We start from the raw sequence: 135,504 nt of genomic DNA, 5'->3' as shown, positions 1-135,504 counted from the left end.
TGGAAAAAAATATTTCATGCAAATTGAAAAGAAAAAAAAAGCTGGGGTAGCAATACTCATATCCGACAAAATAGACTTCAAAACAAAGGCCATAACCAGAGACAAAAAGGCCACTTCATAATACAAAAGAGAATGACTTATCAAGAAAATATAACCCTTGTAAACATATATGCATCCAATACAGGAGCACCCAAATATATATATAAAAAAATTCTTGATGGACTTTAAGGGAGAGATCAACAGCAATACAGTCATAGTTGGGGACTTTAACACCCCACTGACATCACTGACAAAAAAAAAATCAGTAAGTAAACAAAAGCCTTAATGTCACACTAGATCAGATGGATCTAACTGATATTTACAGAACATTTCACCCCAAAGCAACAGAATATACATTCTTCTCAAGCTCACATGGAGCATTCTCAAAGACAGACCACATCTTAGGGCATAAAATAAGTTTATACAAATTCAAGAATATTTATATCATACTAAGCATCTTCTTGGACACCAATGGCATGAAGTTAGAAATCAACTACAATAAAAAAAACTCAAAAACCATCAAATACATGGAGCCTAAATAGCATGTTATTAAACAATGAATGGATTACCAATGAGATCAAGCAAGAAATTAAAAAACTTTCTAGAAACAAATGAAAATGAACACACAACCATCCAAAACCTATGGGGCACAGTGAAAGCAATCCTGAGAGGAAAGTTCATAGTATCACAGGCCTACCTCAAGAAAACCACTAATAAATTATCTAACCCTACAACTAAATGAATTAGAAAGAGAACAGCAAGAAAAGCCTAGAAAAAGCAGAAGGAAGGAAATAATAAAGTTCAGACAGGAAATAAATGACATAGAGAATAAAAAAAATAGTACAAAAGATCAATGAATCCAATAGCTGGTTCTTTGAAAAGGTCAAATTGATGAACCCCTAGCCAGTCTCATCAAAAAACAAAGAGAGAGGACCCAAGTAAATAAAATCAGAAATGAAACAGGGGATATAACAATGGACACCACAGAAACACAAAGGATTGTAAGCAAATACTATTAACAACTATGTGCCAACAAACTGGACAACCTGGGCAAAATTGACAAATTCCTAGAAACATACAATCTTCCCAAACTCCATCTGGGAGAATCAGAAACCCTGAATAGGCCAATAACAACTGATGAAATTAAAGCAGTAATTAAAATACTCCCAGCAGCAATGGTAAGTATGTACACATATAATACCTTAATAAAAATTTGAAAAAAAAAAAAAAAATAAAAAAAAAAAAATAAAATACTCCCAGCAAACAAAAGTCCTGGACCAGATGGATTTCAGGAGAATTTTACCAAACATTCAAAGAATAACTAACACCTTTCCTCCTCAAACTATTCCAAAAAATTCAAGAGGAAGGAACACTTCCAAGCTCTTTTTATGAAGAAAACATAGGCAGCAAAATATCAGACATCTTGTCCTAGCCTATTTGGCTCAGTGGATAGAACGTCAGCCCACGAATCAAAGGGTCACAGGTTCGGTTGCAGGCTGGGTCCCTGGCCCCAAATGGTGCTCGTGCAGGAGGAAAGCAATCTATGTGTCTCTCTCAAATTGATGGTTTCTCTCTCTCTGCCTCTCCCTCTCTTCCACTCTCTCTAAAAAAAAAAAAATTAATGGAAAAATATTCTCAGGTGAAGATTAACAAAAAATGTATCAGACATCTCATGTAGCAAAGTTTTCACCAATACATTGCCTAGGACAAAAGAAACAAAAGAAAAAATAAACAAATGAGACTACATCAAAATAAAAGGATTCTGCACAGCCAAAGAAACCAGCATCAAAATGAAAAGGAAACCCACTGTATGGAAAAAAATATTTGCCAATGATACATCTGGTAAGGGGCTAATATCTAAAATATATAAAGTACTCACACAACTCAACAAAGAGAAGACAGCAACCCAATCAAAAAATGGCAAGAGACCTAAATAGACACTTCTCCAAAGAGGACATACAAAGGCCAAGAGACATATGAAAAAATTCTCAAGGTCACTATTCATCAGAGAGATGCAAATCAAAATGACAATAAGGTACTATTTCACACCTATCAGAATGGCTACCATCAACAAACAAGAAGTGCTGGAGAGGATGTGGAGAAAAAGGAACCCTCATAGACTTCTGGTGGGAATGCAGTCTGGTACAGCCACTCTGAAAAACAATGTAGAGTTTTCTCAAAAATTAAAAATGGAACTGCCATTTGACCCAGTGATCCCACTTGTAGGCACATATCCTAAGAAGTCTGAATCACCAATCAGAAAGAATATATGCACCACTATGTTGATAGTAGTGTGTCCAATGTGCCAGTTTATAGCTAAGATCTGGAAACAGCCCCAGTGCCCATCAGCAGATGAGTGGATAAAAACACTGTGGTATATTTACACAATGGAATACTATGCAGCTATAAAAAAGAAGGATCTCTTACCCTTTGAGACAGCATGGAGAGACCTAGAGAGTATTATGCTGAGTGAAATAACTCAGTCAGAGAAAGACAAGCATCACATGATCTCACTTACATGCGGAATCTAATGAACAAAATAAACTGACAAAGTAGATCCAGATTCATGGAAGCATCCAACAGACTGAAGAAATGGGAGTGAGGAGGGAAGAGATCAACCAATGAAGTTATATGCCTATTGGAAAGGAAGAAGTAAAACTGTCATTATTTGCAGATGACATACTATGTATAGAGAACCCTAAAATTCCACCTAAAAACTACTAGAAGTGATAAATCAATTCAGTAAAGCAGCATGGGAGACAAAATAAATATTCATAAGTTGGTTGCATTTTTTTTTAATCCTCACCCGAGGATATTTTTCCATTGATATTTAGAGTGGAAGAGAGAGGAAAAGACAGAAAATATTAATGTGAGAGAAACACATCGATTGGTTGCCTCCTGCATGAGCCCTGACCAGGCCCGGGCAGGGGAGGAGCCTGCAACCAAGGTACGTGCCCTTGACCGGAATCGAACTCGGGACCCTTCCATCTGCAGGCCCACACTCTGTCCACTGAGCCAAACTGGCAAGGGCTATATTTAAACACCAATTTGAACTATCAGAAAGAGAAACTAAGACAACAATCCCACTTACAATTGCATTTAAAAAATAATAAAATACCTAGGAATAAATTTATCCAAGGATGTAAAACATCTATACTCAAAAAATTATAAGACATTGAAGAAAGAAATTGAAAAAGACACAAATAAATCGAAGCATATATCATGGTCATGGATGGGAAGAATTAATATCCTTAAAATGTCCATACTACCAAAAGCAACTTATAGATTCAATGCAATTTCTATCAAAATACCAATGGTGTTTTCACAGAACTAGAACAAATAATCCAAATATGTGTGTGGATCCCCCAAAAACCCTGAATAGACACAGTAATCTCAAAAAAGAACAAAGTTGGATATCAGGTAGCGTGATACAGGTGGTATCACGCTACCTGATATCAAACTATACTACCATATGGGGCTATAGTAATCAAAACAATGTGGTACTGGCATAAAAACAGACACATGGGTTAACAGAACAGAATTGAGAGGCCAGAAATAAACCCACACCTATATGGTCAATTCATATATAACTAAGGAGACAAGAACATACAGTTGGGGTAAAGACAGTCTATTCACTAAATGGTGTTGAGAAACTGGACGGATACATGCAAAAGAATGAAACTAAACCACCTTCTTATACCATATATATGAATAAATTAAAAATAAAGACTTAAATGTAAGACTCAAAACCATAAAACTCTTAGAAGAAAACATAGACAGTAAAATCTGACATTTCTCCTAGCAATATTTTATCTGATATATTTCCTTGGGCAAGGGAAACAAAATAAAAAATAAAAAAAATGGGACTACATCAAAATAAAAAGTTTTTTCACAGCAAAGGAAACCATCAACAAAACAAAAAGTGAACCTACTGAATGGAAGAAGATATTCTCCAATGATACATCCAATAAAGAGTTAATACCCAAAATTTATAAAGAAGTCATACAACTCAACACCAAAAAAAGTACAATCCAATCAAAAAGTGGGCAGAGGACCTGAATAGATACCCAAAGAGAACATACAGATGGTTATGTAAAGACGCTTAACATCACCAATCACCAGAGAAATGCAAATTAAAACCATAATGAGATTACATCTCACACCTGTTGGAATGGCTGTCATCAATAAATCAACAAAAAACAAGTGTTGGTGAGGCTGTGGAGAAAAGGAACCCTTGTGCACTGTTGGGAGAAATGCAGACTGGTGCAGACACTGTGAAAAACAGTACGAAGTTTCTTCAGAAATTAAAAATGAAACTGTCTTATGACTCAGTGTTCCACTTCTAGGTATATATATCGAAAGAAATCCAAAACTGTAGTTTGAAATAAATATGCACTCCTATGTTCATTACAACATTATTTACAATAGCCAAGCTATGGAAGTAACCCAAGTGCCTATCAATTGGTGGATAAAAAAGTGTTGGAACATATATATAATTAAATATTACTAGGCCATAAAAAAAGACTGAAATCTTCACATTTGCGACAACACGGACGGACCTAGTGGCTATTATGCTAAGTAAAATGAGTCAGACAGAGAAAGACAAATATTTCACTTATATGTGGAATGCAAAGAACAAAATAAATGAGCAAACAAAATAGAAACAGACTCAGAGATAAAGAGAACAAATTGATGGTTTGGGGGGTTGGGTGATAAAGGTGAAGGGATTAAGAAGTACAAATTGTTAGTTTCAAAATAGGTATGGGGAGATAAAGTACAGCATATGGAATATAGTTACTAATATTGTAATAACTATTTTAGCAAATTAACTCTGGGTTCAGTATTGATAAGTCATTGTAGGGGGCACAAGTTGACATGAGATGATTAGTTAGGAGGTTATTGCTTGGAGTCCAGAAGAAATTATTGTGGTGTGACCTGACTGGAAGTGGTATAGATATAAAAGAGGGGACAGAGGCAAGAGGAGATAAAAGCAATAGTATAAGTAAGAGGTTGAGTATGAAGGATGTGAAGGAGAGTGAAGTGTTAAGAATGGCTCCTGCATTCCCAGCTGACTTTGGGAACAACGAAGCACACCAGATTTAAGCAGGACAAACTTTGCAGATCTTAATTGCTGTTTCTGAAAAATAAGAGGCGCTCTTTTCTTTCAAGTCTTGTCCAGTTCTAAAATTGAATGTTTATATCATCTAATTCAATCACTTTTTGAAATAAGGAGTGGCCTAATTAGAGTAGAAATATAGGTAAATGCATTAGTTATCTATTGTTACATAAAAAGTTACTCCAAACCTTAGTGACTTAAAACAAGAAACACTTATCAATCTCACATTTTCTGTGGGTCAGGAATTCCGGAACAGCTTAGCTGGGTGGTTCTGGCTCAGGCCACAGCCAGCTGAAGGCTTGACTGAAGTGGGAAAATCTGCTTCCATAGAGGCTCACATGGCTGTCGGCAGAAGTCCTCAGGTCCTCACTGGCTCCTGGCAGGCCTTCATTTCTCCCCATCTGGGCCTCCCTATAGGTTGCTTGAGTGTCCTCATCACATGGCACCTGGCTTGCCCCAAAGCCATTCATCACAGTGATCCCAGGGAGGAGGTTGCAGTGCCTTTTATGATCTAGTCTCAAAAGTCACATAACATCAATTCTACTTTATTCTAGTTGTTAGAAGCAAGTCACTATGTCCAGCTCATACTCACGGGGTAGGGAATTAGGCTCTATCTCTTGAAGGAAGGAGTCTCAATTAATTTGTGGATGTTTTTAAAAATCACCACAGTAACATTTAAATCTCATACATACACTTGAAATTTTGCAAAGTGCTGGGCACCTTTTCTCTATAGCAAATAACACTGTTTTTTAATATATATTTATTTATTGATTTCAAAGAGTAAGGGAAAGATAGAGAAAGAGTGAAACATTAATGATGAGAGAGAATCATTGATCAGTTGCCTCCTGCACGCCCCCTACTGGGGATCGAGCCCGCAATCCAGGCATGTGCCCTGACCCAGAATCGAAACAGTGACCTCCTGGTTCCTGGATCAATGCTCAACCATTGAGCCACACCAGCTGGGCAACACTGTTTTATAGATTCAACTAAATTAAAATAAAATGGAAGTGTTAAAACAAGAAAGCCCACTGCATGGGAGAACATATTTGCCAATGTTATCACCAATAAGGGTTTAATCTCCAACATTTACAGGGAACTCATACAACTTAACAAAAGGAAGATAAACAACCCAATCAAAAAATGGGCAACGGACCTAAATAGATACTTTTTGAAAGGAGACATAAGGAAGGCTAAGAGACTTATGAAAACATGCTCAAAGTCACAGTTATCTGAGAGATACAAATCAAAACAACAATGCAGTACCATCTCATCAACAAATCAACAAACGACAAGTGCTGGCGAGGATGCAGAGAAAAAGAAACCCTCGTGACTGATGCAGCCACTGTGGAGAACAGTATGGTGTTTCCTCAAAAAGCTAAAAATGAAACTCCCATTTGACCAGTGATCCCACTTCTAGGAATATATCCCAAGAAACTAGAAACACCAATCAGAAAGGATTTATGCACCCCTATGTTCATAGCAGGACAATTTACATAGCTAAGATTTGGAAACAGCCTAAATGCCCATCAGCAGATGAGTGGATTAGAAAAGTATGGTACATCTACACAATGGAATACTACGCTGCAGTAAAAAAGAAAAAATTCTTACCATTTGCAACAGCATGGATGGAACTGGAGAGCATTATGCTAAGCGAAATAAGCCAGTCAGAGAAATACAAATATCACATGATCTCACTCATTTATGGAATATAATGAACAACATAAACTGATGAACAAAAACAAATCCAGAGACAGAGAAGCATTGATCAGACTGTCAAACCTCAGAGGGAAGGTAGGGGAGGGTGGGGGTAAGAGGGAGAGATTAACCAAAGGACTTGTATGCATGCATATAAGCCTAATCAATAGACACAGACACCGGGGGGGTGAGGGCATGAGTGGGGGAGTGGGGGGGCAATGGGAGGATAAGGACACATATGTAATACCTTAATCAATAAAGAAAAAAAAATTTAATGGAAGTGTTATAAATTAGAAAACAGCTGCCTAGAATGCTCAGTACTAAAGTTCAGGAGAGTTTTATGATTTATATATTTACATATCTGTATTATTGAGTGTCATTGAGCAACAAACTAACGGATATTTGGGTCAAAACTTATGAAATATCATGGTAAGTGATTCTGTATATAAATGTTTAATTCATATGTTGTAAAACACACAATGAATTCTAGAAATTACACCGTGTTATATATGAAAATCAAATATTTTACATGTGAATCAATTGAAGAATTTTGGAGCTTCAAGAAAGTTTACAGACGGTCTGTCTAATCCAGCTCCCTTATTTAATAGATGAGAAAACTGAGTCAAGTTTTTTAAAAAATGTAATTTTTTTTCCTAGAGCTTTCATACAGTTAGTGGCAGAAAAACACTGTTGATGATATGGCCATCCTATCTAATAAAGGAGTAGTATGCAAATTGACCATCATGCCAACATACAAGATGGCCACCCCCATGTGGTCAAAGATGGCTGCCCCCATGTGGACACAAGATGGCCACCACAAGATGGCCGGCAGGGGAGGTCAGTTTTGGGCGATCAGGCCAGCAGCGGAGGGCAGTTGGGAGGGACCAGGCCTGCAAGGGAGGGCAGTTAGGGGCAACAAGGACAGTGCAGAGGGCAGTTAGGGGTGACTGGGCCGGCAGGGGAGGGCAGTTAGGGACAATTGAGCCAGTAGGGGAGCAGTTAGGCATCGATCAGGCAGGCAGGGGAGTGGCTAGTGGGCAATCAGGCAGGCAGGCAGGCGAGCAGTTGGGAGCCAGCAGTGGGATCAGGCCTAAACGGGCAGTCGGGCATCCCTTGAGGGGTCCCAGATTGGAGAGGGTGCAGGCTCGGCTGAGGGACACCCCCCCATGCACGAATTTCATGCACTGGGCCTCTAGTTTCACAATAATGTTGGAGAGGGAATTCAAAGCTCTTTTAGTCCTGCAAATCTGCATGTCTGAAAACAATCTCTGGGAAAGGCACAATAGGTATAACATTCTCCCTCTTTTAATGTTATTTGCAAATAAGTTACAGACTAGTCCATTGGCTCTTTCAAGGTTACTTAGCAACTTGCTTATAGAAATTGGGAATCAAGCCAAAGGTATAGATTGCCTCATTTAGACTCTTCACTCCTTTATTGCTTACCTCTGAAATTTTATTGCTGTTATCACAGACTAAATTTGTTTCATTATATAAGCAAAGATGATTGAGTAAAAACTTTTACTTTGTCTTAGTTGAAGATTAAAATGCTTATATCTGTGAACACATTATGAATTATGTACATAATAATTTGATCTTAGATAGGGAGAGAGTAAAGCTAGAAATACTAGTAGGTCTGCGGTTTCTTGACTCTTAGTTTAGGTATATTAGCCATGAAACCTCTATTGACTGTACTGAAATTTTATAACTTATATCAGCAAATTTTATAGCTTATATCAGCTTTATAGGCATACAAAGCAAATGATAAGATAGTTTTATTTACCTTGTCTATTTTTTTTTCTCAAGGGCTATTATATAGGCAAACAAATTGTGAATATGTACTTAAATATGCAAGATAGTGTGAATAGGGTAAAATATCATGGTTTATAATGAAATTTTTTTTTGCATTTTTTTCTATTCAAAGGTTTTAAAAATAGTTGTTATTTTACATGGTTATGGTTTTTATAAAATGATAAATAAAAATTTTTGATGAAAAATTTTATTACATTACTATGCTTTAGCTTAATTCAATATCTAACTCTAGTAAAATCTTTGGATGAAACTATATTTTTCAATGAAAGGCGTACTTCATCATGTTATCTCTATAAGTTCATTTATTTAACAAGCATTTATTGGACATCTCACTTGCCATTGTTCTTATAGTTCCTATATTTCCAGTTACTCAATATACATTTTTTCGTAGGTTGCCTATAGACACTTAAAAGTCAGCATCTTCCTAAACTGCCTAATTATCTTGATCTCTCAGTTCCACTTCTTTTATACTCCCTGCTTATCATAATGGTATCTATTAGAAATCCTGAAATCATGTTAACATCTCTCTCTCTTACTCCTCAAATCTTTTAAAAGATTCTACTTCTTCATCTTCACAACCTCCCAAGTTCCATCCCTCATGCTCTCTCTCGGTCCTCGACCTTTATAGCAAAGGTCTATCTAAGGTGTCCCTGATGACCTCACCATCTTCTCTCGCTATCACACTCTTTCCCAAGCAAGCCACATGACTGCATTACTTACTAACACAACTTAGATCACATCATTCCTCTTTTGGATTCCTATTTCCTTAAAGATGAAGGGCAAATTCTGAACTTAACAACCTGATCTCAATTCACCTTTCTGAAACCTCTGGTTATAAACATCTTTGTCTATCTAAACATCAACCCCATTTGCTACTCAGTCTCCAAAGCTTATTCCCCCTTACCACTTCTTCCTTTAACCTCCCCTCCTCTGTGGCTCTCTCTTCTCTAGGCAGAGTTAATTGCCTTCTCTTCTGTCTCCCTCGACACTTTGTCTATCTTTATTATAGCTCATATTGCACAGTTTGTTTGATTTTCTCATTACTGAACCTAGGGGGTAGCGACCAAGTCTTATTTACAGTAGCAAAGGGTTGAGTTTGTTCTATATCGAAAAACTTCCATTTATAAACCATACTTGCAAAAATGAATTTTCTTCATTTTCAAGAAATACTTTTATATGTGCTAGCAAGACAAATGCTTTGTAACTATTCCAGAATTCAGAATTAGACAACATATTGTGGTGGAACACGGTAGGATTGTAGCAAAAAGACTTAGTAATAGATTGGTTTTGGCTTTTCCTTTTTATACATATTTTGTGCTATATGTAAAAAAATTTTTTGTAACTACTTATAATAGCATCATATTTTCTTTTTCTGAAAAAAAAATTTTTTTGTAACTACTTATAATAGCATATATATATATATATATATATATATATATATATAGCCCCTTTGAAATCTGAAGTGTTGGAATTAAACTGAGAAAGAAAATTTTTAATTGTCTCTAATATTTCATTTAAAAGTGCATATAGCTTTGGCTGGTGTGGCTCAGTTGTTTGAGTGTAGTCCTACTGCACCAAGAGGTTGCTGGTTTGATTCCCAGTCAGAGCACATGCCTGGGTTGTGGGCTCCATCCCCAGTAAGGGGCAAGCAGGAGGCAGCCCATCAATGTTTCTCTCTCACATTGATGTTTCTCTCTCTCTCTCTCCCTCTCCCTTCCACTCTCTCTAAGATCAACTAAAAATAAACCATATTAAAGGTGCATATATTTGATGTAAGGAATAAGAAAACAATGGTGGTGTGTAGATGAAGTTATGATCAATAGTAAACTTGACTCCTGACTATAAAATCCTGTCCACTCAATTCCCAGTTCTTCACAGAAGAACCTCACACTTAGGAAACAGTGGCTTTGTTACCAGTGATGTTGGCTCTCGGTTCTTGAGTTTCGCAAAGAAAGAATTCAGAGTGCAAAAGGAAGTTTATCTATTATGCAAAGCAAAGGTACACTCCAAGGGAAGATTCGAGTGGACTGCTCAGAGAACTGCCTTGGTCCTTTAGAAAGAGAGACCCAGAGGCAGGAGAAGTGAGCCAGCTGGGCTGCATGGATTCAGGAAACAAGTTACAGAGGCAAAAAAAAAAAAAGGGGGGGGGCCTGCTTGGCCTGCTGCCCCCCTGGTTGCAATTCTCATGAGGCCTCTTAGAGCTTAGAGAAAGAAAGCAAAGATAAATGCATGAAGAAAGAAGGTATGGGCTTGCTCTAGTCTAGAAAGAGAGCAATGCGCTGGTCCTCTGTCTTAAGGGATTTTTAAAATCTGTTTTCTAAAGGCAGGAATTCTAGAGGAGGTCTCAGGAATATTCATCAGCTTTCCAGGCGTGTCCTTTAATATGCTGATTCGTCAAAATAAGCTTATAGAGTCAGGGTCATGGTTTCTACCTATTGGTCGGCACTAGGGTAGGGGGTCAGTAATCATTGCATCTGGTCCTCATGTTAGCTATCATGTAGTTTCCTCTGGTTTTGCTGTTTTTCTGGGCCTGGAGCTGAAACACAACTGAAACCTAGATGTTATCTCTATTTTGACCAAAACTCTGTCTCTATGGTCAACAGACCCGAAGCTTTGTTCCCGAGATTATTTGATGCTGATCAGAACTTCATTGTCTTGAGGGCTTAATGCGTAAGGGAGTGGTCATGCAAGGGTAAAGGAGGCAGGTGAGTCAGGGTGCTGGATGAGGCACGTTTGAATCAGCCACCTGTCTCCATTTCCCTATTCCACTTGCCAAGGAATTGTCCAAGCTTCTTACTATCCTTCTCAGCTTTGCTATTTTTGTGTATTTGACAACCCACATTGTAGTAACACTTAGATTTCCTTACACTGCGAAAGTAATGTAGAAAATACTGAAGAACAGAATAAAGGAAAAATATGCCCATAGGAACTCTACAACTCTGGTTTCAATCTTTCTTTTTTTCCTAACACCTCATAGTGGTTGTTTTTTGTTTGTTTGTTTTAATCCTTACCCGAGGATATTTTTCTATTGCTTTTTTTAGAGTGTATTTTTATTGATTTCAGAGAGGAAGGGAGAGGGAGATAGAAACATCAATGATGAGAATCATTGATCAGCTGCCTCCTGCACGCTCCCTAGTGGGGATGGAGCCGGAAATGCAGGCATGTGCCCTTGACTGGAATAAAACCTGGGACCTTTTGGTCCACAGGTCAATGTTCTATAGACTGAGCAAAACCAGCCAGGGCAGTGTTTTTGTTTGTTTGTTTTGTGTGTGTGTGTGTGTGTGTGTGTGTGTGTGTGTGTGTGTGTTTAAACGTGGATGGGATCATACTGCATGGATAGTTTTATAACTTTTTCCCCACTTAATACTATAAAATCCCACTTGCCATGATGTTATATACATCATATAAACATTTAAAATTGTTACTAAAATGCTACAGAGTAGACATACTTTTTATTTTTGCATCTTATAAATAATACTGTGATGTAGAGTTTATGAATAAAGCTTTTGCTCTGTTTCAGATTTTTACATTCAGAAAGAATCCCAGACATGGGACGAGGTTTCCATGTACATTTTTATAAGTTGAATCACAGTGCCAAATTGCTTTTTAAACAGGTTGTTTCTGTTCATACTCCCACTCAATGTCTGAGAGTATCCTATTTATCTCATTAGTCTTGGATATTATCTTTTACTTAAACATTTACTAATATGATAGCCAAGGGAAATGTTACAATTTCTGGTCTGGTTCCTGTTGCCTAGTATGGAGTAAAATGAAGGTTTTGGAGTCAAATGTAACTGTTTGGTCATGGCTTTGCCACTTTCCAGCTGTTACATTGAGCAAATTACTTCACTACTTTGAGGTTTTCTTTAGTCATTGTCCTTCCCCCTCTATCCCCAAACACAAGGCTGTTGCCATTATTAAAAGAAAGTCATATAAAAGCATTTCACACCCGTGGGTGGCACATGATGAACAACAGTGAATCCATTTTCCATTGCAAAAGTATTTTATATACTTTTAATTCATGTACCACCTAGGAACTTATATGTTACTTTGACTATTATGCATGCAACTTGATGTGGATAATTCTTCCAATCCAGCAAGAAGGCCAGGGAGCAATCTTTTAATTAACACACACACACCTGGTTTCCATCCTTGAGAAATATACAATCTAAAGGCTTTGGAGTTAAACTCTTGGGACTTTTCATTGTTTGCAGGGCAATGGTGGAAAGTCACAGAAGAGTAAGCATAGTCAAAGTGATCTGTGGAGAGAGTTCCAGGAAAAGCTACCGTCTCAGGGAAGGCAAATGGTAAGGAAGGAAGGATATGAGTTATTGTTCTATAAAAGTTAAGCATACTCGTGAGGTTTTATTTGAATCTAAAGTTTGTTCATAAAAGGTAAACTATATGAAGTGTTGCAAACAGGGCAAACTAGGCTAATCTGATTTTGAGCACTTGCTTTTTTATACTCATAGCAAGTTTTGGTCCTTGCATCCCAGCAGAAAATAGAGAGGAGAGGGAGCAAGATGACACAACACTGACCAGAAATCCATCTACTCCCAGCCAGTAACACGCCTAGGCTAGTGTTATACTATGATCAAATGCCTTTTTCTAAATTTGGAATAATTTAAGTTTGGTGGCTCTTTGGGGCCCCACTTACAACTCTTTAATGGACTCCACAACTGCCAAAGAATGTGGGTGGTGATACAAAATTATCCAATATCCTTGCCTGGATAAAAATCTGCACTCTCTTTTGAGGCTATATCCATCGAGGTTTTGGTAGAGTTTAAAACCAGCCCCTGAAAAAGCAAGTTTTTCTAGTTGGGTAAAACCTGCCAAAATAACTTAAACGTTCTTTGTTGCAAATATAAATTCCCCTGAAAGGCCCATTTTTCTCTTCTGATCCAGGCTTTTCAAGCCGCTCGATTTGGTTCTGGATTCCCTGCGGGAAGAATTCCTCCTCGGGGGCCGCGGAGACGCCCGCGGTGAGTTTTCTGGCACCAGCGGGAGTTTCAAGTTTCCACTCGTGGGAAGCGGCGGGCGCGCTCAGGGCTTTGGGTGGGGCGGCTCCACACAGCCGGCTTCACTCTAAACCAGCCCCGGATGGGGTCCCCCTTCCTCGGCGCGCGCCCCACTTCCCTCCGGGCTCCGCGGCCCAGCCCCGGCCGGCGAACCCCGCCGACGCCCCGCGAGGGGGGCAGCTGGGAGCCGCAGGGAGGAGAGGGGCGGGGCGGGGCGGGGCGGGGCGGGCGGCGGCGTTGGCGCTCTGGCCGCGGCGCGAGGAGGCCGCCGGCAGGGGGAGGCGGGGGGCGCGGGGCAGCCCCGCCTTCCCCCCCCGCCCGCCCCCGGAGCCGCCGGGCGGCCATATTGCGGAGCTGTCTGCGGCGGCGGCGCCTCTCCTCTCCGGGACCCGGGCTCCTACCGCGCCTCTCCCTCCCTCCTGCCGCAGCCGTGACGCCCGGCCCGCGCTCAGCGCCCCGCCGCGCTCGGGTGGGAGGACCGCTCGCAGTGGGGTAAGCCGCCGGCGCCTCCCCCACCCCGCGCCCGCTCCCGCGCCACGCGCCGCCGCAGCTGCGGAGGTGGCGAGAAGTTGCGGGGCCCGCGCTGCCTGTCGGCCGCGCTGCCAGGGCCTCGCGCGCCTCTGTTCGCGCCCTGCGGGCCGCGGCGCCGCCCTAACGGCCGGGCCGGCCAGGCCGCTCCCGGGCTGGGGGGACCCGCGAGGCCGGCCCGAGTCGTGACCGGCTGCGGCCCGGACCTGCCGCCGCGCGTTTCAACCCCGGCGGGCGCGGGGTCCGCCTCGGGCGTCGGCCCGGACCCTGAGCTGGGGGCGGGCGGGTTCCGCCGCCTGGGCGCGGCCCGGCCCGCCGGCGCGTCCTCGGGGTAGTTTGGAAATGCAGGCAGTGAGCGAGGGTAGGCGCCATGCAGGGCGGAATTCATTAGAACTCCCCCGGCCTCCGGTGGACAGGGAGGTGTTGAGTTACTAGAGAGCGTGCGGCCGCCCTCGTGGCCCAGGGGATGGCGCGTTACGGGTTTGGGGCGCGCACCGCGCCCGGCCGCCCGCACCCCGCGCCGAGGCCGCGCTCCCGCCGCCCCGCTACCTGCTGCTGCCGGCCTCGGAGCCTCCACCTTCCCGGGCCGGAGCAGCCGCTTTAGTCCCTCAGACCCCAGCAGACAGGTTGAGGACCTCCCAGCCCCCCTTCCTTCACAGGGCTCTGAACTGAGTTCCCGGGCTAACTAGGAAACTAGGGGTGCACTGCATGATTTCAGTTTACAAAAAGCACCTCACTTCCTATGCAGATATCGTGGTTCTTTAACCACTCCCATTATTTGGTATTATCTTTCCCTTTAGTAGTGGTTATTAATGAGGTTGGAAGTGTAAAGTCAACTTCATCAAAGATAAATCTTTTGAAAGACAGTTGAGATTTTCAAGAAGACGTTTTAATGAATCCGGTGGCACCAAGACGGGCGTGATGTAAACCTAAAAGCCCGGGATAGTTAGGGTTTATTTGGTAAACGAGTTCTTGGACATAGTAGACATTGCGATCTATTGTTTACGGTGCATTTTTTTTAGAACACTAACACTAAATACCCTTTTATGTTTCTGACGGAGTTCTGAATGAACAATTGCCCCGTTCATTTTGCTGGATAAATAATGGTTTAATCCATTTGCCAAAACAGCATGATTAGATTCGAGAAGAGATTAATACTCAGACTGCTTTATTTTCAGAATTCCGTTGCTTTCACCAGTGTGCCTTATCTTCCAGAGAGATTAATAATAATAGTTTACCTCCAGGAGGACAAAATTTAGAACATTCATTTTGAAGTCAGTAGTATGCTGTAAAAAGGATTGCACTGACTTTGTTTAGTCACTTTTATATAGGATGGAATTTAATAAGCAGTACATTATTAGTGAGGAATGAATATGTAATATACATTGGAATGCTGTACAGTTTCATTTAAATGAGACAAAATTTGACTATGGCATTTAGAAATAGTAAATTATTGCCCTTGTGGATTATACATTGTTTTGTTTACTCCCGTATCCTCACACATGGAAGAGCAGGTAGGAGAACTCAGAAATATTTGTAGAATAAGTGTAATTTTGGTGTATGGAAAGTATATTGCATCCGCCCTTTGTTTTATGCATTACTTCTTAATTGGAAATTAAATTCATTCTTTTTCCTGGTGTAAGAAATGACAGGCTTTACTATTCTTTCTCCCTCTTGCTAACTCTCAGTAGTCTCAGGGAGAGGGAACAAGGGTTGTTTCTTGTTTATTGCTTCACTATTCCCAAGAGCAGAATTGGATTTTATTATTTTTATCCTTTGTAGGCTGTTGAAAGTGTACATATTTCGTTTTAATTTCAGTTCTCAATCTTTAGTCTATGCATAGTCTGATATAGTAGAGTCTGAAATGTTGGATGATGGTAGGAGTCTTGATTTTCATTCATTTCTAACTTTCTGCATTTTAACTTATGCCATTTAAAAATGGCAAATTTTAACTAATACTTCCCAAAGACCAAAGCCTAAAAAAAGGTGTTCTATGAAGATTGTGAAGACTGAGCTGTGCTGGTAAAGCATACCTGATAGGGTATAGCTAATAGAATTTTATGCTTCTTTTGTGAATCTAGGAAGTAGATTCTTGGATGGTGTGGACCTCCTGCAGACCAAAAACTAGGGTGCACTTCTTTTTTTAAAATATATTTTTATTGATTTCAGAGAGGAAGGGAGAGGGAGAAGAGAGACTGAAACATCAATGATGAGAGAGAATCACTGATTGGCTGTCTCCTGCACGCCCCCACTAGGGATCAAGCCCCAACCAGGGCATGTGCCCCTGACAGGAATTGAACCTGGGACCCTTGGGTCTGCAGGCTGATGCTCTATCCACTGAACCTAACCGGCTAGGGCAAGGGTGCACTTCTTACCTACAGTGATACTACTCTTGGGGTACTGGATCCGTGGAACTGGATTGAATTGCTGTGGACTCCACTCTTACCGGGTGGCTTTAAGCCTCAGGCTGATACTGTTGGGGAACTTCCCTAGCTTCTGCAGTCAGTCAGTGTATGCTCACCTCTTAACAGTGATAGAAGTGGCCAGTCTGACCCTGGAGAGTTCCTCAATATCTAGCTTCTTTCAGAGAACTTCTGCCTTTCCTATTCATTTTAGTTCCTGTAATATTTCTCAATATTAATTTATATCAAACGTATATTTTAAAAGACTTAAAAAGTAACACATTTTAGGAGAAAGTTTAAAGACCCAAAAAGTTGTAAAGGGAAAAGTAAAAGTCCTTACTCCCCAGAATCCTCCAACCTCTTTCCCAGTCATGTTTCTCATTGGTAATTGCTACTAGCAATTCCTTGTATATAGAAAATGCCAGTATATATATATACTTTATAGATCTTATTTTTTACTTTAAAGTCTGTAAAAATAAGGTTATTTTATAACAGACATTGAAAGGGTGTTTATTACTGTTAAACATTAATGTTTCTCAGAAGTTTATCATTTGAGTGGAATAACACAAGGGAATTTCCTATAACAGCTATTTTCAGCTGGGTGCCGCAAGAATTTTTAAAACATGCAATACCTGACTATTTAGTCAAGGCCACTGACCTCTTTTCCCCTAGCTTGTCAAATAAAAAAATGACAACAGCCAATACAACAATAGCTGTCCAGTGTGAATGAATCAAAATTATACCAACTTTTTTGTCAGATGGGCAAAAATATATATTTTTCCTTGTGCCACAGAATTTTAGTAATTATGTGTACCATGAGATGAAAAAGGTTGAAAATTGCTGTCCTATAATAATTCTTAAATGTGCCTACATATATGTGCATATTTTCTTGACTAATGATTAAAGGTGAAATTCACCTTTTGTTTTCTTAGAGTATGGTATATAAATGCCAGTGGAAAATGGTGTCCTTTGAAAAAGGGTTTATGGTTTTGGGTGGTGAAATGTCCATATAATGTGTATCTTTGTACCAGGGATCTGTTTGGAAAGAAAATATGGTCCATTTGATTCACTTCTTTATTTCTTCTATTTTTAACTCTAATTTCAGTCTCCTGGAAAAGAGCTGTTCATTCAGGTTAGATATATAGGGTGATTTTTTTTTCTTTGAATAATTACTATGTATGTAGAGAAACCTTTTCAAATTCACTAATTTAAAATACTTATTTTTATTTGATGAGTAGGTGCAAATTTGCATATGAATAAGTTTTATATTTTTTCTATTGTAATATGTTACATTTTAACAGTATGTTATATACAAATAAGGTAACTAGACTTTATATCAAGTGATCTAATGGGTATGAATAGAATGCACAAGAAAAGTTTGTTACTTTTCTACATAATTTATACTAGTACACATTTTAAATAAACTTTTTAAGTTCTAGTAAAGTTGATTTGTTTAAGAGAGATATTCTCTTTACTATTAACCATTTAGAGATCAGGTCAGCAAACTGGTTTGCAAGGCCAAATCCAGCCTGCTTTTGTAAATAAAATTTTTTAAAAATCTTAATTCTCACCTGAGGGTATGTTTTCATTGATTTTAGAGGGAGGGAAGGAGAGAAAGAAAGTAGCATCCATGTGAGACAGAAACATTGATAGGTTGCCTCTCCTAGGTGTAGGTGCCCCAACTGGGGATTGAACAGCAACCTAGGTATGTGCCCTGATGGGAATCAAACCCATGGCCTTGATGCTCCAACCAACTGAGCCCCATGGGCCAGGGATGTAAATAAAGTTTTATTGGAACACAGAAATGCCCATTTGTTTACGTATTGGTTGCTCTTGAGCTATAATAGCAGAGTTTGTATTTTTTGCAAAACCTAAAGTAAATACTATGTGGCCCTTTGTAGAAAAAGTTTGCTAAGCCCTGATTTAGAGAGAAAAAAAAATCTTAATGAAAGAATGTCTTAGATACAGTATCAAAGAAGGAGGTACTGCATTGTTTTATTTTCTCCACAATTACAGAAACTATAAAGTTATGAATTTCAGTATCAGTAATTGATATATGTATTTTTTTGAGTTGTAGGTAGTCTCTGGGCTTTCAGGACCTTAAATGTTTCTTTGTGAAAAGTTGTAATTAATAAGGATGGCTGCAGGTGAAATTGTGAAGTGAGCAATCTTCAGTTTCAAGTCCTTATATCATTTAAGATGCTTTGGCTGTTATAACAGAAAAGTCTCAAACATGCTTCAATAATGAGGAAATTTACTATCTTACATAATAAAGTCCAGAGGCTCAAGAATAACAATAATGACATCAAGGACTCATTCTCTTACCAGTTCTCTGCCTTGTGGTCTTCCCTTCAGCTTCATAGTTAAAACTGCTTTCCCTTGCTTCCAATATGGCTGCAGCAGGGCTAGCATCCCATTCCATTTAGTACCCAACTGTTTCTCTTCCAGAAGCCCCCCAGCAGATATCTAGTCTCATTGGTCAGGATTGGGTACTTTATATACCTAACCAGTCACTGGCGATGGTAATGGAATCGCCCCTCAAACTGTTCCCATTAGATTATTTTCCTTTGTCATATACCAAATGTCTTGGCTTCTTTCTTACGCCCATTCAAAATCAGTGCCAAGATTGATCTGTCATACATAATCTACCATGAATATGTGAGTTCATATCTTTATGGGTACCACATTTACTTAAATTATGTAATAAAAGCATTGATTTCCTGCTAAAATACTTTAAGGCAGGGGTAGACAAGCTATGGCCTATGAGCCGAATCCAGCCTGCTGCCTGTTTTTGTAAAGTTTTATTTGAATACATTATAACTCATTTGTTTACATATTACCTATGTCTGCTTTCAGGCTACAACAACAGAGGTGTTGCAACATAGACCTTAAGATCCTCAAAACTTAAAAAGTTTACTTCTCTGGTCCTTTACTGAAAAAGTTTGCCAACCCCTGCTTTAAGATATTTTTCATACATTCAGATATTTATAATCATATGCCAAATACTCTTTACATTTGAGGTGTAAACTACAGAGAAGGTCACACTCTGATGGAATATAGTTGTGCCATATTGTACATCATAAAGTGTGTTAAGCACTTTTGTGTGTATAAACAAGTAAATATTTCAGTGCAACAGATTTGAACCTATCTTTCTTTTTCTATTTTAAACACTTATTATATGAAATTTTTATGTTTCCATAAAGGTAAAATGAGGAAATTGGACTGGATTTAACTTTTATCTTTTGGTGTTTAAAATTAATCATTGCAAATGATGTTATTTGTTTTTCTACCTACCTTGGGAATAATACAGATACAGTGTTTCTTTTAAATTTATAAAATAAATTTAGAAGAGAATGTAAATTCAATGTAAAACTTAAAAATATTGTAGTTTTCCTTTATATTTAAGTTCTAGACATTGGATTTTCAGTAACGTATATTTTGCTAAAAATGTTGAATATTTCATTTCCTTGAAAATATTCTTGAACAAAAATAATTTCCTACAAAAAAAGTACTTAATTTCTTATTTAGAACTGCATATCACCCTTACACGAAATTCATTTACAGAGGTGATTATAGCAGTATTAATGTGTTCTAGTCATTGCTTGGGATGAACTTGTTTAGAATGATGTTAGAAAAGGGCAGAATGTCAAAAGCCCAGGACTAGGATTTCGATGGACCTCTGGCTTTGTTAACTAGCCTTAGTACTTTGTGCAAGTCACTTAACCTGGACCTGCATTTCCTTATTAGAAGAATGAGGGATTGTGACACCTATGTTGGGCAGAGGGAGGAAGGGCTGTTAGGAAAATTAGGTAATGTAGATAAAGTGGTTGAAGAGGGGGCATTCTACAACTACTCCCTCCATTCACTACCCCTGTCCTTGCTTTCGGCCTATTTCTTTATTTGCAAAATGGAGCTTAAAATTCTTGTCCTTTTTGTTTCAGTTAGGGAATCACATGGCATTATATAGGTAAAAGTGCATTATTATTGCTATTAAATACAGTCTTAACACTGAGCTAAACATATAATAAACATAGTTCTGTGTATATTAGAGGTTTTAAGCCTATGGGTCTGTGAACTTGGATAGGGAAAAAGGTTACATCTTTACATATTTCCTTTCATTATGAAAGTGGGCAGCAGTAGCAATTAGCAGTAGCAGAGACTATTTCCAATAGAAATTGCGGATCCATTACTGTTGCAGATATCTTAAAACGACATTCATACTCATCATTACTTAGAAGTTGATTATTAGGCCCACTAATAGATATTGTTTAAAGATTAATAAAGAAGCATATATATGACTATTTTATAAATTTGTGCTTTTTATATTTTGATAATTTCAATGTAATTTTTGGTATTGTTTTAGTGTGTGCATTTTAAAATTGTCGCTTATTGATTGATTTTTGAGAGAGAAAGGAAGGAGGGAGAGAGAAACATTGATTTGTTGTTCAACGTGTTTGTGTGTTCATTGGTTGATTCTTGTATGTGTCCTGACCAGGGATTGAGCCCACAACCTTGGTGGGACAATGCTAACCAACTGACGTACCAGGCCAGGGCCTATTGTGTGCATTTTAAAAATACTTTTCTAGGAAGAGCTTCGTAGGCTGCTCCAGAGGGGCCTATTGGTGGCAGAAGATTAAGAACTTTTTTGGTAGATGCTGTTAGTGTGTTGATTTGACTGCCAGAGTTACCTTATTAATTCAGTTTATTGGCAGAGGAATTTTTTTGTCATTTTTTTAGTCTGTGGAGAGACCAAAATTGTGTTCAGAGGTTTCTTTTGTGTCTCAAAAAAAAAAAAAAAAAATTACAGGTAGGTTTGGATAAAAGACAGAAAAAATTACATTTAGGCTTGTGGAAAAGAATATCTTAAGAGTAAAATTAGGCAGCCTGGTATAAATTATTGAAGCTTTAATGTAGGCCTAGTATGGACTAGACTTAACACCTGTTTTACCACCTGACAGGTGGGAAGAGTCTGTTTTGCTGCTGACTTACTAGAGCTCAAGGTGTTGAGTCTGAGGCTGTTTTTCCATTGTGTGAGGTAGAGAGGAGGCTGTTTTAGGGTCCCTGTTAAAGGACAAAGAAGATAATGTTTTATTTATAAAATGTGACACATTCAGTGTTTGAGGACATACTCATACATGAAATTTTTTGGAAGTGGGACATGTATTCTGGCAGCCTCTTAATTTTCGGTTATTTTGCTGCCATGATTGTGCTTCATTGCTTATGGGGAGTCAGTATGGAAAAAAGGTAGGATGAGACCACTCTAAGAAATTTATGAAGAGTGGGGAGGAGGGACGACTTTTCCCCCTCCATAATTAGGTGTTAAGAGGGAAGAATAGTTGATATTTATTATATATCTTTGATATACAGTGGCTTAGGTGATTCTATATTGCCATTTTTTAGAAAGGAAGATACTGACAGTATTCAAGATGACTCAATTAGAGGTGGAACCTATGACATGTATCTAGGTATCATGTCTTTTCATGTGACATTTGTCTGTTCTACTAACAGATGCCAGTTTCAAGAATAATATACTAATATAATCAGAAGTTCTAAAAATGTTCAATTGAGGTTAAATAATTTTGTGATATATTTTTCAATCACTTAATTGGCTAAAAATGTAGATTTTATTTATGTATATACACAGCCTCATCCTAAAAAATTTAAGGTGGAATTCTTATCTATATCATAGTATACTAGAGTCCCGGTGCACGGATTCGTGCACTGGTGGGGTCCCTCGGCCTGGCCTTCAGGGATCGGGCCAAAACTGCCTGGTGCACGGATTCGTCTAGGGCCGTGGTCAGCAAACTGCAGCTCATGAGCCACATGCGGCTCTTTGGCCCCTTGAGTGTGGCTCTTCCACAAAATACCACAGCCTGGGCGAGTCTATTTTGAAGAAGTGGCGTTAGAAGAAGTTTAAGTTTAAAAAACTTGGCTCTCAAAAGAAATTTCAGTCGTTGTACTGTTGATATTTGTCTCTGTTGACTAATGAGTTTGCCGACCACTGGTCTAGGGCATGTCTGGCCCGTCTTGCCCAGTCCCGATCAGTCATACCCCAGCAGCAAGCTAACCTACCAGTCAGAGCATCTACCCCCTGGTGGTCAGTGTGCGTCAAAGCAACTGGTTGAACGGTGGAACAAAGAGTCAGACACTTAGCATATTAGGCTTTTATTATATAGGATATATTATATAGGATAAGCTAGTAACTGATATATACGCAATTTAGTGAAATAAATTCTCATCTGATTTTTAAAATGAGGAACTTAACAAAAATAAGACTCTGATTAGAATTAAGTGCTCAGTTCTGTATATCCAGATACCATTTGTAATGATATCTGCATTTTTACTTAAAGGGTGGTGCATATTCTGTCTTTTCGCTTACCTTTGTAAATGTTGACAGTCTGTCATAATATACCCCACAAAAAACTAGTTCATGTCACATGGTTTTAACATTAATTATGGTTTTAATCATTGGCTGTTATAATAAGTGCTGCTGATAATATTTTGATACAGATGACCTTTTTTGGGATATACAGGTAGTTCTCGGATTATGTTGGACTCGATGTACGTTGTTTCATGATTACGTCGCCATCTCCCATTTACAGTATTTATAAAAAAAAAAGTCCATCATTTCGACGTATGTACATATGTGCTTTATGTTTTTTATTATTAATTTACCACAAGTAAAGGTCAAGAATTATTATCTTTTAAAATTTTTTTACTGTTTCACTTCATTACTGCTGTGTATGTGCTCCATGTGAGTGACGTAGGTGCTTATGTAGGTGGGTTCCAACTTATGGTGAAAATCGCATTACATCGCACTGTAGGAATGGATCTCGACGTAACCCGAGGACCTACTGTATTCCAGAAGCAGAATTTCCTGTTCAGAAACACTTTTTAGCTTTTGCTATGTACTGACAACTTTTTAAAAAAATATATATTTTATTGATTTTTTTACAGAGGGGAAGGGAGAGGGATAGAGAGTTGGAAACATCGATGAGAGAGAAACATCAGCCCTAACTGGTTTGGCTCAGTGGATAGAGCGTTGGCCTGTGGACTCAAGGTTCCCAGGTTCGATTCCGGTCAAGGGCATGTACCTTGGTTGCGGGCACATCCCCAGTAGGGGGTGTGCAGGAGGCAGCTGACTGATGTTTCTCATCGATGTTTCTAACTCTCTCTCCCTCTCCCTTCCTCTCTGTAAAAAATCAATAAAATGTTTAAAAAAAAAGAGAGAGAGAAACACCGATCAGCTGCCTTCTGCACACCCCCCACTGGGAATGCACCCACAACCAAGGCACATGTCCTTGACCTGGGACCCTTCAATCCGCAGGCCGATGCTCTAGCCACTGAGCCAAACTGGTCAGGGCTTGAGTTTTAATCAGCACAGTTGTGCTTCTCCCCCAACCCCCAGTAAGATTTGTTGCTAAAGAGTTTCTCATTTAACCATTTTTACTGAATGGGGTTCAAGTGATATCCTTCTATATTTAATTATCTTTTAATTTCCATAGTAACTTTTTGTTACGGCTGTTGCATATTTTTCTATGCTATTACTTTAATTTTGATGTTTATTTTATTCTACCTATGTAGGGATTTTAAATAAAACTAGAGGCCCATTGCATGAAGAGATTCGTTCAATAGGCCTTCCTTCCCTTGGCTTCCAGCACCGGTTTTCCTCGGGCACCCGGGACCCAGGCCTTTGCTCCTGCCGGAGTCTGCCGTCTTTGCTGTAGACTCTGGCCAGCGTCTGCCTTCTTTGTCTTTGCTGCAGGCTCTGGCCAGAGTCTGTAGCCTTCTTCTTTGCTGTAGACTCCGGCTGGAGTCTGCCATCTTCGCTGCAGACTCCGGCTGGAGTCTGCCATCTTCCTCCTCGCTGCAGACTCTGGCCAGAGTCTGCTGTCTTCACTGCAGACTCAGGCCGGAGTCTGCCATCTTCGTCTTTGCTGCAGACTCCAGCTGGAGTCTGCCATCTTCGTCTTCGCTGCAGACTTCAGCTAGAGTCTGCCATCTTTGCTGCGGCTGGAGTGCCGCTCCTGTAGATCCCTTCACCCCCTGCCCTCCCTCTCATAGCAGGCATCCTGCCCTGCCTGCGCCTGGAGCAGCTGGGCAGCTGCCATCTTTGTCCTCATTTGCATATTCCCTTCTGATTGGCTGATGGATGTAGTAGAGTGATGGTCAATTTGCATGTTTCTCTTTTATTAGTGTAGATAACTTCCTTGGTCATATTTTTCCTCCAAATCTGGGGGGAAAATTTGTCTCTCTTTGAAAAAGGATTAACCTACCTAGATTTTATTAAATGTTATGGTGACGTTATAGGTCCAACTTTAGTTTATTTACCTAAATATTGTTCTTTTAAGGAATTTGTTTTTCTTATTACGGTCTTACATTTTTATTTTAGAAATTTATAGATTAACTAGAGGCACAGTGCACAAATTCATGCACGGGTGAGGTCTGGCCGGCCCACCCCAATTGGGGGGATTAGGCCACGCTGGGCGCGGGGAGAGGCTGTGGGCGGTTGGCCGGCTGGCCCCGCCCCCTGGTTGAACTCCTGGTTGAGGGGACAATTTGCATATTAGCTGTTTATTGTAGGATTCTGATTCTCTAGAGACTCAATATTTTGGAGTATGATCATTCTGCTCTCTCTATACTTTTTGAAAAGAGCCCTAGCCAGTCAGCCTGTGGACTGAAGGGTCCTGGGTTTGATTCCAGACAAGGGCATGTACCTTGGTTGCAGCCTAGATCCCCACGTGCAGGATGCAATCAATCAATGTTTCTCTGTCTCTCCCCCTCTCTTCCACTCTCTGTAAAAAAAAAAAATCAATGGAAAAATATCCTCAGGTGAGGATTAAATAATAATAAATAAAAAGATGCTACTGTATATATGATTTTAAAATCTGCTCTTTTACTCAGTAGTTTGTGAATAACTTGTCATGTCATTTAATATTTTTTGATAACATTTTGATTGGCTGTGTTGCGGTCTAACAGACCCTACAAATATTTCTAACCTCTTAACTAATCTCTCAGTATTCACGTAATTAACTTCTTAGTCTTACATATACTCTTTTTTTTTTAATTTAATAAATCTTTATTGTTCAGATTATTACAATTGTTCCTCTTTTTTCCCCCATAGCTCCCCTCCACCAGGTTCCCACTCCACCCTCTGCCCTTACCCACCGCCCCCTACCCCCACTGTCCTCATCCATAGGTGTATGATGTTTGTCCAGTCTCTTCTGGCATTCCCCACACACCTTTCCCCCCGAGAATTGTCAGTCCACTCCCTTTCTATGCCCCTAATTCTATTATATTCACCAGTTTATTCTGTTCATCAGATTTTTTATTCACTTGATTTTTAGATTCACTTGTTGATAGATAAGTATTTGTTGTTCATAATTTTTATCTTTACCTTTTTCTTCTTCTTTGTCTTCTTAAAGAATACCCTTCAGCATTTCATATAATACTGGTTTGACGGTGATGAACTCCTTTAGCTTTTTCTTAATCTGTGAAGCTCTTTATCTGACCTTCAATTCTGAATGATAGCTTTGCTGGGTAGAGTAATCTTGGTTGTAGGTTCTTGCTGTTCATCACTTTGAATATTTCTTGCCACTCCTGTCTGGCCTGCATAGTTTCTGTTGAGAAATCAGCTGACAATCGTATGGGTGCTCCCTTGTAGGTAATTAACTGTTTTTCTCTTGCTGCTTTTAAGATTCTCTCTTTGTCTTTTGCTCTTGGCATTTTAATTATGATGTGTCTTGGTGTGGTTCTCTTTGGATTCCTTTTGTTTGGGGTTCTGTGCGCCTCCTGGCTTGTCAGTCTATTTCTTTCACCAGGTGGCGGAAGTTTTAGGTTATTATTTCTTCAAATAGGTTTTCAGTATCTTGCTCTCTCTCTTCTTCTGGCACCCCCATAATTCTGATGTTGGTATGCTTGAAGTTGTCCCAGAGGCTCCTTACACTATCTTCAAATTTTTGGATTCTTTTTTCTTTTTGCTTTTCCGGTTGAGTGTTTTTTGCTTCTTTGTATTTCAAATCTTTGACTTGATTCTTGTGATCCTGTAGTCTGCTGTTAGATCTCTGTATAATATTTTTAATTTCAGTCAGTGTATGCTTAATTTCTAGTTGGTCCTTTTTCATATCCTTAAGGGTCTCACTAAATTTATCGGCCTTTTCTAGAAAATTCTTGAAAAAACTTATAACCGTGGTTTTGAACTCTATATCCAGTTGTTTGCTTTCCTCCATTTCTTTCATTTGTGACCTGTTTCTTTGTCTCTGCATTTTGGCTGCTTCCCTGAGTTGATAGAGTGGCTTTGTGTGGTAGGTGTCCTATAGGGCCCAGTGGCTCACCCTCCCTAGTTACCTGAGGTCGACACTCTTGGTGCACCCCTTTGTGGGCTGTGTGCACAGTCTTGTTGTAGTTAAGCCTTGATTGTTGTTAGTATCACTGGGAGGAATTGATCTCCAGGCCAATTGGCTGTGAGGATCAGCTGTGTCTACGCTGGGAGAACTTCTGTGCTGGAGACACCCTTATGAGACTAGACTTGCAAAAGCCTCTGTGCTCAGCTTGGATGGGGCAGAGTCTCAGAGCGGAGCAGACAGCATTGGTTTCCGGTCAGCCCTGCCCTAATAGGCCCCTGTGTCTCAGTGTCCTGTGGTAATCACTGCAATCACCTCTGAAAGAAAGCCACCCTTGAGTTCTGCCCGCTGCTAGACAGTCCAGTTTCTCCCTGAATGAGTCTGGTTCCCCACAGTCTCGCCCAGAAGTGGGGTTCAGTGCAGTCGGGAGCTTTTGTTTCCCTCCTGCTTGAGAAAGCCAGCCACGTACTCATTTGCCCACCCTCTCCACATGCGCGCCTCAGTACCTCTGCCTTCCGCAGTTGCTTTGAGTCTCAGTGTGCTTTTCTCTTTCCTGACAGTCCAGTTTCACCCCGTTTGAGTCTGGGTCCCCAGAGTCTCGCCCGGAACTGGAGTTCAGTGCAGTCAGGAGCTTTTGTCTCCCTCCCGCTTGAAAAAGCCAGCTGCACACTCAGTTGCCAGTCCTCTCCACGCACGCTTCTCTGTACTTCTGCCTCCTGCAGCTCCTCTGAGTCTCAGTGTGCTTTTCTCTTTCCTTCTAGCTGTAGAATTTCCACTCAGCCAGCCTCCCTGTGGTTCTGGATGATGTCCGTTTTGTCTTTAGTTGTAGTTTTGAAATGGTTGTGCGAGGCAGCATTTTAGGTGTTTACCTATGCCACCATCTTCTACATGTACTCTTATAATAGCATTATAACTGGAATCTTTGCAACTATACCATTTACACATTTGTTACTTTCTTTGGATAAATATTCACAAGTGAAATTATTTCTCACCTTTTTTAATACAAGAAAAGGAATACAGGTTAGTATATGGTAGAATTCTCGATTCTAGGTGTCAAAACGACTCTTGGGTCACTTATTACCCATGTGATTTAGGACAAGTCACTTTCATGCAGATGTTTTTATAAAGTATGCATGATGCGACCTGTCTTATTATCTCCTAATTTTCGTCAGTAGAAAATTGAATGATGTATAAGAACATATAACTATGAAGTATTCTATAAATATAAGGCATTGTTGAATAATCACTCTATATTCAACTATTAAATAAGGAGATAGAACAGCATTTTGAGTTTTAAGAGAGAACACTGGCCTGAAAATACACATTTTTAGAAGCTTCTTTTAGAAGTTAACTGAATCTGTCTGTATTTGCAAAAGCTTTGGTTAGGTCCTGCACTTCCCACAGTTTATTTAGATCAGTTAGGGTTGTTGGAGGTTTAAAAAATGTTTAACTTGTGTAAAACCTGGTTTATGTGTATTGATGTATCATATACTTTTATGTCAACAGAGTTCTTTTTAAATCTAAAACTTAAATAATGTATTATTTTGCTTCAAAGGTCCTTTTTAATAGAATATAACGAAGTAATTCTAGTATTGAAAACTTGGGTAAATTATTTCTTAAAGGAAAAGAACATAATCCTACCGTTAGTATTTGAGTAATACGTAGCTTCAGAAATTCTGCATACCCACAAACTTGGTATTTATTTACCTGATTAGAGATATTAGATACCCAGTATGTGTATAAGAAGAACTGCTGAATGAAAATAGAAAATGGGAAAGAAATAATGGCTAATACTTTTCCAGAATTTATAAAAGCATCGGTTGTCAGAAAGCTTACCTAATTTTGAACAAAGTAAATAAAAGCAATTCTGAAGAACACCTCCATTCCCCCCAAAAAATCTTAAAAGGGAAGAGAGATGAAAGGCGTAAGACCTCAAAGGAATGAGTTAGATTGACAGCGGACTTCTCATCAGCAGTAATAGATCCCAGAAAAAGAATATCTTCCAAATGCTGAGGGAATAACCATCAATGTCATATTCTATATGCAATTACATTATTACTTAGTGGAAAAGGAAAGTATCCACTGGCAAGATGTAGCACTTGTAAGCCTCTGTGCACCTAATAACATAACTTAAAGCATATACATTTAAAAATGCCCATTTACAAGAAGAAATTAATATCCACAGTCATACTTGGGAAAATTTAATCCATTTTTTTCTCAAATTGATTAAGTACACTAAAATGAATATTAGTAGAAAGACTATAAAACATTAAATACTTGGTCTAGCTTGATCTAGCTTATCAGATGCAGCAAGTGTGTTTTTATTTATGAGAAAGAAACTTTTTTTTTGTAAAAAAAGAAACTAAACTGACCAAGTTCTAAACATAAAGGATATCTAAATGAACTATTTGACTATAGTATAGTAAACTTAGAAATAAATAATAAAAAGATAGCATTCTGCCCCCAGGCCTATAACCATTTCATTTGAAAACTTAAAGTTCTTAGTAGTGATTAGAAATTATAATTGGAAAAATGAAACAGAGTTAAACAACAATGAAAAAGTACATATAAAAACGTGGGAAACCACTATAATGACTTAGAAAAATATTATGGATTCAAATAGAAGGTAAGATATTTTCTCAAAAAATATTTCGCAGACAAGTTTATTTATATTTGTGTTCTTAGAAACTCTCATTGTAATTCTTATGTTCTCTTTGAGCATAAGAAATCCTCACGTCCGTTTTTGTCTTGAACATGAAAGTTCAAGACTGGCACGTTGACCTGAAGTGCCTTTTAGTACCTGTGAGTTTGGAAAGCTCAGAACTCATCTGATAAGAGGCAAAGAAATCTAGCACAGATCTGGTGCTAAAAAAAAAAATCACTAAAAAGTAATACGCTCTGGCTACAATGTAGATAGTAAAATATATCTCAAGGGTACAAATAAGCAAGAAAGTTCTAATATTTTATATAAATGGGTAGTTGTAGGCTTGGGATAAAAATTTTAATGGTAGTATAATACAGTGATTCAAAAATGCTCATGTAATTTGGAAAATTTACTGTGATTCAGAAAGTTTTGATGCACTCATGTCTTGTGTCAAAAATTTTCTATGAAATATGAGATAAAACAAACAATATTCTGACAAAATCAATAGTCTACAGTTTGTGTTTTAATATTTAACACATTGTGGATGGATCATGAGAATTCTCGTGTTTTCTATTCTAAGGCTTGTGGTCAATCACGAGAATTCTTTAAAAAGATATTAGCTTGTAAGAACATGTAATAAATAATGCAGTGGGTATTTAATTTTAAAGTGTGCCTTTAACATTTATGTAAAACATTTTTTGTATTCGTTCCATAGAAACTTATCTGGCCACTGGGTAAAACTAGCAATAAAACTACAGGTCTACAATGTGTTAAGTATACTAATAAATATGTATTTGCTTATTTTACATATTCAGATAAAAACTGTTTTAAAATATTCTAACTGGCAAAATAGAATCACGTTATATTTGGAGCTGCCTTATACTTGGACGTGCTTAGTTTATGGCCTTAATGCGTGTATTAGAAAAGAAAACAGATTGTAAATTACTTAGGCAACCTTTCAATTTTAGGGATTAGAAAATGAGCCAGAGTAAAACCAACTAATGAGAAAAAAAAAATTATGAGGAAAAGGACAAAAATTAACAAAAGAGAAAATCATATAAGAAACAATATCAAAACTGAAAGCTGGCCTTTAGACCAATAAACTAAGCAAACTTCAGGCAAAATTAATCAAACAAAATGGAAGGCAAAAGTGGAATGAAAAGAGGATTATACCTGCAGATGTAGTAGAGCTATAAAAAAACATGAACGAATACAATGAGTAATTTTCTAGAAATATTAGAGGCCCAGTGCACAAATTTGTGCACCAGTGGGGTCCCTTGGCCTAGCCTGTGGGATCAGGCCGAAACCGGCTCTCCGACATCCTCCGAGGGGTCCTGGATTGCAAGAGGACGCAGGCCAGGCCGAGGGACCTCACTGGTGCACTATCAGGGTCCAGGAGGTACCGAGGGAGGGCTCCAGGGCATGTCCAGCCCATCTCGCTCAGTCCTGATTGGCTGGCCCCCAGCAGCAAGCTAACCTACTGGTCGGAGCTTCTGCCGCCTGGTGTTCAGTGCACATCATAGTGACTGGTCGACCAGTCGACTATCTGCCCCCTGGTGGTCAGTGTACGTCATAGCAACTGGTCGACTCTGCCCCCCTGGTGGTCAGTGCATGTCATAGCGAGCAGTTGAGCAGCCTTTGCATGTCATTAGCATATTACGTTTTGATTGATTGAACGAATGACCACACACTTAGCATATTAATCTTTTATTATATAGGATATCATCAAGACTTTTATGGAAAAGCAGACTCAGCTATAGGGTAGGGGTTGAAGTGTTTTGGCCACTTTATATTTGAGATAATCTTTAGATGTTGAGCGAGCCAAGTTAACCAAGCAAGTTTTGGGGAAATGTACAGATTTGTGGGTTTTTAGCTTATAGATGATGTTAAAAGCAGATCTATTTAGAGGCTGTTTTAAGACCTGAGATGTTAAGGATCTGAACTAAGATGATGGTAGTGGGATGAAGAGGGTATAGAATTAGAAGATAGAACTGAAGTACATTTATGTCTGTGAAAGTAGGTGAGTTAGGAAATGAGTTTAATAGATAAATAATAATTTGGAAGGAAGTTCCCTCTGTAGGGAGGTTTATTGGCATGTGATTGATTGAGTATAATTTAGGGAAATTACCTTACTTCAATGCTTTACTTTTATTTCAGTTTGGAGGATTTTCAGTTTTATTCATTATAGCATCTTAAAAAGCAACTGGTAATACAATTTTAAAACACAAAACTAATGGCATATTAATTTAGTTGAAGCTAGTATAATGAATAAAGTTTCTTGGCAAGGATATTACCAATATAAGCTGATTTCAAGTAATAACTTATCTGATATACTTCTTACTATAGGTTTTCAAATTGGAATGACAATCTTTTTTTTTTATGGACTGAATAATGATTAAGAATGTTTGATCTTTTGGTAGATTTGTAGGGTGAAAACCAATTTTGTTAGATGTTTGTAAGGACATTTATCCTAAGACGAACTAGCATTATGATTTTCCTGGATTAGGATTCACTTCTGTAGCCATAGGGGTGAAAAGATACAATTTAACTTTGGTTTTATCTACATTTCAGTGAAGGCCACTAACTTGTTGGTGAATAGCATGCAAATTGCAATTGTGCAGACTATGGCTGTTTTATAAACCTTAGGTGAATAAGCTTACCCGTGTATTTTCTCTATTGGATTTTTAAACTTTCAAAAAGAAAAAGTAATTTTCTTTAAAAAGTTACCGTTTACTAGAGGCCCGTTGCACCGAAGATTTGTGCAATAGGCCTTCCTTCCCCTGGCTGCTGGCACCGGTTTTCCTCTGGCACCTGGGACCCAGGCCTTCGCTCTGGCCAGAGCCTTCAGTCTTCGTTCCAGCCGGAGCGTCACTCCTGTAGCTCCCTCTGCCCCCCGCCCGCCCCCTCATAGCAGGCATCCCACCCCGCCCGACCGCTCCGCACCTGCGTGTGTGCTGCCCAGAGGCCTGGAGCAACTGGCGGGGCAGGGCTGCTGCCATCTTTGTCAGGTTGATTTGCATCCTCACTCCTGATTGGCTGGTGGGTGTTGTGAAGTGACAGCCAATTTGCATATTTCTCTTTTATTAGTGTAGATAGTTTACATTAATCAGAATTTCCTTTGGTCTTTGGCAATACAGAGAAAAGTTTGGAAAGTATTTTTTGATTCATTTCTTTAACCTCTGAATCCATCTATCCTCATCTTTACTCTCTGTGTCTATCAGGCAGGGTCTGGGGATGAACCTGACTCAGAGACAGCATTTGGCCCCATAGCAATCTTGTTTCCTTGCTGTATGTTTTCTCTAATTAGAGTTTTAGTTGGTGATCAATATGCTTTACATTATGCTATTTGAGATGCATGCTATTTTAAATCATAACTATAAATATTTTTAGAGAATGTGAAATGATAATAGAAAACATTGAAAATTGCAATAAAACAAGAGACTACTATGTTACTTGAACATTTTAAAGTGTTTTACGTTTTTAGAATTGTACATCAGAAACATAATTTTATTAACCAGTAACCCCAATAAATTCAATAACATTAAAAAAATAAAATATTTGGACTTTATTTAATACATCTCTTTAAATAAAAGCATGATATTAAAAATATAATAGATCAATTATGTGTTTTTTTTTAACAGAAGGTGACAATAGGATTTATAAAAGTGAAGAATTTTTAAAGAAGGTGACAAAAAGAGAAGGAAAATGCCGAAACCAGTAAGTATATTTTATTTTACTTTTGCCACTACTTAATAAATAGCACTAAGTTCCTTGTGTGTTTTTTTATTAAATATATTTTTATTGATTTAGAGAGGAAGGGAGAGGGGGGAGAGAGATAAAAACATCAATGATGAGACAAAATCATCGATCGGCTGCCTCTTGCATGCCCCACACTGGAGATCAGGCCAGCAACCCGGGCATGTGCTCTGACCAGGAATCGAACCATGACCTCCTGGTTTATAGGTCGACATTCAACCACTGAACCATGCCAGCCGGCACTAAGTTCCTTTTGGAACAAAGTAAAGTATTGTGGTAGAATTGTTGGGAAGAAGAAGGCATTGACATTATTATTAACTGGTTTAGATTAATGTGGCTAAAGTGCAGTATTATGTGGGCCAGTGAAGAAGAGGTATGGTAGTGTTGTGGTTAAGATTAAAATTCATGGGTTCTAGATCAAACTGTCCTAGTTCTTGTTCAGGCTTTGTTACTTAATTTGAGTGTTTTTGTTAGATTAGTTCAGTCTCTCCATTCTTAATTTTTTTACATATGAAATGGCGATACATATGGTGAGGATTTAGAAGAAGATGGTATACATTCATTGGTCAGTAAATAATAGGAATGAGAGGTTCATTATTATTTTTCTCATAATTCTGTTTGGTTTTATTTTTAAAAATTCTCACCTGAGATATCTTTTTTTATTGCTTTCTAGAGAGAATAGAAGGGAGGAAGAGTAGGAGGGAGGGAGGTGGGGGGGAGAGAGAGAGATCAATGTGAGAGAGACACATCGATCAGTTGCCTTCCCTGTGTGCCCCTGCAACTGAGGTACGTTTACCAGAGTTGAACCCGAGACCCTTCAGTCTGAGGACCGATGCTCTAACCACTGAGCAACTGGCGAGGCCTTATAATGCTGCTTTTGATACTCATGATACCTGTGCTGATATTAGATAGTCTTAGATGTTTTATATAAGGATAAATGTTCTTTAAGAAAATAGGGGTGTTTTTTTTCCGTAATTTTCTTTTGGCCAATTACCTTTTTAAAAAAATTATTGGTTATAATTATTGGAATTTTCTGGTATGGATATCACTTTGGAATTACTTTAAAGACTCAGCAGGTAACAAAGTGTTCATTTACTGTTTGAGGGAAAGAAGAATATAAAGAAATAAAAGTCATAACTATGAAAAAGGAAGAAGTAAATTTTTTCTATTTTCAGATGATATGATTGTTTATGTAGAAAATCTTCAGAAAGAACAGCTACTAGAACTAATAACTGAATTCAAGATTGTTGGACACAGGTTATATTATTAAAAGTCGGTTGTCTTTGTTATATACTAGCAGTAAAATTTGAAAAGTCATTTGCAGTAGCATGAAAGATACAAAATACTTAAAAATAAATTTATAGAAACTGTACAAGATCTCTGTACTGAAAACTGAGAAATTAAAGACTTAAAATGGACAAAAAAGTACATATTGTCTAGGTATGTCTGGAAAACATTAAGATGTTAATTATCCTTAAATGCAATGGTAGATTGAGTACAATTCCAGTCAGTTAAATCCCAGCAGGCGTCTTTGACTAAAATTGACTAGGTGGTTGTGAAATGTTTATGGAACTGCGAAACCAAAATTATATGGAATAGCTAAAGCAAGTTTTCATGTTTCTTTTATTATTTTTTATTATTAATTGAATTTATTGATGTGACGTTGGCTCTCAAAACCGTACAAGTCTCAAATGTACAAACTCAACAACATATCATCTGCACATTGCATCGTGTGCCCACTGCCCCAAGCAAGCAACAGTGTGATGATAGCCAGAGGGAAAGAGGGGTAGGAGCTAGGTGGAGGTGGGCAAAGAGGAGGAAAACGGGGACGCAATAGCTAAAGCAATTTTTAAAAAGAATAAAGTTGGAAAATTTAACACTCCTGAATTTTAATACTTATTCACAAGCTATGAAAATAAAGTGTGGTATTGTTGAAATAGGATCAGTGAAACAACATATATTATAATGAAAATATTATTATGCTTTCAACAAGGGAATCACACAACTCAATGGGGAAACTAAATTATTTCCAACAAATAGTGTTGGAACAAAAAGTTATCGATACAATAAAACATGAACATTAACCTTTATCCCATAATTTACACAAAAAGTTAGCTCTAAGTGGATCATAGACCGAAATTCAAAAGCCCATATTATAAAACTGCTAGAAGACATAAGAAAACGTTTTTGCAACCTTGGGGTAGGCAAAGTTTCTTATAGAACACAGAATGTTTGAATCATTTTAAAAAATTGGATTTCATTAAAATTAAAAACTTTTGCTCTTTGAAAAACCCTCGATTTTGTGGACCTAAAGTGATTTAACTGACTGGAACTGCTGGGATTGAACTGACTCGATTTAACAGACTTTGGATTTAACGGACACAATTTCTGGTCCATATGTCATATGTGAAAATTAACACTGTTAATTTTAAAATGCTTTTAAGCAAGATTTGCTAATAAATTAACAGGTTATTTTTTGTTATTAATAACTTATTTTTAACAAATTTTGGTGAGTAGGCCACATGTTGGAAAAAAACACTAATTTCCCCAACATCAATAAATATTAATATCTACAACTATAGTATACAGATTTAAATCTAAGAGTCACCCCTTATAAACATTGTTGGGAGAATGATTAGCATGTGATCATACCGCATCTTGACTGGTAATTGGTTCTCTTGTCTCATGGTGTTATTTTCTGAAGCAGTTTTAACATCGGATATTCCCATATGTGCTCAGCCATGCCCCAGCCATATGCATTTGTTTACTTGCTGTGACTGGTAAATGCATGCATTTACTAGATCTATTTAATATCAATTTAAAATTATTCTAATACATAAAGAAAACTTTTCTGTGGAGTTAAATTTTTCATACATACTTAATTTTAATTACACAAATGTGTCTACATAAGTAAAAACAGATGAACTAAATTTTTTTTAATATACGGCATTCAGAAAACTTTATCATATGACAGACTTTTGGCTTTTACAGACACCCCCTTGCTTGAATTAGTCTGTTATATAGAGGTTTTACTGTACTACGAAAATGAAAAGGCAAGCAGAATGGGAGAGAATAATCCTATGTAATAAAAGGCTAATATGATTGAATGGTGGAATGACCGGTCACTGTGACACACACTGACCACCAGGGGGCAGACGCTTAATGCAGGAGCTGCCCCCTGGTGGTCAGTGTGCTCCCACAGGGGGAGCGCTGCTCAGCCAGTAGCCGGGCTCAGGGCTGGCAAGTGCAGTGGCGGTGACAGGAGCCTCTCCCGCCTCCGCGGCAGCGTTAAGGATGTCCGACTGTCGGCTTAGGCCTGCTCCCTATGGGACATCCCCCGAGGGCTCTTAGACTGCGAAAGGACACAGGCTGGGCTGAGGGACACCCCCCCCTGGAGTGCACGAATTTATGCAGTAGGCCTCTAGTTGCAATATAAAGTCCTTTTAGAACTCAATAAGACAAATTTGTAGAGAAAAAAAAAGGGGGCAAAAACTTTGGACAAATGCTTCACAAAAGAACATATATTAATAGTCGACAGATGAAAAAATCCTCAATATCTTTAGTTATCAGGGAAGCACAAATTAAAAGTACAGTGAGATACTACTTTATACTCATTTGAAGGGCTGAAATTGAATACTGATGGAATCAAGTGTTAGTAAGGATGTGGAACTCTAATATATTTCTTAGAGGAATGTGCAAGTTTTGCAGATAGTTTGGGAAACTCTTTAGTCAATATAATTGAGTGGAAAACATTTATTCCTTAGGGTAAGGATTCAAAATTATATATACAGTTGGATATAAATTATGTGTTGTTATGCACACAATTTCTGGAAGAAAATAATTTAAGATATTAAAATTAATGTATTTTTTCTTTGAAACTTTTGAGCTCAGTATTTAATTAGCCACCCTCTCCCCCCACTCCTCCAGAAATAAAAAATAAAAAGTCTAGTTTTTCAAAACACACAGTTGGAGAAATTTAATTTGATCTTTATATTTTATATTGATCTTATTGGCCCAGCTTTATACTTAGTAGACATGTAACCTAGGTCAAATGACAACTTCTGTAGATCTTTTTTTTTATTTTAAAATAAAGTTGATTTAATAATGTGCTTTGATTACTCAGAGAATTACAATTAGGATGAAATGAAAAGGCTTTAAAGTTGCCTTATAGTGCTCTTATGTTAAAGATATTGATAAGTGACATTCGTATTGTTCATGTTATGTTAACATGTAATAAGTTTATTCTCATTACATTTAAATCAGTAAATATCTTAAAATTTTCTCAGTTTTAATTTTTAAGGTGGTAAATGTTGCTAGATAATCCACATAAACCAGTGTTTTGGGATGCTTTATAATTATTAAGAGTATAAAGAGATCACAAAACTAGGAAGTTTGAGAACTTCATAGGTCTAGGGCAGTGGTCGGCAAACTCATTAGTCAACAGAGTGGCAAACCGTGGCTCAGGAGCCGTGGTTTGCCGACCACTGGTCTAGGGCATTATTATCGTCTTCATAATTGTAGGTGCATTACTGCTATGTCTGAGTTTCAGTCAGCAGGAAGGAAGGAAAAACATAGGGAAGCATGTGGACTATTTAATGCCTAGGCCTGGAAGTGGCCATTATCTCCTCTGCTCACGTTTGGTGGGTGAGAGCTTAGTCACATAGCCATAGCTAATTGCAAGAAATATTGAGAAATGTTCTGTAGTTTAGTAGCCACGTGTCCACCTATAATTTTATTACATTTTGGTGGTCAAACAAGCAATCTCTGCCACAGTTAACATGGTTAGTTTAAAGGAGACAAATTATGTGATAAACGTAGTGGGACCAGTTGCTAAAATTGAATATTCATTATTTAAAAAACAAAAACCAACACCTCTTAAGCCAGATAGAGAAGAGAAGCTGCAGCCAAAGTTGTTCTTAATGGGTTAGCACTGGGAGCATTTCTTTTAAAATCAGCATCATGACAAAAGATACATATGACCACTGTTGCTATTCAACACTGAACAGAAATGTGTATAGAAGAAGAGATAAAAAACTCAAGGAGTGGAAAGGAAGAAACACTGAAGATATTAAGCTTATTCTTTTATTATATAAAGGGTTGGCAAATTATGGCCATAGGCCAAATCAAGCCTGCCACATGTTTTTGTATGGCCTGTAAACTAAGAATGGCTTTACATTTTCAATGGTTGAAAAAGAAAATCAAAAGAAGAATATTTCAAATGTGAAAATTATATGAAATTCAAATTTCAGTGTCTAAAGTTTTCTTGGTACATAGTATGTTTTATTATCCATTAGAGGCCCAGTGCACGAAAATTTGTGCACTCGGAAGGGTGGCCCCTCAGCCCAGCCTGCGCCCTCCTGCAATCCGGGACCTCTTGGGGGATGTCCACCTGCTGGCTTAGGCCCACTCCCTGGGGGATCTTTAGTCAGAACATCCTTAGTGCTGCCGCGGAGGCAGAAGAGGCTCCCACCACAGCCGCTGCACTTGCAGTGGTCAGCCTGGCTTGTGGCTGAGCGGAGCTCCCCCTGTGGGAGCGCACTGACCACCAGGGGGCAGCTCCTGCATTGAGCATCTGTCCCTTAGTGGTCAGTACACGTCATAGCAACCAGTAGTTGCCCTGTTGTTCTGCAGTTAGGGTCAATTTGCATATTACACTTTCATTATATAGGATAACTGCTTTGTTGCTATAGCAGCATAGTTGAGTAGATGCAGCAGACTGTGTAGTCTGCAAAGCCTAAAATATTTACTCTTTGGTCCTTTACAGAAAAGGTTTTTTGGCCCCTGGTTTATATAAACAAAGATTTACAGGCTCATTATAACAGTTGGCAAGGGAACTCATAAAAAGATAGTTTTAAAAATAAATTGCGTTTCTACAGAAACAAAACCAGAAAAAAAATTGGAAAGATACTTTTCATTTTCACAATCCTGTATTTGAATCCCTTACGCTAGATGAGTTTCAGTGTTTGGGATATTTTGGATTTTAGAAAGGTGAATATGCTATATTTATGTGTACATGCCATTATATCATGAAACTTCCATTGGGGTCTTTGTATTACCCCAAAACGTTAATACTTCTATAGGTCAGTGCATGAATATTCATTTGAAGTAGGATGAATTAATTCACCAGTTGGTCACATTACTCCATGTCAAATTTTTTGCTAGAAATTACCTAATAAACTTCAGTTTTCAGTGTTTTTAGGATATCAAGAAATGGTGGACCTATATTTATAATAGCTACAAAATTATAATGAACTGGGGGAAAGATATCTAGCAAATGATTAATGTGATTTTAACACTTTTTTTGAAAGATATTAAAGAAGACTTAAATTAATGCATAGAACCATAGCCATGAATAGGAAGGCCATTTTTAATAGATGTCATTTCTCACCCCAAGAGAACGTGTTGTATTAATGAACTTAGTGTAGTTTCAGTTTAAATCATTATAGAGTATTGATTATGATTTATAATAAAAAGTTTACAATTTCATATGAAGTTAAGAGCAAAAACACAGTGCCAAGAATAGCTAAGATAGTTCTGAAGATAATGAGGGAAGACTTGCTCTACCAGATATAAAGAATTATTTAAGATATAGTAATCAAGACAGTACGATATTGGCAGAATAGTTAAATGCAACAATTAAAGAGCACAAAGTCAGATGCATACCTATAGACATTTGATTTGTGAAAGAGTAGTCTTTATCCTTATGGGGATTAAAAAATGAAATTGGACCTCTACTTCAAATCATAAGGAAAAATTATTGAGGACAACTTATGATAAATAAAACTTTAGTAGGAAATATATAAAATGTATGCTGATTAGTTAATATTTTCATGATTCCAGAGTAGAGAAATAGTTCTTAAACGTGCACAAATACATTGATAAATTCAATATCAAAATTAAGGATGTGTTTACCAAAAAGAAGGGCACTTTATAAAGTAGAATTACAAACTACTAACTTGGAGAAAAAAAATTTTTGTAACAAAGATAACTGACAAAATATCTAGGATACATAAAGATTTCCTACATAGGAGTAAAAAGAAAGACAACAACCCAATTAGAAAAATAAGCAGTAGCCCTGTCTAATTTGGTTACAAATTGGGGATTTCCATGATCCCCTCATCAGTTTCTATAATCCTATCTAATAAAAGAGTAATATGCAAATTAACATTCATTCTGCTACACCCCCAAGCCACGCCCCCCATCCACGCCCACCAGCCCATCAGGAGCGAATATGCAAATAAACCCAACCAAGATGGCTATGGCCACAGAGAGCAGGAGGGAGGCTTGGGTTTCCCTGGCGATGGAGGAAGCCAAGCTCTCCACCTGCCCTTGCCGCCCTAGGCCTCCACTCAAGGCTACAAAGTTTCAATGATAGAAGATATATAAACCCAAACAGAAATGGCTGCAGCCACGGAGCTGAAAAGAGCAGGAGGCTAGGGTTGCCCCCGGAGATGGAGGAAGCCAAGCTTTCCGACTGCCCTTGCGGGCCTAGGCCTCGATTAAGGCTACAAAGTTTCAATTATAGAAGATACATAAATCCCAACAGAAATGGCTGCCACCACGGAGCAAGCAGAAGGCTTGGCTCTGCTCCAGGCTACCAAGATTCAATTGTAGAAGATAAATAAACCCCAGATTCCAGGGCCTCCACTTGGGTCACCAGGGGCCATGGCCGGCCTGCAAACCACCACAGGCCCCTCGCCCAGACCGCTCCACACCCCAAGGGAACCCCCACCCTGATCCAGGACACCCTTCAGGACAAACCAGCTGCCCCCACCCATGCACCAGGCCTCTATCCTATCTAATAAAAGAGTAATATGCAGATTGACCATCACTCCAACACACAAGATGGCTGCCCCCATGTGGTCAAAGATCCTGTCCCCATGTGGACACAAGATGGCCACCACAAGATGGCCAGCAAGGGAGGGCAGCTGGTAGGGACCAGGCCTGCAAGGGAGGGCAGTTGTGGGCGATCAGGCTAGCAGGGGAGGGCAGTTGGGAGGGACCAGGCCTGCAAGGGAGGGCAGTTGGGGGTGATCAAGCCTGAAGAGGATGGCAGTTAGGGATGACCTAGCCAGCAGAGGAGGGAAGTTGGGGGTGACCAGGCCTGCAGGGAAAGGCAATTGGGAGGGACCCAGGCCTGCAGGGGAGAGCAGTTGGGGGGGGACCAGGCCTGCAGGGGAGAGCTGTTAGGGGGACCAGGCCTGCATGGGAGGACAGTTAGGGGTGACCAGGCTTGCAGGGGAGGGCAGTTAGGGGAAAACAGGCTGGCAGGGGAGCAGTTAGGCATCAATCAGGCTGGCAGGGTCGTGGTTAGGGGGTGATCAGGCTGGCAAGTGGAAGTGGTTAGGAGCAAACAGGAAGGCAGGCAGGCGAGCAGTTGGGAGCCAGCAGTCCTGGATTGTGAGAGGGATGTTCCACTGCCCTTTTGGAGAGGGTGCAGGCTGGGCTGAGGGACACCCTCACCCCCCCGTGCACGAATTTTGTGCACTGGACCTCTAGTTTGTTATAATAGCTCACATAATTCAGGGAAACACTTAATGCATAGAGAGAATCATAAGTTATTGTTACTGGTTAATATAAAGGGTATTGTAAAGGATATAAATGAAAGATACAGATGAAGAGGAAGATAGAGAGGGTGTGGTCCAGAACAGTCTGGAGCTCAGGAGCTTCTGTTCTTGTCCAATTTGGGTGAACCCTCTTCTTTGCATATGGATGCACTCACCAACCAGAACTCACTGAACCCCCCTTCCTTGAGGATTTTTATGAACGTTCCATTATGTAGGCATTATTGATTAAATCACAGGCCATTGATGATGAGCTCAGTTCCCACTGTCTCTTCTCCCTGGAGGTTGAGGTGAGTGGCTCTAGTCACATGGTTGGTTCCTCTAATCATATGGATGGTTTCTCTGGCTACCACTCCCCATCCTGAAGCTATCTAGGAGCCAGCCCTTCTGGAGTCAAGTCATTAGTATAAACTCTGGTTGGATGAAAGGGGCTTATTATGAATAACAAAAGGTGCTCCTCACATCTGTCACTCAGGAAATTCCAGGGGTTTTAGGAGCTTTGTCAAGAACCAGCATGAAGACCAAATATGCATTTCTTATGTCACAATTGGTTTGATTTTATTATGCTTCATTGTTTACATATCTTACATGTATTGTTTTATGTGTAACAAGAGTTCCTAATAGATATTACATTAAAGAAGAAACGATCTATAAGATTTATTTGATTAGAGAAGGTAGAGGCTCTATATGTGTAGAGATCGTGGTTGTTAGAATGAGTAAACCATGTAACAAGAAATAAGTCTAATTTAGAGTTCTAATAGAGGCATTAAAGTTTAAAAGATATATTTGTACCACATCATGGTGAATTCTTGGTAAAGATGCTACTCTGGAGTTAAAATTATTTTGGTTAAGGCATGTTACATTTTTGGTGAGATAATTTAACTAGAAAAGGTGTTTACACAAAACAGAGTGTAAAATAGAATCTAACGAAGGGCATTTGATGAATGCTTTTTATAAAGTAAAGAATACATTTTCATTGTAAATAAAACTGATTTCTGTTTAAAGAAATATGAGATAATGAATGACATTCAAAGAATTTCGAGTTAATACCTCAGTTTAAATACATACTCTGCGTTTGATATCCATGTGTCGGCTAAATAATTGGAACTCTTTCAGTTTCTATGGAAATAATACCTCCTAGTCTTATTGCTGGGGTTAAATGAGAATATGGGAAGCTCATGGCCTAGTGCCTAGTGTTATTTTCTTAAAAGGAGACTTCATAAGGTCTTTGTTTTGCAAGTAGATTTAAGATTTCTTGTGATTAAAATCAAACCTATTACTTTATCAAAGAAACTATTAGGTGCAATTATGGAATTGCTCTTTATTGCCTGCATATTATATCATTTTATTTTAGAAATCAGATGAAACTGTTTTCCCCTGCCTAATACTTAATAAGTGTATTCTCTTTCCTACTGATTATTCTTTTTTGTTGTTACAGATCAACGTAAGAGTGACCACAATGGACGCTGAGCTGGAATTTGCCATCCAGCCCAATACGACTGGCAAACAACTTTTTGACCAGGTATCATTTAACCACATGAAGTATGCAACTTTTGACACCATAGGTGTACTAGTATGCTATTGCACTTCTGTGTTTTTCTGTACCTTTACTGATAAGCAACATTGTAGCACTGGAACTTGACACAGTACCTATTCAGGTATCTTGAATAGCTGTAGAGTTACTCTTCTCATTCCTAGATTTAAGGAGTAGGATTTTTAAAAAATAACTGTTAGCAGGTATATATTTAATATCTGCTGTACAAATCATTGTAATGAAGACGAAAAGGAATTCAGACATTTTACAAAGTGGAATGGGGCACTAGACAGAGGGGATGGCAGTAGCAAAGACGGGAATTAGGGGCTATAAGTAGCACCTAAACAGAGGTTAGTGGCTCATTTGTTAGCCTGGAGTTAGAACATGGATGTCATGTTAAGGAACTTGTATTTCGATCTTGTCTTTTTTCTCTCCTGAGTGCACATTTGAGTCCCTTCTGGCATTAAATAAAGAAAAGTCAATACTTGGAAACTGCCTCCAGAGATCCTGATTTAATTATCTGGTGCCTACTTTAAACCATTACTTTTTTGTTTTGTTTTTTAATTTAAGCTCCCTAGGTGATGCTGTATGTAATGTTCTAAGTAATCAAATTTTATTGAGGAAAGGAGGAGAATGTGATTGGTGCCCAGGGGTCAAGTGATTAAGGTGAATCGATGATTGCAAAGAGGAGAGTGATATATTTTCCATGGCCTGAGACTTCTAACTTTTGCATAAACTTTTATACATGTGCAAGAGCAACAGTCTGTGGTCAGATTAATATGACCTTAGAGCAGCGATTTTTAAAGACATGCAATACCTGACTATTTAGTCAGGGGCACTGACCTCTTTCTCCTTAGGTTGTCAAATAAAAAATGACAACAGCCAATACAACAAGAGCTGTCCAGTGTGAATGAGTCAAAATTACATCTATTTTGTTCTGGTGGGGTAGCTCAGTTGGTTAGAGTGCCGTGCCCATATGCCAAGGTTGGGTATATGAAAGAATCAATCAATGAATGCATAAATAAGTGGAACAGCAAATCAAAGTTTCTCTTTTCCTTCCTCTCTCAAATCAATAAGTAAAATTAAAAAATAATTATATCTATATTTATGTCAGATTGATAAAAATATATTTTTGGTGTGCTGCAGAATTTTAATAATTAGTTTATGTGTACCATGATAAAGGTTGAAAATCGCTGCCTGAGAGAATAGGGGTGAATTTCTTGCATTACAGCAATAAATAACCAATCACATATCTTGGTTTTACTAGGTGTCATTCTATCACATACTGATCCAAAATACAATGAAATACAAATTTAAAATTCCTGGAAAGTTGTTTCTTTCCTTGACAAAGTGGTATACTTAATCTCCTGGTTAGGTGATTAAGATTTTGATAGCCCCAAGAAAATCTTTTTGTAAGATTAAAGGCTTTTTTTGTGTGTGAGTGACCAAATTTTTAAAACAAAATTATAAGCAGTTGCATTCACCGTACATAATGAACTTGTGAACTGATATCCACTTTCATTGATTCTTTTTTTTTTAATAAGTCTTTATTGTTCAGATTATTATAATTGTTCCTCTTTTTTTCCCCCCATAGCTCCCCTCCACCTGGTTCCCTCCCCACCCTCTGCCCTTACGTCCCCCCGACTGTCCTCATCCATAGGTGTACGCTTTTTGTCCAGTCTCTTCCCGCACTCCCCAAACCCTTTCCCCCCGAGAATTGTCAGTCCACTCCCTTTCTATGCCCCTAATTATGTTATATTCACCCAGTTTATTCTGTTCATCAGATTTTTTATTCACTTGATTTTTAGATTCACTTGTTGATAGACATGTATTTGTAGTTCATAATTTTTATCTTTACCTTTTTCTTCTTCCTCTTCTTAAAGAATACATTTCAGCATTTCATATAATACTGGTTTGGTGGTGATGAACTTCTTTAGCTTTTTCTTAATCTGTGAAGCTCTTTATCTGACCTTCAATTCTGAATGACAGCTTTGCTGGGTAGGGTAATCTTGGTTGTAGGTTCTTGTTGTTCATCACTTTGAATATTTCTTGCCACTCCCGTCTGGCCTGCATAGTTTCTGTTGAGAAATCAGCTGACAATCGTATGGGTGCTCCCTTGTAGGTAACTAACTGTTTTTCTCTTGCTGCTTTTAATATTCTCTCTTTGTCTTTTGCTCTTGGTATTTTAATTATGATGTGTCTTGGTGTGGTTCTCTTTGGATTCCTTTTGTTTGGGGTTCTGTGCGCTTCTTGGACTTGTAAGTCTATTTCTTTCACCAGGTGGGGGAAGTTTTAAGTTATTATTTCTTTAAATAGGTTTTCAGTATCTTGCTCTCTCTCTTCTTCCGGCACCCCCATAATTCTGATGTTGGTATGCTTGAAGTTGTCCCAGAGGCTCCTTACACTATCTTCATATTTTTGGATTCTTTTTGCTTTTCTGGTTGTATGTTTTGCTTCTTTGTATTTCAAATCTTTGACTTGATTCTTGCAGTCCTCTAGTCTGCTGTTAGATCTCTATATAATATTTTTTATTTCAGTCAGTGTATGTTTAATTTCTAGTTGGTCCTTTTTCATATCCTCGAGGGTCTCGCTAAATTTATCGGCCTTTTCTAGGAAATTCTTGAAAAACCTTATAACCGTGGTTTTGAACTCTATATCCAGTTGTTTGCTTTCCTCCGTTTCTTTCATTTGTGATCTGTTTCTTTGTCTCCGCATTTTCACTGCTTCCCTGAGTTGGTAGAGTAGCTTTGTGTGCTAGGTTTCCTATATGGCCCAGTGGGTCGGCCTTCCCAGTTAACCTGAGGTGGATACTCTTGGTGCACCCCTTTGTGGACTGTGTGCTCAGCCTTGTTGTAGTTAAGTCTTGATTGTTGTTAGTATCACTGGGAGGAATTGTTCTCCAGGCCAATTGGCTGTGAGGATCAGCTGTGTCTACGCTGGGAGAACTTCTGTGCTGGAGACAACCTTATGAGACAAGACTTAAAAATTGCAAAAGCCTCTGTGCTCAGCTTGGATGGGGCGGAGTTTCAGGCCGAAGCAGACAGCCTTGGCTTCCCGTCAGCCCTGCCCTAAGAGGCCCCTGGGTCTCAGTGTCCCTCGGTAATAGCTGCAAGCACCTCTGAGAGAAAGCTGTCCTCGTGTTTCGCCCGCTGTCGGACAGTCCAGTTTCTCCCTGAATGAGTCTGGGTTCCCAGAAACTCGCCCGAAGCTGGAGTTCAGCGCAGTCGGGAGCTTCCATCTCCCTCCCGCTTTAGAATGCCAGCCGCGCACTCAGCCGTCTGTGCACTGAGCAGTCAGTCCTCTCTGTGTGCGCGCGCGCGCCTCCAGACATCTGCCTTCACCAGCTTCCGAGTCTCAGTGTGCTTTCTCTTTTCCTGACAGTCCAGATTCCCCCCCGAATGAGTCTGATTTCCCAGAGTCTCACCTGGGACTGGAGTTCAGCGCAGTCAGGAGCTTCCGTCTCCCTCCCGGTTTAGAAAGCCAGCCATGCGCTGAGCCGCCCGTGCCTTTAGCCGCCTGTCCTCTCCGCGCACGCATCTCCGTACCTCAGCCTTTTGCAGCTCCTCTGAGTCTCAATGTGCTTTCCTATTTTCTTCTAGTTGTAGAATTTCCACTCAGCCAGCTTTCCTGTGCTTTTGGATGGTGTGCGTTTTATCTTTTAGTGTAGTTTTGATATTGTGCGAGGCAGCAATTTAGGTGTTTACCTATGCCGCCATCTTGGTTTTCTCCTCGTTGATTCTTATAGGCCTTCTGTTTGTAAATATATAGCCTATCTTTATTTGAATAAAAATGTAAATAGAGTTAGCATTTATTGTACTTCATAGCAAGTTGAAATGTTATTTACATAATGAATGAAATGCTTGTGGTAGTCAAAAACTAGCCAGCAAATGGGCCTTTCTGGTATTGATACTGAGAAATAAAACATTTGTGTCTTATTAAGCAGAATTGCTTTAGTTTGGATACCAGAGAAAAGGAAACCGCATTTATTTAGTGAAGTAATGTGTAGAAGTTTAAAACGTGGGCTCTGGAGCCACATCTGCCTGCTTTGGAGTCCTGACTACAGCTGTTTGACTTTGGACAGATTCCTGTCTTTGCCTCATTTTTCTCCTTTGTTCAATTAGGATGGTGATAGCATTACTCCCTTAGAAGGTTGTGAGAATTAATTGAGACTCCATGTTAAGTAAACAGAACAGTATTTTGCATACATACATACAGCACACACATATATATTATCTTTTATACTAATAAAAGAGTAGTATGCTAATTAGACCGGGAGACCTTCCAGACAACCATCCAGACTTCTTCCTGACAAAGCCAGCCGAGTGAAGCCGCCTGGCAGCAGTCCCAGGTGTCAGCGCCTGCTGCTGGCTGCGGCCCGGGAGATGAAGAAGCTGCCTGCCCTGTGGTTCTGGGCTGCAGCCAGCTGGAGAAGCCGCTTGTCCCGTGGTCCTGGGGGAGATGGAGAAGCCACCCGCCCGCAGTCCGGGCTCCAGCGCCTGAGGCTGGCTGAGGCCTGGGAGACAGAGAAGCGGCGCGCCCCGAGGTTCCAGGCTGCAGCCAGCCGGGGAAGCCACCAGCCCTGTGGTCCCGGGCGCCAGCGCCTGCAGCCTGGAAGATAGGTTCCCTCTTCTCCCACTGCAGTCATTACTCCAATATTCCCCTTCTGAATTTCTCTCTGCTGCTCCAACCCAACTCCACTTTTCATCTGTAGGATAGAGAACAGAGAGAGAGCAGTGTTAAAAGCTTACATTTTTAAGCAGGTAAGATTAGTGCTTAAACATATATATAGAAAACTAGAGTCCTTAAGGTAACAAAGGCTAGAAAGGGAGGGGACAGGGTCAGGGCGAGGCATATTATATCCAGCAAATGGGGACTGAAAACTTTGCAATGATGACAATCAATGAAGATAAGAATCAACTGAAATAGTTGGCAGGGGCAATTCTTCCATCTTTGAAAATATCTATATCAAGTCTGTTTAAATAGATTTTCATCTGCATAATATAACACATTCTGACAAGACCACCACCACCAATGTGGTCAGTGTTGTGCTGGTAAATGTTTAACAACTGGCTTTCAGTCAAAGAAAACAAAACCCTGATTTATAGTATCGGCCAATTTCTGTGGCATAAATTCTCCCTCCATGGCTGATTTCGGCAGCTAATGTGATGCCACTAAATGCAGAGCTGAGGAGAAACGTGCAGTAATACACTATTATATTCCACCAGAAAGACCCAACAGATAGAAATAATGTCAAGAGTCAGAACAGTAAAGTGTAGTAAATAATTGAGGAGGTGAATTTAGAGTATGTATTACCTTTGGTTTTAATGTAATTTATTCACTTTTAAGATTACATAATTTAATTTTTAATAATGACCATGTTTAACAACCAGTTTTCAAAATTCCTGAAAGTTTGTGAGCCAGTAAGAGCAGGCTCCAGCACAATACTGAGTGGAGTATAATGGTTAAAGGGCATGGCTCATGCATTTGAAACGAGACTCAGCCACTTTTAGATTTCACTGGTCAGGTTATCTGATCTCTCTATACCTCCGTGTTCTCACCTGTGTAATTATAGTACCTACTGCATAGAGTTGTTGCAAAGATAAAATGAAATCTGTGTATGACATGGCACAGTACCTGAAACAATAATTCACTCAATTTGTTATAAACTGTTACCACCTCAATACGTTGTTGACAAAATTACTCATGCTGAAAGATGAAATTTTATTGATGAGAAAAATACCTCATTTTGTGATCTACATGGAGACAGTCAATTTTGCTTCCTAGGCTGTAGATGGTAATCTACTACTAGAAACTGCAAGGGAGAAAATGACCTCAATCAACATGATGGAGGCAATGTATTATTAGCTGGATCATAAAGCAGAGAGGATGCCATACATTCTGGGATACATCTGCAGTAAGAGGCTTCACCTCAGGTACTAATTCTGATCAACTAAGCATCAGACTTAAGATGAATGGTGAGAAGGATTCTGAGGCTGCTTCTAGACTTAGCAGGAATAGAACTTTAATGCATAAGCAACAGTTATTATGGTTAATGATGGCGAGAAAAAACACCATGATCTATACTTATAAAAGGGTAATATGCTAATTAGACCAGATGACTTCCGGACGACCATCAGCATGTCTTTCCTGACAAAACTGGGCCTGGGCAAAGCCGCCTGTTGGCGGTTCCAGACACCAGCGCCTGAGGCTGGCTGCGGTCTGGCAGACGGAGAAGCCATCTACCCCGTGGTCCCGGGTGCCTGCGTCTGACTGGAGGAGGGAATCCTGGGTCCTGGGTGCGGGGCCAAGGCATAGTTGGTTAGGGGCGATCAAGCCAGCAGGGGAGCAGTTAGGGGCAATCAGGCTGGCAGGCAGAAGCGGTTAGGGTCAATCAGGCAGGCAGGCCGGTGAGTGGTTAGGAGCCAGCGGTCCCAGATTGTGAGAGGGATGTCCCAGATTGGAGAGGGTGCAGGCTGGGCTGAGGGACACACCCCACTCCCCCGTACACGAATTTTGTGCACCGGGCCACTAGTATTTCATGTTGTAAATGAAGGTTTAGATTAAGGAGTATTGTTACCTGTTATGCGCTCTCAAACAATTCTTTAAAAAAATTTTTTAAAATATGTTTTACTTATTTCAGAGAGGAAGGGAGAGGGCGAGATAGGTCAATGATCAGAGAGAATCATCGATCAGCTACCTCTAGCACGCCCCCCCATTGGGGATCGAGCCCACAACCTGGGCATGTGCCCTGACCGGGAATCGAACCCTGACTTCCTGGTTCATGGGTTGACCGCTCAACCAGTGAGCCAACATCAGCTGGGCTCGACAATTAATTCTTATAATCACTGTTCTGTTTCCTAACAAATTCTCTTGATCTAAGAATGCAAGGATTTAAAAGCAGGCTTTACCATGGGTATAGTGAGTAATGGGGTGAGCTGGCAGGTAGGTGGGTTGAGGGTCAGGCCTGGAGCAGACCTAAAGTTAGGGGTCCTCTCAAGTAAGGGTACATAGCTACATGAGTCCACCTGTAGCAGTCTCTCTTCTAATGACGTTGGCTTGAGGCCAGCTGTTGTGTTGAGGGGGCTCTAGTTGAGTGCTTATGGTTCTTTCTTTGCTCCCTGTTGACTCTTCCTTCACTAGCTGCCTCTTCCAGCTTCTACCTGTGGGATTAAAGTACTGTGTTCATACCCCAAGTAGTGTCCAACATGATTTGTTAGGATGCAAGAAAAAATTTATATTTTTGTATTTCCTCTTTAAAATTATTTTAAAAATATACTAGAGGCGTGGTGCACGAAATTCGTGCACGGGTAGGGTCCCTAAGCTTGTCTGGCGATCAGGGCCTTCCTTCGTTCCGTGCCTCCCCCTGGTGGTCAGCACACGTCATAGCAAGTGATTGAACGCCTGGTCTCCCGGTTGAACTCCTGAGGGGACAATTTGCATATTAGTTTTTTATATATAGACTAGAGGCCTGATGCACAAAGATTCGTGCAAGAATTGCCCTGCCTTCCCCTGGCTGCCGGCACCGCCTTCACTCCAGCCGGAGCCGCCTTTCCGCCTTCCTACGCTGCCCAGAGGCCCGGAGCGGCTGGGGCAGTGCAGAACACCTGCGTCGTTGCCATGCGATGACACAAGCGTCCGTCTGCTGTGCGCTTGCATATGCAAATTAACCCATCATCTTTGTTGGGTTAATTTGAATACCCACTCCTGATAGGCTAGTGGGTGTCGCAAAGATACTGTCAATTTGCATCTTACTCTTTTATTAGTGTAGATGTGTGACAGCATGTGTATAATTTATGAATATGCATGTATTGTAATTATGTACCCAAGCATTTTTTTACTTATACAAGATGGGGCAAAAGTAGGTTTATAATTCATATGGAAAATAATATAATACTTACAACACAAGAAAAAAAACACTGTTTTGTGTACTCAAAATTGGGAACCTACTTTTGCCCCACCCTATAAAGGTATGTGATTGAAAGTTTCTGAGGACATTTCCAGAAGTAGGCAAAGAGCTGCTGAAAATACAAGGCCTCCTCCAGAACTTCATAGCTGAGCTCTCTTGCTCTTCCTGGTGTTTGTTGTGACAGTCTAAAGCAGTGGTTGGCAAACTCAGTCAACAGAGCGGCAAACCACAGCTCGCGAGCCGCATGTGGCTTGCGAGCCGCAGTTTGCCGACCACTGGTCTAAAGTTAAGGTACTGTCCCTGCTGCCTGCTGTGGTAAATCCTCCTTCTTTAGAATCACACAAAGCCTGGAGGCAAAAGCATAGGCCCACTACCTGAATACACTGCTGTCTATTGCTCTTGACCTGGGTAAATTCCCTACCTCTGCCACTCTGAGCTGGAATGTTTGCTGTGGCTCTGTTGGGACAGCCTTTATTTTGCCAGAGTTAAATGATCACCAGATCATTTTGTCCATGTTAAAGTTTTGTTGTTTGGCATTGATTAACTTTTGCATCAAGTATGAATTTTCATATCCTATATCATCCAGAAATTTCTGTGTTGTTGTTTTTTATGGTAACCTTCCTTGACACAGCTAACTGATTTTCCTATTTTTAATTTTGTGTGTGTCATTTCAGTGAAATTTTTCAAGAGAGGAAAAGTGAACTAAAAGGTTCAGTTTGCTATCTTTAAACCAAAAGCCTGGCATGTGTTTAGATTTAAAAGTAAAAAACCAAGAATATTTATCACTTAAGAAGTAATGTTGACTCTTTCTGTAAAGCTTTTAAAATGGTAACAAACTCTCAGCTCCTCTAGCTCAATTCCCTCATTTTATTTTAAATATAGATTTTTAAAAAAATATGCTATGTTAAGTGTTGGGACAATCCTGACTGTGGGACCTAGCTCACCACTTTATTCACTCTTAATACTTTTGAGTGCCTACCACAAGCTAATCATTCTTTGAGATGACATGTATATTAAGGTAAATAAGGCAAATAATCTCTGTCTTTAATTTTAGACAGTCAAGGAGAATAAATAGATATACTGCTAATTCAGTTAATTATAATGTGATACAATAAATGTTCTAGTATAGGTGAAGTACCATGGGAATGTCAAGGGGCAAGTGATTCATTTTATCTGGATAATAGGAGAGCTTAATTCACAGAAGGTATGTCAGTTGAGCTGAGCCTTGAGGAATAAATTATTCAACAGGTGGTAAAAGTACAGAAGAAACATTCTAGGCAGAACAAAAAGCGTGAGCAAAGCTGTAGAGGGGTAAAATTCATGGCATGTTCCAATAATGGTTTCTTACTCAATGAGTGGGGGTGAAAGCACCAGCTGGAATACCTGGAGCGTGGCATTTAAATGTTTTCAATGAATCTTATCACCAAAGTGGTACTATTTTTGCCATGCCTTAACCAATAGTGCAGTTGTGAGGGTAAATTGAACATAGGGGTGCATATATTTTTTTCAAATCAGTGTTTTGGGTTTCTTTGGATATATACCCAGAAGTGGGGTTGCTGGGTCATAAGGCAGTTCCATTTTTTTAGTTTTTTGAGGAACCTCCATGCTCTTTTCCACAGGGGCTGCATCAGTCTGCATTTGTTATGGGGGTAAACTGAAATAGGAAAATGGGATTTCGACAACTCTGTATCTGTTTCCCTAGACCAGTGGTCGGCAAACTGCGGCTTGTGAGCCACGGTTTGCCGCTCTGTTGACTAATGACTTTGCCAGCCACTGCTCTAGACTCTTGTTATCTGTTGGGATCATGATGGGAGTGGGCAGGAAAAGGAGGTATAAAAAGTGGATCAAATAGGATTGAAATGATATTATCAAATTTAATATATAAACCTGAATTTAAGTTTTAGGAAATGTTCCTTTAATATGTTAAATTTAGGAAAGAGCTTCTGTATAGCAAAGGAGTATACCTGTAATAGCTATGTAGTTCTGTTTTTCTTTTGAAGTATAGTTCCATAGTTAAAGTATGAATGTAGAACTGAAATTGACTTTTTTTTTTAGGTGGTGAAAACAGTTGGTTTGCGTGAGGTCTGGTTTTTTGGGCTGCAGTATGTGGACAGCAAAGGTTATTCTACATGGCTTAAGCTAAATAAAAAGGTAAAGTATGAATAATGGGACAGTTAACTGATAATTAGGCCACTCCGAGGTTAATTATCTTGAATTTGTGTCAGAAAAGCTTAGTTACTGATCAGGCCTCCTTTTGCAGTTATCTCTGGATCATTAAGGGTGTCATGTCTTTTAGTTCAATAAGGCACCATCAACTTATCTTAGAAAAAGAAATGTTCACTTTTCCTATTTGAAAATTTAAAACGTAAGAATATTATTAGTGTAACTTAGTACTGACTTTGATTGAAACATCTGTAGCATAAGCTTCTCAAGAGAAGTTTCATTTTGGTTATTAGATAGGATCTGTGAGTTATAGGTCATATTTGTGAGCATAGAATCGTCTCATATTTTTTACAGGTTTCGAATCTAACTTACAGATTTAGAATCTTATTGCTGTTTTACATCCTACTTCTAGAAAGAATTTGATGTGACTAGCTTTAGTTATTTTGAACTTAAGATTTTTGTTGATTATACTTGAAATTACTGTTCCAGGTGACACAGCAAGATGTTAAAAAAGAGAATCCTTTACAGTTCAAATTTAGAGCTAAATTCTTTCCTGAAGATGTTTCTGAGGAATTAATTCAAGAAATAACCCAAAGACTCTTCTTCTTGCAAGTGAAAGAAGCTATCTTAAATGATGAGATCTATTGCCCACCTGAAACTGCAGTCCTTCTGGCTTCCTATGCTGTCCAGGCCAAGTATGGAGACTATAACAAAGAGGTTCACAAACCAGGCTACCTGGCTAATGATAGACTCCTCCCCCAGCGGTAAGTGAAACATGTTCTTATGTTATATTCTCTGAAAAATTACATTTCAGAAGTTTGTAAGTCGAATTTTTTTTTTTTTAGGTTTCAAGTTGCCAGGTGAATTGGAGTATAGTTTTAAAAATCATGACTTAGTAGCTACGTAGGTTTATATAGTGCGCAATTACTAAACCTTCTGCCTCTTCTCTCCTCATTTCCACAAGATAAGCGATAAATAGAGATTTGAGCTTGGGGGAGGATGCCGCTGTCACTGCTTGGTAAAAACACAGGCAGATATGTGTTTAATAAATGCCTCTGGAATGATAAGTAACAGCTTGTGTGTCCTCCATAGAATAAAAATTAAGTTTCTAACTTAAAAAGGCATTTTAAACCTAGTTTTCAGACTAATAGTCTTGTACTCTATTCTTATCTGCAGTATACTGCTGCCTCTATAAGTTTAAAGTAGCATGGCATGAGGAAAAAAAATAATTAGGCAGGAGACCTAGATTTTGAGTATTGATTTTGTTCTTTGCTAGTTATGTGATCTTGGGTGCAAAAACCCAACATCCCTGAGACTTGATATCTGAATCTGCATAATGGGGATGACAAGTCTGCTCTGCCTACCTTTTAGTTTATGACGACTGTACATGAACTGTACAGTGTACAGTTTTAACTGTGAAGTGTGATACAAGTGTTAGTTGGTAGCATTACTGCATTACTTAAGAAATTTAGAAAGTATAGCATCAGATATTACTTTTAACTATCTCAGTTCTTAGTTGTAGCACACATGTCTCTCATAATAGAATATACTTGGAGATCTTTTAGAACCGGAGAGAAGTTGTTACTGTTCTTAGTTCAAATTCTCAAGTTTTAAAATTTGTTTAAATTCAAAACTGTATATCTTTAATCTAAAACTTCAGTTCTGCACCACTTCTCATAGTAGTTAAACTCTTAGATGTAGTTTCTTTTTTATAGGTACTAAATATGAAGAAAGACTAAGCTATGTTAATGTCTACTTTTATTAATTTCCTTTGATTATAGGCATCAATGTTTATTTTCATCTAACAAAGTGTATTCTGTTGATATAAGCTTTATAAGTTATTAAGTGCAGTAGCTTTAATATTTGATTATTAAATATTATTATTACACTAATAGTTATCTTTAAAGGTAAAACAATGCATGTTGTTTACCAAAAGAATCAGAAATCTGAGATACTTATTAGTCTGTGTGTTTGTCTGTTTTTTATTACTATTCTAACCCAAAATTCTTTTTCTCAGATTTTTAAAAATATGTTTTCATTGATTTGATTTTATTTTTTTTAGAGAGAGGAAGGGCGAGGGATAGAGAGATAGAAACATCCATGAGAAAAACATCATTGCTCGGATGCCTCCTATATGCCCACTACTGGAGATTGAGCCCACAACCTCGGGGATGTGCCCTGACTGGGCATCAAACCAGAGACCTCTTGGTTCATGGGTCGATGTTCAACTACTGAGCTGCACTGGCTGGGCTTCTCAGATTTTTTTAAGCACTGAATTAAGAAATTGAGTATTGGCACAGTAGAATTTCATTTCAGATAAGGTTTAGTTTTTATTTTTACTTGAGTTATAATTTATATATAATAAAATGTACAGCAGATTAAGTTTTAAGTCAGTACATAAGGCAAATATTCTGTATAATCAACATTATCCTGAACAATTTTTAAATTGTTCATCAAAAATAATTTTATCTCAACAAGTATAACATAGTTGTTCTTTCAGTGTTAAATCAGATTCATATTTGGTTGAGCACCAGATGAAGTAATTGGTTTACAGTTCAGTCGTGTAATTTAAAAAAATTGTAAACACACTGGAATCACACTTAAGCACAATTTCTTACTTATTTTTTAAAATAATTTTTAAGTATATTTTTATTGATCTCTGAGAGGAAGGGAGAAGGGAGAGAGAGAGAAACATCAGTGATGAGAAAGAATCATTGGTTGACTGCCTCCTGCATGCCCCCTACTGGGGATCAAGCCTGCAACCTGGGCATTTGCCCATGACTAGAATTGAACCCGGGACCCTTTAGTCCACAGGCTGACACTCTATCCACTGAGCCAAACTGGCTAGGGCAGTGGTCGGCAAACTCATTAGTCAACAGAGCGGCAAACCGCGGCTCGCGAGCTGCATGTGGCTCGTGAGCCGCAGTTTGCCGACCACTGGGCTAGGGCCAGTTTCTTCTTTTAAATTCATGTATGCTGTAACCACTCCATTTAAAAAGAAGATAGCACATGCTCTTTAATATGGTCTTTGCTATTGAAAGTACAGTCAGCTGGTCTTCAAGTTAATAGTCTGTGGAGAAGTAATTCCAGCTATCTAAGATTAAAAGTGACTCACTGAAATGTTAGAATACTGATTTTTCAGTTCAGAATGGAAAAAAAACTTACACAGTGATTGCTTATTTCATGTTCGGTATATAGCACACTTTTGCTCATTATGTAAGTATGAGGAATTAGTAATCAGAAGGTTATTTGGCGATCATAAATCATAGTAATTTGATGATTTTGATGGATGCCTTTAATTGTTACATTAAAAAACCCAGAGAAGCAATTTGTTCTCCCACAGTAGAATTTAGTTTTCTGGTGATATGAATACTTAGCTCCAGTAGATAGTACCTTTCTCCTTTAAAAAGAGCTTATTATACATAAATTTTTATATCCCAGGTTTCTGACTTGGGCATCTGGGTGGTTGGTAATACCCTTTTGACAAGGTAGTAGGGGAAGGAATACATTTCACAGGAGGGAGATTTCAGTTTTGAAACTATTGAGTTTAAAATATCTGTAGTATAATCAAGAGAGAGCTAGTATTCATTGGTCAATGTGTGTTCAGATCTTGAAGAGCAGTTTGAGCTATGATAGTTGTGGGAGTAAGTAGCACAAAAATAGGAATGAAATAGATGGACCTTAAAGTCCTCTTGGACATACAGAATAAGGGAAAGGCCTGGGATAGACCTTGTTGGAACTTTACTTTTAGTAAGTACACAGGAAGTATATTGAGATTAATACCAGAGGAGTGTTACATCATGGAAGCCAAGGTAAAAGAACGCTTTAAGGTCAGCAGTGTCAAATAATACAAAGAGGTCGAGTATGAGGGAAACGAATGTGTCTGTTGGGAATAACAGTAAGATGATTGGTAGTGACCTTAGAAAGAGCAGTTTCAGTAGAGTGTTGAGGAATGAACCCAAGCCAGACTTTGGTAGACCAGGGGCAATGGCCATGAGGTATGGAATTGAAGGATAGTGAATATAGACTGTTCCCAAATGAAGTTTGCTATTTAAAAGAAGAAAACTAGGAGTAGCAAAGCATGAGTTTATAGACATGTTCTGTAAAAATGGGAAAGAATTGATTTTTAATTTCCTGTACAAATTTTTGAGTACTCTTCAGTGCTGACAATGGGCATTTAGTGGTGAGCAATATTGATGTGGTCTTTGCCCTCTGTAACACATAAGTATAGATGCTAATAATGTAGGCAGGGAACAATAAATATGTCTCCTGCCATAAAGGGTGGAGTGAAGATGCTGAGGAAATGGAGAGAAAAGTCATTTAAAGGCCCAGATAGAGTAACAGTCAAGTTGGATAGATTGGCCTTAGGCGTGAAGACGGGCTCTTTCTGGACAGAAGAAAAAGGGGGTAGGAAGTTTTGGATACTTGCAAATTAGTCATGCATATTTAATAATACAAATGCATTATGCAAAATGCAAACAAATGATATTTGAAATACAGGGTATAAAAACCTATAGCGGAAATCTTAGTGGCATCCAATCATATCTTCAGATTTAGTTAACATCTGGATACCAGCAATTAGCTGAATTGATTATGCCTTCAAGGCTCTTTGCACTCCTGTTGGTGAGCAGGGGTCAGATAGCAAGAGAAAGGATAAAGATAAGAAAAATGTGGGAACCTAAGTGCTCTGAGGAAGAAGTCAGAACTCCTTTCCCCAAAAGCAAGGGCTGCAAAAAAGAATACATAGAGAAAGGAGCAGTTTGTAATAAGAAAGTAATGGTCTTAGACCCCATTAAGGAATCTACTCTCAATAGTAACTTGTCCAGGGGAATATCGCATCCTAATATTTCTTTGTATTGCCAAGAAATTCCTAGGTTTCATGTAAACTTTTTATATAGCAAAACAATATATTAATAGCATAGCTTTTGCAATCAATAAAATAGGATTTGGGGATTCACCAATAGTGAAAGAAATAATTATTATATGACCCAAAGAGAATAGAAATACATACTCTATAGCTTGCATAGTAGGTAAATTATATGCATGTTAAATCTGCTGATTTAGTATTAAAATATTAGTAATAGAAAATACAGTTTGTGTGTTTTTATATTTGCGTAATAAACACACTGGAAGGACAAAAAAAAACTAAAGAAAAGTTATTTGGAGTTTATGGGTGGTGAGAAAAAGTATTAACTTTCCACTTTTATATAAAGTATTGCCTATAGAAAATTAAATTTAACAGCAACAAAAAATACATACAGTAAAAGAAGAATTAAGGCCTAAGAATTCTGATTTTCAATCTGTTCTCTAATTTTTTCGTTAATAATGAGTTATTTTTCTTTTCTGTCCAATATTTTATTCATTTGAAACATTTGAATTCTTACAAACTCTCTGTATAATAACTGTTTTAAAGCAAGTTACGTAAAATAATTTCAGGATCCTAGAAACTTCTTATGCTATCTAATAAATAGGGAATATGCAAGTTGACTGTCACGCTGCCACAAAGATGGTGGCACCCTCAGCAGAGGCGGGATTTCCGTAACACAAGATGGCTGCACCCACAGCGGAGGCCGAGTTCCCGTAATGAGCCTTAAGGAGCAATCAGCAGGAACATGAGGCTGCGTGGCGCTGGGCCGGGGCAGGGGACCTGAGGCTGTGTCCCCTGCCCGGTGGGGCTTGACAGGGGACCTCAGGCTGCACCCCCCACCCCAGCGCTGGGCCAGGGGACCTGAGGGTGTGCTGGGGGACCTGAGGCTGCACCCCCCGCCTGGTGGGGCTTGACAAAGGTGGTACCGGCCAGGTCTGGAAATCGCCCAATGCGGGTGGAGCCAGCTGGGTCTGGGTCTTGCGTGATTTTGAGGTGGCGCAGGTGGGCGGGGACTTGACTCTGAGTCCCGCAGCACGCCCCAGACTCTTGACAGGAGGAAGATTTTCATATACATTTTACTAATTTTCTTTCATCTCTGACATTTCTATTATAGAGAAAGGGCAAATAGCAATATTAAAATATTTTCTCTAAGTAATCCACTTTTAATGTGCACGTATTTTGTGCACCGGGCCACTAGTTTTTAGATAATTGTAGATTTGCATGCATTTTTAAAATTGTGGAAAGATCCTGTGTATCCTTCTTCCAGCTCTTTCTTGCATAACTTCAATACAGTATCACAGTCATAATACTGACATTGATACAATCCACCTAACTTATTCAGATTTCATCATTTTTACATGTAATCATTTGTGTGTGTTTATTTTAGGCAGTTCTATTGTGTATAGATTTGTTTGACAACCACCACAGTGAGGATTAACTTTTAAAGAATATTGACTTTTCAGTTACAGGGTCATTTCCATGGATTTTTTTTTTTTTTTCATTATAGTGTTTTGGAGCAACACAAATTGACAAAAGAGCAGTGGGAAGAAAGAATACAGAACTGGCATGAAGAACATAGAGGAATGCTAAGGTATTTGGATGGCTCTTTTCTTAGTGTTTTTCTCAAAAGTATTTTTATTCTATAACATTAATTATTATATCAGATTATCCTCAAAAGATCATTTGACTTATATGAATAAAGCACTAAGTTTTAATTGAAAGTATTTTTGTAATTTGCTATTACTCTTACTTAAACATATTGTAATAAGCTTTATTTCAACAGGGAAGATTCTATGATGGAATACCTGAAGATTGCACAAGATCTAGAAATGTATGGAGTCAACTATTTTGAAATAAAAAATAAAAAAGGAACTGAATTGTGGCTAGGTGTTGATGCTTTGGGTCTCAATATTTATGAGCATGATGACAAGTAAGTAAATAGTGAACTAGTCATTAATCAGTTGGCTTGATTACCCTTACTGTTTTTTTCCAAATTAAAAGATTAGTTAATGTCACATAGGCTTTCAGATACCATATTTTCATTGTCTCAACATCTTGCAGTTTTAGTTTTTTAATTTTTAAAAAAAAATTTTATTGATTTCAGAGAAGGGAGGGAGAGAGAGATAGAAACATCAATGATGAGAGAATCATTGATCAGTTGCCTCATGCACACCCCACACTGGGGATGTAGCCCACACCTTGGGCATGTGCCCTGACTATGAATCAAACCTGGTGCACAGGTTGACTCTCAACCACTGATGACGCTCAACAATTGAGCCACCTCGGCCAGGCGCTCAACATCTTGCAGTTTGCAGTTTTAGAGTTTACTTAGTGTATTTATCAAAATGGGAGGATTCATTTTTATTTGAAGTGTGCTTCTTGATCCCTTTTAAGTTATGTCTAGTAACTTTTAAAATTTGTCCCCCCAATAGTTGAAGACTAATTCTTTAAATGTCATGCCTGGCATATAGGTTGAAATTGAAATTAGCATCTATAAGAAATCAGGAGCAATGAGACAATGAAATTAAAAGATGTGTGATTTATTGTGTTTTGTAACACCTTTTTGTTGAACATTTATGGGAATTGTTTTGAGTATTTTTGACACTAGTAAAGTAGAATATCCCTGTGTTAAAAATAGTGAACAGTGTAATTTTATTTTGAAATTGACCATGTTTTTTTATATTAATATAAAATCCATCAAGCTCTTTCAGCCCTTTTCAGGAATAATAGCTGAAATTGCTTCAGACCTTTCTTTAATTTATTTACCATACCATGTAAGCATTCAAGTCTGCCAGTAGTACCTTTTATAAAGGCATTTCTCTATTCTGAGTTGGCTCCAAAATTTTAGTTTTATTATTACACATATCTAATAAAACACACAATTCTAAGCATATACATGATGATTGTAAAAGAGAGCATTTTATTAAGTTTACACTGGTATATTTTTTCATTTATGTTACAAAGCAAGTTAAATAAGTTTTGAAATTTTTGAAAAGCAAAAATAACTTTAAGACTATTAAGAAACTTGACCCGACTGAAAAGAAGTAAGAAACGGTGGACCTTGAAAATGACTTCAGGTTTTCTCACTGCGCAGAATATAGTCAAACACTGCTGCAGTTAAATATTTCACCCTTTGTTCTCCCTGCGTGATCTACAATAATAACCTGCTTTGTGTTGATTTTTACTTTTGTGTTGCTGACAATTACCTGAAAGAGAAGTTGGGGTGCTTCACTGGGCTGGAAAAAGTTTAGCTAAATCAGAAAGCAGGTCTAATTAAGCAAGTTTGTTCTATATCTAAGTTGACTCACTCAAGCACGATACATATAAAGCTCTTGCTGGCGCCAATCGCACGTGTGTGTTTCAATCTGTCATTGTCTATGGTGAATTTGGTTGACACTTCTATTATAAAGGGCAAATATTGATATTAAAATATTCTAATTAATTTTCTTTCAATGTGCAGGAATTTGTGCGCTGGGCCAATAGTTATATATATAGATACAGATAAAGATGGGGAATATGAAAGAGCAGTGGTTAGCTCAGGGCAAGAGGGAGGGATTGGATTGTGGATAAAGGTTTCTTTGGTCTTTTATGTAATGGTTTAATTTCTTTTTTTTTAATTATGTTTTTAATGATTTCAGAAAGAGGAATAAAGGGAGAGAGAGATAGAAACATAGGTGAGAGAGAAACATCATCTATTGGCTGCCTCCTTTATGCCCCCTACTGGGGATTGAGCCCGAATCCCAGGCACGTGCCCTAATCTGGAATCAAACCGTGACTGTCTGGTGCATGGATCGATGCTCAGCCACTGAACTACACTGGTCAGGCTAATTTCTCTATATGATGAGAATGTATTTAACTATTACTTATATTTCCTTTTTATAAATATGCATATATTGATTTCAGAGAGGAAGGGTGAGGGAGAGAGATAGAAACATCAGTGATGAAAGAGAAGCATTGATTGGCTGCCTCCTGCACGCCTCCCTACCAGGAACTGAGTGTGCAACACTGGCATGTGCTCTGACTGGAAATCGAACTGTGATCTCCTGGTTCATAGGTTGACACTCAACCACTGAGCTATGCCAGTCAGGCCCAAAGTTTTTAAAAAATAGGGTTCAACTTTAAAGGTTAGTTAGGTTCTTTTACAGTCTCTATTACTGGTTATCTTTGTGACCCTGGTCAAATTATTAACTCTGAAATTTGTATAACTGCTAGGGTCACCTCACAGGATTGTTGTGAGAATTACACGAGGAAAATGCTTTAGAATTTGTAAAAGTAACATGTAAATGTAGTGTATAATGTTACCTTAAAAGTAGTGTTCTAACAGCCTCCCTTTTAAGTAGGTATTTTTTACTTACTTTGGTGGCCACTAGGGCACAGTATAAAGCATGCATATTGAATAAAGTGTTTTTTGTAGAAAAAATTATTTGCTGTACTGCAGTCAGTCTGCTTAAGAATTAAAAGGACAATAAATAGATAGAAATTCATACTCTGTTATCAGAACGCTGACTAAATATGCCTTTTGGCCAACATAGGTGTTATAGTCATTTCGTGTTCTTGTTATTGGACAGCAGTGATGCATTTGATGGGTAGTCTGAAACAGTAAAATATACGAAAAGCAGAAACAAAATTTCTTTTTCCAGTCTGGTTTCCTAAATCTTAGTATGTAGGGTGGTAAACAGGGGCATCTGTTTTATAGTCATAGAGTTGGAATTTCAGTTCTATTTATCCAAACATTTGTGTATAGAAGTGTTTAAAATTTTTTTGTCGGAGATATGTCACATACTATAAAACTAAGCCTTTTATTTATTTATTATTATTATTAATCCTCTCCCGAGGACATGCTGAGAGAAAGAGAGAGAGAGAGATATATCAATTAGTTGCCTTCTAAATGCACCCGACCAGGGGTCAAGCTCAGGTATGTGCCCTGACCGGGAATAAAACAGGCAACTTTTCCGTGCATAGGATGTCCGACGCTCAACCAACTGAGCCACTCCAGCCTGGATAAAATTAAACCTTTTTTTAAAAAAAAAAATCTTTATGGTGAAAGTATTATAGATGTCCCCATTTTCTTTCCCCATTGACTCCCCTCCCACCCTTTGTCCTGCCCGCTCTCCCCCAGGCCTTCACTGCACTGTTGTCTGTTTGTATACTGAAAATTCAGTCTTTAGTATATTTATAAATACAAACATTTTAAAATTAAACAGGAAGGAAAACATTTTTTAATATTTAGTAACTTATGTCCATAATTCACATGAAAAGTTATAAAAGCTATCTTTTTCCCCCCCTCTCTTCTTAAACATATTTAAACTTAATAGTGGTAGTATCTTGACTCTTAAGTAGAACTCTAGTGCAAACTCTGAGAGCTCCGTTTAACACTCTAGAACTAGATAGTTAATTTTAGGAAAATCAAGGTTCATGACACATTATGAATTTTTGGGGGATTGTTATTCTTTGTTTTATGTGATTTAACTGATCAAATTTTCCCCTTAAAAGATCATGTCAACAGTGTGTTATGAGTAAGTTAATACATTTTGAAAATCTGGAACTCTTAAGATCAGTCATTTGGATAAATTGGCCCCCCAAAATTGATAGGGTTTTTGTCCATTGTTTCCTGCTTCTAACTAAAGGGATGCTCTCGTTTTTTAAGGTTAACACCTAAAATTGGTTTTCCCTGGAGTGAAATCAGAAATATTTCATTTAATGACAAAAAGTTTGTTATAAAGCCAATCGACAAAAAGGCACCTGTAAGTAAATTTTTAAAATATGTTTTATGTATTATAAATTTCTTTGACTTTGCTATGGTATTACTTGAAAAATGACATTGTTCATTTATTGAATTGCTCCTGAGGAATATTATTTTTCACCTTGTATTATATAATAAATGTTATTAAAAATTCAAGGTTCCAATTTTATTATACCATACAACTATTAGAGTTTTAGCTGAAATTTAACTATTAGCTATTAGGAGGTGGTTGAAAATAATCACCATTTCTAAGAAGCAATTTAGGAACGTTGGTATTGGTGTTTGGAATGTAACAGAGGTAGTCCTATTCTGTTAAAAGAGATTTGCATCATGAATGCTGTATTTTTGTAATTGGAAGCCTTAAACTTAAATCTTTATATTTAAATAGATTCTTTGATTCCTGTAGTATCAAACATGTATCGTATTCTGTCAGTTATTGAAAAGGCAAAAGATAAGGAGAACAATTCTAGGTTAAAAAACTTGACAGCCTTGAACAAAGGACGGTTTTGAGATAAATATGATAAAAATTAAAACAAACCCTGAGGTGGAGAAACAGATACTAATAGTTACTTTGGAGAAGAAAAAATAATAAATGACCAGTTGGAAACCAGTTATATGAAAGTATGGCATACACACTAAGAGATCAGAAACTTTACGGTATCTAAACTTTATGTAATGGGACGTAAGAATTCAAGCCACATATTGAAATTTATCTACAGATTATTGTGTGAGAGCCTATCTTTTAGGAAGATTTTAAACTCAGAGTACTTTATGTTTAGGATTTTGTTTTTTATGCACCTCGTCTGAGGATCAATAAGCGGATTTTGGCCTTATGTATGGGAAACCATGAACTGTACATGCGAAGAAGGAAGCCTGATACTATTGAAGTACAACAGATGAAGGCTCAGGCTAGGGAGGAGAAACACCAGAAGCAGTTGGAAAGGTATGGAATTTATAGTTTTTCATACTCAGAATTTACATTTTAATGCTGTTTTCATTGTATTAAAATTGAATGACAGTTACAATTTTCAAGTGAGAGATCTGACAAATATTTCTGAGTAAGTAGCTTTTCATCATTTTACAAATGTGCCAATGTGCCTTTTATCATGCTTGCTTCTCGCTGACAGACATTGGCTTGTATGTAGTATGAAATTTTCAAGTTGATATGTTTGTGACATACGTTTTTTAATTTTTCAGGGTAAGAATATGCTGAATGGTTTTTTTTTTGTGTGTGTGTGTGTGTTTTTGCCACAATGTCATGGACATTGTAGTACTCAAAAAGTCATTGTACAGAGTATAGTAATACCAGTTCTCCCTGTCAATAACACTGATCTTTTTAACCATGGTTCATTTAGACTTCAAAAGAAGCTACTATCTATAATAATAAAGCGTAATGTGCTAATTAGACCGGACAGTCCAGACGAAGCCAAGCCTGCGAGGGCCAAGGCAAGCTGTCATGGCTGCAAGGGCCACGCCCCTTGCATGAATTTCGTGCATCGGGCCTCTAGTTAACAATATTAAATTGAGAACTTTTGAAATGGAAAGATTGAGTATAATTCTTGTTGAGCCTAGAACCAGATTACTGGGTCTGAGGACAAAATTCCCAAAGCTGATTCTAGATTAATTTAAACTTTATGCTTTATTCGAAAAAAATTTAGACACCAAACTAAAGTTAACCTTCATTAAAGAAATCTTTGTAGAATAGCATGATAATCTCTGAAATAGAGTAGGTTCTAAAGAAAACAAAATTGAGGAGACCTAAATATGTGTAAATTTACATATTTCAAACATCCTAAAATTACATGATTTGAATCCAATAAATAGGCCCTCTACTAAATATAATTTTGCTTCCTATACTTTCAGTGTTTGTATTTAATGATGTATTTTTTTCTTAAATGTTCTGTGTAATTCAGAACTTTTATTAATTCATATTACTCCCCTCAACTTACATGCCTTAGAGAAGTTTACTGTATTTAAAACATATTTTATATAGGCATGAAACTTGTCCAGTAATTTAACTTCCATACTGTTAAAGATACTACGTTGGATTGTTACTTTGACTGGGCTCTCTTTTTCACTGTTCTCAGGTGGTTTAGGATCACATTGTGGCTCTAGTATTACGTACCTTTTCAAATAGTTCTTTTTTGGGCACTACTTTCTATATATTTAGAAGTTAGTCATCCTTCATGGGGGATTGGTTCTAGGACCCCACAGATATCCAAGTCCCTTATATAAAACTAGAGGCCTGGTGCACAAGAATCATGCACTCGGCGGGTTGGGGGTAGAGGTCCCTCAGCCTGGCCTGTGCTCTCTTGAAGTCCGGAAGCCCTCAGGGGATGTTTCACTGACGGCTTAGAGCTGCTCTGGAGGCGGGAGAGGCTCCTGCCACCACCGCTTCGCTTGCCAGCCATGAGCCCTGGCTTCTCGCTGAGCAGCACTCCCCCTGTGGGAGCGCACTGACCACCAGGGGGCAGTTCCTGTGTTGAGCGTCTGCCTCCTGGTGGTCAGTGTGCGTCATGATGACTGGTCATTCCGCCGTTTGATTGATTTGCATATTAGCCTTTTATTAGATAGGATGGTGTAGTATTTGCATATGACCTATGTATGCTTTACATCATCTCTAGATTACTTATGATACCTAATACAATGTAAATGCTATGTAAATGTAATACTGTATTGTTTAGGGAGCAATGACAAGGAAAAAAGTCTGTACATGTTCTGTACAGACACAACCATCGTAGGCCTAACTACATAGTACACATCAGTGGATGAGGAACCCACAGATAGAGAGCAGACTGTGTTATTGCATACTCATCACTCAGTGTCCTAACTGCTCTGCTTATCTGTAATGTTCATATGTTATTTATATTCTTAATATTTGTCTACTTGTTCTTTATTTCTTACATGTAGAGAGGAGTGCTATATGGTTTTAATATATGTAGTATGAATAATAAGTACCATTTGATGGTAGTTTACTCTTAAGGTCTAGATGAAAGTGGAAAACATTAAGTTTCTTTTTTGCCACAATAAGAATCCTATGGTTCCTCTCTTAGATAAATTGTATAGCCTTTCATTAGCGAGCATTGTACACGGTAGGAATTCAGTAACTGTTTAATTCACTTGAATGCCTAGAGGATGTTTTATATTAGCAACATAGGGATTTGGCAGGTGTCGGACATAGCATGCCAAGTCTTCATTTATTCCCTGCTTTACAGGTCAGAGAGACAGAAATGACAACTGTATATGTGGAAACAATTTTGGTCAAACCCAGTGGCAAAGTAGCCAGCAGACATACTTGGGGGAATGCTCAGAGGTATGCTGCCTGTGCTGCTGGACTCTCCTGGGCAAGAACAGTAGCTGGGAAGGGGCAGGGCAGCAAGGAAGCCGCTTTCCCTACCATATGTTGGTGTATGTGGTCCTATTCTTTCCCCATAACTCTCCTAACTTTGGGTTTTCCACAATGAAAATGGTGTTAGATGTTACATACCATGGGTTACTGATCTCCGTAGTCTGTGCTCTAAAGTTATTTGCATCCGAATTGATGATGATTCATTCTGTAATTCTGGATGTTTTTTGTATGGCTAAAATGGTTACCAAATTTAAAAATGAAGAGCCTTGAGTTTACAATTTAGATTCAGGTAGTTATGCGCCAATTGTAGATTAGCTCTGGGATGTTTTGTGTCATGGCTGGCTGCCTGTATCACTAGGACCCAGTTGGTATCATACAGAGAATACAGGCTTTGGAACTAGATAAATCTGGGTTTCAATCCTCGTCTAACACTTGCTGAGAAAAACTTGTGAGCCACTATTCTGTTAACGAAAATAATAGTCCTACCTTCAGTGTTTTTTTTTATGAGAAATAATGACAGTGTTATACAAACATTTAATAAGTAGTAGTTATTAGGATAATTCTTTTTTTTTTTTTTTTTATTCCTCACCCAAGGAGTGAGGATATTTTGCCATTGATTTTTAGAGAGAATGGAAGGAGGGCGGGGGGAGAGCAGCATTGACATAAAAGAGACATATCAATTGGTTGCTTTCTGCTGGCACCTGCCCAGGGCCAGGGATTGAACCTGCAACTGAGATGTATGTCCTTAACCCTTTGGTCCGAAAGCTGACACTCCAGCCACTGAGCCAAACTGGCCAGGGCTAATTCTTAATATTATTAATACATAGTCTGAATAGAAGTTTTATGTTAGTTTTTAATCTTCACTTAAAACTATAATTGGATCCATCTGATAGTCTTTAAAAAGTAAGGTATTCTAAAATATTTTTTGCATGTTAGTACAGAGAATGGTAGTTTATTAATACGTTATTTACATTCTTGAAATAGAAAAACTTTGTTTCCAAACATAAACTCTAAACAAAAATATTTATATCTATGATTTAGATTTACATCATTACACAAGAGACTTCATGGGGAAAGTGGGACTTTACTAAGGCTTTAAACTTAGAAATAGACTTGAGAGTTAGAGAGGGGGAAGGTACTTTCAGAAGAGGGAGCCAACATAAGCAAACATGTAGAGATGAGAATATGCATGGTTTGCATAGGGGCCAGTGAATATACCTGCTTGGTCCTCCCAGTTGAACATTGCAAATTCTTCAGTTTCATGAGGGAGATAAGACAGACCTGCAAAACTAAGAAATGTGGAGAGCCAAAGGCATTTGTTTTAATTGAATACAGTGTTAGTTAGTAAGATGTGAGACATAAGCTTCATAAAAGTGCAACAGAGTAAGCTGTGTTATTATAAATGTTATAATCAACTAGAGGCCTGGTTCATGAAAATTAATGCACTGGAGGGGGGCGTCCCTCAGCCTGGCCTGCCCCCTCTCACAGTCCGGGAGACCTCTGGGGCAGGAGGCGAACTGGCGATCAGGGGAATGCGACACCCCATCACACCTCTGCTGCTGCCACTGCCGGCAGCGCAAGCCTCGGCCGGCCCTGGTTACCTGAGCCTCAGGCAGCCCTGGGTGGCTGGGCAGCCGCCATCCGAGGCTTGCCTGCGCCTCCGGCTGGCCCTGGGCGGCTGGGCAGCTGCCATCCGAGGCTTGCCTGTGCCTCAAGCCGGTCCTGGGCTGTTGGGGGTGCTGAGGGGATGACGCGCCTGCCGCCCCGGCGGGGCTGAGGGGACTGGGTGCCGCCATCTGTGGCTGTGGGTGTCGCCATCTTTGAGGGCATGGCAGTCAATTAGCATATTCCCTCCTTATTGGCTGTGGGCGCCACCATCTTTGAGGGCCGGACAGTCAATTAGCATATTCCCTCCTTATTGGCTGTGGGCGCCGCCATCTTTGCAACAGCGTGAGGGTCAATTAGCATATCCCATCTTCATTAGATAGGATAAATTATCTGCTGCACATTTATTCCATTTTTGGTACAAAGACTAGTCCTCCCACTCCCTAACTTCTTTGTGGCCAAGTTACCTTCATTCTTTTCTTTCTGCTTCCATATCTCCTTACTCCATCCTTGAAGAAGAATGAATTAAATGTCAGTAGGGAAAAACTAAATGAAACCAGCACCCAAGAATTAATGGAATATTATTGTAGCCTTTAGGTCTTGAGATCTGGTTTGTGGTGTGGGCCTTGGGGAGGGAGGGAGGAAGGTCACTGTCTTGGTGAACTGTGGCAGAGACTGGGGAGGCTAATCAACATCAAGGGCAAAAGGCAACTTGACATGATAAAAAGAGTACCTAGAATCTTAAATGCTGTGAGGTTTCATTCAGCTAGTTGGGGAGATGTGGTGGCTCCTAATGTTTGGTTTGGTGCATAGGAGATCACCATTAGTTAATCTGTCTTACTCTTGCAGACTTGTCACAATTCTTTACCCCAAAGCTGGATCCTCTTTATTGGAGGCAGATAGGTATGTAGGAGTTGCAGAAATTTTTAAACTTGGGTTTTACAGGGTAAGGGGAAAAAACTGATGAAACTTTGCTGATAACATTATCAGAGACTGAAAGTTGAGAAACTACATGGCTTTGTGCCCGGCATTCAGAATGACATCAGATGGCAGTGATGTCTTTTTTTGGGGGAGTATTTCGACATATTCAGATAAGTTTGAGAAATGAAAATATAATCCATTTTTAACTAAAAAAAATTATTTTCATTAAAGTAATGGTGATATTGAATATTTATTAAATTTATTAAATGGTAATATTTCTGATGATTAATATAACATCTCACCTAATTCTTATTTATCTTTATATTTCTGGCCCTCACCATACAAAACCATTGTAGGTTCTTGGTAGATGATCAGTGAGTAAATTTGACTGTATTTAAAAGAAACTGTCTCAGGCCCATGGCAGTTGCAGCTAAATGAGGGAGGCTGTTTTTTCCACCTAGCTTTCATGACCTTTTAAAAATAGCAGTAGATAACCTACTTTCATTCTAATGGAATTGTCAAAGGAGACATAACTGATTTGTCATCTTGTATCTAAACATGAATTGAATCTACTGTAGTAATTAACCTTGCATTAATTTATTGTTAATGATTGAAGATTGGTGCTCTCCCAGTATTTTACTGTTGAAAATAAAACAGCCTTGTGTGTTCCCTTCAACTTCCTGCTAAGCTAAGAGAAATAATTTTTTTGGCATGTCAACTGTGCAGTTAACTCCTTTTATGCTGACCTCTAATTTATTGTCAAAGTTCATGGAGTATGCAAGTGATAAGTCTACTTCCTTTTTCTCCATACAAGTTTGCATTAAAAAAATGCTGTGCATACAAGGGATGTAGTTGACAGTTTTACTTTCCTAGTAGTTTTGAAAATCTGTCCTTTGAGTCTCTAAGATGGCTGTTTTTAATATTTTAAAAATAGTGATTGACTATATTTATTGTGACCTCACATTAAGAAACACATTATAATCCAGTATATGTATATGTAACAGGGTACTCCTGTATTTTTTTTTTCAAATCCTTATCCAAAAATATTTTTTCCATTGATTTTTAGAGCGAGTGGGAGGGAGAGGGAGAGACAGAGAGAAAACATCTATGTGAGAGAGACACATTGATTGGTTGCCTCCTGCATGCTCCTGACCAGGGCAGCAGCCTGCAACCAAGGTACATGTCTTTGACCGGAATCAAACCTGGGACCCTTCAGTCTGTGATCCAATGCTCTATCCACTGAGCTAAACCGGCTAGTGGATTTTTTTTTAAGGGTAAGAGCTCTTATTTATTTATTTATTTATTTATTTATTTATTTATTTATTTATTTATTTATTTATTGGTTTTAGAGAGGGAGAGAGAGATAGAAATATCAGTGATGAGAGAGAATCATTGATTAGCTGTCTCCTGCATGCTCACCCTGGGGATGTGCCCTGACCGGGAGTTGAACCCTGATCTCCTGGTTCATAGGTCAACACTCAACCACTGAGCCATGCTGGCAGGGCATGTATTTTTAACAATATGCTTTTTTGAACACAGCTGAATATAATGAAGACATAATATTCATGCTGTAGTTTCTTTTTAAAAAATCTTCATTGTTGAGAGTATTACAGATGTCGTCCAATTCCCCCCTATTTTCCCCCTTCACCTGGTTCCTGCCCCACCCCAGGCTTTTACCACCCTTATTGTTTGTGTCCATAGGTAATGCATAATGCATATATGTTTATAAGTTCTTTGGTTAATCTCTTCCCACCCATCCCCTACCCCTACACCCCATTCCCTCTGAAATTCGTCAGTCTGGTCCATGTTTCCATGCATCTGGTTCTATTCATCAGTTTATTTTGTTCAGTAGAGTCCTTGTTCCTTTATTTTGATTTTTTTATTCAATTGTTGATATGTATTTATTGGCATTTTATTATTTATGTTTTTTATCTTTTTTTCCTTTTCTTAAGCTTTTTTTTTACTGTGAAGCTCTTTATCTGACCTTCAATTCTAAATGATAGCTTTGCTGGGTAGAGTAATCTTGGTTGTAGGTCTTTGCTTTTCATCTCTTCGAATATTTCTTGCCACTCCCTTCTGACCTGCAAAGTTTCTGTTGAGAAATCAGCTGACAGTCATATGGGTGCTCCCTTGTAGGTAACTAACTGCTTTTCTCTTGCTGCTTTTAATATTCTATCTTTGTCTTTTAACTTTTGGTATTTTAATTATGATGTGTCTTGGTGTGGGCCTCTTTGGGTTCCTCTTGTTTGGGATTCTCTGTGCTTCCTGAACTTGTAAGTCTTATTTCTTTCACTAGGTTGGGGACGTTTTCTGTCATTATTTCTTTAAATAGTTTTCAATATCTTGCTCACTGTCTTCTGGTATCCCCATGATACGAATGTTGGTACACTTGAAGTTGTCCCAAAAGCTCCTTAGACTTAATCTTCATATTTTTGGATTCTTTTTGCTCTTCTGATTAGGTGATTTTTGCTTCCTCATATTCCAAATCACTTATTGAATTCTTAGTAACCTCTACTGCTGATTTCCTGTAAATTATTCTTTATTTTAGTTAGTGTATCCTTCATTTTTTACTGTCTTTTTAAATGTTTATGTTCTTACTAATTTCCTTTTAATTCTAAGATCCTTAAAATTCTCACTAAGTCCATTGAAGCTCTCATTAAGATCCTTGAGCATCATTACAACCATTATTCTGTATTTAGTAGTTTGCTTGCTTCCATTTCATTTAGTTCTTTTTCGGGAGATTTCTTCTGTTCTTTCATTTGTGACATGTTTCTTTGTCTCCTCATTTTGGCTGCTTCCCTGTGTTTGTTTCTATGTATTAGGTAGAGCCTCTATGTCTCCTGGAATTGGTAGAGAGACCTTGTGTAGTAGGTGTTCTGTAGTGCCCAGTGGCTCAGCCTCCATAGTCATCTGAGCTGGGCACTCTATGTGAGCCCCTCCGTGGACTGTATGCCCTGTCTTGTAGTTGAGCCTTGATTGCTTTTGGCGTCATTTGGAGGAATTGACCTCCAGACCAATTGGCTGTGAGGACCAACTGCGACTACAGTGGAAGAGCTGCTGTGCAGGGGATACCCTTATGAAGCAGTTGCTCACTAAGTCTGCTCGTTGAGTGTGACACTTGTGAATGTGTAGAGTTGTAATCTGGCATGGTCTGAAGCTGTCCACCGGGTGCATTGGCTCTGGGGCTCCCCTGCAGGTGCATAGTCAGCAACTGCCGGTGCCCTGTCTCAGGCCACTGGTCAGGAGCTATAGAGCAGTCTGCAGATGGATGCTACTTATGTTGGGCTTAGAAGTGCCTAAGAGAGACCAAGCTGTGAAGCAAGACAGGCTGCTGCTAGTGCCGGGCCTGTGGCCTCATGTTGAGAGGTATGGGACACACTGATGCCAGCTCTTGCTTATTTGAGAGATTTGAGGAAACTTTGAAGCCTGAGCTAGGACAGACCATTCATATGGAAAAGCTGCTACAAACAGCTTGGGTGGGGCTGTAAATTGGGTGGGGCAGAGTCTCAGGGAATCACCAGGGCAGAGGGAACAGTGTGAACCAGGTGGATGGACACTCATATATGGCACCTGCCAGTCAGCTTTCCGACAAGGGAGATCTCAGCATAAGAACGATGCCTGTGAACACCTCTGTCTGGGAGAAAGCTGCCCCTGGATCCCCCACAAGTCACTACCCCAGTGCAGGAGCTCAGAGAGAGCAAGTCCACATAATTTTGTGCACTGGCCCTTTAAGAGGAACTGCCTGGGACTCCATTAAGCCTCTGTATCATTCAACCACAAACCGCGCTGGTTTTTACAGCCTGAAGTTACATGGACTTCTCTTCCCAGCTCTGGAACCCTGAGCTGGGTGTCTAGTGTGGGGCTGGGATTCCTTGCTCCCCATGGGAGGCCTCTGCAGCCAAGACATTCCTCCCAATTTAAAAAAATTGCACATGTGGGTGTCAGTCCAGCCCCTTCCACACCTGTGCCCCTTCTACTATCTCAATGTATTTTCTTCACTTCTCTAGTTGTAGGACTTCTATTCAGCCAGCTATCAGGTTGTTTTGAATGATGGTTGTCCTGTATTTTTGTTGTGATTTTGATGTGGTTGTGGGGGGAGGCGAGTACATCATTTACCTACCTTGCCATCTTGGTTCTTAGATCCTGTAGTTTCTTCTTATTTGATTCACAGTACTTAGGCTTCATGTGAATATTTCTAGTTATTAGTTTGTAACAAAGCTATTGCAATTCCTTTTAAGGGCACAATTAGAGAATGAAAAGAAGAAACGAGAAATAGCAGAAAAGGAAAAGGAAAAAATAGAACGTGAAAAGGAAGAGCTAATGGAACGTCTAAGGCAAATTGAAGAACAGACATTGAAAGCCCAGAAAGGTAAAAGTTGCTTTTTGACATTGGATTCAAAATGGTTGCTCTTTTGTTAGGTATAGTATTACTTAAATAAGTATTTTCAAGTGTACTATTACTCTATATTGTAAATGACTATGCATATTAATTTGTTTCTCTTGTTCGGGGTTCCATAAACAAGGACCGATTTTCAATACTTCCTAGCATTTAAACAAAAGAATTTATGCAGTGCTTTATGGAAATTTAAATACTGTAAGACACCTAAGTAATTTAACGCATTTTTAAGCTATTCTGACTGTAAACTCTTTTGGAACTCAGTCTCTAATTTTGATTTGACAAAATTCTGCAGTTTAGACTCTGACTGAGTAACTCACTTGGTTAGAGAGTTGTCCCGATACGTCGAGATTGTGGGTTTGAGTCCCGGTCAGGGCACATACAAGAGTCAACCAATGAAAGCATAAATAAGCAGAACAACAAATCAATTGTCTTTCTAAATCAATAAATAAAAATTTAAAAAATACTACAGTGTATAGAAAGGTTAGATTGGATTTGGAGAGAGTGGTTTTTATTAAATAACTCTAGGATTTACTACTTTCAAAACAACAAATAGTGAGGAGGACAAAAGAAAAATGGTGTTGAGCAAAATAAGATGCTTACCTCCTTACTAAGGAGTAGTATCTCAGGGCTAACATGAAATCTACACTTCATAAAGCGAGAATTAATGCCTGCTTTCCTGACAACTCATAGAATCAGCCATTAGTTCTGTTGGAAATAGAATAAGGATATTATTCTATTTAAGGTTTATTAAATAATAACATTGAATAAATTTTATTTTCTTTCCTTACACCAGCCTCCCATAGTGGAGAGTTCTCTTGAGCAGTGCATTAGTAATTTGCAAATGGGTATCTAGAGAAGGAAGTCACAAAGATTGCTATAAATCCACAAACTGGTTGATCATTCCAATTTCTAAGGAGATTATAAATAATTTCTAAGGGAAAAAAACATGACTCATTAGAAGCCTCACTTCTTAGAGCTAGAAGACCTAGGAACTATTTAGTTCAAAGTCCAGAGGAAGCAGTGACTTGTTCACAGGCCACAGCACAAGGGCAGAACTTGTTTCCTGAATTCCAGCTCCATGTTGTTTCTGCCATGTTAGGTGCCTTTTTCATTAATTAAAGCGGACATTTATGAAGTGCCTGTTTTATGCTGTATTTTAGGAATGCAAATACATAGTGTATATGAGAGTGAAGTCTGTGGTTGGCAGATATAAAAATATTAACCCAGTGAGGTATGAGTGCTAAGTGCCATGTGAATCGTATAAGCAATACTTTTAGAGGAAGAATGCTGTAGAAACCCTGGAATAGCCCACGTGGGGGTGGCTCAGTGGTTGAGCATCGACCTATGAACCAGGAGGTTACGGTTCGATTCCTGGTCAGGGCACATGCCTGGGTTTCGGGCTCAATTCCCAGTGTGGGGTGTGCAGGAGGCAGCTGATCAGTGATTCATTCTCATTGATGTTTCTATTTCTCTCTCTCCTTCCCTCTCTGAAATCAATAAAAATATATTTTAAAAAAACACAAAAGAATCCTGGAATATACCAAGTGTGTTTTTTAAAAAAGCATTTAAAGAAATTGATGATATTGGTCTGATTTTAAAGAAAAAATTGAATGATAGCACTTTTATTTATACAATACCTTCTCTGAGAGAATAGCTACTTACTAAATCCTTTAATCTCATTTGTTTAGGATGTATAATAAACATATTAATAATTTTCACACAGAAAACGATCCAAACACTAAAGAATATAAGGAAGATAGAACATAAGTAAGAATATAGAGCATCCCTATCAAGATAATTTCAAGTCAGTCATCTTAAGGCAAATGGCATTCATTTTTTTCCCCTAATAATGAAGATTTTCCAGGCTGTCCTAAAATCTGTATGATTGTCTTGTAAATTATGCTAAATTTTCATTCAAATGCAGTAATTCTGGACATATGTAAGTCCTGATATTTAGTAGATAAACCTATAAAAGTTTTTTTGAGAAGAAACTTTTCTATACTTTATTATTGTCATTTTATTTAAAAAGATTTGTTATATTTTATGTATTTTTTTGTTAGTCCTCACCCAAGGATATTTTGTTCATTGATTTTGAGAGAGAGTGGGTGAGAGGAAAGGGGAGGGGGAGAGAGAGAAGAGAGAAACATCTATGTGAGAGAGACACATTGCTTGGTTGCCTCCCACATGCACCCTGGCCTGGCTGGGGAATCCAACCTGGACTCCTCGGTGGAAATCAGCAGTTCAGATCTTGTGCATATTTTGCAGCATGTTCCCTCTCCTCCTATTGTATTGCTAGGTGATGTATTCCCTGGGCCATTCCTCACTGGGAGTTTTCTCTTTCTGTTTACTGTGTTAGCTATACTTTTCCTCTCATCTTTCATAGCCCTCCATTCTATTTATTTGTAATTCTTTTCTGAATAGAGAGCTTCTGAAGAGGATCTGGAGATGGGGAGTCCAAGAGGAAGATCAGTTGTTAGGATGTCTTTGCTGCAAACTTCAGTGAGCTTAAGATGTCATAACAGTTTCTGAATGCAGCTTTTTTTGGGGGAGGGGGGGAGTTCCCTACCTCTCAAGTCTGGCTTTTAAAGATGTTCTTTCCTTATCCTTTCCTCCTCCGCCACAGGAGGAGCTTCCCATGCTCTTTATACTTGCAGTTTTGCTGATTTGGTGGTTATAAATATCTTATCTTTTTTGGGCGGGGGCAGAGTTTCAATGCATGGTTCTGGTGGCTCACTGTTTTGCCAAAATAAATTTGGTAGTGTATCTGGGTCTGTGTCAGAGAATTCATGAATTTTTAGTAGATGTTTCTCTGTGGATGGGCTTTGGATTATGAACCTAAATGTTAGAGGTAAAATGAAGTTTCTAGAAGATAGGAAAGAAGAATATGTTCATACCATAAGGTAAAGATTGGTACATTGAGCTTTATCATTATAAAGGGGACTCTGGCCCTTGGTGCCTTTTAAGGGGGTTTGTAAGATGTATGAAGATCATTTTCTACATTATTGTAAGTGTTCCTTTGGACTTGGATCCTTTCCTCATGCTTTGCTTTTTTCCCAGCTCTCCTAGATAGTCATTGGAATTATTGTAATGTCCTTATTTGTTAACTCCATTACAATCTATATATATATAAAAGCCTAAATGACTGTTTGACCGGTAGCTATGACATGCACTGACCACCAGGGGGCAGACACTCAACGTACAGGCATGGAATCATGGAACAGACTGATGAATCTCAGAGGGAAGAGGGGAGGGGATTCATGCACCGGTGGGGTCCCTTGGCTTGGCCTGCAGGGATCAGGCTGAATCCGTGCACCCAACCTCCAACATCCCCCAAGGGGTCCCAGATTGCAAGAAGGCACAGGCCAGGCAAAGGGACCCCACCAGTGCACGAATCCGTGCACCAGGCCTCTAGTCCATTATAATACTGGATAATCTGTGGACCTAGTCTATAGTCTGTCTTTTTGGTCCCATGTCCTGGTATGCTTGGTAATTTTGGTTGAATGCCTACCATTGTGTATGAGACTGGGTGATGTTATTTTCTTTTAGAGAGACTTTAATTTTCCTTTGCTTGGCAGAATGTGTGCAGATTATCTTGATGGAGTTGAACTGGGTCTCAGGCTTTGTTAGGTTGGTCTCTCTGGTCTGTAGTCCTTTGGGGGTGCCATCTGAAAGACTGCATATTTGTGAGGGTCTTTCTATCTGAACTCCAACCTTTGATTCCGCAGTTACAAGAGGGTGATGATCTCTTTGCTCAGCTGTTTAGCCTTACAGCTGCCTTTTCCTTGTTTAGCAGTGTCTTAGCCATATGTGTATATTTTAGGAGTTGGCAAACATCTTGAGGGAAGTAGCAAGCAGATTTGGGGACTTTTCTATTCACTCCTCTTCAGGATCTTGGCATCTCAAACTTTGGCTGCCTTGGCAGCCCCAAAGTCTAAATAAAATCTGTCTTCTCAGCCTGGTAGATCCCTGCTGGCCTCCTGCTCTGTGTTCTGCTCCACCTCTATCACTATTCCACTCTACTAGGAAAAGGGCAAAGGAAAGGATAAACGGTGATGGAAGGAGACTTGATTCACAATACAAGTCCACTCAGCCCCCCAGCTGCCCAGGGCCGGCCTGAGGCACAGGCAAGCCTCGGATGGCGGCTGCACAGCCACCCGGGGTCACCCGAGGCTCAGGTAACCAGGGCCAGCCAAGGCTTGCGCTGCCGGCAGTGGCAGCAGCAGAGGTGTGATGGGGCGTTGCCTTCCCCTGATCGCCGGGTCGCCTCCTGCCCCTGAGGGCTCCTGGACTGTGAGGGGGGCAGGCCGGGCTGAGGGACCCCCCCTCCAGTGCATGAATTTTCATGCACCAGGCCTCTAGTATATAGATAATGTAGTATAGAATTGTACACTTGGCACCTATATGGTTTTATTAACCAATGCCACCCAATAAATTAAAAATTAAAAGAAAAGCTTTGGAAAGATTATTATTATTATTTGGGTTAATTCTCACCTGAGGATATTTTTCCATTGATTTTTAGAGAGAGTGGAAGGGAGAGGGAGAGACAGAAAGAAACATTGATGTGAGAGAGACACATCAATTGGTTGCCTCCTACACGCACCCTGACCAGGGCCAGGTAACCTGCAACGGAGGTACATGCCCTTGACCTGGGACCCTTCAGTCCACAGGCCAACGCTCTATCCACTGAGCCAAACAAGCTAGGGCTGGAAAGACTATTTTTTAAAAAACAGTTGTGCGGATTTTCATTTCTTTGTTACAATTTTTAAATTGTAATGTAGATTTTTTAAAAATTACTGGTCTTCTTTGTAAGTTAAAAATGAAGTATATGTTCATTTGCAGGCGTGCTAATTTTTAAACTATACAGATTAGATTCCTTGCTACCATTTTGACTTCTTTTGATAACGAGTATAATTGGAATTAACTGTTGTTGGGGTGGGGCTTGCATATATTTACAGAACTAGAAGAACAGACTCGAAAAGCTCTGGAATTAGACCAGGAACGAAAACGAGCAAAAGAAGAGGCAGAAAGGCTTGAAAAGGAGCGTCGAGCTGCTGAAGAGGCCAAGTCAGCTATTGCAAAACAAGCTGCGGACCAGATGAAGAATCAAGAGCAGCTGGTAAGGAGCCTTAGCTCTTTCTTAGAGAAAAAGAAAAATGTAGACAAAAGCAGGGAGTGAACCTTATAAAACTAAGTATATTATTATGGCTTCTGGAAAGCAAACTAAAGATACAAGTAACTTAATAACAAAGGGTGGAAATAAACCTTCAGATGAAACAGAATAAAATACAAATGAAGTCTATTGCTAACAAAAGATTCTGATTCACCTTAAACTTCACATAAGCCACTGGCATGTTTTGCTTTAGATAAATTGACAATATATTGTAGTTTCTATAAGATAACTGAAGGCCATATTGATGGATTTTTTGTTTAGTGGACTTGCAAATAATAAGGAATAGGCATGACACTTAGAAGATTGTGGATTTGAATAAATACAATTTTTTCTTTTGTAGGCTTTAGCAAATACTTTATTGATGAAAGTTAAAAAATAGCTCCTAAGTGGCACATTTTGAATTCCTGGTCCTGAAACATGAATAAGTTCTTGTCTGTAGAATAATAAAAATTCTTTCACTTTTCTCCTTATTAGATCTACTGTGAATAAGATATTTATGATCTTAAAGAAATAATTACCTTTTTTAAAATGGAAGACTAGGAAAACATAAAACAGCCCAATCATGTTCATATAAGCTTTGTTGACTTAATATGAATTATTGAAAATATGTTGTTTTTTAGTTTGAGTAATTATATTGTTTATTTTAGGCAGCAGAACTTGCTGAATTCACTGCCAGGATTACACTTCTAGAAGTAGCCAAGAAGAAAAAGGAAGAGGAAGCTAATGAGTGGCAACAAAAAGTAATCATTTATTTGTTCATTACTATCATTTATTGAATACTTACTTTTACCTAGCAATCTACTGATTTTATAGAGATGAATAATAGGATACTGTTACAATTTAGAGGGGAAAGATACCTGTGTGTATTGTAGTAAATATTAATCTATTGTTGTAAGCTAAGTACTTTGGAAACACAGGAGTGGTGAATGAGGCAGGTGTTGGGGAAACATAAGTTTAAGCTGGGTCTTGAATAATAAACTCAATTTTGGGGTAGAAAAGATTGGGAATGGTTAGAGGACTGAAGAGGAAGTTATTCCAGACAGAGGGAAATGAATGAGTGTAAGAAGGATGAAAGTGCACAACAGATTTGAGGATAGCCAGTGAGCAAGCAACTCAGAAAATTTGGGAGAGGTGGCTGGAAATTAAGTTGTGAAAGGCTTTATATAAATGCCCTGCTAAGGCAAGATGATGGGGAATATCTGTAGATGTCGGGTTCCAAAGATTTTAAAACAGGATTGTAACATGATCCAGGTATCCTATATAATAAGAGAGGAATATGCTAATTATCCATTACACCGTAACATCATGACCAATCTACAAGTGGTGGAGAGCTACAGGAGGGTGGGGCAGCGGGCTACAAGCAGCAGAGAGATACCAGCGGTGGTGGGCAGGTGGCCAGCTGAGGCAAGCGGCAGCGAGCTACTCGTGCATGAATTGTGCGCAGGGCTACTAGTAGTTTTATAAAATTAGGTTGTCAGTCAGTGTGAAGGATGGATTGAGATAGTGAGTAGGATTACTATAGAACTAGAGACCCAAACTAAGTATGTGGCCATGAGAATAAAGAGGAACAGGAATTCTGAGAGACGTTTTGTGGTGGATTCAAAAGGGCATGGCAACCAGATAATTGGTTATAAAGTGGAATTAGGGAGATGCAGTGAAGATGATACTGAGATGTTTTTTCGGGGGAGGGGATTTGTTTGAAACCATTATTGTCTGAAATTGCACAAAAGTGAAAACTAAGGCTATAGTTGGAGGAGTGGGAAATATAAGATAATGAGAGCTTAATTCAAACTTTAGATAACATTAATTCTTAAATGTATACTTATATGACTTTTCTACAATAAAATGAATATAGTTTTCTTCATTCTTGTATTTTCTTTGTAGCAGTTTAAATTTCATAAAGTTTTTCATATATTAAGAATTATGTATATATAATTGTACAAAAGGAATAAAACTCTTAACCTACCTGTTACATTTTTTTATTAGAATTTTATAGAAACACATAAACTTAAAAAATAACATCCCGGGGCATAGGTGTGTCACACGTATATGTTCAGAGTGAGGTCATACTTTATAGACTATTTTATTTTAGTCAGTTTTCATCTCATCTAATATTAGACTATTCAAAAAATTTTTTTAATTTAGTTGTAATTTACATTATATTAGTTTTAGATATACAACATAAAAATTCATATTTGTATACATTGTGAAATGATCACCACAATAAGCCACCATACATAGCTACAAATTTTTTCCTTTGTAATAAAAACTTTTAAGTTAACTCTCTTAGCGACTTTCAAATATGCAGAACAGTATTATTAACTACAGTTGTCATTACATCCCATGACTTATTTTATAGATGGGAGTTTGTACTCTGTCATATTTTGCCCAACTTTGCCTCTAGTAACCACTACTCTGTTCTCTGTATTCATAAGCTCAGTGTTTTGTTTTTTTTCTTGTTTGTTTTTTTCTTTATTTACTTTATTATGTTCCATCCCATCTATCTCCCCCTGAACCTTCCACAAATTGGTGAGATCATATGATATTTGTCTTTCTCTGTCTGATTTATTTCACTTGGCATAATGCCCTCAAGGTCCATCCATGATGTTACAAGTGGCAAGATTTCCTTCTTTTTTATGACTGAAGAATATTCCATTCTCTCTCTCTGTGTGTGGTAGGTAGACACACACATACACACACACACACACACACATACACACACACACACACACACACACACACCGTTTTCTTTAATCCTTTATTCATTAATGGACACTCAGGTTGCTTTCTTATCTTGGCTACTGTTAATGCCGCAGTGCATATGAGGATGCATATCTCTTTTCAGGTTAATGTTTTTGTTTCCTTTGGATAAATATCCAGAAGTAGAATTGATGGGTCATATGGTCGTTTTATTTTTAATTTTTTGAACAATCTCCATAATGGTTTCCATAGTGGCGGCACCAATTTACAAGTCCCATCAATAGTACATACATAAGGATACTTTTCCCCCCACATCTTTGCCAATACTTAACTATTTTTTTTTTTTATTATAGCCATTCTAACTGGTGTGAGGTACTATCTCACTGTGGTTCCATATTCATTTCCCTTCTGATTAGTGATGTTGAGTACCTTTTCATGTACCTATTAGTCATCTCTATGTCTTTGGGAAAATGTCTATTCAATTCTCTGCCCATTTTTAAATTAAATTGTTTGCTGTTTTAAACTATTGAGTTGCATGAGTTTTTAATATATTTTGGAAATTAACCCCTTATCAGATACGTAATTTGTAAATACTATCTCCCATTTGGTAGGTTGTCCTATTGTTTTGTTGATGGTTTCCTCTGCTGTGTAGAAGCTTTTTAGTTCAATGTAGATCCACTTGTTTATTTTTATTTTTGTTGTCTTTGCTTTTGGTATCAAATCCAAAAAATTCTCACCAAAACCAATGTCAAGGAAGCTTGTTGCCTATGATTTCTTCTAGGAGTTTTAAGTCTTCAATTTAAATCTTTGAGTTAATTTTTGTGTATGGTATAACATAGTGGTCCAGTTTCCTTCTTTTGCATGTGGCTGTCCAATTTTTCTAACACCATTTATTGAAGGATTGTCCTTTTAAAAAATATATACATTTTTATTGATTTTAGAGAGAGAGAGATAGAAATCAATGATAAGAGAAAATCATCGATTGGCTGCCTCCTACACACCCCCCACTGGGAATCAAGCCTGCAACCTGAGCATGTGCCCTGACTGGGAATTGAACCCTGAGCTCCTGGTTCATAGGTTGACACTCAACCACTGAGCCACACCGGCCTGACTTGTCCTTTCTTCATTGTATATTCTTGTCTGCTTTGTCATCAGTTAATTGAACACATTTGTGTGGATTTATTTCTGGGCAGACTATATTCAAAATTGACCCAAAAGGTATTTTATAGTTAATTTACCAGTGTCCAAAGTAGGACTTTGCATTGCATCTGTTTGCTCTGAGTCTGTTTTTAAGTAGGACGGTTCTTTTTATGATATTTAATTATTGCAAGCACCCAGATTTTCCCTCCTTTTGTATTTGACCAGTTGCTTTTTCAAGGTGTCATTCAATTTTTCCTTTTATCAATATTTCCTGTAAAGTAGAAGATAGACCTAAAAGCTTAAAGGACTCAAGTTAAAAGGTGTTGGCTATGATGTCTCATAGGTGAGATTTCCATATACTTATTATCCAAATTAGAATATTTTTGAAAGTGAAAGGGAGGGGGTGTTATTAGTAATTACTCCAACACAACAGTGTAAAGCAGAACTTTTCAAGCAGACCAGCACATTATGATCACTCAAGTAATTGGTGATGGTGGATACTTCCTGTTGCATCATACCAGACGATAATATCTAGTGAACTCACCATTAAGGATTTTAATTGATTATTTGGATTAGAGTAATAACAGTTTGATTCCTTCATTGGTTACAGTTTCCCTCTTGTGGCTAAAGAAAGAAAAATGTAATCTATTAAGTGTGGCATTCTTTGGCATTATACTAATATCCATTTCTCATCAACCATTTACAAAACATAAATTTTAGCAGCAATAATCCTTGCCAGAATCAATAATATTATTAGGGTTTCCAAAGTAACATTTTTTAAAAATTCTGTCACTCCTGCCTGATGGGATTCTTCATTAAAAATAGAATTTTCATCAATAGGGCCTGTTTTCATTATTTGAAAAATAGTTTCTGTTAGGAAGATTTACTTGATTTTTTAAATTACTGATTTTTAAAGTTGCCGATATACTTTTTATTTTTATTCAGGCTTATGCAGCCCAGGAAGACTTGGAAAAGACCAAAGAGGAGTTAAAAAGTGTGATGTCTGGCCCCCCTCCACCTCCACCACCACCAGTCATTCCTCCAACAGAAAATGAACATGATGAACATGATGAGAATAATGCTGAAGCTAGTGCTGAATTATCAAGTGATGGGGTAATGAACCATAGAAGTGAGGAGGAACGTGTAACAGAAACACAGAAAAATGAGCGTGTTAAGAAGCAACTGCAGGTATTTAAAATTTGCAGTTGTATGCATATTTAAAATATAGTTTTCATTTTCCTCATTTATCAAGACCAAATTACTAAAAAGGAATATTTGATTTTTGGAAGCTTTAACACTAGCGGGCCTTGTGATTGGTTTGTGGGTGCTTAGCCTACAAGCACATCAATCATTTCTTTGGTTATATGAATCCATTAGCAAATGTTTATTACCTTGTGTGATCAGCCCTTAACTAGTAAGTTATTCTTTTTTTTTTTATTAATATATTTTTTTATTGATTTCAGAGAGGAAGGAAGAGGGAGGGAGAGATAGAAACATCAGTGATGAGAGAGAATCATTGATCGGCTTCCTCCTGCACGCCCCACACTGGGGATCAAGCCCGTAAATGGGGCATGTGCCCTGACCGGGTATCGTGACCTTCTGGTTCATAGGTTGATGCTCATCCACTGAGCAATGCCAGCCAGGCAGTTATTCTAGGTTTACCCATGTTTAAAGATAGAAAATATTTAATGCTGTGTTTAAAAAACAAATGAATTTCATTTTTAAACAAAGTATACTAGTATATTAAAAAGCAGTAATGTAGCCCTGACCAGTTTGGTTTAGTGGATAGAGCGTCGGCCTGTGGACTCAAGGGTCCCAGGTTCGATTCTGGTCAAGGGCATGTACCTTGGTTGCAGGCACATCCCCAGTGGGGAGTGTGCAGGAGGCAGCTGATCAATGTTTCTCTCTCATTGATGTTTCTAACTCTATCCCTCTCCCTTCCTCTCTGTAAAAAATCAATAAAATATATTAAAAAAAAATAAAATAAAAAGCAGTAATGTAATAGATTATCTGTATGGCATTACATAATCTGAATTATTTACTTACTGATCTAATCACAATTAGATCAAAATAGGATATTTTAATATTTCTAGGCTTATTTCTCATTAAGTTCACTAATTTTTTAATTGGTGAAATGTTCAGATATTAAAGAAAAGAGAATAGGGTGATTATTGTAATATGTTAAGATTTTTGGACAAAGCTTATGGTATAGATTTTAGATCTTACAGTAACATTATTTTGTGATGGCTACATTAACTCTTTTGGTAGTCATTTCAAGTATTGTGGTCAAGTAAATTTAGATTAATACACAAAATCGTAATGGTTAATGGGTGTAGAAATGGAAGTCCATGTGTATTCTTTCCTAACCACGGTCCCCATGATTACTAAAAGTAAAACAAACTTACGGACTTTAAAGATTTCACAATGGAATGCTAAATGTACTAAAAAGCAGATTCCTTATGTGTATATTGTCTTTAAGCCTTTTTCTTAAGTTTTGAAAATCTAAGAAAAATAATCTTTATACTTTTTAATTTTTTAAACATAGGCATTAAGTTCAGAATTAGCTCAAGCGAGAGATGAAACTAAGAAAACACAAAATGATGTTCTTCATGCTGAGAATGTTAAAGCAGGCCGTGATAAGTACAAGACTCTGCGACAGATTCGACAAGGCAATACAAAGCAACGTATTGATGAGTTTGAAGCAATGTGAGAGCTGTTATTTTGCATACATGTTCTTCATAAGCTGAACCACCAACAGAGAAAAGCAGGCCTTTGCAGATGTGATGGAATGCATCCCACCTTGCCAAAGCACTTACACCAGTTTGACTGTGGTGGCTAAAAGACATATTTGAGGGGAGCTCTTCAGCGTTAAGGCAGTGTGACATCATGCTTGGTTTTCTTTTTCTTTTGAGCCAGGGACTGGAGAACAGTGTTCATCACCTTTCATATTTTGCATTTTTCTTTTTTTTTTTCTGTTGAAGGTTAACACTAATTATCATGTCTGACAAATGTGTAGGTGTGATTTAAGCACTGTGTACATTTCAAAGGATGATGGTGATTTACTGAATGATTAGGTTTTTCCCTTGTCCCTTTCAAATTTTACCTGCATGTAGTTCCCCATTCTTTTTCATTGTTTTCTCAGTGTGCCCTTCTCATATCTTGCCATGCCTATAGCCATAATTCTGCCACCATACAGATCATTGGCAGTGTTTAAAATGAGGGTAGGTCACAGGTACACAGTTTTTGAACATTGTGTACAAGATGGCTGTGAATTATGAAAGGATAAGAAAGTTTAACTGTAGTGTGCAACTGGTGGTTAATTTTTTAAATCCCAATTTTATTACGTTATTGGGTATTTGATACTTCCTTATAGTCATCTTTGACAGCTGAGTTGATTGGTGTTTCATCTTCTGTCATCCTTTGGTTTTCTTTGCCTACCAATTCACAAAGGTGTAGAGAGCAGGTAGTAGTGCCCTAGGAGAGTGTATTGGTGAAATACTACCTGCAAATAACAGTTGTCTGAGTTAAAAAGTTTTGCTCTCTCATATATTAGTTTAGACAGACATTTACTAAAAGAAAACATGCATTTGTTGGTAATTGATTATAATCATTAAAAACCTTGGGCCTTCCTGAAAGGGCAGCATATGCAAACATCAGTCCCCTGAGGCGACAGTGACACTACCTCACTACTGCACCTGCAATGACTGGTTGTTCAAGCTAATGTTTTATAAGCATAGTATAGTACTTTCAATCATGAACAACTATGTTTGAGATTTCTTTTTCCCTCAGAATATCTTGGAATGCTAAATTTTTAGCTGCCTTTTTGTTGAGCTGAATTGTAGGACTCTGAATTGTATTAAAATTGTAAGCTTTCACTGGTATACAATCTCCCTGGAGAGGTGTTGTATGTCTGAAGAAGTTGTGTGTGTGTGTGTGTGTGTGTGTGTGAGAGAGAGAGAGAGAGAGAGAGAGATGTTGCCTTGTACCATCTGAAGAGTTTCTGTACCTTCATTTCTTGATATAATTGTTACATGATCATTTTAGCATATTTGGTTCCTAAATCATTATGCTTTTTTTCCCCAGTTTCTAATTAAGAGTACTTAAATTTGGTTTGTGAATCCTGTTTTAGAAATTATAATTTTGGGCAATACTAAGTTCAATTATGTCTTAAGAAAAAATCTTTCCAGTTTGAAAGATGTTCTAATATTCACATGTTCTAACATTTTCTTTATTGTGTAAACATCTGGATTTGGAAATAAGGAAAGCCTTTTTTTCTCTGTGTGGTTCAGCTACTTTTTATTTGGTATTATGCATTCAAATTGACATTTATTAGAATTGCCATTTTATTAAGACATTTTCATGCACAGTAGATTCAAATTGTGTCTGAAAATATCTCTTGTGCTTTTTTGATTTTGCTGACTTTAAAAGGATTAATCTGGGCAGACATTATGAAAAGGAAAGGTTGCATTTAATATATTTTTTGGACTTTGTAGGACAAAATATAACTGGTTAACCTTGAAGTGACTGTAGTACAGTGGTTGTGCACATGCTTCAAAACGCTGTGGAGGAAAGTGTTTCTATTTCCAGCACGTAGAGGAAGGCATGGTGAACCTTCTGGCCATGCTTCTCCAAAACATTAAAGCAATTGCCATGACAGGGGAAAACGTGGATTTTTATTAATTTTTTTCATTTTGAATATTGTACACTACCATTGCTACATGAGTTTGATACCAGTGTTGAAAAATTACCAGTTATATTGGCTGTTTATAATCTATTTGTAGATTAGGATTAAAATGGAGTTAATCCATTTTTAAAGCTGTGTGAATTTTTCTAAACAGGAAAAACTATTTGCGATATGGATTTTCATAGTGATTAAACCAATTATAACTTTTATTATTAGCAATTGAGAGCACATGTTCATATAGCAATGTAAAAATATATTAATGAGTATTCGGTAAATTCCAGCAGGCTTTTACCAATAGCATAATTTTGTGTTGTACAATTAAGTTACAGTTACATCTATAATTTTGGATAACATTCATTGGTTAACAATAAAGTGACAAAAGCTCATGCCTTTAAGGTCCACTGTTGTTATTTAACATGGATTTTTTTTGGTATATTTCCTTAAAATTACAATCTCATCTTAAAAATGAAAAGTGGTTAGGAAAAATGTCAAAAACCTCATGGAGTTACTCTTTCCCCTAAATTATACCTATTCTAATATGGAAATAATAGTGCTTATTAATTCTGTGGAAAAATTAAATTGATAAATAGATTCTTTTGATAACATAAATCAGGATTTTCAGTCATTGTTTTTATTGTATAGTGTTTAGTTTCCTTTTTCCTAAGGAAGATATAGTTTCATTGTCATTAATTAATCTCACTTAAAATGCTAATACTCTTTAAAGAACTGAACACAAAGTACATCTATTTAAATACATATTCTTATTTTAAAGTAGTGTTACATAGCAGTTACCATAAATCTAGAAGTTAACTTTTTTTTAAAGCTTCTTAATAATTCTTAACATAAATATTATTTTTAAGTAAGAGCTAAGTGTAAAAATAGGAAAAGCCAAATGTCTTCTCGGTTTATAGCAATATTTAAAAACATATATTTTTATTGATTTCAGAGAAGAAGGGAGAAAGAGAGAGAGAGAAACATCAGTGATGAGAGAGAGTCATTGATCAGCTGCCTCCTGCACACCCCACACTGGGGATCCAGACCACAACTCGGGCATGTGCCCTGTCTGGAAATTGAACTGTGACCTCCTCATTCATAGGTTGATGCTCAACCACTGAGCATGCAGGCCAGGCTATAGTAATATTTAACTCACTTTTTTATTGCTATTCTCAAAGGCAGGTAGTGATTTCTTCTGATCCTGTCAGAAGGGAAAATTTTGTGAAATTTTGCTTTGTATCTAACCAGAATTTTTCTTAATTAGAATTTTCACTTACAAAGTGTCTTTGAACAAATTGGAACTCTCACTCCCAATTATTATTAGAAAAGAGTTTCAATATGAGTATTCTGATTAAAAATAAAGTATGCCTACCACTTTCTCAGTTTTGATTATCTTGATCTTGTTAGAAATGAAGATAAAAACATTTTAGATCCAAAAGCCTCCCATTCTTTGTATGATGAAAACAATTAGTTTTTTTTATCTAAAGCTTAAAGTTGAAGTATAAGGAATTACTACCTTTAGTATTTTTAAAAATATATTGTATTGATTTTTTACAAAGAGGAAGGGAGAGGGATAGAGAGTTAGAAACATCGATGAGAGAGAAACATCGATCAGCTGCCTCCTGCACACCTCCTACTGGGGATGTGCCCGCAACCATGGTACATGCCCTAGACTGGAATCGAACCTGGGACCTTTCATTCCCCAAGTGGACGCTCTATCCACTGAGCCAAACCAGCTAAGGCCTTGAGCATTAATTTACTGAACTGATTAGATATCTTTAATAAGGATAAGGGAAAACATTAAATACGGAGCTACACTGGTAGACAAGTTTCTTACGTTCTAAGTGAACAGATCTTTAGCATTTTCTTATTCTGTACTTTTTTTAACTAGAGGATTATGCATCAAATGTTCTGATGTGGTTTATCATGTAGAATGACAGTATTCTAGTACATTTCAAAAGCTCAGTGGATTCTGCAGATGTTTTGATAACTTCATAAAATGTTAAGGCAATCTCCCATTCTACACTGGTAACCAGGAAAAATTGGCTCTTAGTGTTTCCTTTATCAAAGCTTATCACTTTCCCACCCTTGACTTTTTCACTTAAATAATCTCAACTCTCATTTTTTCCTAGTGGACCTACTTTTTAACTTGTCCATCTTTCAAGGTTTTAAGAGCTGTCATTTTCCCTCTGGAAATCATAACTTCTTGCTTGGTTGCCTCAATATTTTGACCTTTCTTTAACTCTGTGATAGGAGACTTCTGAGTTCAGGTTACATACACTGCTGTAGGAGTTCAAGTATCCATCACTATTTTCCACAGAATTTTAAGGTCAAAGATCATGACTGAGATAATTACCCTGTGGCACACCTTTTAAATTCAGGTTTATGTTTGGCTCTGGACTTCCTTAGCTGCTACATGGTTCCAGGTTTTTATTTAATGATCTTCATGTAGCCAGTATGCTTTCATTAAGTACCAGCTATGTTCTGGGAGATAGAAACCAGATTAGAATGGCTACGACCCTTTGTGATGGTCTATCTCAAAATGTGGAACTTCAGATATTACCTTAGCTCCTAGACCATTTGCCTTAATCTGTTACAAATACTAGATTGTTTTTAAAATAGCAGTACCATTTTGTTGATTCATATTATTTGTATGCCCAGATTCCTCCGCGCTTGTATCTAGTCAGTTGCTTCCATCATGTAATTTATTATTTGTATGTTATGTTTATTTAATGTTCATTTAAAATTTAGTTGTACTTTGATATTTATGCATGTCATTTAGTTTGCTCTTAAAAATAGTGATACTGGTTTTAATTTATTTTTACTTAGTCAATATAGCCAACAGTCTATCTTCCGAGTGGTAATAGGGATCAGAGTTTCCGAGATTTATGTGGCAATCCTTGGAAGAATTCCTTTTGATAAAGTGTGGATTTATTATATGAAATTTTTGCATCTTTATAATGTATGCCATAATATCTCTTTTAGTTTTTTACACGTTAAGATATTTTAACTTCTGTTTTAGACCTGGAAATGCATGTATGCCTTAGACTCACAAGGCAATATATCCTTCTCCCTTTCCTGTTGTTTATACTGAAAAGTCTGTAATTCAGGCCTAGCATTTGAATCTGTATGCCATCATTCCATTTGTATTATTATTTACTTTAAAATTTTAGCTATTTTGGATAAAAGATGCAGTTTTGTGATGAAGGAAACTACTACAACATAAAGAAGATCAATAGAGGAAAATTAGTGACGGAGAGAGAATAAGAATACACAGTATAGTTTCTCAAATATGCTTTTTCTTTGATAAATTACTTTACATTTTATAGCTCAAATATTAAACACTGGTCAGTATTTAAAGATCTCTTTTAAAAAGTGCCTAATTTTAAGTTTTTCCAACTCTATAGGAAGATTTGTTCTGTACCCAATTGATAAACCATTCAAGTATCATAATCCATAATAATCTGTATAAATATTTGAGAAGTTCAATGGCGTTAGAAGTTTGGGTTTGAATTTTTTGTATATTTAAAATACACATAAAATTTTAACCATTTTTCAAGTGTACAGTTCAGTAATACTAATACATGCACATTGTTTTGCAACTATCACCACTCTCCTCTCCAGAACTTTTCCAGCATCCCAACAGAATCTCTATTCATTAACCATTAACCATTAACTAACTTCCTATTCCTCCTTCGTCTTAGACCCTATTCTACTTTCTGTCTCTGAATTTGACTGTTCTAGGTACCTCTTATAAGTGGATTCATAATATTTGTCCTTTTGTGTCTGACTTATTTCACTTAACATAATGTTTTCAAGGTTCATCCCTGTTAGTGCGTGTGCCAGAGTTTTATTTTTTTAAGGTTGAATGTATTCCATTGTATTTATGTACCGCATTTTGTTTATCCTTTCATCCATCAGTGGACATTTGGATTGCTTTCACATTTTAACACTTGCCAACAATGCTACTGTGTACATTGGTGTATAAATATCTGTTCAAGTCCTTGCTTTCAATTCTTCTGGTTATATACCCACAAATGAGATTGCTATGTATAATTTTTTTAGGAGCTGCCATACTGTCTTTCATAACAGCTGTGCCATTTTACATTCCTACCACCAATGCATAAGGGTTCCAGTTTCTCCACATCCTCACCAACAGTTATGTTTGTTTGTTTGTTTGTTGATAATAGCTATTTTAATGGATGAAGTGGTATGTCATTGTGGTTTTGAATTGCATTTCCCATGGATGCATTTCTCTGTGATGTTGAACCAATCTTTTCATGTGCTTATTCACCATATTTATATCTTTGCTGAAATTTTTATTCACATTTTGTCCATTATTTTAAAAATGTGTTCTACTGACTTTTTACAGAGAGGAAGGGAGAGGGATAGAGAGTTAGAAACACCGATGAGAGAGAAACATCGATCAGCTGCCTCCTGCACACCCCCTACTGGGGATGTGCCTGTAACCAACGTACATGCCCTTGACTGGAATCGAACCTGGGACCCTTTAGTCCACAGGTCGACGCTCTATCCACTGAGCCAAACCAGTTAGGGCTTGCTTGTCCATTTTTTTAAATTGAGTTTGTTTTTTTGTTGTTATTGAGTTGTAGCTCTTTATGTTTTCTGGATAATAATACCTTATCAGATATATGAGTTGCAAATGTCCTCTCATTCTGGGGGTTGCCTTTTAACTCTGTTGATAATATCCTCTGATGCACAAAATTTTTTAATTTTGATGAAGCCAAATTTATTTTTTCTTTTGTTGCCTGCGCTTTTAGTCTTCATGTGTTTTAAAGGAGGAAGAATAATTTTGATGAAGCATATGTATTACTAAAGAGAGGCAGACCAGGGTGGATATGATGTACACTGGTTAGAATCGAGGGATGAAGAGAAGACCATCTTGACTGGAATAGACAGTGGGTCACTGTGCATTCATGTGGATGGTAAAGCTGGTGTGGGTTGGGTCAGATTTATGGAGCCTTGAATCCTGAGGTGGTTTGGGTCTGATTTACAACCATCTGGTGCCTTTGGGACTGACTGACAGAAGGGAACAATTACCAAACTTAGGTCCAAAGCAACATTCATGCTGCTGTGTAAGGTCTACTAAGAAGTTCAGAGAATAAAGAAAGCGTAGTAGAACTGTGTGCACTGTGATTAGCCGGAAGAAAGGCTGTGGTCACGACAAATCACTATCTTCTGAGAACTTAAAGGAAATGTCTGGATGTAACTTGCTCTCATGTTTGCAGATTGTAGTAATGTTTTTTCTTCTGCTTATTTTTCAAGTGACCTCTTTTGGGACAGTTAAGGCCTCCATTTTTATTCTTTCATCCAACCTTTGGGGATGGGTTCTTCTGTGGCACAAAAGAACTGGAGATACACCCAAGAAAAAATAGATTGGATTCTGAGTTCTAATTCCAGATGTTATTCCCTCTTGTCTAAGTTTTATAAGCAGTTTCATAATTCTGAATTAGATGATTTCAGAACATTTCTCTGGAGTCAGATTTAGACACTTCTATTCCAGATGCATTGTCTGGAATGTAATGCCCCAAAATGTAATGCCTGACCCCAAACGTCAGTGTCCATGTACTTCAGATTTTAGTACTGGCTTATAGTTGACCACAGAGCATGCTTACAACAACAGTTCTATCAATATCCTTTCTGCTCCCAGATGGTCCTAATTGTGTTGTGACTAGAAGACACTTGACGGGTTTTTTAAAACAGGTTTTTAAGGAGTTAGGAAACTTGTTCTTAAAAGATCATTATGAAGAAGTAATATTCACCAAAACAGCTTAGTGAAGATTATCTCAGAACATTCACACAATCACTGGCTTTGACAGCTTTGAGTAACAGGAGATTTCTATAGGTGTTTTCAAGTTCGGGATCATATTTGATCATGCTTCATCAACTTAGCTTTTCTAGAGGTGTGATTCGATGCATCTGCTTATGCTCAAATGATGTATTTTTTCCTCTTGTTTTTGTTATTTTCCCCATATAATTCCTAATACAATATATTTCTCAATTTTTAGGCTATGAAAGTGTTTGAATATAGGTAAATAGAATATTTGGTAATCTAAGTTACAAGTGGATGGTTTTCCTCCCACTAGCTTTGTAAAATATAACAACTTATTGCTGGTATGTAGATAGTACTTGACAGTAGCTCATTTTTGTTTCCTAGAACTTTAAGTTGATTGAACTATCATCCCCCCCCTCTAGAAATATTAGTATCTTTTCAAAGTAGTTGATCATAAGTATGGAAAATGTTTTTGTTGGTGGGTACAAACAAATCATTATTTGGTAGTTTATATGTATTCTTAAAATATCCTGAGAAAAATACCTCCATTTGGTAAAAATGGAGTACCAGGCAGTATAAAACTTAGAATTAGAACCCAAACCTAATCATCTGAAAGTTTATAATATAGTTTCATGTACTAGGACACATCACATTCTAAGACAAGCTGATGTTTTAAGGATATTTATGATGAGTTTGGGGGATATAAGCTGTGTCAAAGGCTTTGCACATCAACTGTAGACACTGTATCCATTAGAAAAGGAGGTTTACATCTTTAGAGGAGATTATTGGCATTAATATTTTTGGAATGTTCCCTAGCATTAGGAAGACTGGAAGCAAGTATGTCATCCAGATTACTGGTATGTCTACAGGTAAGAAAATGTTCTCTACCACCTCTTATTTTTGAACCATTATGCTTTAGTTCTTAGATATTAGAAATTTAAAAGGTTTTTAGTTTAATAGTGTTATGAAAGGAATGCTGAATGGGAGACAACAAGGAGGCACGGCATTTTCCCTCATAAAGTAAAAGAGTAATACATAAGTACATATAGTCATTCATTCTTCCAGACACAGGGTAGTGGCTATTTATGCAAAGCACTGTTAAGAGTTATGGGAGATAGATGAGACCCTGTGACTTTATTGTGGAAATTGTTAAGTCAGGGAGTTGAGACATGGACTCATATTAAGATAATAGTAAAATACTGGAAGAAAAAATGAGATAAAATGTTCAGGGGTTAGAGAAATGAGAAGTCACTTGGTAGGTGCCAATTAGCAAATAAGCATGATATTAACTAATAAGGCTGGAAAAGTTTTCATTTGTAAATTGCAGCTGTTGGGGAGCACCACAACGTATAAATCCATCGCTACGTAGGCCAGCTAATAGTTTAGATTTGTTGACTTAGTTGTCTGCCACTAAGAAATTGCATATCCTTTCATATCAAATATAAATGTGGTTTTCTTATAATAGTCTTTTGAATATGAGCAACCTTATTGATAATGGTTTATATTAGAATAGCCAATATTGAAACATAATTAAAGTTTTCTCAGTGGCCTTTTTTGTTTACTGCATTTAACTTGCCATTAAGTTTACAGTTTTTTACTACAAATTATTTTTCTACTTTACATAGCAGGATATCCATTATCTTAAGCAGTACAGGTAGAATTTCCTTCTAACAATTGTTAATTGTGTGGCTTTTTGCAAGTTTATGTATAATAGCTTGTATCATAGCAAAGCATCAGAAAACTGGGATATTTAAGGATTTTTTTTTTTCTGGGCTTGGGGGCAGGGAGAAGGGAAAGGCAGGGCTGCTCCCAGGAGCTAAGGATTTTTTTTAGTATATTTTTAATTAGAGATTTTTTAAAGCATTAAATCGTTAAGTTCCAGCTCCACTTAAAACTATGTTGTTTTTTTACTTGAAAAGTATTAAATTACAGGTATTTTTAGGAGAGTATATTTTTCATTGGCTTCTGGTATTATATTACAAAGTTGCCCAATAATGAAGGTGCTTTAAGTCATATATTTTATGGCTAAAGCCTCAGTTTAAAACACTTGGTAAAATCATTAAAATTCTTTTAAAATATAATTAATATAAGTGTGCCTACAAAAAGAGTGATACATAAACATAAAACAAAATTCAGTAGGTGCAATAGGATAACATTTAAAACAAGCCTTTCTCTATCCTCTAGTGCAGCCGTGGGCAAACTACGGCCCGCGGGCCGGATCCGGCTGTTCTATCCGGTTCTCTTGCTCTCCCCTCCACTCCTTTACTTTGAATTTATATTAGTTCACACAAACACTCCATCCATGCTTTTGTTCCGGCCCTCCGGTCCAGTTTAAGAACCCATTGTGGCCCTCGAGTCAAAAAGTTTGCCCACCCCTGCCTAGTCTCTAGGTCTCCCCAGAGCCTACTGTTTTCAACTTGTGCCTCTTTCTGGAGATTACCTATACACGCACAAGCATACATGTACTATGTAGTTTTTGCTATTTACATAAGTTATGGCATTCTATAAACACGGTTTTGCAGTTCTTTCAGGGAATACTGTGTATTTTAGAAATCATTACATATCAGTACAAAAATATGTGCACCTTAACTTCTGATGAGCATGTATGTTTAAAGTATCACATATGTCTCCTTTCCCCCCTGAATATTTGTTTTGACCAAGCCTTTTCTGTTTCAAGGAAGACTGTGATGTATTCTTATACAAACATTGCCTGTGTTTTATCCTCTTTAAGAAATTGCGTTATCATCAGTGGATAGGTTACTTTTATATAAGATTTTCTACATCTTACACGTTCCTAAAATATAGGACTGTTTTACATAAATGATGTAGGTGTACTTTTTTATTTAAAAATTAAATAGTAGTATGCTTATTGTATGATTTTCATAAATTGGATTTCTGTGTATGTCAGGCTTGCTTAAAAGGTGACACAGCTATAGTGGTCATAATGTTTCATTTTTGAGAGCCCAAGTGAAAAAGTTCTGCCAGTAACTAATATTCTGATTTCTGCAAATTCTATAACAGAAAACATTATTTTTAAAAAGAAGCAAATCAGTATGGCAGGATTTTCTAAGTATACTGTGGTAGCTTTTTTTTTTTAATGTCTGGGACTGGATACCTATTTATTTTGCCTTAAATTTATTAAGCACTTGTTTACATTATTTTTTTTTCTTTTTTGTTGAATTTATTAAGGTGACACTGGTTAACAAAATTATACAGGTTCCAGGTGCACAGTGCTACCACACGTCGTCTGTACACTGTATTGTGTGTTCACCACCCCAAATCAAGTCTCCTTCCATTACCATGTATCCTCCCTAACTTGGGTAGCTTCTTTGTTTTTAATTTACTTTACCACCATTTCCTCAGTGGTTAGAGTTTTCTTTTGCCTGCTTTTGTTAAAATGGCAAAAGACAAACTCAGACCATCGCTCAACATTCTAATACATAATGTAAGACACTTTACCATGCCACCAAATGACAGCAAAAGTATTTAGAAAAAAAAAATTGATTCTGCCTGTTTTGTTTGATTTGTAAGGAAGTAGATCAATTTGAGTTTTTTTAACATAACATCTAAGTTACAATATATGTACATCATCCCTTTTTAAAATATGTTTATTGATTTCAGACAGGAAGTGAGAGGGAGAGAAACATCAATGATGAGAGAGAATCATTGATCGGCTGCCTCCTTCCTGCCCACTCCCTACTGGGGATCGAGCCTGCAATCCAGGCATGTACCCTGACCGGGAAACGAACTGTGACCTCCTGGCTCATGGGTTGATGCTCCACCACTGAGCCACACCAGCTGGGCATATGCATCATCTTTTAATTCAGTGTAGTACTGTAATTCTTCCTGAAGTTAAAATGTCCTTTGATTTCAGGGCTTTCTTTTGTGTCTGTAAACTAGCTCTCATATTTAACTTGGGCCAAGTTCTCAAATGATTTTCTTGAGCCACAAACAGCCTAGATTTGTTTCAAAAGTTATAATGCTATCTCATGCTAATCAGAAGAAACATCCATTTCAGTGATGTACAGTCTCCCTCTCCCCTTCCCAAGATTCACACTGAACTCAGAGCTGGTATATGAGAGGCTCAGAATTCACCATCCTCTGGTGCCCTTTCAGCCGCCCAGTGCCCCACTGTGTCTGCAGTTTTTCTAGAAAAGCTCAGATACTGTGAGTAGTCAAGCTATGTACCATTGCTCTCCCCAGCGAGGGTACAAGGATCTTTCCCACATTCTCCTGCTGCTTCAGCACACGTTTTTGTTGTTTTACCAAAGATCCTAAGCTCTAGGTTTTATCAGTTCAGAGCACATTAGATGCATAGCCTGTCTGATTGGCATTCAGAGAGAGTTTGGGGTAGAAGTGAGGTAGCATAATGTACAGATAATCACATGGGTTTGGAGTCCCACATTTGGGTTCAAAAGGCCCAGCCACTTACTATCCGTGTGACCTGGGGAAGCCACTCAGCCATTTGGAACCTAAATTTCCTTGTCTCTTAAATGAGAGTAACAATTGTGATCTTGTGAGCACTGATTGTAATAAAATACATGAAATACTTTGTTTACAGTTTGGCATATTAAAGGTTTTAATAAATAGTAACTGCTGTCATTTGTTTTTCATAATATTTTTGTTCGTCTGTCAGTATGGATGATAATGTTGGTACCCAAGTCCTTTGGATTCCATTTTTAATGTCTTCTGTTCACCTTTTAAAGATTTTACTTGTGACTCCTGGAAGGTCTTGCTCTGCATATGTTATTAGAATGTGTGCCAGGCCTTGTGTTAAGCGTGTGGTCTGTCAAGAGCAGTAAACAGTTTACAGTTTATGCCCAGTAGACATAATTTGTGTTTGTGTTCTATGGGTAAATGGGGTTCCCTTCTCAACCTGTTAATATGGGGGTGCTCCAAGGCTCAGGTCTACACTTGGCTCTCTTAGTGACCTTATCCGGTGTTCCTTTCATCCGTGAGTCTCCAGTAAGACTTGTCTTCTGAACTTTGGGCTTGTATCTACCTGAAATTTCCACTTTGATATCTAATAAGCATCTCATACTTACTATGTCAAACCAAACTCAAGAATTCTACCCCTCACAGCTTTGCTCATGCATCAGCGAATAAATGGCAAGTCCATCTTTTTTTTTCAGTGAATCAGGCCAAAACTTTGACTGTTTGTTACTCTTATTTTCCTCTTCTAACCCACATCCAACCCAAACCTAAACTGTTGGTCCAACATTCAAAATATACAATACTAGAGGCCCAGTGCACGAAATTCGTGCACGAGTAGGGTCCCTAGGCCTCGCCGGCAATCAGGGCTGATCTGTGGGGTGACTGTCGGGGTGATCGGGGGGCCCCCGTGTGCACCCACTTTGGCCAGCCTGGCGTCGCCTGCTCGCTGGCCCAACTGCCTGGCCGCTGCCGCTGGTTGCCCCCTCTTCAGGTGTCCAGTGGGGCAATTGGGGGCCTCCTGCTGGCACCTGCCTTGGCTGGGCTGGGGCAGCTCCTGCATTGAGTGTCTGCCCCTGGTGGTCAGTGCATGTTAGCCACCGGTCATTCTGCTGTTTGTTCTGCCGTTTGGCTGATTTGCATATTAGGCTTTTATTATATAGGATATCCAGAATATGGCCACTTACTTTATCATCCTCACAGCGATCACCCTCCCATTAGAGCCTTCTGATGGGTTTTCTTGATTTCTGTTTTGCTATTCTACAGTCTAAGTGCCTTAAAAAGGTCAATCTGATCCCATTGCTTCACAAATTCCCTCAGGTTTCCCGTCTCAGAGCAATAGCCTCATCCTTCTCCATGGCCATGCAGAGCCAATCACAGTCTGGTCTGTCACTCTGGGGCCTCATCTGCCGACTTCCCCTTCTCTCCTTGAAGTCAGCTGGCTTCCTTATTCTTTAGCCAGTGTTCCTGTTACCTCAGCTGGAATGCCTTTTCCCCCAGATATTTTTATGCCAACTGCAGGATTTTGCTTACATGTGGATTTCCCTTACTGCCCTGTTTAAAAGTGCACCTTGCCCGGTATCCTCTGCCCAGTTGCTTTCATTATTTTTTTCTATAGCTTATTAACATATTTCACCTATTTATTGTTCATTACCGGTTTTCTCCCACTAGAAGGCAAGCTCCATGAGGGTAGGAGTTTTGCTGTTTTGTGCAGTATGTGCTCAGTGCTAGAGCCACCACTGCCTGGCACATGGTGGATATTCAATATTACTTGTTAAATGAATGGGATGGGTAGGTCTGGAATCTCAGAAGGAAGGCACCTAGTCTTGCTGGAGGGCTCCAGGGAGACTTCGTGGAGGAGGTGATCCCTAAGCCAAGTCTTTAAGGACCAGTTGTTTTTGTCAGGGGGCAAAGATAGGAAGACTATCCAGATGGAAGGAACTATATATGTAAACACATCAAGGCACACAAAGACTTAGAGTAGTGGACCTGCCAGTCTATACTGAAGAAATAGAAAGTTTGAGATTCAGAAGATGGTACAGTGAAACACCAGGAAATCATGCGGTGAAGCAGGTGTGGGTGGACTGACATTTCCTTGGACACTTTTAGTTTGAATGCTGATGGAGTGTCCGATGAAATCCCCCCCGGGACCGTGTGAGGATATGGCTTAATACAGAACCTTGGTGAGCACCACCATGTGTGTCCTGCCAGAGCAAGAGAGGTGATCTGGTCCAGGAGAGGATGGCAAGGACCCCAGGGTGGAGGACTGCACAGAATTACCAGACAGAGAGGTGGCTAGCCTGTGTAAACCCCCCCTGCCCCAGTGCCAGGAAACAGAGCTCTGATACAGTATTTAAAATGTGCCCTGGTTTTACTACGTGTATCGGTTAATAATGTGGATTTTGTAATGAAAGAAAACACGATAATTTCAAGAGAAACATCAAAAGTGCTTCATTCAAAGTCATGTCCATCGCTAGCTACACATTTCCCCCATCTTTCAGGTAATTTGTGGATACCGTCCCAATAGAACTTTTCTTGTTTTGAGGCAAACCATTCAGAGACCCAATTTTCCACTTCTTGGTATGTTTTTAAATGCTGCTCAGAAAGTGCGTGTGCCATCGATCAGAACAAGTGGTAATCTGAAGGAGCAAGGTCTGGTGAATACGGCGGGTGGGTTAATACTTCCCAGGCAACATCTTTTAACGTGTCTTTGACTGGTTTTGAAGTGTGTGATGGTGCGTTATCATGAAGCAAAATTACTTTGCCGTGTCTTCTGGAACATTCTGGTCATTTCACGATCAAAGGGTGGTTTAAATTGATTATTTGTTGTCAGTAGCGATCAGTATTAATGGTTTCACCTGGTTTTAGAAGCTCATAATACACCACACCTTCCTGATCCCACCAAACACAGAGCATTGTCTTCTTTCCAAAGTGATTTGATTTGGCTTTGCAGTTGATGTTGATGGTTGACCTGGATCAACCCATGATTTTGTGCATTTGGGATTCTCAAAATAAATCCACTTTTCATCACCAATCACAATTTGATACAAAAAAAGACTGTCTTTCATGCCACTGAAGCAACATTTTACTGATGACTTTTTGGCTTTCCATTTGTCTTTCGTTCAGTTGATGTGGCACCCATTTTCCTTCCTTTAAAATCTTTCCCATTGCTTGTAAGTGGTCAGAAATTGTTTGCTGAGCAACGTTTAATCTTTCTGCAAGTTGTTTTTGAGTTTGACACACATCTTCATCCAATATGCTTGTAATTGTTGGTCTTCAAACTTTTTCAGTTGACCTGGATGTTCTTTGTCTTTCATATCGAAATCATCACTTTTAAAGCATTTAACCAGCGTTCACAAGTATCTTAAGATGGAACATGTTTACCATAAGCTTCCCGAAGTATTCAGCAGCACTTTTCTTCAAAATAATGAATTAAAACTTTCCCACAAATGCTCTTTTTTTGCATGAAATTCGACATTTTTAAGTGTAAAAACATGATGTTAACACCTTCAGAAAATTTGACGTGAAGTTTTGAAGCTTGTTGTCAATACAACAAAATAGCATACATATCAAATCGCATATATATCAACATGTGTAACTCCAACTATTGAAAAAAATCTGCATTATTAACTGGTACACCCAGTAGCAACATTGAAAAGGGCACTTTCTTGGCATTAGAATAGTTTTTACTTAGCTTACTAGTAACTGCAGTGTTTTCTGCAAGTGTTTCCCACAAACCTATGCTAAGAACAGGAAAATGCTCTTTCTAGGGGTGTCCTCTGTCCGAAGCTGGCACTCCAGCATGAACCCCACCCCTCACCCTTGCTCAAGTCCATGGGATTATACCTACTAAATAAAAATGTCCCTGTATTTGCCCTGTAGGGATTCGCTGTGTGGCACTTGCATGATTTAATCTATTCAAATAATTTTACCCATTCATTAACCATTAAGTGCCCATAGTGTAAAGGAACAGGAGAGTTAAGTTTGACAAGGCAAGCAAACAAGAGCCTACACACGAAGGTCGGGGGAGCCACTGACCTCTTGCTGACATCCCTGAGGCTATTGTAATTGTCAGCATTCACCTCAGGAACAAGTATCATTTCCCAGCTTGTTTCAGGGCTGAGGGACATCTCAGTGGATGTGCAGCACTGACCGCAGTGCTGGTTTGCACAGGCGGTCCAGGAAAAATCACACTTTGGGAGTAATTTCCAACACCAGGACCAGGGGCATTAGCTCTGTGAGCAGAAGCTGACGAAGTCGGACTAGATTCAGCTCCAGCGCCCAGTGGGCAGGCTAGGGGTGGTAGGACTGCCTTGGGCTGTGGTCGGGAAAGCCCACTTGTAACATGGGCTAATTCTAGCGATCTCAGGTCAGGAAAATGCATTTCATGAATGTTCTGGGGCTGCTGAAAAACTTTTCGTGGGGAGAGTCCTTTCATCTATTCATCCAAATATTTCAGTGCCTCAGATCTGCCAGGTGCTCAGTAAGTCATAGTCATTGAGAATATAACAGCAACTAAGACTTAATCCTTATCCCAATGGGCTTAGTTTCTATAGGAAAGCAGAATAAACATTTAAAATTGTATTAGATCAAATTGTGAAATTGCAAATATTGAACCATCTTTGACCTGTAAAACAGCAAATTCATATCAAGTTGATATGAAAAAAACAAGGGACTGAGTTGGGGAAAATACGGGGTGGTAATTTGGGGTGGCAAGATCACAAAAAGTCTGTGAGAAGGTGGCATATAAGCTGCCACGTGGAAGAAGAGAAGGCTAGGTCCTCTTCCTCTTTATTTTTTAAATATATTTTTATTGACTTCAGAGAGGAAGGGAGAGGGAGAGAGAGATAGAAACATCAATGATGAGAGAGAATCATTCATTGGCTGCCTCCTCCACGCCCCACACTGGGGATCGAGCCCGCAACCCGGGCATGTGCCCTGGACCGGAATTGAAACTGGGACCCTTCAGTCTGCAGACCGATACTCTATCCACTGAGCAGACCAGCTAGGGCCTCCTCTTTTATTTAAATCATGATGGTGATGCAGTGCCAGGGGCTGCGGCTGCCCTGGGCCTGCGGGGCTGCAGCCGGGCCTCACGCCTGTCTGGACGGCCCAGCTCCTCAGGCGCGGTTGTTGCACCTTTTCATTTTCCTAGATAAGCCAAACATGGCTTTTTAAAAAAGCATTTAAAGAATAATGCTTTAGATTTTTATTTATTTTTAATATATTTTATTGATTTTTTACAAAGAGGAAGGGAGAGGGATAGAGAGTTAGAAACATCAATGAGAGAGAAAGATCGATCAGCTGCCTCCTGCACACTCCCCACTGGGGATGTGCCCACAACCAAGGTACATGCCCTTGACAGGAATCGAACCTGGGTCCCTTCAGTCCTCAGGCCGATGCTCTATCCACTGAGCCAAACCGGTCAGGGCGCTTTAGATATTTAAGTTGAAATGTAGTTTTATGTGAAATCTCCCAAATTTTATGTCAGCTTTTATTTATTTACTAGAGGCCCGGTGCATGAAAATTTGTGCACCCTCTCGCAGTCCGGAACCCCTCGGGGGATGTCCACCTGCTGGCCTAGGGGATCGGGCCTAAGCTGCAGTTGGACATCCTCAGCGCTGTCGAGGAGGCGGGAGAGGCTCCCGCCACTGCCGCTGCACTCACAGCCATCAGCCAGCCTGGCTTGTGGCTGAGCGGAGCTCCCGCTGTGGGAGTGTACTGATCACCAGGGCAGCTCCTGCATTGAGCATCTCCCCCCTGGTGAACATCATAGCAAGCAGTTGTTCCCTGTCGTTTGGCTGTTAAGGTCAATTTGCATATTACCCTTTTATTATATAGGATTTATTTATTTAAAAAATGTTTTGCAAGCCAAACAATGTGTCTGCTTGCCAGGAGCGGCCTACTCGACACCAATTTGCAATCTTCACTTGAAAGCGTTCCAGGTAGAGGGAACAGCATGTGCAAAGACCATAGGCAAGAGAGGGCTTGACTTGTTCAGAGAACAGAAAAGAGGGCAGTAAGTCCAGAGCTGAGTGACCCCGTAGGAGAGGGTGTGTGAGTGAGGCTGGAAAGGAGCCAGACCCCAGGAGCTCACCGCAGTATTGGGGGCAGAAGTGCAGGATAGAAGTACAAATGTAGTGGGTGCTCCACTCGACAAGCGTGTACCCAGGACGACAGACTTCATCTTCCTGGAGGAAGGGGTACCTGTTCCTAAGCCACACAAAGATGCCATGAATGCTGCGGGTCTCCCTGCATTATCACATTTTACAGTTCAGTAAAGCGGCCCAAAGGCACCCGTGGTGGCCGAGTCTGCATCTGGCTTTGGTTTTCTTGGAATTGGAGGCCCATGCCCTTTTGACCACGAAACACGTAGTAACTACCTTTCCAACTGAGATCTGAGTCCATGACAGTGCCCTTTGGAGGGTGCTCGTCTGCGTCACTCAAAGGGAATGCACCCATTAATGTAGAGGCCAAAGGAGGACTTTAAATATTAAGTTGCATATAGAGTAACAGTGAGCTGGAGACTCAACCCCACCACACTGAAGACCAGGCTCATTCAACTATGTTGTGTTGGGCTAGTGACACCAACCTGTTAAGGGTTAGTGCCTCATTTTCAAGGAAAGGTGAGTGTAGCTTAAAGATTTAGTTGAAATACATGAATTACTCTTCTGAGGAAGCATCCTTTTCTTTTTATGGAGTGCGAAAACTCTCAAAATCAAAAGGGTCTCTGATCAGGGATCTTAGAAATCTAGAGGAAGATGAAATTGAAGAAGTAAAGGTGGATATGGATAAAAATGGGATTTTTCGGCCACCCAATAGGTGTTGAATAAAACATTTCAGGAATTCAGTGAGCAGGTCTTGAGTGATGTGATATGAACTTGGCCTGGAAATGTTCAAGAGGCCGAGGATCAGAGGGAGCAAGGCTTTAGGGCGTCAGGGGGAAGGAGGGCAGTGGCCACAGTGTGAGGCCCGGGAAAGAAGTCGCGTGCAGCACGGAGAGAGCTTGCAGTTTAAGTGAAGCACCCTAGGGAACGGGTGGGAGGATGCTGAGTTAGCTTTCAGCACTAAATGTGTAGAGCTCTTCATGAAAACCCACCGCCAGTTCTTTGCCACGTATTAGAATATTTGAAGAGAGAAAGCATAATTAATAACATTTCCCAGATGCTCTATGTGGGTTATTTACTTTGTAGATAAAAATGGATCTGATTTAATGATTTTATTATTTTTAAACTGATAGATGTTTTTACCTGTAGAATTAAAATGAAAATAGTATTTTAAAAATAAAAATCAATATGATTGCCTATATTTTGCTTTTAGATTGATAGATTCTAATTATTGAATTAAAGCAGAAGTTGGCAAACCTTTTCTGTAAAGGTGCAGATGTTAAATGTTTTCAACATCGTAGGCCAAATTGTCTGTCTCAACTACACAAGTTGCTGTTTTAGTGCAAAAGCAGCTATGGGCATATGTAATGAATGCTGCTGGCTGCCTTCCAATGAGACTATTTACAGACACTGAAACTGCATTGTAATTAATTTTCACCTGTTATGAAATATTTGTCTTCTGATTAAATTTAAAAAATGACAGTCTCGCCCGGCCGGTGTAGCTCAGTGGTTCAGCACCAACCTATGAACCAGGAGGTCATGGTTCAATTCCTGGTCAGGGCACATGCCTGGGTTGCGGGCTTAATCCCCAGTGTGGGGTGTGCAGGAGGCAGCTGATCAGTGATTCTCTCTCATCATTGATATTTCTTTCTCTCCCTTTGTTTCCGAAATCAATAAAAAAAAAAAAAATACAGTCTCTACAAAAACAGGTGGGGAACAGATTTGGCCCGTGAGCTACAGTTGTTGACCTTATGTTAGAGGTGTTATAAAACAGTCATGTTCTTGCGAAGGCCCGTGGTCTGCTTTTCTCAGCTGTCGATAGTTCTGATCAGGGGGTCTTGTTTTGTTGTAATGAAGAGGTTTCCTTACACATTAGAAAAACTTCCAGGGTGGAGGTGGAAGAGGGCATAGAGGGGATGGAGAAAAAATAAAATAAAAAACAAAGCAGCCTGGCCGCAGTGGCTCAGTGGTTGAGCGTGGACCAGGAGATCACGGTTCGATTCCCAGTCAGGGCACATCCCCAGGTTGCGGGCTCAATCCCTAGTGGGGGGCATGCAGGAGGCAGCCTATCAATGATTCTCTCTCATCATTGATGTTTCTATCTCTCCCTTCCTCTCTGAAGTCAATAAAAAATATATTTTAAAAAACACACCAAAAACTTCCAGTAGTGATTCTCAAACTGGCTTGCATCAGAATCACCTGAGAGTTCGCTAAAATGCAGACTGAGGGCCCATGCCCTGAGTTTCTGGTTCAGTAAATCCACGTGGGGCCCAAGCACTTGCATTTTAAGAAGGTGAGGCAGCTGCTGTTCTGGGCCAGCACTTTGAGAACCGCTGGTTGAGAGATGAGGGTGCCCAGCACTGTGGGAACAACAGGTGGCCTCTTTTACTCGGAGTCCTTAGAGTAACTATTGACTTTGCTGCCTCGATGATTTCTGTGAGACATCCAAAATTCTAGTAGTTCGAGACCAAAGGTAATTGAAACCAAATGTATAACTTCCCCATCTATTGTAGTATTTTTCTGTCATCAATTTCTGTTTTAAACATCTAAGAACTAGAGATTGTTTTACAACAGTGTTGGGGAAAGATGTGTACGTAGGAGAATTATAAATAAAGGAATATATATTATTTTGTATAGTATATATTATGAAAACATGTAATTATATATGTAATAGATACTTTGTATCAGTTTTTATTTTTATTTTTTAATATGTTTTTATTGATTTCAGAGAGAGGGAGAGGGAGAGATGGTTAGAAACATCAATGATGAGAGAGAATCATTGATCAGCTGCATCCTGCACACTCCCTTCTGGGAATGGAGCCTGAAACCTGGGCACGTGCCCTAACCAGGAATCGAACCTTGAACCTAAGACTTCTTGTTCATGGGTCTACACTCAATCACTGAGCCACACCAGCCTGGCTGATTTAATATTTTGATATTTGAATTTTTACAGCTATTTTCTTTCTTGCTGTGCCTTCTCTTTTCACATTTTTATTATGAATAAAAGTTTTAAATTTGATTGTAGCTTAATTTAGAAAATTTTGCCCTTGTGATTTGGGGAAGTTATTTTGATGTGTATCTTGTTTAAAAACTTCTTCTCTTCTTTGAGGTCATGAAGATTTCTCCTATATTTTCTTCTAAAAGTATTGAGTTTTTAAAATTTCTTCTAAAAGTTTCGTTGTTCTTACTCTTGAGTCTTTAGTCCAGCTAGAAATAACTTTTTTTATGGTGTGAAGTGTGAATCCATTGTTTTCTATCTGGATGACTAGTGTCTTAATACTTTGGCAGTTCATCCCTCCCCCACCGATGGCATTGCCACTTCTTACCTGTGTCAAGGGAGCACATGGATAGCCGCTGTTCCATGGCCAACTTGTCTACCCCTGTGTCAACACCATTCTGTCTTAGTTCCTGTATCCTTAGCTTTATATGAGCTCTAATGACTGATAGAACTTTCTTTAAAAGTCTCTCCAGCTTGTTTTGATAATAACTCCGGGTTAGTTTGGGCTCTTTGTTCTTCTACATAAATTTTAGAATTCCTAAATTGTATGAGGGAAAAAAGACTTTTGGTTTGAGATGTATTAATAGATTAATTTGGGAGGAAGTTACATCTGTTAAATATTAAATATTCCTGGTCATGAATATGTTAATTCTCTCCACTTATTGATGTCTCCCTTAATGCCTTTCAGTAAAGTTTAACATTTTCCATTAAGATAATATGTTTTTTGTTAGGTTTATTATTAAGCATCTCATTCTTTACTATCTTTTAAGAGTTACATTTTAAAACTCTTGGTGGCTGGTGTGTAGAAATGAAATAGATTTTTGTTTGCTTACCTTATTCAGGAACCTTGCTTAACTTTTATTGTTTCTAAGCATTTCTGAAGTCTTTTGGGCTTTCTACAAGAATAGTCATCTTTTGCAAATAAGATGTCTTTCCCAATCCATAGAAATTGACTTCTTTTCCTTATCTTACCGAATTGACTGAAACATTCAGTACGATGTTCGACATTAGTGGCATCTCATTTCTGATTTAAGAGGAATGTTTCCAACATTTCTAACATTAGCCACGACATTTGCTGTGGGTGCTTGGTACACGCCCTTTATCAGGTTAATGAAACATCCTGTTATATACATTTGCCTATTCTGCTAGAGGTTTTTTGTTTTGTTCTGTTTGTGAGTTGTGTGTTTTTGAAATAAAAAGAAGGTTTATAATTTGTCAAATGTAATGTCTGTATATAGTGAGATAATGTGTATGTGCTTTTTGTTTGTAACTTACTGAATTAGATAAGTAGATTTGCACGCCTGGGCTAACTTGATATATGATCTAACCTATGGCTTGGCGCTTCTCCAATCCTGAGCCCCTCCCTGTGCTGAGAATATTCTGCTCCTCTGATTTGTGTGTATCTCCCCCTCCCTCCCTTTTAGGGCTGTCTTCAACCAAGTAGTTTTAATCTCATGGCGCCATCTGGTGGCAAACATTGGAAATTTCTGTTTTGCTATTCACCTTCCTTAAGGAAATGGAGTTTCCTAGGTTATCTCACTGTATTCTGTTTTCTCTCTGGTACCTTACATTTATCCACTTCACTCTCCTTTCTCTTGATCTCCATGTAAATCATTCACGTTTCCTTCCTTTGCTCTTTCTCCCTTCATTCCTCAGTTATGAGCATAAATCAACCTCAGTTATGGTTAATCATGGTGACTAAGGAAAAATACAGTAATACACTTTTAAATGACATTTGATATGATAAAGTGGCAGCTCTGCTAACCTTCCAAGTCCTCAAAATACTTCCAAGTCCCTTTAAAATGTTCTTAAATTTCCAGTACTATTTAGTCATCTAATTAATTTTTCCCAGTTTAACGTTAAGCCGAAGTATCAAAGGAAAATTATAATAGTGTTAATATGTTTCATTGTTTCTACCTTCCTGTATTACTGGCCAGGACAGATTTGGGGGTTCTCCTGTATTTTACTGCAGACTCGGTTTTTCATTATGGGTTACACTGCCTGGAAACCGAACTGCCATCTATAACATGGTTTCCATGGGCAACAGCCCACCACAGGGGCTCTTGTGGCACATAACTGATTTATAAGATAGACATCGCCAGTCGCTGACTCTCTACTTGTTTAACCCTAAGTGTAAAAATACTGTGAGCAATGTTCTTCCCACTCAGAGGACTGGCACTTGGATCCCCGTGGCTGGGGTAGCAGTTGCTTTGTGGAGTTAACTGTGACTGTCCTAGTGTCTGAGAATGGCTGGCAAGTCAGCTGGAGAAGCCGGACCAGAGGAAGGAGGGCTGACCCTGATCTCTTGGGCCAACCTGGCCGCAGGAGAGGTTGCTTTTATTGTTTGTTTGTCTTACCCCACACCAGGCTTTTAGTCGGCAGATAGAGGATATTGAGCATTTGCTTATTCCAGCATGGCAACTGTTGATTTCAAAGTAGGCACCCCAGAGTATTTTGGGCTCGTAAGTCTGATTGATTGGTGTTTAAAAGACATTTTAAAAGTGCCTGTTAGTCAAGAGAACTGCAGGTAACATATACACTCACTCTCAAGCAGTATTCTAATACTTACAAAGCTTTGATGTGTATGGCTTTTGAAATCCATTATTCTTGTGAAACTGAATAGTTTGTGTAGAGTTCCTACAACTGTTAGAATTCTAACATCTATTTAAAAGGAAGGTTTAATGTTATTTTTATTTTTATATTGGAATAATGGGAGATTCAAAAGTGGATTGAAAAAAAGATTAAGAAGGAGGTGACATTGGCAATTTGGTTACCAAGAGGCCCCCCCTAATCCAGGGTGACCAGTCCTCCTGGCATTCCGTACTGCGTGGCTTCCTTCTGTATTCTTTTGCTAAATGCTTTTTAACCTCTTGATGTCTCTTTTGAAAGGTGGGGACCCAAACTGTACGAATTCTTCCAGATCCGTTCTTGCCAAAACAGCATAAAGCAAATGTAATAGGAAGAAGGCTCCCTCCTTCACTAGGTAAGTACAAGTAGCAGCTGTGGCCAGGGCCAGCCCACCTTCCCATTAGACCTGCCACATCTGTTTACTGCCAACATGCTAGGACCCCACAGTATTGGAATGCTCAGTCCAAGGAGCTGACTCAGAGCATCCCTACCATTACAACATCTAATTCCACCCCCTCCAGATCTTTCTCGACTGTTTACATCTCGTGGGCTTTTTGCCAGTCAAAAACATCTTCTTCCAATTTAATAATTTTGAGGTCAGATAGTTTATCTTATTATTATTTTTGTTGTTGTTAATCCTCACCTGAGGATATTTTCCCAGTGATTTTTAAAGAGTGTAAGGGAGGGAAGGAGGGAGGAAGAGAGAGAGAGAGAAAGAGATAGAGAGAGAGAGACATATTAATTGGTTGCCTCCCACACATGCCCCAACCAGGGCCAGGAATCAAACCTACAACCCTTCCGTGCACAGACCAGTGCTCTAACCACTGAGAAACACAGGCTAGGATCAGATAGTTTATTCAACTGAAATTTTACTTATAATCCTGGCGAACTGCTGCTTGATTTCTACTGGCTGCTTTAGACTTTTCTCTTACCTTTGTGAAGGAACACCCTTGACAGGGAGTATTACAGTGCGAGCTCACACATATGCCACTTGTGTGCTGCTGCTGGTTTTTCTCTTATTTTAAGAAAATATTTAGATATACTTAAAAATGAAGGGCCACACATACATATTGAGTAGAAGAATTCCAGAACTGGTTCATAAGCCAGGTTAGTATTATGCATTGATCTTAATTTGGAAATATTTAAAAGTCATTGATCAACATGATTACTATGACAGAAGCTTGTTTTAAATTCATTGATTTCTTTGGCAGACACTGTTTTGGCCCATCCCTTTCTAAATAAAACCACAGCGATGCAGTTTATCTTGTAGATCTGGAGTGGTTCTTTTGAGTTCCTTTGGCTTGCTGATTAAGCCTCCCCACGGTCTGTAAACCTAACACTAGCTATAGTATGCGAATGTATCTGATCTAACACTTTAAGATCTGGAATAAATGTCCATAATAACAATATTTTTTAAGATTTTTTCATATGACACAAAATATGATCATATATGTTTGCTATAGGTAGGGAATTTTTTAAATGATTTGCTTCTTTGGCCTTGAATTTTGGATTGCTCTGAAATGAGTTGAAGGTCATTCAAGAATCTGACAACCAACAACATCACCAAATACTTTACTGTTTCAAATTCACTTGAGGGGCTTCCGCCATATCCATCACCATTCACTCATTTTGAAGGGGGTGGAACGATTGTGAATTCTTGCAATCCAGTCAGTCTTAGTCCTGATATTTCAGCTAAAATCCTTGGTTAAAACCCATTCTTAATGTTCCATAGATCGCCACAAATTCTCAGCTATTCTTATTGATTTTTTTTTTATTTTAAAAAATGTTATGAGTTTATTTGAGCCAAACTGACAACATACACTGGGGAGCAAGATCTCAGATGCTTCGGAGAATAACAGTTTTGTAGCTGCTTGTACAAATTTGAAATTAAAGAGTGAAAGAAGGAAGATTATATGGATGTGGGAGAAAGCAAGGACAGAATTGTATTATAGGATAGTTAACAAGGTTATGTGGTCTCTTGAGGGGTCTGAAAAGAGGCATTTCAAAGGTGAGTTCACCCAGATGCACAGAGACAACGGACTGGGACTCTCAAGGCAACAATAAACCTCCTTCTAAAATGTTGTATGTTTGGGTTGTGACTACCCACCATGTCCATTTAGAAATTTATGATCCTTTAAACCATTCCTTCCAATGCAGAAATTTATGTAGCTCTTTCCATTTTATTTGCTGATTGGTAAAATCCCCCAAATTAAAATTTGCCTGATGTTTTCCTCATTGACTTTTAACCGATAATGGTTTGACTCCATCCTGTTGTCGTCAGAAGTAGGAAAATAAATTTTCTGAATGACTCACCGGAAAAGTCAAGATCAAATGACAGAGATTGGGAGTGATCCAGAGATTAATTTATCAAAGGATCACAGAATGGGCACATAGTGGGCAGCCTCAGAAGTGCTGGGCCCCTCCCTCCACAAGTGATCATAATGTTACTGACCCAAGAAAAAGGACAGGGACTTCTCACTGATTTTCTGGTCCTTCTCCTCCAGACTTTGGGGTTTCTCCATCAAACTCTCATCCTGCCATTTTGTGGCCCATTGGATTGTGGTGGTGAGAAATCGGGGGCCATCTAAAGGCACGGACGAGCTAGAGCTGGTGGTTTCTTCAGCGATAGGACGCCCTGCAGCCTCGGGTATCAGGCTGTGCAGCCTAGTGTGTTTAGACCCACAGGCTTCTTGCTCTCAACCTGCAGGCCTTGTCCTTTCTCTGAGTGCAAGGCTGATTTCGGCTCAGGAGGCTGCTAGACCTGAAGACCCGCTCTCCTTGACCCCCAGGTTGGGGAGTGGCCTGACGAGGGTAAGACGGAGCTGGTGTAAATACAGTGAGCTCACCCCCTGGGCACACATGCCCCGGGCTGCTCTGCGACCTCTCTTGTGATTCACATCACCAAGGTTTATATGACTGACGTGAGAGGAAGTGTCTTTATTCCGGGATCTCATATCCACATCCAAATTCTGGATCTGCAGGTTGCAAGATCTATGTTAGGCTTCCTTTGAAACCAAACATCATTCTACCCTGGCTGAGCTCAGAGGGCCGAGTCTGTGGCCCACCCTCATTTGGGAGCAATCTGTGTACGTCATGGCGTTGCAGCCACTCGCCTTCCCAATTCAACAGTGAACTCAACCAGCTAACTGCTACTTATGACGTGTGGAAAGGTTTTCAGGGTCCTGCGCATTTCAACCCTATAATGGTAATAGTAGAGGCCCGACGCATGAAATGCGTGTGCAGGTACGGTCCCTAGGCCTGGCCTGTGATCAGGGCCATCTTCCCCGGCTGCCGGCAGCCAGTCCTGTCCCCAACCGCCACCCACCCCCGGTTCCTTGTTTGCCATTGGGCGATCGAAGCCTGCAGGCTAGGGGGAGGGACCGAGAAGTGGTCAGTGCATCTCATAGTGACTGGTTGAGCATTCGCTCTGGTCATTCCATTTGGTTGATTTGCAAATTACTCTTTTAAATAGATTTGTCTCATTTTCTTCATTCTTACCCAACTTTCCTGTTCACTTTCTATGTCTTCATGCAGGTCCCTGGCATCTGACATATGGTGAGCTTTGGGATATGGACTTACCAAGACATGCCTGATATTCTGAATGTGAATACCCCCCAAAGCCAGAATCTCAGCCGGAACCAGATGGGCACGTGTCCTGAAACCAAGGCTCTTACGGATGGGTTCTCTCCACATCTCAATTTCCTGTTGGTTTCCCTTTCTTGCTATCCTGTCTCTCTCCACACCCCTCTCAACTGCCTTTCCTAGGGACAGAGCTTGGAAAGATGGGCAGGGACTGGAGGACTCTGCATTGCTCCCTGCAGCCCTGAGCCAGCATCTATTGCATCCCATCTCCAAAGCACCATGCCCCAGGTGTGCCGGAAGGCACCAGCTTCTGAGAGCCCACTTTTTCTCTGCATGACTAGCTTGTAAGGAGAGATAGAATTTCCAAGAATTTTCCACTTTTTCAAAAGCTCTGATTACTTGCTCACATCTGTGAAATCTGGAGACATTGATGCAACATTCCTCTTCCTGTCTGGGCTGTTTGTATAATTGTATATAAATGTAGCAATAAATATATTCTAACATCAGCGGGCACTACTTTCCACTTGACTCTGCATGGTGATGGTAGGCGGTGAATATCACGTTCTCAAGGAACTGCCCTATTGCCCCATCTCAGGTCTCACCTTCTCTGATTTCACAAAGTGTTAGTTTGAATTGGCCTGGGTGTGGAGAAAGAAGGTTGGGGAGTCCGGTGTCAGAACTGGGACATGAAGCAGCATGATTAATTCACTAGGTGGCACTATTCCTGGCACTCCGAGGTGGCTTGAATGTCCAGGACTGAAGCTCAGAGGATTGGGTGACAGTTTGAGACATGAGTCAGCTATATTTGTAATCACTCTTACATCCTTCAAGAATACATTGTGGGGCCACTATGTGGTAGGTGCTTACCTGCTGGGCACAAACATACCCCAAAAAAGACTTTCAGAGAAACTACACAAAATCTGCCAATGTGATATTGAATTTCCCATCTGTGTAGTTTTTCTGAAAGTCTTTAAGGGGTATCTTTGTGCCCTGCAGGTAAGCACCTGCCACATAATGGCCCCACAATACATTCTTGAAGGATGTAAGAGTGATTACAAAAAATAGCTGACTCATGTCACAATGTGATATTGAATTTTCCATCTGAACCTGATGTTTTCCAAGAATACTGAATCTGGCTGTTTTAGAAACAGTCCTCCTACAGGGGACACATAAACCAATAACCTTTCATTTGGCAGAAGTAATGTTGTTTGTCTAATATTAAGGAATATCGGTTCTCAAAGTAGTCTCATAGTTTATTTGAAGTCTTTAGTTAGCAGGCACATCTATCACTTAAAAAAATACTTTGTTGTGGTTTCTTATCAAATTGCTGTGTCTCAGGTCTCTCTTCCTTCTGCCACAAGGCCTGGGAGTACCGTGGAGCCAGAGGCATGACCTAGGGCAGGGGTTGGAGGCAGCACGTGCAACACTACCTTTTATGTATTGAAACATACAGACCGGAAGCACTTGATGGAAATCACCTGGTTGAGCCCTCAGAGCCACTGATCAGATAATCATCTGAAGGATCCATCACACCAGGTCTAGTCTTACTTTCACCTTTTAATAGACCAGAGGCTCGGGGTCCAAAGATAAAGCTGCTGCCTTCCACAGCAAACGCCCATGGGACACCACTGGACACACCCTCCTCCGCACAGACATTTCTGGCAGGACTGGTGCCACAGGGAGAAATCATTTAAAAAGATACATGGCAAATAACCAGGTGCTTCTGGTGATAGTGTGATACAGGATGAGTAATGTGATACAGGATACTATGGGTAATGCCGTATCAGCAATAGTTCATGAGCTTGTCTGCGGAGCTGAGGACGTTCAGCCTGTGGCTGTTAAACCTGGATGTGGGCTGTGGTTCTGCCACTAATTAGAGGTTAACCCGGGACATGTCACTCCCGCTCTCTTGGCCTCTGATTCGTCTGCTGGAACACGAAGTGTTTGGACTAAATGATTTCTAAGGTTCTTGTTCCTTGAGTCTCTCCTTCTTTGGGAAAGGGGAGGAAGTAGCATACTTTTTGTAGCATGCTAAAAAGGAAGGTCATGGGATGGCAAACATGGGCAACGGAGAGGCAGAACACAGACGTGAAGGTCACTGATTTTCAGGTACCAAGGTGCATGAAGTCAGAGCAGCACCTGGCCAACCCCGTCTGGGAGACAATCTATTGAGCTTTCCCTGTGCACATTCATCGACTGGATTTCTTCTTGGGGTGCCTTCGGCAGAGGGCAGGCACCAGGGCTGCGGTCTGCACTTGTCGCCAGGACAAACCCGTGTTGGTTGAAACCTCAAAATAAGAGTCCACTTCTCTTCCTGAGCCGCCCAGCCCACCACAGGCCGCACAGTGAACAGCGCCCCAGCCCCTTGGAAAGAGGACTTCAGTGCAGGTCAACAGGCAGAGCTGAGGGAGTGTAGCCACCGAGAGGGGGGAAACGCACTAACAACCGCACCCACAGCGAAGGAGCACGCGGGTGGGATGTTTCCCTCCTTCAGGGTAGACACAAGGCGGGTCAGCACCGCGCTCCTGCCCTCCCGCGGCCCTCAGCCCTCTCCCAGCAGGTGGGATGCGGTGCTTAGGCCAGTGTGGGGAGGGGTGGGCCAGCCCTTCCCCCTCTCTCCCTGCGAGAGAGCGAGGTCTGCAGGCAGCACACACCCCGGCTGCTCCTCCAGGGCTTAGTTGGACAGAGGCAGGCCCGGGCCCTCCACACGGGGGACGGCTGTCTAATTTGGGGTTCAACATTAGGAAGCTAGTTGCCAGGGGTATGAGCCTGCATTCTCCAGTACTAGCTTTATCAGCCGCCAAGGTCCATGACCTTCACCTGCTTTTTCTTTTGCTGCAATTCCCCATTGATTAGCACATGTTCTCACTTGTGTTAAAGCGCTCCCCACCCCATGTCGGTCCCTTCCCTCCCGCCCCCTCAGAGCCTGCGGCTCTGGCCAGGTGCCCAGGTGAGGCTGTGGGCCCCGCTGTTGGACTGGGACCACACTCACAGGCGGGGGGGGGGGGGGGGGGGGAAGAGGCGGCGAGGGAAGGGGGGTGCCCGGCTGAGAGGAGACTCCGTAACAGAGTGTCCGTCCTCGAGGCTGAGTCAGCGGCGTCCTTGGGCAAGGCGGGCGCATGAGTAACCTACAAATCAATATCCTCTCCCAGCCCACGACCTTGGGGAGAGACGAATGGTGATGGAGCAAACTCATTTCTGTTCTAGGGAGAACAGCGGGGAGCCAAGGCCAGCCATCAATCCGCCTGAAATGCCAAGTTAGAAAGACGCCCTCGGGGACGTGGGCCGTTCTCCTTCCTAAAACCTCGCGCGCGCGGATGGACACTTGGGCGGGGTTTTGCAACAGCGATGGAGCCGGTGCCCTGTAAAAGCCTTTAATTGAAATACAAAACACAAACCCTTGCGGATGAGTGGACAGGTCTCCACGGACTGCGCCCGCGTGGGATCAGCGCCGGACGGGACAGAAAGCCTTGGCCCCGCAGCCCCGCGCCCCTCCCGGCTGGGCGAGCTGCGTCCCCCGCGCTCGGCGCCTACTCTCTGGGCCTGGCTCCCTTCATTCAGCCGCGCCCGAGCTCCCCACACTCACTGTCACCCGTCTGCCTGCCGCCCACCGCACACCGCGCACCGCACAGAGCTGCTCAGGCCTCCGCTCTGGGTGGGGTGGGGTCGGATGGGGTGCGGGGGCTGCGCCGCCTGCTGCTCCCTCCACTTCCCTCCGCAGAGCGGCTGTTCCAGAGCCCGGCTCCCCCTTAACTGTCAACACTGGGCCTCCCACCCCCGGCCTTTCTCCAAGCTTCCCCTGCGTCAGTTTCCATTCCTCAGAAAGGTCAAGGCCATGGCCCGCACGGCGCCCACGGCTCAGAGGCTCAGCCCTGGATCCGGGCGTTGGGGATGCTTTGCTTCTCCCAGGTCTGGGGACCAGGTTTCTGGCCCCGCGTAGGGCACGCTGGGCACCACTGCAGGGGCGCAGAGCGGGCGATGCCCACAGGGCCTTCCCACCGCCGGCCCAGGAGCTACCGCCTCTTCCCAGTTATTCACAGGAGTGCGGGCCATGCTTGGCGCAGGGGCCGGCCGGCCGGCAGGGGATATTGGTGAGCTCCCCGGTCTCTGCCACCGACTTTCCTAAAACCCGTGCGTGATTCCCTTTGCCCTTTGAGAAGAAGGAAGCCTGAGTGACATCCGCACCTCCTCCAGCCTCAGTAATTCAGCACGCAGCATGCCCACGGCGGATCGGCCCTCGCGCACAGGCCCGCAGGCCCCGGCACCCGGGAGGCACCGCAGCGGAAGTGTGTGCCCCAGCCCTCTTGCACCCTGAACCTAACCTCTCCACGGCACTGCTTCCCCCCTACCCCACCCCACTTTTCTGGTTAGCTGGTGGTTGAACGAAGGCAAAGGCAACTCAAGTTAGAGCCAGTGAGTCATCCCTCTTCCCTGTCCTCACAGTGAACAGGCCGCTGTGGCCTGAGGAGGAGACTCATTCTAATGCCCAGTTATTTTCTGCTGTGTGCCTTTCAGCAAGTTGTTAACCTTTCTGGAGGTTATTTCTACCAGTAAAATAATTGATTTCTATAACATGTTTTTGTTTTTTTTTTCTCTTTGATTTGATAAAGTCTGTAGGTGCTCAGAACCTACTTTGGATTCCCTTCATGATAATTTAACACAGCAATGCAGCTCAGGTGTGGTGTTAGCCCTGTGGGACCTGTGCCAGGAGGCCCTCAAGACAAGTGCAGGGACTTTGGTACACGTTCTGAAATACAGGGTCACCAGGAGAATGCCATGCTTGGATCCATTCATATGAAAACTACTTAGGACCCGCGACTGTGTCCTGGGCACGGCTGTCAGATGAATGGTTGGAAAGGACCTCTGTCCTGGAGTTTCTGCCTCTTCTCTTCCAGTGGCACTGGGCAGGGCCTGGTGGTGTTCATTCGTCCTCACTGGCTGGCGGCTCCAGGCAGAGTGTGAGGCTGGTAGTCCATGTAGACTTAGAAGTGGCAGCACTTTGCTCAGGCGGTGAGCCCAGCTGCTGTGTCCACCTTTTCTGAGCTTGGACCTGGTCCTGAGACCAGCCATGGAGGTCCAGGTGGCTTTGAGAGGGACTGGAGGGGTCAACAGTCTGTGGGGCCATGTGGCCGAGGCTTATATCCAAATCATCAAGCGTTGAGTCCTGGGTGTTTCCTGGGCCTGAGTGGTGATGAACAATGTTGGGGAGTAGACGCAGCCCTTTCTCCAGGCTACTGGGTGGGGGCTGGGGTTCGGGGGGGCGGGGGGAGCTGATTAGAAGTGACTCTGCCCTAGTACCTCTCACCTGTGTGGCGGTAACTGGTGCAGCTGCTCCCTTTCCTTGCTCTGCTGGGAGATGCTAGCTCAGCTCTGGATGGCACAACCGAGGGCCTGGCTATTCATTCCCCTCCCCAGGAATAGCCTTCAAACCCACACATGCCAGGGCCCAGGGCCAAGGCCCCATTCCTGACCAAGCCCTGAGGCTCACCTGCCCCTCCCTGCCCACCCAAGACAGGGGCCGTGGGAGATCTAGGGAGGGGCCAGCCTCAGGTACCTGCCCACCCATGACAGGGGCCGTGGGAGATCTAGGGAGGGGCCAGCCTCAGGTAGCTCAGGACCTTAGAGGGCTGGGTCCCAGCCACCCCAGCGGTGCTCGGTCAGGTGGATCCTGACACATTCCAACGGAGCTTTGTTGATTTGCTCGTCATAAGTGTACGGAGCAGACAAATAATTCAAGCCCCTGCCTTCATGGCCTTCCCCCTTCTCCCAGCTGAGGGAGATGAACGACAGACGAGCCACAGGTGTGTCGGGTGGTGAGCAGACAGGGAGTGGGCGCCTGGCAGGGCGATGCTGGGAAAGGCTCGTGGACAGGGCGTGGGAGTGCAGAGCTGCAAAGGCGAGGGTGGCAGGTAGGTGACACCTGCTGTGAGGGAGGGGGCAGGAGAGCATGTTGGCAGGGGATGCTTCCTTCAGGTCTGGCCGTGAGAGGTGGGGAAGCTTCTGGAAGGTGGGGCCAAGGAGGAGCAAGGCCAGGCCCAGCGCCGGCTAACAGGGAAAGCCTAGGGTGTTGAGGGAAGAGGATGTGGCCCCTCTGGCGGGCTCATGGGATGATGAGCTGAAGGACAGGGTGAATGAACCTGCACACTTGGCCGCAGACTTTGCCGTGGGGCAGCTTTCATGCAGGGCAGGCAGAGCGGCCTAAAGGAGGGTGCGTCTCCCAGCCGAGTGCAACCCCCGGAGGGTTTGCAGTGGGCGACTGACTGGCCTTCTTTACAATATGCTGGGTGCTATGTGGGGGTGAATGGGGGCGGGGAGTGGAATTGGGAAGATGAGTTCTCAGTGTTCTAGCGAATGCATAGGCCAGGGCAGCAGCGGGAATGGCCATTTGCTGGGCAGCTGCTCTGGGCCAGTGCAGTGCTGAGAATGCAAAATTAGTGCTGATTTTACATGGCACTGTGGCCACGTGGCAAAACCCTGGTCCAATATTCACCCAGTAACAATGCGGTGTGATTCGGCATCAGAGGTCTGCCCCCCGCCCCCGCCCCTGCCTCCCTAGCTTCTTTTCCCTTTGCCCACTTGCCCACTGTGTTGGCTTTGTCCCCTCTTCTGGGGATCTCCCCACTGCTGACCCTCCTCTAATTTCATTGTCCTTTTCTTTTTTTGTTTTTTTAAATAAATATTGTTGTTATTGTCCTTTTCAAAACTGTGATCTGTTACTTACTTCCTGTTTAAGAATCTTCAGCATTTTTAGTGGCCCTGGTATTGCCTATTTTCAGGGACTACAAACCCAAAGGTCTTCAGGAATCAGGCATGATGGAATCAGGGGCCTGGATGGGGGTCCCATTGGAGAGTGCACGCCTGGCCAGAGGCCGTCCAAGGCGAGTGAAAGGAGGAAGTGGTGCTGGCCAAGTGGCTGTCTGTCTCCCTCATCCTGTCAGGCTCCTGCGCCCCTACTTGTCACCCTCAGTGTAAGACCCAGTCCTGAGAGTCCACAATCTGACCTCAGCCTGCCTCCCAGCTTCCTCCCCAGGACCAGTCACTGTGGACGCCTCTCTGTCCTTGGAAGGTGCTCCATCCTGCCTCCTTGCCTTGTGCATGGTTTCTTAGGACTTGTATATTTTCTGCTCCTCAAAAGCAACCAACCTCTGGGACCCAGGTCCAAGATCACAGCCTTGTTCTTGGTGGCAAGTATGCTGGAGCGCCTCCCTTGCTGCCCTTGGACTATGATCTCCTCCAGGGCAGAAGCCAAGAGAATTACAGCTAAAGTAGAGTCCTGACCATGAAGTCGGTGGTGCTAACCATTAATTCTCTCCCCATTTTCTTCTCCTTCAGCACCTCGTTTTGCAACTGCTCATTCAGCAATTGCTACATGAATGAATGAATAAATCAAAGAAAAAAATGGAACCCAACACAGCCACTACTCTCGTGTCAGACACTGCTGATGTGGGCAAAGGGAGAAAGATGGTGGGTAAGCAAACAACCAACCTAAATACGGCGTCAGGACCCAACAGAGGCCTGCAGTGGGAGAGGGGGGTCGAACTCCTGTCAGAGGCCTGGGGAAGGTGGGAGGCACAGGTGGCATTTCTGCTGCTGAGGCAGAGATGGCATTATCTCAGGGGGAGGAGCCTACAGGAGAGGCTGGAGGGAGGGGAGGGGAGCACTGGCATGCATGCCTGAGGAGGGGTCAGTGGTGTAGCTTCCATGGCATGTGCAGGGGACACATGGCACACCTGGGATGTTACTGTGATGGGTGGGCTGTGAACATTATGATAAGGGTTGACTCCCGTTGGGGTCCAGGGGGAAAGAGGACGTGAGGGAGAGAGAGGCAGTGGGGAGACTGGGTACGAAGTGTTCCCTGTGGCCTGAGTTAGAGCAGTGGGGTGGGCAGAAGTGGTGGACGTTGGATCTGTGAAGAGGGCTGAGTGGAGGGCTTGGGGAACCCTGTGTGAGGAGTGAAGGAAAAGGGCCCCTCATGGAAAGGGAGTTCACGTTTTTCAGCAACTATTATGTCCCAGGCTCTGGTGCTGACACTCGGCACAGGTAACTTATTTATATGGACACCCTTTTTACCTGGGAGGTGGGTAAAAAACTTCCCTTTTTATTAGAGGAAGTGGCTGAGCTTCAAGATCAAGAACCTACTCAAGGTCGTCAGTGAGCCAATGGAGACACCCGATCGGCAAGCAGGTGTGTCTGGCTCCAAAGTTCCTGCACTTCCCACTGTACCCACCACGTCACCTTCCCCACAACAGTAGCAGGGCCAGCTCTGAGCCAGGGAGAGGCTGGAATCCCCGCCCTTTGCTCACTGGCTGGAGGTGGGAAAAGTCAATTCTCCCCCTGTGAGCCCCTGGCTCCCTCTACCCAGCTCTCCTTGCTGTAGGGTTTTCCTGCTCTGCACGAGGCCTTGACACGTATTGCGGGGAACCACAAGCTTTTACTCTTCAACCGGAAAGGAGGCTGCACTGGTGCCTGGGTCACAAGGTCACAGGGTCAGTCAGAAGGCTGTCTGCAAGACAGGCTCTGAGTTAGGGCGTGCACCAGCCTCCTGGCTCCTTAGCTGAGGAAATGGCTTTAGGGACTGTCCGCCCGCTCCTCTAACTTCTGCTTGGGCCCCTAGGGCCAGCTGCTCAATCCTCCAATACCATATATTTTAACACATCACTTGAGCTGTGCCTAGATCCAAATGCCCCTTATAGCCCCCTTAACCACGGGCACTTCCTGTATAGCTCTGGGAAGCGGCACAGGAGCAGGCTGCTAATTCTGGTTAGAGGGATGGAGGGGAAGCCTTCCATCTTCCTCTTCCCCACCCTAGGGCCCCTGCTGCCTGGGCAGCCTCAGTGTCCCCCAAAACCCCTGGCTGGAGAGGGTGAGGAGCAGAGTTGAGAATCCGGCCCTTTCTAGATGGCTCAGGTGCAGGAAGAGATGGTGGGGCCCATGCAAAGAAGGCAAGAGCCAGGGCCTGCTGCCTGATGAGGCACTCTGAGGTTTGTAAGAACCCGGGGCTTGTGGTGGGGCTGACTGACGCTGTCCCTGGGCCAGGGCCTCCTCCAGCCCCACTCACGCCCCCTCCTCTGCTCCCCACCTCCCTAGCTCAGCACAGCCCCTGAAAATGATCTGGGCCCAGAGCAGGCATGACCGGCTCCGGCGTTAGAACCCGCAGTGCTTCAGGTGTGTTCATTCACAGCAGCACAATGTGCTTCTTCCTGCTCTTGATAATTTAGTAACAAACATGGCAAACCCGTAAGTCTCCTCCTGAGCTTTTCATGTATTTACAAAATTGTATTTGCCATCTCCTTCAATCTTTTCACATGCATATTTGAAACAATTAGTCAGATGAATGATAATCATATCTTTAGAAAGCTGAGCTAGGGGGAGAGCACCTTTGAAGGCTGAGGTGTCTGGGTCCCTGAAGGTGACCCCCTGAGCAGGGTGAACACTGAGACTCGCCAGCACAGGCTCTGGACAGAGCAGGGCAGGCCTGGATTTGGCGAATGCGAAGTGCATTTAACCATTGCATGTCTTATTCTCTCAGTAATCTCTCTCTCACTGAGCTCTCCTGGGGAACTGGGAAGGGAATCTGTTCGACCACTTAATTAAACTTCTCTGTTTCTAATCTGGTGCTGATTTTGTGCAAATAGAAAGCATGGGAAACGCAAATGGCAGCTGCTTCACATAAAAGGTGTGTTTGCAACAGGTGTTGTCAAGTCTGCAAGCTAAGTGGGCCTCTTGAGAGACACGGAGAAGGACTCTGTGCATGCCTGGGACTGACCCTGCGGCCTCTGCTCTCCAGGACCAGGAAGGATGGAGGGATGCGAGGGAGTGGCCAGGGCAGTCCAGACTAAAATACTCTTCTTCCGGCAGGAACCAGCCAGTCTTGCTTATCAGGAGGGACAGGAAGTGGGTTTTCCTGAGGCCCTGAGCCCTGGCCAGCTGGCCGGGTCCTGGGTCAGGGTGGTCATCACAGACTCAGGACAGGCAGGTAGGTTGCTGGTAGTCTTTCCCTCCAATGCAAGTGACACCTTGACACGACTTTGTAAACAAAGCAGAGTGTTGAAGGTGTGTGGTCTATGGAAGTTCTAATTCATATTTTCCTTGTCTTTCTGTGCCCCTAGGTGGTCATACATGTTTAAGTATGTGCAGTTACAGCATCACTGGCATTCATTCCTTGGGCCTGAGTTTTCATAGACTAACCCACACCAGGGTGATCCTGGGCCCATCCCTAGAACTGTCTTGCGGCATAGTGAAAGGGAAAAAAATTGGAAGCATGTGGAGAGGAATTTGCCTTCGAGCTGTAACATTTTTCTCATTTCTAAAATAGGGAGGATGCCTATTTCATAGGATTTTAGTTTAACTTACCTACAGTACTGGACCCTCCAATGTGAGTGGTCTCCTACCAGCTCTATCACTCCGACTTTGAGAGCAGCAATTATAAACTAGAAGAGGCTCACAGAGAAAAACAATCACCAATTTCATCTGCCATTTCCCCAGAAATGTGCACTGGCCACCTGAGGTCACAGGGCACCTCTGTTCTGTCCAGATTGGCTCTGTAGCTTCCCATAGAGAGGGAGGACCTCCTCTTTTACTCGGGTCAGAGGGAAATGGCTGCAGACAGGTGATGAGTGGCACCTCAGGAAGGAAAGTAGAGCTCAGACGTGTCAGCATTGCAGCCCATGAACTGTGAGACATGAACAGTGAGAGTCTAGGTTTACCTTCTGTTTCATCATCATCATTCTGCTATTCCATTTATTTCCCTACTAGAGGCAAGGGGCTCGGCCCTCGCAGCCCTGGCTTCATCTGGAAGGTCGTTTGGCTGTCTGGTCTAATGAGCATATGATGCTTTTATTATTAGAGATTATGATTGATAGAAAACTCTTAACCGAAGAAGGTCCTAACAATGGAGGTATCAAGAAAATGGGGTGCCACGAAGCTATTTTTTTTTAATTTATCTCTAATTATAGTTGACATACAATATTAGATTAGTTTCAGGTGTACAACATAGTGATTCAACAATTATATATTTTATGAAGTGATCACCACCATAAGTCTAGTACTCATCTGTCACCAATATATTATTGACTAGATTCCCTTTATATCCCTTTGACTTATTTTATAACTGGAAGTTTATACTTCTTAATCCCCTTCCTTTTTTTTTTTCCCCTCATCCTCCATCCCCCATCCCTCTGGCAGCCATAAGTCTGTTCTCTATATCTGTGAGTTTGTTTCACTTTGCTCATTTGTTTTGCTTTTTAGATTTCACATATAAGTGAAATCATATTATATTTGTCTTTCTCTGACCAACTTATTTCACTTGACATAATACTCTCTAGGTCTACCCATGTTATTGCAAATGACAAGATTCCATTCTTTCTTATGGCCATGTAATATTCAATTATATATATACTAGAGGCCTCGTGCACGAAATTTGTGCAAGGGGGGGTTGTCCCTCAGTCCGGCCTGCACCCTCTCCAATCTGGGACCCCTTGAAGGATGTCCTAATGCTGGTTTACAGGGATCGGGCCTAAACCGGCAGTTGGGCATCCCTCTCGCAATCCGGGACTGCTGGCTCCTAACTGCTCACCTGCCAGCCTGCCTGATTGCCCCTAACCACTCTGCCTGCTGGCCTGCTCGCCCCCAAATGCCCCCCCCCACCAGCCTGATCACCCTCAACTGCCCCCCCGTGCCAGTGTGCTCACCCCCAACTGCCTCCCCTGCCAGCCTGCTTGCCCCCAACTGCCCTCTTGCTGGCCTGCTCACTCCAAACTGCCCCCCCCATCCTGATCATCTCCAACTGACCCCCACTGATGGGGTGAGGGGCTGAGGGCTGTTTTCAGGCTGGCTACACCCCCTTCAGGGTGGGGGTCCCCACTGAGGTGCCTGGCCAGCCTGGGTGAGGGGCTGATGGCTGTTTGCAGGCTGGCTAAGCCCCCCAGCGGGGACCCTCACCCCATGGGGGTATGGCCAGCCTGGGTGAGGAGCTGAGGGCTGTTTTCAGGCTGGCCACACCCCCGGGCCATCCAGGCTCCCAGCCCCTCCTTTTTTTCTTTTCTTTTTTCTCAGCACCTCCTTGAGTGGAGTCCAGGGCCAGCTGGAAGCAGGTATCTGGGATTATTTATCTTCTATAATTGAAACTTTGTAGCCTTGAGCAGAGGCCAAGGCTGGCCAGGGCAGGTGGGAAGCTTGGCTTCCTCCATTGCTGGGGGGCAACCCAAGCCTCCTGCTCGCTCCAGCTCCATGGCCACCACCATATTTATTGGGTTAATTTGCATAATTGCTCCTGATTGGCTGGTGGTGTAGTGGAGTGATGGTTAATTTGCATGTTTCTCTTTTATTAGTGTAGATGTATCACATCTTCTTTATCTAGCGATGGACACCTAGGTTGCTTCCATATCTTATTTTTTTGTAAATAATGTTGCAATGAACATAGCAGTGCATATATCTTTTCAAATTACTTTTTTCACATAAATATCGGAAGAGGAATTGCTGGATCATAAGGTAGTTTTATTATTTTAATTTTTGAGGAACCTTCATACTGTCTTCCACACTGGCTGCAATAATTTACATTCCTACCAACAGTGCACAAGTGGTCCCTTTTCTCATCCTGCTGCACTTGCTACTTGCTGTCTTTTTGATAAGGTGTGAGGTGATATTCTGACAGGTGTGAGGTGATATCTCATTGCGGTTTTAATATGAATTTCTCTGATGTTTAGTGATGTTGAGCATCTTTTCATGTGTCTATTGGCCATTTGTACATCTTCTTTGGAAAAATGCCCATTTCTTCATTGAATTGTTTGGTTTTTGATGTTGAGTTGTATGAGTTCTTTATATATTTAGGATATTAACCTCTTATCATATATATGATTTGCTAATATTTTCTCCCCTTCAGTAAGTTTCCTTTTTGTCTTGTTGATGGTTTCCTTCACTGTGCAAAAACCTTTTAGATTTATTTAGTCCCATTTGTTTATTTTTGCTTATGTTGCTTTTGTCCAGGGAGCTATATCTAAGAAATATTGCAAAGTCTAATGTCATAGACTTTACTGATTATGTTTTTTTTTTTCCTAGGAGTTTTATGTTTTCAAGTCTTACATTTAAGTCTTTAATCCATTTTGGTTTTTGTTGTTTATGCTGTAATAAAGTGGTCGAGTTGATTTTTTGGATGTATCTGTCCAGGTTTTGTCAACACTATTTATTGAAAAAACTGTCTTTCCCCACTGTATATTTTTGCCTCTTTCATAGTAGATTAATTGACTACTATTAAGTAGATATATATGTGAGGGTTTATTTCTTGGTTCCCTATTCTGTTCCATTGTTCTATGTGTTCCAGTACCATTATCATACTTTTTTATTACTATAGCTTTGAACTATAGTTTGAAGTCAGGTAGCATTGTACCTTAAACTTTGTTCTCTTTTCTCAACATTACTTTGGCTATCTGGGGTCTTTTGTGATTTCATATAAATTTTAGAATTATTTGTTTTATCTCTGAAAAATGACATTGGTATTTTGATAGAGATTGCATTGAATCCCCACATTGCTTTGAGTATTATGGACATTTAAATGATATTCATTCTTCCCATTATTGAACATGGTATATCCTTCCATTTACTTGGTATTCTTCAATTTCTGTCTTCAATATCTTATAGTTTTCAGAGTACAGGTCTTAGTTAAATTTATTCCTAGGTATTTTATTCTTTTTGATTTAATTGTAAATGGGATTGTTAATTTTTTTCTGATAGTTTCTTATTAGTTTACAGAAATATAAATAATTTTTTTTTTATCTTGCAGCTTTACTGAATTAATTTATTAGTTCCAATAGTTTTTTTGGTGGAATCATTAGGGTTTTCTATATATAGTATCATAAAATCTGAAATGGTGACAGTTTTAGGGTTTGCAATATATAGCTTATCACTTACAAGAGTAACAATTTTACTTGTTCCTTTTCACTTTGGATACCTTTTATTTTGTTTTCTTGTCTGATTTCTATGGCTAGGACTTCCAATACTATGTTGAATAAGAGTGGTAAAAGTAAGCCTTGTTTTTTTCCCGATCTTAGGAAAAAGCTTTCTGATTTTCAACACTGAGTATGATGTTAGCTGTGGGTTAGCTGTGGGTTGTCATATATGGCCTTTATTAGGTTGAGGTATATTCCTCTACACCCACTTTGTTGAGTTTTTTTTTGTGTGTGTTTTTTTTAAATCATTAATGGATGTTGAATTTTTTCAAATAGTTTTTCTGAATCTGTTGAGATGATCATATGATTTTTATTCTTCATTTTGTTTATGTAGTGTATTGCATTGATTTGTGGGTATTGAACCATCCTTGTTTCCCTGGAATAAATCCCACTTAATCATGGTATATGATTTTTTTTTTTTTTTGCCATGGTTCTCTAAAATTTTATTTAAAGTTATTCACCTCACTGTCAATAAGGTGCATAGTTAATTCTGTGCCACTATTACTGGGCCTGCCCATTGCTGGCAATGGACTTTGAGAAAACCTATTTTCTGACACTCAAAAGTTAAATTACTCTTTTCAAAACATACCGAACTCACAATACTTGCGAAAGTATTGCACTCACCAATTTCCCATCAACCTTTAAATCTGAACTTTTGTTATTAATCTGTATCAGTGGACGTTAAAATGAAGTCATCTTAACAAATGATGACTGTACAAATCAAAGTACAATCAGTTAATGTTATACAAGAGTATTTTACAAATATTACATATTACCTTGCAATTTGAAACATTACATTTCATATTAACGTGTACATTTATTTTAGATAACAGACTTCACATATTTAACAGCAAATAAAGTTTTAAAAATTGAATTCTGTGCATTAATTACAGCCAGCTCTATTTTACAGTCTATAAGGCTCATGTTAGCTCAGCACCAAAAACATCTACAGAACTGTCTAGCCAGACTTATTCAGACCTTGTGATGGTTTTTTAAGGTGGACGTCTGAGAAAATGCTTAAAGATCCTACTTCCAGATCTAAGTGGAATACTCATTTTGGCTGATCAAACTATGTAAAAGCTTGGGTTTTACCTTTTTATTTTCATTAAACAGATTTTTTTTCAAAGGGAAAAGAATACTTTTATTAAGTTAGATGATCAGTCTTTCAGTTGCATTTATTACACTGACACATCAGAGTAACCAGTGCCTAGCCCCTATCTTTCCTTAAAAATAGTTTTAAAAGGCAGCCACAAAAATATTTTATTTATTCTACAAAATAAGGTACAAAGAAGGATTGCAGCGATGAGCTTCCTCATGCACAAGTTCCAGTAACATCTCAGTGTTGTTCTGCCTAGTCCAGCATGGACGGACTCAAGGCAGACCCCGAGCCACACTCAGAGTTGGAAGTGTACCAGGCCGCCCCTCCCAGGCCTGCTCAGGGCCAGCCTCTCGCTCAGGGCCTTTGCAATGCCTCCTCACTGCTGCCTGGGCTGAAAGCCACAGTCCAGTTTCCAGAACCAGCCACCATCCCGACTCTTCTCTTCAGAATGTACAAAGTTTAGAAAAAGAACATGTTTGTCTTGCCATTTTCAAACAGGGTTTGTGCATATCACATGTAAGAGCACATTCCTTTTATTTTTTTCTTAGTTTTTACCTATGGTTTATTTTTTCTTTCTGTATATTTTTATTGCTATTTAAATTTTTTTAAAATACCTTAGTTACATATGTCCTCCTTTTTCCACCATTGACCCCCTCCAGCCTGCCCCCCCCAGCCCCAGGCCGTCACCACCCTGTGTCCATGGGTTATGCATATATGATACAAGTTCTTTGGTTGATTATGTCCCGCCTACCCACCCTCCCCTGCCGTCCTTCCGAGATTCTGCACTCTGTTCCATGCTTCCATGTCTCTGGATCCAGAGCACATCCCTTAAACTAGAAACTTTTTTTCAAAACACACAGGTACTTTCAGTAATCTTGTTTGTTCAAAGTATAAAATTCTTACACATTCAAAAAAATTGAAGACCAGTACCTCTGCTGCTTTTTGCCGGAGCACGTGACTCAACAAGCCACATTTAAAAACTAAGCTTCGTGCATATGAATGGCGCGAGAGGTATGAAGTTTTGCAGAGCCCTTAACATCATGGAGTACAGTAAGCATTGGCTAGACTCAATAGGAAGCGTATCAGCAAGCTGAGCAAAGAGACTTTCCCAAGAACACAATAGTTTTCCAGGCTTCGTGTCAGTCACAAAATGTTAAGCAACATGTAATCCTTTAATATTGCCCTGAGACATCCCATTCCTGACCATTCGTCTGCAAACCCCCACCTCACCTGGCCCCCCCGGGTCTTCCCAGCACAGCACGGCGGTTCTTAATTCTCCCCATTGCTAATGACAGCTGCCTCTGGCTCTGCTGCTGTCCCTGGGAGTCTTTCTTAGCAGGACTTGGGCTGTGCTTGAATGCACAAGTCCTACTCCTTCGTCCAAAGTGTGGGCATTTGGAGAGGGTCGCCGGGCGTAAGTTCTCCTGTGCTTTTCATTCACTCGCACCAGGTGCCATACTCCTTCAAAGAGGGAATCTATGGAACTCTGGGGAATGCAGCTGACCAGATGATGAGTGTCCTCTCTGAGCTTCATGCTTTCTGCAAAGACAGCTGATGTCACACACGTTCTTGAGTGGAACCTCGATTTCAGATCACATAGACTTGCTGTTATTTTATCAAGAGCAGACCCTGGTGTGGCATCTTGGGTAAATTTAAGGGAGTAGAGGGTGGCAGCCAAACCAGAGCCATAGGAGAACACGCCAGTCCTCTTCCCTGCCAGCTGCTGAGGCGAGTCCTGTGCAGGACAGAGGCGAGGGAGCCGTGCACGGAAGACATGACCATGTTTTCATTCTGATTGGATATGAGCAAAGATGCCTTTGTTTTCTGGTTAAAGAGGTCAGAACTAGCCTTCATAAATGCCTTTTCCACATCTCTATCAAAGTAGGTGTCTTCTAATTTAACGTCCCCAAAGGCTTCCAGGCCACTCTAGATGCTATTTTTATCTGTGTTCTGGTATTCAGGAAGTCATTCAGCATCATCTGAGCCAGAGATTTCTGAACCAGTTTACAGTAGGGTGAGTGGAAGATCATGACACTGAAAGCATTCTAGGTAAAATCTCTATCATGTCCCTCTTTCTGACACGGGGCATGGATCTTTTAGTGGTAGACAGAGTAGTGGTCTGATGCACTGAGGTATCACTGGATGGAGAGTTTCCCATCTACTATGGGACATTCAGAAAGCGGATTGGGCTTGTGAAAGTCACAGGCATGTTGCATGAAGTCCTCCTTCAAAAGTTAAAGGAGCATTTGGCCCAGTGATCAGAGCAATGTTTCTGACTCCACCTGTGGCATATGCAGCACTATCTCCTGCAACTACCAGGGTACACCCTCTATCCCCCGAGCTGGACATGATCCAGTTCACAGCATTGAAGACAGCGGCTGTACCTCTGTAGCAGGTGTTTGTGGTGTCTATTCCTTCTAGATCTGTGTTCCCAGACTCCTCAAAGAGCTGCATCAGATTGGTCTTCCCTGACTTGGATGTGTCCATGATTGTCTCTGTTCCAACTTCTAGCTGCCCAATGCAATCCTAAGAAAGGCTATTTCTATCCATGAGATTCTGAACCACAATCATGCAGAGCTGATATCTTCTCTGTCCATGCAGAAGCCCATCCTGGCCTGGCCCACGCCAATGGTATACTTTCCAGCATCTACACCTTCATACTTTCTCAACTCGGCTTGATCAACATATTAAGAAGGAAAAGAGATCTATAGGTCAACAATCCCCACATCTTTTGGCCAGCAGGCTTCTGTATTCAAAGGAAGTGACCCAGACAGATGTAAGAGCTGTGTGAGGGACAAAGAACTTCAGTCTTCAGGTCTGTTTCCTCCGTCAGGCACCAAAGATGCCTGGGCAGCAGTGCAGGAAAGGGAGTGAGCCTCGAAGGCCCGGGGCGCAGCGACTCTCCTCACCACACCACCAGCTTTACAGCCACCCACCCACTGGGTTCGGCACCACCGGGAGGCCATGTGTGATCTTTCATTTACACAGTGGAATTTGCTAATACTTCGTTGAGGATTTGTACATCGGGGTATTGGCCTGTAATTTGTTTTTTAGTGTCTTTCTCTAGTTTTGGTATCAGGGCAATGCAGGCTTAGTGGAGGAAGTTTGGGAGCTTCCTCCCCACTTCACTTGTTAGGAACAGTTTGAGAAGGACAGGTGTTAGTTCTTCTTTGAACATTTTGTGGAATTCACCTGTGAAGCTGTCTGGCCCTGGACTTAGGTTTGTTGGGAGTTGTTTGATTACTGATTCAATTTCATTTCTAGTACTCAGTCTGTGTAGATTTTCTGTTTCTCCATGATTTATGGAATTTTATATATTTCTAAGAATGTATCCATTTTTTCTAGGTTATCCAGTTTATTGGTGTATACTTATTCATAGTATTCTCTTATAATCCTTTGTATTTGTGTGGTGTTGATGTCATTTTTTTCATTTCTGATTTTGGCATTCTCTTTAAAATTTTTTTATTGAGTTTATTGGGATGACATTGGTTAATAAAATTGTATAGGTTTCAGGGAACAATTCTGTAATACATCATCTATATTGTTTGTTCACCACCCCAAGTCAACTCTCCTTTCATCACCATTTATCCCCCCCTCTACTGTCTTTTACCTCCCTCTATTCCCTTTCTCTCTGGTAATCACCATACTTTTGTCTGTGTCTATGAGGTTTTTTTTTTATTTGATTAATCCCTTCACCTTTTTTCACTCAACTCCCCAACACCCCTCTCCTCTGACAGCTGTCAGTCTGTTCTCTGTATCTGTGACTCAATTTTTATTTTGTTCATTACATTCCACATATAAGTGAAATAATATTTGTCTTTCTCTGACTGGCTTATTTCACTTAGCATAATATTCTTTAGGTCCAACCATGCTATCCCAAGAGGTAAGATTTCCCTTTTTTTTTTTTTTTTTTTTAAGCTGAGTTGTATTCCACTGTGTAAATGTACCACAGCTTTTTATCCACTCATCTACTGATGGGCCCCTGGGCTGCTTCCAAATCTTGACTATTGTAAATAACACTGCAATGATTAGGGGTGCATATACTATTTCAAGTTAGTTTTTTGAGTTTCTTCCGATATATTCCTGGAAGTGGGATGACTGGGTCAAATGAGAGTTCCATTTTTAATTTTTTGAGGTAACTCTGTACTGCTTTGCACAGTGACTGTTTTAATCTGCATTCCCACCAACAGTGCATGAGGATTTCCTTTTCTACACATCCCTGCCAATAGTTGTTGTTTGTTGATTTATTGATAATAGTGATTCTGACAGGTGTGAGGTTATATCACACTGTGGTGTTAATTTGCATTTCTCTGATGATTAGTGACATTGAGCATCTTTTCATATGTCTATTGGCCATCTGTATGTTCTCTTTGGAGAAGTGTCTGCTCAGATCCTTTGCCCATTTTTCAATTGGATTGTTTGTTTGTTTTTATGTTGAGTTGCACAAGTTCTTTATAAATTTTGTATTTTAACCTCTTATTAAATATATCATTGGTGAATATGTTTTCCCCTTCATTTTCATTTTGTTGATGGCTTCCTTTGCTGTGCAAAAGGTTTTAGTTTGATGTAGTCCCATTTGTTAATTGTTTCTTTTGTTTCCCTTGCCTGAGAATATATACCAAAAAAAGTATTGCTATGAGAAATGTTTGAGATCTTACTGCCTGTGAGCAGGGGTGGGCAAACTTTTTGACTTGAGGGCCACAATGGGTTCTTAAACTGGACCGGAGGGCCGGAACAAAAGCATGGATGGAGTGTTTGTGTGAACTAATATAAATTCAAAGTAAAGGAGCGGAGGGGAGAGCAAGAGAACTGGATAGAACAGCCGGATTTGGCCCGCGGGCCATAGTTTGCCCAAGGCTGGTTTAGAGTCTGACATTTAAGTCTTTAATCCATTTTGAGTTTATTCTTGTGTATGGTGTAAGGAGGTGGTTTAATTTCATTTTTTGTACCTATCTGTCCAATTTTCCCAACACCATTTGTTGAATAAACTATATTTACCTCATTGTATATTTTTGCCTACTTTGTCAAATATTAATTGTCCATAGAGGAATGCATTTATTTCTGAGTTCTCTATTCTGTTCCATTGATTCATATGCCTGTTTTTATGCAGTACCCTGCTGTTTTGATTATAATGGCCTTGTAGTATAGTTTAATATCAGGTAGTATGATTCCTCCAACTTTGTTCTTCTTTCTCGAGATTGCTGTGGCTATTCTTTTGTGGTTTCATATAAATTTTTGGATTATTTGTTTTAGTTTTGTGAAATACACCATTGGTATCTTGATAGGAATTGCATTCAATCTATAGATTGCTTGGGAAGTATGGACATTTTAATGATGTTAATTATTTATATCCATGAACACACAGTATAAGCTTTGACTTATTTGTATCTTTTTCAATTTCTTTCTTCAGTATCTTATATTTTTCCAAGTACAGGCCTTTTTTTTTTTCTTAAATATATTTTATTGAAGGGAGAAGGAGAGAGAGAGAGAGAGAAAGAGAAATATCAGTGATGAGGAAGAATCATTGATCGGCTGCCTCCTGTACTGGGGATTGAGCCTGCAACCCAGGCATGTGCCCTGACCAGGAATCGAAGCTTGACCACCTGGTTCATAGGCCAATGCTCAACCACTGAGCCATGTCAGCTGGGCTTAAGATACATGCCCTTGACCGGAATTGAACCCTGAACCTGGGACCCTTTGGTCCTCAAGCCGACACACTATCCACTGAGCCAAACCGGTTAGGGCCATGTACAGGTCTTTTACATTTTTTTCTCTTTGAATTATTTCTTTTTTTGCAATTACCTTTTTAAAAAAAAATTCTTTTTTTTTTATTGTTTAAAGTATTACATATGTCTCCTTTTTCCCCCATTGAAACCTTCCTGGCCACTCCCACCCTCCCCCCACCCCCAGGACAAGCCCCCACTGCCCAAGTGTCTGTGTCCATTGGTTATGCTTATATGCATGCATACAAGTCTTTTGGTTGATCTCTTACCCCCCCTCCCCCACCACCACTGCCTTCCTTCTAAGGTTTGATGGTCTATTCGGTGTTTCTCTGGATCTATTTTTATTAGTTTATATTGTTCATTATATTACACAAATGAGTGAGATCATGTGATATTTCTCTTTCTCTGACTGGCTTATTTCGCTTAGCTTAATGCTCTCCAGGTCCATTCATGCTGTTGCAAATGGTAAGAGTTCTTTCTTTTTTATAGCAGCGTAGTATTCCATTGTGTAGATGTACCATGATTTTTTTTTTTGGTCTTTTTTTAAAATTGTTTGAAGTATTACAAATAGTAGTACATATGTTTCTTTTTTTTCCCCCCATTGACCTCCCCCCAGCCTCCCCTACCCCCCAGTACATGCCTTTACCTTCCCCCCCCCACCAGTGTCTTTTATCCATTGGTTATGCTTATATGCATGCGTACAAGTCCTTCGGTTGATCTCTTACAGCCCCCCGCCCCCCCCCCCCCAAAAAAAAAACCCTCCTCTGCCTTCCCGCTGTAGTTTGACAGTCTGTTCAATGCTTCTTTGCTTCTGTATCTATTTTTTCCCCTTTTCTTTCCTTTAAAAAATCTTGCCTCTGCAGACTAGAAATAAACATATAATAACAAAAAATGTTTGAGTCCCAATTTCAATGTCCAACAGTTCCGAGTCCCCGTTTCAATGTCAAATGGTTCCTTATGTGTACATGTCAGCAATGATATCTGGATGGTGGGCACATGGTGGCAATGCAGGTCCAACCCTCTCTGGTTTGGTCCTAGGCACGCTGCTGCGTCGCACAGCTTCTGACTGCTAGCGTGACAAGGCGTCGTCAGCGTCTCCCATCTCTGGAC

General features: G+C 40.1%; 1 protein-coding gene and 1 pseudogene across 3 annotated transcripts; one reads left to right on the top strand and one right to left on the bottom strand.

Annotated features, from left to right (window-relative positions):
• Positions 1-14,003: 14,003 nt before the first annotated feature.
• On the top strand, positions 14,004-114,144 carry RDX (radixin). Of its 2 annotated transcripts, XM_080687073.1 has the most exons (17): positions 14,004-14,169; positions 33,236-33,311; positions 43,353-43,436; positions 53,410-53,505; positions 54,007-54,281; positions 59,892-59,975; positions 60,168-60,314; positions 64,032-64,128; positions 64,907-65,070; positions 74,241-74,371; positions 79,357-79,517; positions 80,219-80,311; positions 84,357-84,599; positions 85,957-86,117; positions 94,700-94,752; positions 110,309-110,402; positions 113,582-114,136. In XM_080687073.1, the coding sequence occupies exons 2-16, from the start codon at positions 33,300-33,302 to the stop codon at positions 110,362-110,364; spliced, it is 1,857 nt and encodes a 618-aa protein (XP_080543199.1). In that variant the 5' UTR covers positions 14,004-14,169; positions 33,236-33,299; the 3' UTR covers positions 110,365-110,402; positions 113,582-114,136. The 2 variants fall into 2 exon arrangements, with proteins under 2 accessions (XP_080543199.1, XP_080543200.1); XM_080687074.1 differs by lacking the exon at positions 94,700-94,752 and having other exon boundaries at positions 113,582-114,144.
• Positions 114,145-129,956: 15,812 nt separating this feature from the next.
• LOC308233577 (hydroxymethylglutaryl-CoA synthase, cytoplasmic-like) lies at positions 129,957-131,637 on the bottom strand (annotated as a pseudogene). Its single transcript has 2 exons — positions 131,581-131,637; positions 129,957-131,454 (listed from the first exon to the last, which is right to left on the bottom strand). The product of its transcript is annotated as a hydroxymethylglutaryl-CoA synthase, cytoplasmic-like (transcript).
• Positions 131,638-135,504: the final 3,867 nt, after the last annotated feature.

This window comes from Plecotus auritus (genome assembly GCF_963455305.1).
Source record: "Plecotus auritus genome assembly, chromosome: 9".
Classification (NCBI taxonomy): domain Eukaryota; kingdom Metazoa; phylum Chordata; class Mammalia; order Chiroptera; family Vespertilionidae; genus Plecotus; species Plecotus auritus.
Note: the sequence above shows the minus strand (reverse complement) of the source record. Positions and strands in the feature narration are given on the sequence as shown.

Bases quoted from the DNA above. Each gene is read 5' to 3' on its own strand.
- RDX (XM_080687073.1), top strand. The intron at 43,437-53,409 runs GTATCATTTAAC...TTTTTTTTTTAG, and splicing joins GCAAACAACTTTTTGACCAG to GTGGTGAAAACAGTTGGTTT. The intron at 94,753-110,308 runs GTAAGAAAATGT...CTCTTTTGAAAG, and splicing joins GATTACTGGTATGTCTACAG to GTGGGGACCCAAACTGTACG.